Source organism: Salminus brasiliensis, chromosome 2 (genome assembly GCF_030463535.1).
Source record: "Salminus brasiliensis chromosome 2, fSalBra1.hap2, whole genome shotgun sequence".
In the NCBI taxonomy this organism is placed as follows: Eukaryota; Metazoa; Chordata; class Actinopteri; order Characiformes; family Bryconidae; genus Salminus; species Salminus brasiliensis.
In genome coordinates, this window is record NC_132879.1 from 46,163,273 (window position 1) to 46,307,451 (window position 144,179).

Genomic DNA, 144,179 nt, shown 5'->3' on the forward strand with positions numbered 1-144,179 from the left:
GTTATCCTGACAAACGTTGCATCTGTACTCGCATTTATGATGATTCTCATCGTTATACCCCGCGTAGCAGTGAGAACAAACGTACCCGGTACCCAGCACAGCCTTAAGGTTTTTAACACCATAATAATGGTTTTCATGCAGTAATAGGAACAATGTTTTTTCGTGAGGTATCGTACTGTTTTGGAAAAACGAGTACCCTTTTTTGACAGCATCCCTGTACATCACTACGATTTTACAGTTGAGTAACTGTTCAAACAATGAAATGTCGGCAAAGCTAACGGCGTCATTTTCAGACATCCCTACATCGGCTTGTAACCGTTTTGCAATTTGCTCTACTTGGTAATCGTTTAGGTCCGGATTCAGTAGTTTGGAAACACATAGGGCAAAACAGAGGTTGTCTTTATTCTGAAAATCAAACAGATGTTTCAATTTTTTCTGAACAATTTCTGAATTGAACATTTGTGAGAACTTAACGCGCGTGCCTCCGCGCGGCGGATGTACAGTTCGAATCACAATTTGCAGAGTTTTGTCGGAAAGAATTTCAAATTTGCTCTGCATGCTTTGTTCAATCATTGTTACAATATCATTAGGGTCTATGACTCCGTCGATTACTTCAACACTCGCTGAAACGTTGAGTGAATCTCCTTGAATTTCCACATATACCATTAACCATTGGCTACCTCAACCGTTTGGTTAAAAACTTCCATCACATAGTTGTAAAATCATCGAAAGATTCAACGTTTCCCAATGAGGAAAAGTTTAGAGGCCGCCTAATTTCTGTGGTGTTGAATCTGTCTATCCTGTTTACATGTATATCCTGCGGTATTTCACCTTCTACACCATATCCTATTTGATCCTGTACAACATTTCCTATTTGATCCTGTACAACATTTCCTATCTGATCCTGTACAACATTTCCTATCTGATCCTGTACATTCTCATTATCGTGAACAGTTACACTGAAAGCTTGATTAGACCCAGATGACAAACTGTGTGAATGTTGATTTTCATTATCCGCTTCATTCCGAAGTCTATCTAAACTTTGGTTTAGATTTTGGAATAAGTCTAGGTTTGACTCTTGCGCTACATTTTGAGGCGTTGTTACAGACTGTTCTGTATCATTGTTGCGATCGGGCGTTAAAGCTAAACTTTCGTTAAGCCGATTAACAGCGTCTAACAGAAAAGGATTACATTCATTCTGAAGCCTATCTAAACTTTGGTTTAACTGATGGAAATGGTCGTGCTGTAAGTTGAGTGTAAGTTCTGTATCAGCTACACATTCACATGTTAAATGATCGGATGTGTTGGGGACAGATTCAGAATCCGGTCTGATTTTACACCTTTTGGCTTCAACATTCAAACAAATATTACACCTTTTCCTAGACATGGTGTTTATTGAGTATGGTAGTACATTGATTCATAAGAAGACTCATACGTTTCTTACACAATGTATGAACACGCTTACTTTGACCTCTTGACCCGTGTGTTTTCACGCGCATGAGTTTCTTGTACGTCAAATACACAGACTTGTGAAGGTAGCGTAGATCGCGTAGATCGTCCCTCAGATCATCACCGGCGTCATCATCGGAATCTAAAACACACATAGATCACAATATATTACGTTTCATCACTAATGTGTTTTCACATACACGTATGTGCAAGTTTAATTGAAAGAAATATTTTTATTTACCGGAAAGCATATCATTATGGCTGTCCTGATAACCGTTCGCAGGGGATTGTTGATCAGATTCACGATCTATTCATTGAAACAGTGAATAAGATAATTTACAATATTATATACACACACAATATATACAAAATATAATAAAGAGAAAAAATAGTTTCTTACTAGGGATTGTTGGGGAGTAGGATGGAGAGTTCAGGATTACATCTAAAAATAAATAATATTATTATTAAATAATATACGGTGTGTGTATGTGTGTGTGTGTGTGCAAGCAGGGCCATGCCTGCGAGTAAGTGTGTAGGGGAGGAGTGTGTGAGGGTGTGTGTGTGTGTAAGCAGGGCCATGCCTGCGAGTGAGTGTGTAGGGGAGGGGGTGTGTGAGGGTGTGTGTGTGTGTAAGCAGGGCCATGCCTGTGTCTGTGTGTGGGTATGTGTGTGTGTGTGTGAGCAGGACCGTGCCTGTGTCTGTGTCTGTCTGTGTGTGTGTGTGTGAGAGGGGCCCCCGAGCAGGTTTGGCTGTGGGTAAAGTGCACTCCATAGCATTTTGTAAAAGAGCGGGAAAATATTCTCTTACACATACACACTATCAATCATTATCTTTGATTGATTCATTGTCAGGATATGGGGGGCATGAACAGGTGGGAGGATGGGAAAATAACGTCACAACATTTTGGAAAAGAGCGGGAAAATATTATCTTACACATAAACACTATTAATCATTATTCTTGATTGATTGATAATCTGGATATGGGGGGACTGAACAGCTGGGAGGATGGGAAACTAACGTCACAACATTTTGAAAAAGAGCGGGAAAATATTATCTTACACATAAACACTATTAATCATTATTCTTGATTGATTGATTATCTGGATATGGGGGGACTGAACAGCTGGGAGGATGGGAAACTAACGTCACAACATTTTGAAAAAGAGCGGGAAAATATTATCTTACACATAAACACTATTAATCATTATTCTTGATTGATTGATTATCTGGATATGGGGGGACTGAACAGCTGGGAGGATGGGAAACTAACGTCACAACATTTTGAAAAAGAGCGGGAAAATATTATCTTACCCATAAACACTATTAATCATTATTCTTGATTGATTGATTATCTGGATATGGGGGGACTGAACAGCTGGGAGGATGGGAAACTAACGTCACAACATTCTGAAAAAGAGCGGGAAAATATTATCTTACACATAAACAACATCCATCATTTTGATTGATCGATTGTCAGCATATGGGGAGTCTGAACAGGTGTGAGGGGGGCGTGGTAAGGGGGGGTCAAATAAAGGTCAACCTGTCACTTTGATGGGTGGTGTCCTATACTATATATATTGCAGGTCATTCACTAGGTCCCCCTGTGTGGTTCTGGGATTTTTGCTCACCATTCTTGTGATCATTTTGACCCCACGGGCTGAGATCTTGCGTGGAGCCCCTGATTGAAGGAGATTAGCAGTGGTCTTGTAGGTCTCCTATTTTCTGATTATTGCTCCCACAGTAGATTTCTTCACACCAAGCTGCTTGCCTATTGCAGATTCAGTCTTCCCAGCATGGTGCAGGTTTACAATTTTGTTTCTGGTGTCCTTCGACAGCTCTTTGGTCTTCACTATAGTGGAGTTTGGAGTGTGACTGTTTGAGGTTGTGGGCAGGTGTCTTTTATACTGTTAACGAGTTCAAACAGGTGCCATTAATACAGGTAATGAGCAGAGGACAGAGAAGCCTCTTAAAGAAGAAGTTACAGGTCTGTGACAGCCAGAAATCTTGCTTGTTTGTAGGTGACCAAATACTTATTTTCCACCATTGTTTACAAATAAATTCTTTAAAAATCAGACAATGTGATTTTCTGTTTTTTTTTTCTCATTTTGTCTCTCATAGTTGAGGTCTACCTATGGTATCAATTACAGGCCTCTCTCATCTTTTTAAGTAGGAGAACTTGCACAATTGGTGACTGACTAAATACTTTTTTTCCCCCACTGTATTCTAGCTTCCTACTGATTGTGATATATGCCGGAGTAATTATCAATATATGAGTAGATATAAGGCAAGAATTGTCTACATAAACTCAGTCAAAATAATATGGGTAAGTAAACAACTCATCAGTAACAGTAAACCCCTTGAATTCCTTGATAAATGAATATCATTTCCCCCCTAGGAACTACCATACATCAATAGTCGGGCGAGCAGGATCTCACAAGAAATGCATCATGAAAGTTGGTCCACGGGCCTCGGCAAGCCATCACAGGCTAATAACGTGCCTTCAGATCACCTCAACAGCCCGTTGAAAGGACGGACCCCATAAATGATTTAGGCTCAGGTAGTAATGCCGCTCCACAGAACAGACCACCATCCGACTGGGGTATTAGCAGGTCCATTTGGCCGGGACTTTCAAAGCAAAGAAAAATCAGAATGAATTTAAGGTATGGTAGGCTAATGGGGAAACTTGGGCCTTACAAATTGAGGACATTGTAACATATTCAGAGTCATCTTTGGGCCAAAAATCGGAAATTTAAAAACCATCAGTGAACAGGTCATCACAGGACGAAATGGGTCGAAGGAGAGGTCGCGAATGTTTCAGAGAGAAATAATCAACAGGGGAGGAACGTAGGTTGTGGGCAGTCAGATTGTATAGTCCTGCATACATTTCTTTGGATACAGATTTGTCAACCGCTCTAACTATAAGGCCGCGAATACAAGGGATAACACAACAACCGCATAGGGCCAAGAGTGATAGGCCCACTATCAGGCTTGATAGAATGGCAATGGCAAAGGCCTTCCATCTACCAAACATGGACTCAAGCCAGCCAGTTAGACTGGAGTCAACGCCGGAGTTTTCAGCTAGTTCGTTTTGAAGACTCTTCAGGGATGAAAGGGCTCTAGTGATGCTCCCATCACTGGCAGTGTGGTTTGGAATAATGGTACAACATGAGTCACCAAACATAGCACATACTCCACCTCTTTCAGCTAACAACATGTCAAGTGCAACACGATTTTGACATGACATTAAGGAAGAAGCATGGAGTTGTTCAGCAATGGCTGACAGGGCATCATGGGTGTAGTTGACGAAGCGCTGTTGGTTATGATAGATATAATTAATCCAATCTACATTTTTGTTGATGGTGACCCACCAGAGAATGGATTCAAAGCCAGCTGTGACTGGGTTTCTAGCCTTAAACTCATCTGTATCACCTCCTTGGGACGCCAATCGCGTCAATATAGACCTTGTCATCAAAGCTAGATAATGGGGTATCCCGTCTGACTCTTTGTTTAGAGTGTTTGAGTGGATGCTGGGCTCAAGACACCCTTGTTCAGCTTATCTTGTGAGACCGGAACCAGTGTGAAGGGAACAATCAACATTACTCTTGCACAAAGACCTGTCCAGCCATTATCCAAGGTGACATACAACCAAGTGTCCCCACAAACCCAATATACATCTGGGACAGAGATCTCGTTAACTTTTAAAGCAAACAAAGGGTGATTGGGTTGAACAAAATCAACAAATGTGTTGGCATGTGTATCAAACATGCGCGAACCAGTTTTTGACGGTGAGACAGTTCTATCTACCATCCAAATTCTTTCACAGTTACCAGTAAAGTTGTTCAGCTGGGGACCTGTGCCAGTCAGGGTGTAGAAACAATCAGGGAAAATGGTGGTGTTAATCCAAGAGGCTAACAAATTAGTTTGATTTCCAGTAACAACTGGTGTGGGCATTGGAGAGAAAATAGTCATATTTTGATACTTGGAACAAAGGGCCTTACTCTGGAAATGATGGTACCAGGAGTTACCCTTATACATCAAACACCAAAACGGGCACAGGTCACGAGATGAGACATCAAGGTTGTTGTTACATTCAGTTGAGTTAGATGGGACAGGCCAAATCAAGGGGTGTGAGCGTCCATTGGAACAAACCACACAATTATCTTTCGTGAGAGAACGGGCAGTGAAGGACACAAGGACATCCAAACATTTGTGACCTGAAAGGAGACGTTAACATTAGACTGTGTTTTGAATGTGTTCAATAAATTGTAAAGACTAGCCGTTACGCTTCTAGGCAGCCTAAATGAAAGAAATTTGTTAGACAATTGGGAATGATTTTGGATCTGTGGGCAGAGACTAGTTGCTGGTTCTTTCTTATGAGACGACATGATCAGGGGCAGGACAACAAGAATTGAAATGATTGTTAAAATCAACAGTGTCCCTCTTAGACCACAGAGACCAGGCCACCGGAAAAGATGCCATGGTCGTCTACACGGTGTTAGCAAGGTGCTGAAAGGAGGCAGTGGATGTTGAGGCCACGGATGATGATGATGACGACTGATAGGACGAAGAGGACTGATCAGAAAACTGATGGTATCTCAGGTCGAACAAAGTCCCGTCTTTGAGTCTTTGGTGTTTAGCGTCTATTGGACGTGTGTTGCGATATTGAACCAGTCCACACTCTGGCATCCAAGCACACATGGTCCAGGTGTAGAGGACAGCTCCACTACCTGAGATAACGGTGCAATGTAACCAGACAGATCTACCTGGGTGCCTGGTATAGATCTCAAAACCTTCTCTAGTTGGTTGATCTCCTAGAAGTTGTCTTATTCGCTTATTCGAGTAGGCGGGAAGCAGTACAGGGCTTGGCGAAAGTTTTGATGTAACCTGGGAAGTCGTGGGAGGGTGCGTCAAAGTTATTCAGTTGTGGCCAGTTAATGGGCTGGGCATTCGCCAGGTTTCTTCCTGGGGTGGATAAGGGGGATGCTGCTGCACAAACATGTCTACTTCTTCAAACATGTTGATATCACACTCCAGGGTCGCTTAGGTTGTGGAGGAGGTATTAACCACCTCCCTCTTTAGATGGGTTGGATGACTTATGTGCTGTTACTGGTTTTAGGTGATGTTCACCTTCCGCCTTGACAGCTGAACCTTTAAAATACAAAAACAAAAAATACTGTGCAGACATAAATGAAAAGAAGCAGTGATTGTGTCGTATACAGGTTATAATGGGGTCACACCTCAGTGTATTGCATGATAATACACTGACCAGGATAAGTAAGTCTAGCTTTCTCATAGAAGTGCTTTACAGCAGGAATAATACAGCTAAGCAAAATCAGAATAGTGACAATAGTAACTAGAATTTGAGGCAGCATTGTCTGCCAATGCTGCGATTCCATCCAGGCCCACCAAGAGATATCCTGTGGATCAGTACTGCCTAGGTGTTGATCACAACACTTAGTCAATATATTCAGTATACTTTTAAGGTTATCTACAATCCCCTCAGGGTGAATCGTAAATCGCTTTAAGTTTCTCAATGTCACTCAGCTTCCTGTTTTCCTGCAGCGAGTCAATGGTGTAGTTTAGAAAATGCTGTTGATTATACCATAGGTAATTCACTAGGGAACTGTTCATTACTTTTGCCCAGGAGAAGTGTTGTGGTGATATAACTGGGTTTCCAGCCAAAACTAACTTCAGGAACTCGAGAGAATCCACAGGCTCATTCAGCGGAACATTAGTTGCTGGGCCGGCCGTCGGGCCTATGTCTGGGTCGACCAGCAAAGCGGAATCAAATATGATAACACTTTTTTATTTAGTTAGTGCTACTGGAGCACAACAACCATACCAGTTAGGTGGGATGGTTTGTATGAGTCCCGTTTCATCACACATCCAGAAAATATCTGCAACAGGGAGAGTGCCCTCAGGGCCATCCGTGTGCTACTGAGGGTAGAGCAAAAGTAAAGCGGGTAGGTTTGATCAGGAGCTACAATGTTAAATGGCAGTGATGTAGCTGGTCAGCAGAAATGGATCACATTTGTCTATGTTGTCATCCATTTGATGAGGATCCATGTAATGCAATAGGCAACGTAGGATACATTTTTTCTCTAGGTGTCTCCGATCCCTACACGTATTTACATTAGAGAGTAGTGCTACCTGTGGTTTTAGTCTTAGATTGTGACAGGCTATACAAGGTTGGTTAGTAAATGGTCTAGCAGAGTATTGTAAGTATTGGTACAGCATACTGTGCCATCCTCCATCTGGGATGACCAAAGTGTCTGGGTCAGTGGTTACTGCCGTGTTCATAGTTACCAATTTCCTGTCTGTGTTAGTGACGTGGGGCATTCCAGAACAGTCTGTAGGACCGGTACATGTGGTATTGAGAAATCCTTTACACCATTTCTCGCACCACACACCTTCAGTTTTATTTATCCATGTTCTTTGTCCCAGGCCCCGATTTGGTCTATATTTTGGCTCAATATTATCAGTGTTTGGTCGAACACTGGTGATTGATATTTTAGCGAAATCTCCAGCCAATAAGTCCAGCAAGACAATCCATACAGACATGTTTCTCAAAATTTTGGGTAATGCTCAATTTCTTCACCTGGAAAGCGATGAGAGCCCCTACCTATGGCCCGACCCCGCTTTAATCAGGACTGGTGAGAGGGGGACTTCTTAGAGAAGATGAGCAGATATAAGTGCACGATTACCTAGCTGCTGTCTGAGTCTTCAGATTGTGGTTGCTGTCTGGTCATGCTTCTAGTGACCGGTCTGGACACACCACTTGGTCCTGCTTTCTCACTTCAGTCAGTTGGTGATGGCGCCTCCAGCAGGGCTTCACCTGGTTGTGCTTCAGCTTGTGGTGATGTGGGCTGAGCCGGCTGATCCGCCAGTTGGGTCAACTCAGGTGCTCTGGAACAATGATTCATGTGATACAAGTGAGGACGTCCTTCTACTTTCAGAGCGGTTGGGGTAGTTAATATAACCTTGAATGGTCCCTCACGTCTAGGTGTACTCCACTTTCTTTTGAAAGTCTTAATGTACATCAGGTCACCAGGCAGTACCTCTTTGATGGACTCATCTAAGGAAAGTCCTTTCCTATTGATTATGGCCCCTTTTACATCTTGGTAGATTTCTCTGTGAATTCGTGTTAGGGCCGTAGTGCACTGGGCCAAATCAGCCTGTAGATGATCACATGCCACATCAAAAGTTTGAGGGGCTCTCAGGTATGGGACTGGCATGGGCCGACCCATCATCATCTCATGAGGAGTCAAATGAGTGATGCGGTTGGTGGTACTGCGCATAGCCATCGGAGCTAGAGGCAAGGCATCTAGCCAATTAATTTTGTCTCCGCTGTCCATAATGATCTTGGCTATCTTGTCCTTCAACATGCCATTGTACCTTTCTACAAGACCTTGCCTCTGGGGGTGATAAACACATCCCAGTCTTTGTTTCACTCAAGTGAGGTAATGGATAGTGGAGTTGACAAAAAGGGGCCTGTTGTCCGAGTTGATTTTGTCTGGGATTCCGGCGTGACGTGTGGCAGTGGCCTCTGCCCATCGACTGAAAACGTCAATGATTATGATGATGTACCTACACTTTCTGACTTCAGTTCCCATGTCCACATAATCCATCATGATGTGCCTGAATGGACCATCTGGAGTGGGAATGTGTCCTAAAGGTGCTGTAAATGATTTTCTGTAATTGTAGGCAATACAGAGTGCACAATTGGACAAAAAGTGATCTACTGTTGGGACTAGATAAGGTGACCACCAGTCCCTTTTGATCTCTTTCAAAATGTCTTTTCTCTGCTTATAGGCTGGGCCATGGGCATCTGAAATAAGTGTTGTTAGCAGCTTACAAAGAGCCAGGATCAGTCCATTGGGACCATACCATAGACCATGAATACACATGGCACCCCCTTTTCTTCCAAGCACTCTTTTCCAATACACTAGCAGTGTCCTGAGCTTCTTTTAAGCTAGTGAGATCAGCTATGTAGGCTTGCTGGTCATCAGGGATGCTGTATTCCCTGCCAAGAGGCTGCCTCTTTAGTCTGTTGATCAGTTAAGTTGTTTCCCCTAGTGATTACAGAAGTGTCTGTCTTGTAGCCTGCATTTGACTATAGCTAGTTTTGAAGGCATCTGAATGGCTTCTAACAGGTTAGAAATGACCTCCCCATGTGCTATTTGAGTTCCGTCAGCTCTTACAAAACCCCTTTGGGTCCATATTGACCCGTACAGATGACAGACTCCATAGGCATAGGCTGAGTCTGTGAATATGGTGCACTTTTTAACCGCACGCTATGTGACAAGCTCTGGTGAGTGCTTTGATCTCTGCTACTTGAGCTGAGCATGGTTATGGGATAGAGGCCTGATATAAGGTCTCAAAATCATCAGTGTCCTGGTTATATTGAACAACTGCAAACCCTGCTAAATTACCTTCTGGGCCTTTAAAACAAGAACCGTCAACAAATAGAGTTACTGTACATGTTTTCTCTAGGTTTCAGAAAACACTTTATACTATAAAATAGGTGCTCATAACTACCAACACAATTTCAATATACATTCATTATATCATTTATAACATACCTCTGAGGTTTTAACTACAATTGAAATAAGATACATACTATTCTTGTTAGCTTAGGCCTTTGGGCCCATAAATGTAGCTATGGTTCCGTATATCTTTATTTACCGATACCCAGTAAATTTCAGATTATGCTCCGTTACCTTATTCCCTCTTCTGATACATGTGAGGATCTTAATAACAACACGGACAAAGGTTCTCAAGGGTATTATATCAATAGAGAACACAGTATAAGAGACAACAATAACATTGCCTGTGTCTCCCATTATCTTTTAGTTTTTCAAACTTTGACAAACATTTTAAACAGGAAAAATTATGGACAGTGAACACTTAGCAAACAAAAGAGCTTTAAAGATAGTCAAAACACACAACCATGTAACATTTAAGACAAACAAACCCATGTAACATATACTCTGGTACCGATATTTTATTTTCTTATTTCAACTACTTTGCACACTTTTTTTTTCTCTCTAGGCCTTTTTTTCTTTATTTCTGAGGGTTGTTCCCCTTATAACCCTTTTTTTAAATTTTTTTTCTCTTTGCAGGCTTCTTTTAAAACTTTTTATTTGGTTTTCTGAAAAGTCATACTCCTTTTTCTGAGGTTTTCTAGAAGTTATTTACTTTTTATTTGGTTTTCTAATAATGTTTATCAGCATTTCTCATTGACTCAGAGCCAGATATACTGAAAGCTGATTTCCAGAATTGAATCAAAACTGGCGTATAAGATTAGGTTTACGATTCTCGGAGGAGGGTTTAAAAATCTTAGCTCCAGTCTCATATTTCCCGACTTTATTAATGATAGATGTTGTCCGTAGTCATTATCGGGGCTCAGATTGAATGCGATCAGAGTGTAGCCTTGCATGTAGTCTTGTCTGTTTATCGACAATCCTTGATCCTTATGTGGTGGAAGTTGAGAAACAACACAACCCTGTCTTGTATTGCAGTGAGTAATAACTTTATTCGAGCAACAGAATATAGTCGCTGCTTAACAAGTAAGCATGGCTTTCTTTTATACATGGGAAATGAGGAAGTTGAGGCCGGTCACAGCCGGCATCAGTTCCTCTTAGCGTTTTTCAGTGCACAAAAACATCTACTCCCCTACACCTTGGTGGTCCAACGAACTTTACTCATATATTCTGCACTTATGGCCCCTGCAAGTGTACATACATATATTAGGAACACTCACAGACTTATTCTACCATATAAGGACATAAACTGAGCAACCAGCACATCAGAGTGTAACCACTCCTAACTTAAGCTTTTATGATGACTCACAGAGTACATCACATCTATACATGTGCCATAGTCTTGAATATTGTATATGAGAGGAACAGAAATTGGTTACAATACATTGAAATATTCTGCATACTACTAGATTAAGAATCACACACATGAAGTAATAAGGTTTCCCGTAACACTTAAGATGTTTTCCAGACGCTAAAATTAATGAATGAAATTCGCAAACGACATTTCCTTATTCAAAATTAAGCTGAAACGGACATGATAATGAGAGGAACACTTCAGCCTTTTTTTTTACTATACAAAGTATTTATTTTCAAGAGATAAAGGGTCAGGAATAAAAGTTAAAGTCTGGAACTTTTTAATGAACAGCATTTTTACAGCCTTACTGCATAATTCCAGAGATTCAACCAAGACAAGAAAGAGATCTCATGTTACATTTTCTGTCCAATGCTATTTTTCTTAAGCACGTATATCACTAATACTGCACCGTCCTGGACTGCATGACTCTGCAGCGGATTGTGAGGAAGGAAAGAATCTATTGGTTATTGTTCAGGAACTCAGAGTCAACACTGTTGTAGGATTGTGAAAAAAAAAAAAAAAAAAAGGTTTGTTGTGGTGTGGAAACAACCAGGCCCAGTCCTAAAGCAGTTTTCCAGTTCATTGGATGAAACCGCTGGACTAAACAATATTATGATTATGAAGCAAAATATAAATCAAGACAAAAAACCTGCTATTTGTGAGAAAGTTTTAAAAAAGGTAAAAGAGAATGAATGAAATTGGCTTGAGAGCAATTGAAGAGCCCAGTGTGGTCTCAGCTTCGCTCTTTCTTCCTTCTAGGCCAAGACAATGAATTATGTCTTGTCTATTGAAGTCTCAACAAACCGTCCTCCAGCCCAAATCAACTTATGTTTTCCAACATAGGAATTTATTACAACCTGGCATATCTGAAGTGTCCCCCTGGCCCATTTAGCATTCGCCACCGATATAAGCATTCAAGCACTTTCAAGCACCTTTGAGTACAGGAAGGTCTAGGCGGTTTAATCTCACTCCGGTAATGAACAGTCAAGTAAGGTGTGATGTAAGCTTTAGCCTTATTCAAGACCTCAGAAAATGATCTGCACTCGTGCGATTTTTTAGATTGTAATTAATTCAGAAAACTTCAAAGGATGAATCGTGTTTACCTCGCAATAATAGACTATTAATTATTTATTATACTATTCATATGAACTAATTAGATTAGATCCTGTAGAAACCTTCATTTATCATTAAGTATACTGTTGTATTTTTTTTAGCGTTGTTTAGTTCTTCTTTAAAAACATGTTTAAATATTTATCTCTTACCACCAGAAGTTTACTATAAGCAAGGACAATTTAGGCCGTTCCTAGATGTTCTTATCAGAATTACTAGTTTCTCGAATCAGGACATTCCTGCCTGTCATACATTTTCAACAGAATTCTATTACAAAATACATCTGTATGTAGAGATGTTTGTAAGAACAGAGTAAACGACGCTACAGTGTTTAGATGATGTGTAGAATAGGTCCCCTGGAGGGTAAAACTGTTATCCAGAGACAACAATTCAAGGCATTAAAGGAAGAACTGAGGTCACAGACCTCCTATCGTGACTCTAACCAAAATACCATTTGGGCATATTTGAGGATCCTGCATATACACAAACACACACACATATAAGCATTCCTTGCCATGGATGAGAGTGTCATGCCTGGTCAGGCGTGGCAGTGAAAAACCAGGAAACACGTGCGGGGAATGGACGATGCAAGACTTAATATACACAGGCAGGGTAACACAAGATGGGGATCTACAAACAAAATTAGTTTGAGTTACCACACAACATGGAAGACTGGGGTTCGATTCCCGGTCTGAGTGCTGCGCTACACCAATAAGAGTCCTTGGGCAAGACTCCTAACACTACACTGGCCCACCTCTGTAATACGAGTTACCTTGTAAGTCACTCTGGATATAAGTGTTCGCTAAATGCCATAAATATAAATGCATAAACTCCCATGGAAATAAGACCTGGAATGGTATAATTAATGGTATGTCCAGTACTTGCTCTGCAGGTTATAATAAAGAAAAAGGATAAGAGGCACTTTTCATCAAACTAGCTTTGACAGGTGACCTTTGACCCCTTTTAACACCCCCCCCCCTTTTTTTTTTGCTGGAATGTGACCTTTGATCCTCATTATATCAACCCTGACCCTTTTGGTGTCGCTCATACTGGACTGTGAGGAACATCTGTTAGTAATGATCCCTAACACCGGCCATTATTATTATTTAATTTCCACAGGTCTGTTAATGATCAGTCAGCCCCAGACTCCTGACCTCCCTGTCTCATAACCCCCCTGTTTTAAACGCCTGCTAGTAATTATCCAGCACTCTGGTCATTATTTCATTTCCACAGGTCTCTTACTGACCTGCCACGCTCAGTCATAGCTAAATCTCCCGCCAAAAGTTTTAACCAATCATGTGACTTGGACGTACCAGCTCATCTTAGTCACGCCCCTGAGTCAATGACAGTGTATTTAGGAGTTAGTGGAAAGCGAGATTCACCGAGAGCAGAGAGAGAGAGAGAGCCCAACGATGGCCATGGCGAGCGTTTCTGACGCAGCGCAAAACCATTGCTTCCCTTACGAACCCAGAGCGTCTGGATGAGAAACAGTAACCCTGCGCGTCTGACCACAGGGGAGGATTTATGAACGAGTAGAAGGTATCGAGCCACGGACAGCGATCCTGACGCAGTGAAAAAGCTGGATCCAGCGGTGACGCTGTGACACGGTGATTATCAGAGGGATCTGTTTCAGGTACATATGTCTGTACGGAGTGTTTGTAGATCTGCACATAGAGAAAGGAGTTAGATAGGATGATCGTCAGCTCGATTTACTTTCAGAAGACACTCTGCTTTTAATTTAATATGGAAACCTTTGAATACAGGAAGGTCTAGGCGGTTTAATCTCAGCCCGGTAATAAACTGAGAAAAAAGTCTAAGGTGTGATGTAAGCTTTAGCCTTATTCTACACCTCAGATGCTAAGCATTAGAAAATGAGACTGTAATTCATTCAGAAGACTTCAAAAGGATGAATCGTGTTTACCTCGCAATTATAGACTATTTATGATTTATTATACTATTAATATGCTTCATTTATCATTAAGTATACTGTTGTATTTTCAGCTTCTGGAGTCAAAATGAAGAGAGGAGAACAGTTCGTATGAAGCGTTGTTTAGTTCTTCTTTAAAAAAAACTTTTCGTTTAAATATTTATCTCTTACCCCCAAAAGTTGTTTACTATAAGCAAGGACAATTTAGGCCGTTCCTAGATGTACTCATCAGAATGACTAGTTTCTCGTATCAGGACATTCCTGACAAATTTTCAACAGAATTCTGTTACAAAATACATCTGTATGTAGAGATGTTTGTAAGAACAGAGTAAATGACGCTACAGTGTTTAGATGATGTGTAGAATAGGTCCCCTGGAGGGTAAAACTGTTATCCAGAGACAACAATTCAAGGCATTAATGGAAGACCTGAGGTCACAGACCTCCTATCGTGACTCTAACCAAAATACCATTTGGGTATATTTGAGGATCCTACACACACACACAAACGCATACACAGACCCCCTGCTACACCGTGAGGTAATAAGTCAGCGACTGTGACCAAGGTGTTATGGTCTTTTTCGGGTATAAAGCAGACAGAATCAGTCATTCAGAGTACAGCGGCCTGGAGACATGTCATGTATTAATATGAAATGATCACAATACGTTACTTTTATTTAGAAAATTGTTCATTGAGTTTCTTTATGGTTTAATAGGAAAAGGTCATCTTTCAGCTTTAATAATGTAAGTAGTTAACATTGCCATATATATTATTTGTTATATCTATACTATGCAATACAAAAATGCAAGCGGTATTTAAAAAGGTTACTATTTTATATGATGCTATATGTAATATATAAACATATTGTTGTATTTTATTTAAAGGATATGAACTGAACAACGCTGAAAATGACATTTGACAGGAAACCGTGAGAGATATCGACTTTCGTCATCTAGTAAGTGAATTAAGTAATACAATAATAGTTATTTATTGATTTATTTTTTTAAGGTAATGAATATAAATCATATAAGTAATTACTTGTTACATGTTCTAACTGAAATGTTTTCATTAAATAGGAATGGACAGAAAATGCAGAAATGCAGTCAGCCCATATCTGATCACACTTGTCATGGCGTGTGAGGCCTGACCTGAAGGGATGAACACTCATAGTGACTGAGTCAAAGCAAGGTGGTTTATTAACCAAAACCAAACACAAAACCAAGGAATGTGAAACGTGATGTGCAGCAATCGTGGGTAAAACAGTAAACTGAATACAAACGTGACAAAACAAGATGGCGAACAAAAGAAACCTGGGACTGGGAGGAGCGGGGAGCTGTGTCGGGGATTAACTAGAGGGATAAACAAAGAGCGGACCAAACAGAAAGCCACAAGCTGTGCTTAGGTGACGTGGGAGATAACAAAACAAAGGGTAGAGTAGCACTCTGTATACAAACAGGGGTAGCTGAGAAACCAGCAGCCAGACCGGAGAACAAAGCCAACCTAACCTAAACCTGCAGAGAACTGCCTAGAACCGGGGTCGCCTTGTGAACTGAGCAGGAAGCAAACGTACCTCAATTGCCTCTAGACAAACGCAGTGATTAGCTCCTGACTCTGAACTAGAATTAGAGAAGGAATACCTCTAGCATGCCTGAGAATCACTCCTGAACATGAACCAAAACACTAGCTGACCTGAACACACCAGAACCACGTGAGGAATCACAGAGCTTCACGTATAATCCAAGAGAGTCATGATGGTAGTAGAGCTCCTTAAGTACTCCCAGTCCCAGGTAAAACACTTGAATCATGAGTGAACCGTGAACAAACATAAATGAACACAAATGAACAGGAAGTGCGCCGGAACTGAAGGGGAAGTCCTTATTTGGGCCTGTGGGCGGCGGCTCGGGATCGCCCCGGGGGAGGGCGCAATAATGAAGGCTTGACAACCCTATCCATACAGAAGATTTCTCTGGTGAGAAAATTACATACATACACACATAAATAATAGTGTTTATTCATTTTTTTTGTTTCATCTAATTTAAATTATTTTTAGTTTCCCAAGAGAAATAAGAAATCAATAAGCTATATGACTTTCGTTATCTGACAAGGGCCGTCATACTATCACCATAATATCATCATCATCATATCATCATAATATCAAAGGCTGGAATGCACAACTACTCACGGATGGTAAAATGATTCTAGGTCTGCTTTATTTTTGTTAAAAAAGGTGCAAAACTGTTGGTTAATCATTGTAATAGTCAGGTAGAAAAGCATGTCTCAGAAACATCACAGTTGTAAAACTTTGCATAATAAATTAAATATTTTTTGCATAAAGAAAATAAATAAATAAAATATTATTTGCATAAAGAAATACAACAAATCGCCTTATTCAAATGAAACAAGCACCACAGATTCGTTAATCAGTGAACCGAGTATGTCAAGCCTACAGTCAAATCATGTAGAACACAACACAGCTCTGAATCCTTTTCTATTGGAAATGGTGTAGTATATTCATTAGCTATGAAGATGTTCATGGACCTGAAGGAATGGTATGGAGTTGAGGAATAATGTAGTGAGGCCCATGGGTTAGACTGTTTAGATTGGACATACTTTCCATTGTATGTTAAGGGGATTCAGCTGTCTTTATGTGTACTATGTAAATTAAACAATGGTGGGGGCTGATTTATATCCCTTATGGGTAAGATAGTGACATCCTGCATAAGGGAACAGTACAACAACATATGATGTGTAGTAGGGTATACAACGTGAGGTGTTCCTTTGTCTAGGGAAAGAGCGCAGAGGGGCACAGAGAATTGGCAGGCTCTCTCCACACTGTACTTTTGATTGGAATAAAATGTTTCATTATTGCAATTGAAAGGCGGTGGATCCTTCCAAGATCACCTCAATGGTAAATGAGCTTAATGATGATAATGGAAGGTTGTTTTTTTAATATTGAAAACAGTGATAATCCTGAAATCGTTTCTAATCAAGAAATTGCATCAGAAAATCCATACAATTTGTTGTACATTTGTCAGTTTCTCATTTCTCCCCAGGAAACTCCAGATTCCCATGGCTATGGGTTTCACAGCCAAAAATGAGTATTTTCCACATTTCCACAAGGTCCATATCTCCATAGGTCCATATCTGCAGCCTGAGTTTTACAGTGTAGGTACCATGATGTCAAAAGAGAGAGTGCGAGTGGCTTTTGACGACCAAACGTTCTCCGTTGTGGATGACTGGGGATTCCGTCAACATGCTCTCCCAAGTTATCTTTATTTTTCAGATGTTACCCTCCTGGCTCTATACGATGTTGTTGCCGCACATATACAGTTGAAACCAGAAGTTTACATACACTATATAAAAAGACACATATGCATTTTTTTTCTCACTGTCATGAAATCAGAATAAACTTTTCCCATTTTAGGTCAATTAGGATTACCAAAATGATTTCTATTTAATAAATGCCAGAATAAGGAGATTTTGTTAAGGCTATTTTATTACTTTATTCAAAGTCAAAAGTTTAAATACATTTTATTAATATTTAATCTATTTAATTTTTTAATATTGGTATCAGACACAACAATGTGCTAATAATCAGGTTCTCATATTGGCCCAAGAAATTCAATATTGTTGCATCCCTAACGATTTCACATCTCTCTATCCATACATGAACAAGACAAATAGATACCCGGTAGGTCACCCCACCATCATCTTTCGCGATCATAATAATGAAATATATATTATAATGGAAAATAATTTTGGTCCCATGAGACTAAATATATTACCTCCCCAAAGGAATATGGGCTCCTGTTCTTCCTTTTAGAGTGAAAAGCAAACCTTTTGTGTAGATTGTGTGCGGAACTACAGCAGCGAAGTTGCATTCACACAAATGAGGACAGTGCTCTGAATGGTACTTGGGCTAGCATTGAGACTTTGAAGGTGCTTGAGAAGGGGTACAGAGTGTTGAAGGTTTTTCGAAATCTGGCACTTTCCTAACCAGACCAATTAAGTGTTTGCAGATTACATTAAAATGTTTCTAAAAACAAAAACAAGAAAGCTCAGGGTACCCTTCTTGGGTAGTTAATGAGACTGACAAAAAAGAATGCGTTGAGAAGTACAGCAAGAATGAATGTATAGAACTTGATCCATCACGCATAGCTGCACATCCTGCCAAGAGATCTATGGCAAGACTACCTTCAAACTCCTAGTCGCACAAAAAGTAGGGTAAAGGTAAAGGAATAAGTGACCATACGATGTAATCTCACTTAATAGAAGATAGAAGTATGGTAACACTACTCTAGGTAGCCATTATCAAAGGAAAGGCATTAGGAAGCTGATGGGTGGTAGATGTGTAAGTGGGAAAGCCAACAGTTTTTGACTGTGGTAGAGTGGCAGCATTTGTACAAAAAGAAACTATCCAAAGACAAACTTACACATGAGGATCTACAGACTGAGCTGTACTAAGGTGACCTTAAATACACTGGAAATAAATGGGTCATGGCACTCAAACAAGGTCCTGGACATCACTTTTACTGTTTACTCAGATCACACATTCTCCTCAATTGTCCCCCGTAGCTTGAACAGACTTATCCTGTATTTACAAAAGAAGAGACATTAAAAAACAGCAATAACAACATTAACCTAACCCTTATCCTCATTCTCCCCATTTGTCCTGAAACTAATCAGTCTCTTGTCGCTCTGCTGTTTTCTCACGCTGCATTCACTTCAGTCTGACACTGGAGATTCATGCTCATAAATGTCAAATTGTCCATTACTTTTCTTTTAATTGATTGTTGCTAACTGGTGTGGCAAGGCTTTCTTTGAGGGTGGCATTTGCCACCCTATGCCACCCCGGCAGATCCGCCCATGTCAACGCCCAAGAAAGTAAGAAATGCTCACCGTATATGCTGGCAGCAAGTGAAGGGACCGGTCACCTGGTGATGCCTGTCCAAATTTGTGATGCTTGTAGTTTATTTCTTTAGCAATGTTGTGTAGAGATGATGAAGAAAATGCTCCATTGACTCAGAGTCTTGTTCAAGTATCAGAAATTTCTGCTTGAAAGAGAGAGAATACCAACAAATCCGAATTTTTTCTCTCTGACTAATATCTCCAAGTTCACTGTTTAAATACACAGGTCGCTTTTCCAGAAATATGGGAAGCAACCTACTGGAAAAGAGGAGAAGAAACTTATCTGGTAAGAGGACCCTAACCTTTAACCTCAAACTCACTATTTTAAGCATGTCAATACTTAGGAAATGGAGATTCCTGAATAGATGTGATGGTTATTTACATCAACACATGTTAAACAAAGGATCACTGGGCCTTAGCATGACACAGCCAGCCCTACTCACACTGTAAAGCTAGTGCAAAACCCTCATCAAATAAGGAGGGGCCCGCTATGGGGTGAAGGCGTAGGTGAACAGCTTGGCAGGACTCCAAAATCTTCAGTTGTGCAGGAGTCAGCACTCTTTTTAAAAATAGACATACGATAGCTTTGGATATAAGCGGAGGCAAAAAGTACCTAGGTCTCTGGGAAAGGGACCTTTACCCTGGACATAAGCGTATACAACCTATGTACGTTGAACTTAAAAAATATGCGTAGGGGTAGCAGTAGGGCTGGCTGTAGCTTCAGACTGCTTTGGGGAAGTGCTGGCTGTCTTAGGATAAAGCATTATGTTATATAGTGCCTTAGTCCTTATATCCTTTGTACACTTTATGGAAAATAAAGATTGTACTTTATTTCTATTGACTACGGAGCTGGATTCTTTTATGCATAATTTCTTGAGTGCTTATTAGCTGGATAATTAGATACGAAAAACGCTGAAACATGCACATGCATTTTCGACATGCAGGCAAATACTTCATGGAAACTCAAATGCCACAGAACCTTTTTCATTTATTTTGCCAATGGTGTTCCGACAAAACTAGAATTGCCTTTGTTTTGGTTCTTCTTCTTCGTTGGAGGAAAGGAGACCACCGTCTTTCAGTTGTAACAATGAAACATTTTATTTCAATCAAAAGTACAGTGTGGAGAGAGTCCGCCAATTCTGGGTGCCCCCCCCCCCTCTCTCTCAGACAAAGGAACACCTTATGTTTTATACCCTACTACACTTCATATGTTGTTGCACTGTTCCCATATGCAGGATGTCTGCATTTCATCCATAAGGAATATTCATTAGCCCCCACCATTACCATTAGTGGTCTATGTGCTGCAGACACAGCTGGACCTCTTAACATCCCAGTTACGTACACCCGAAAGTATGTCCAATCTAAACAACATCTTAGGTTTGTTCAGTTTATGTACAGTTTTTTTACATTAGGTCCGGGAACGGATCTCACTCTCCTTTTCAAGTCTACCCCTATGGGCCTCACTATATTATTCCTCAACTCCATACCATTCCTTCAGGCCTATGAACATCTGCATAGCCAATAAATACACTACATCTGTTTTTTTAGTGTTTTACTTCTTTAAACCTAATTTTATTTTAATTGTAGTTTCTACTACTGAATTACAATTGTTCATATTAAAATTGCTATAAAAAAGACTGGATTTTGACTCGCCTTTGGAAACACAGCTAAGTGAGTACCAATAAATACTTTAAGAAACATTGGTGATTAAAAGGCTTTTTAGGGCCTAAGGGGCCTTAGAAGGAACCCTTAGAAGAAATCCCTTGATTTATGGAGCCATTTGTAGTGAAAACTGTGGGATGATCTTTTATCCAGGGCTGAACTTAAAGAGCTGAAGTTAAAGAGTGAACTTAAAGACTGATAAAACATGGTGTAAAGCACTGTGTGGACTAGATTAGACTGTTCTATAGTCAATAATAAACATCAAACGCCTCAAAAGCTTGAATAAGAAGCACATTGATTAGATTTTGATGGATATCAGTGTGAAAGTTGTAAATAATAATAATAATAATAATAATCATAAAAAATAAGACGAAAATACATAGACATTCTGTCACCCACTGCACCTTTATTTGATATGCAAAATGCTTAGCGGTCATACGATTTGGGTCACTGGACACTGGTCTGCCTGATCTAGAAAGAGTGTCTGGAACATGTGGTCATAGAAGCTGGGGTGATAGAGGCAGGCCCTGTGGCAGTCTGGATTGAAGTTCACCTCCAGAATCTGAGGCTGCATCACACGCTCACCTGAGAAACAAGACAAAAGACTGTGATATTAAAAAAAGAAAAGCACACACAAAACGCACACACTCTCGCCATGACACGTTTCATCCTTTCTTTTATAACACCACAGTTTTCCTCCGACTCTTTTTATGCCAGATTTGGTACAGGTCCACAACTCACTGGCCCACTGGCTCAAGGATGTATGATACTCGCGCTGACAAATTTGTACAGCCTAATCACCCATTTTTTGCGTTAAAAGACAATGAGATTTCTGTTCCTGGTGTATATTGGGTTTGTGGTGACCCCTGCTATATGTCACCCTTGACCCTGGCACAAAGCCCTGTCCATCTAGCATCATGTTAATTGTACCCTTTACTTTAGTTCCTGTCTCCCAAGAAGAATTGCAAGTCCTACAACCCATCCAGCCAGACATAGGCTTCGTAGAGACGCTCCGTTATCTAGTTTTGACAACACAATCTACATAGACGCCATCGTTATCACTAGAGCTTTGTCATATCTGAAAAGCCTACGCGAAGATTTGGCTGAGAACTCTTGCGTAGACACCACAATCACTAGGTGGTTTGACTTGATGTTTGGTAAATGGAAAGCCTTTGCCATTGCCCTAATGTCCAGCCTAATAATGGGCCTGTCGCTCCTAGCCTTATGTGGCTGTTGTATTATCCCATCAGTCTTATAGTCAGAGCTGTGGATTAATCTGTCTCTACCCCAAATGTACATGGGCCTTAATAATTTGAATAACCGTAGACTATCGCCAACTAATCTCGACACTCCCAAGCAGCCGTGCTCTTGATATCTTGTGAATGCATCTTTCCATGTGCCTTTGTCATCTTTTAACACACTGTTTCCAGAGGAAGTCTCTAAGCTCGTTACTCTGAGTATATTCAGATGTCTTCAATGTTTTTCTGTTTCATACTGTTTTACATGCCGGTACTGATATAATCAAAAAGGGTGGTCTGTTCTATGGAGCGGCACTGAGTCGGTGTTGTAGTGGGTGCCAGTCCGCTGGCCCCTTCCTATAAGGGATCTGCGAGATGGTACTTTTACATGGCCATAAGACATTTCCGCCGTGGCCCGAAGCCCACCATATCATTGGTCATGGTCTGGGTGGTCCGGCTCACCAGGTTTACTTTAGCTATTTGCATCTAATCTGGTCCTATATGCGTATATGGCAGTGCCTAGGTGGGAAATTATATTTGATTTTCTTTTGATTTCTTTAGATTTTTTGCACCTTTTGCTGATTATAATCCTGATTGTGATAGGTTTAAAAAAAAAAAGGAGTGTATATTTGATCTGGATATAAGCGGAGTTGGAAAGCACCTGGTTTCCTTGGTGAAGAACCTATGAGTTACAGCATCGCGATAAGGGAGATAAGGACAGTGTATAAAACACAAGCAGAACCAGAAGCATTCAGACTGCTTCGGGGAGATGCAGGCTGTCTTAGGCTAATACTTTTACTGCATAGTGCATTAGTCTTTATATCCTTTGAAGGATTGATGGGGAAATAAAGTTTGTATTCTGCCTTTCATTGACTTCAGAGCTGGATTAATTTATGCATCATTTTTTTAGAGCTTATTAGCTGATTGGACAAAATAGAGACAGAAAATACAGACAGAAGTTCTATGAACTCTGTGGACATTTAACAGATTATGTTCCTATGGAACCAGCTTTTCTCAGCAGAATAAGCATTTCCTGAGGCCCTGTGAAAAGCATGCGGACAATTTCACAATGATCTCGATCTGGCGACACAGATCCTTTACTTCTGCTAAGGACACTGCAAAACAAGGGGACTCCTCATCAGCACACCACCACAGGTGGATTGCTCCATTCTAGCCACAGGTTGTTAAAAGGCCTTACATGACAGAAAATCCCAGAACAGAACAGAGCTGAATTCCAAAATGAACATTAATAGCAGATGGAACCGCAGATCCTATTAATAGAGACAATCTCTATTATTGTTTAAGAGCATCATTTAGCCTGCTATTTTCTTATACTAGTTGTATTAAAATCACCTTGAAGGTGTGTGATCCCTTGACAACGGGTCCACACTTCCTTGATCTTTAATTAAACCTAAATTTGACCACTGATTAAAATGATATTATAATCAACCCTCTAGTAAATACACTGCATGCACTTGCATTTTACTGTGCTGATGTTTACTGATATTTCTAAAAATATATAAGTCTCCTTTCACTATTTTTTCCTATTCTGCTTTGCACAAAATGCCCCTTGCTGTCCATAAAGCAGGGCTGATTTAACATATTCTACTGCTGTAAAAGGAACTAGTGTTGGTTTTCAGTTTGGTTTTGTTAAAATTGTAATGTTGTTTCAATATTAATTCAGTGCAAATCAATGCAGAATTGATGATTAATAAACATCAGAACGTTGATTAGATGAAGTTAACGTTGACAGTTTAACACAATGACTGACTGCAAAGGGCCGGTGTGGCTGCAGGTTTTCATTCCAGCCAAGCAGAAGCACAAGTGATCAGTTGTTTGAAGACTCAAAATTTGATTAAACAAGTGGAATCAGGTGTGCGGCTGGTTGTTGAGAGTAAAAACCTGCAGCCATACCAGACATTTGCCGCTGAGATTAGAGACCCCTGGGCTAGAGGAATCAGTATGGCCTGAGTTGTACATTGAACTGAAAGATGACAGGAAAAATGAATAAAGCATAAGGATCTGAGCAGCTTTAACAAGGCCCAAATTATGGTCCATATCTGTGATGTGATCTGAGGGGGGAATAAACACACACATATATATGAGAGAGAGAGCGAGAGACCTGAGAAATGCATGTTTAACTCTATTAAAGTTCGCAGGCATGACCTGGGACAATACACCTTGGCCTTATGCAAGTTAAGGAGCCACCAACATGGCCTACACCAGGAACTACAGATAGGAGTCCCAGGCACAAATAACAACTAAGGCACAAATTCTTGGCCAAAAAAAAAGAGGAAAAAAGGGGCAAGTCCGTTTGGAAATAATTGTTGCCTAATGATGGTAATTAGTGGTGTCCCAGATTATTTTGCCCCTGATCCAATTAGAGTCTCTTAATGCTGAGTATCAGCCAATATCAAGTCAATCCAACCTTAGTTATGTGGCCAAAATAATAGAAAATAGCCAAACTAGCTGCTGTTTTATATATTTATGCACATTATACCCACCATGGACAAGGGGTGAGTCGAGATGGGAAGGCTCATGGCTCAAAAAGACTGAGAATCACTGCATTATACAACCAACAAATCATTAGTGGTAACGCTTTAAAGGAGACTAAGCAAATCAAAGCTCTTTACACTGTCATATCTGAGCTTTTATTTATGCCTGTGGGGACCTTCTTTATGTTGGGGGCCTCTGGGTTTCCACTCAGGGGAGGCTGCTTTCTGATAAGCCCAAGGTAGAATGTTCATCGTATGATAAATTGGAGTCAAACCTACTCATATAGCAAAAAGAGTGGAGAATGATGTTGGGATAGGCCTGGTGCATTACCTCCTTCGCTCTGTTCCCATTTCAGCATGAGGTCGATGGCATATATCGCTCTTGAGGAGGGGTATGCACAGATCCCATACGGTGCAGGGCGGGATGAAGCTGCCTGAAAAAGCTCTGCAAATGCCTTGAAAATATCCCCCTGGAGCAAAGACACAGAGATGGAAAAAAGTGTGACTTGAAAGGGCTCTATTGAAATTGTACAATAGTTATTCAGGTCATCTGGTCACTCCTATGGTCATCTAAAACAATTATGCATTACATATGCGGTCACATGCAAAAGTTCTGGCACCACTGGTCAAATCACATTTTGGTGATTTTCTATGCGATAAGTATAAATCCATTACAGAAAACACACTTCATCACAGTTTAATGCACAATTATTGTTTATGTGCTTAACTCAACATAACAGAGTGTCATATTCAACAACTACACACAAAATGTGCCACCATTCACAAAAAAGAGAATATTTACTAACTGAAAATACACAAAACATGTCATTTGAGCAGGGGTGTCTAAACTTTTGCATACAATAACAACAGAATATACTGAAGATGTTTCCTTATTTTCATTGGGAATTTGATCTCCACTGAACAGCATGATTGGTTCTTTAAAAAGCTGCCCACTTTTACTCTCAGAATCAGGTATGTCCAGCCCAGATGAGCATAGGAGTTGGTGTGCAGGAGTAGTGTCCATTTATCATGCAGTTGGCTGGCTGAGCGCATTCGGCTGAAGGGAGTAGTTGTAGTGTCCATCTGTCATGTAGCTGGCCGGTTTAGGGGGATTCCAGTCCAAGTGAGTGTGTTTAATCAGTAAATTTAAGGAGCTGCAGCTGCAGTCAAACCCTCCCAAAGGTTGTCTTTTTTTTAAGAGGGGAAGGAGGGGTCCTTAAAATGGGTCTAGTGGTCCAGTGGATCTGCCACTATGATCCGAGGATCGCTGGTTCGAACCCAGGTCGTGCTCCTTGCCATCAGCAGCTGGAGTCTGAGGGAGCACAATTGTCCTTGTTCTCTCAGGGGTGGGTTCATGGCACTTTCTCCTCCCTACATCACTTCTAGTGTGATATTGGTCAGCACAGTGTCACGTGTCTGTGAGCTGTGGTATGTTGGTTGACGCCACGTGTCGGAGAAGTCGTGTTAGTTTTTACACTGCTAGCGTCGAGGGTGTTGCTAATAATTGGAGGAGTTCACATGAAACCCACATGAATCCAACCTTTATTTTGTATACAAGAGCCTGGGATTAGAGCTAATTGCGTCTAATCTGAGCCTTACAGCCAATGCAAGTGTTAAAGAATAACTTAGGCTACCTTTAAACAATGCAAATTCCTTATATAAAAAATATAACAATCTAAGCATAACATATGAATGTTCTATGCCAGAGTTGCTTACTTAACAACTCCCAGTAAAACGATAAATATAGACGATAAAATGTATATTAACACCTGCAACAAGCTACAATAAGCCACACAGAATGCATTTAGAGAATCATTTAGCAGCAATTTAGCTTAAAATAACAGCTTTAAAATCATTATGTTGGTACACAGATTAGTAATAGGGTGAATGTTATTGCCATGCTGGACCCAGAAGAGCAGACCCTTTGTGCAAAACCTACGAAAAACACTAAGAGTCTTACCTCTACATTTTTCCATGGATACTGTGGATACTGCTTTTCAAACATGGGTATGAACTCATCATAGTGAACCTTTTGGACAGAAAGACAAAAATACAACCTGTTAGATGTGCAGAAAACAAGCACCACCAACTTTCAATAATGTATGACTTGCATGCATGCATGCATGCATGCAGACTGTAAAGGTGTGTGTGTGTGTGTGTGTGTGTGTGTAGCCTCTAACCCTAACAAAACCCGTTCTGCTCTAGCTTGGTGGTCTGAATTTAAAAAAAGCAGTATTCTGTTCAAACCTCTGAACTTCTGGCTTTGTGTCTTTAAACACTACATGGACAAAGGTATTGGGAAACCTCCTCATTCATTGTTTCTTCCGAAATCAAGGGTATTCAAAAATGTTTATTCTGCTTTTGTTAGAGTGACTGTCTCTACTGTGCAGGCAGGGCTTGCTACTAGATTCAGGAACATTGCTGTAAGGATCCGACATCACAATCCTGCAAACAGCCATAAAACAATGGCAACTACTAAAGACACTTCTTCAAAGTGTGACCCTTTCCTAACCTCTGTCAAAAGACAGGCTAGTTTCTGTCCCAGCTGTGCATTAGGCCACCAACAAGGTTACACTGTGTTCCCCTCACAAGACAGTTACATTTTTAATAATTACATTTTAAAAGACATTTTGGTTTTATTTAGGAATATTACTTCCATCTTCCAATCTTGCTAAAACAAAGATCAATGTCCATATCCTTAAATATATTTAAAAAACGTTCATGGGGTGTCCTAACTGGCTCACATAGCTGTATATCTTGCAGAAGGTCAATTTGCGAGCATGGTTGAAAAAGGATCAGATGAGGGCCCCAATATGGGGAAAATTAGAGGTCTCAATGCCTCATGTCTGCCAAGTCTCCTAGGGGACAGGACATGCCACAGTGGCAGAAAAGACATATACTGTTGTTTTTAAGGGTAGATACATGATAAAGCCGTCCAATTGGATGGAGTTCCAGAAAGATAGACGAGTTAACACAGACAGACAAGATACATTGCTTTTGTTTTGGAGAACAGAGACAAAAGGGCTGAGGACTGAGAACAGGCCGCCCTGCCTGGCTATGGACATAGGGCTAAACAGAAATATGCATTATTTTCAGTTATATTATTCATTTATAATAATGAAGGCATTTAATGATTTTTTAAAAGACACTTTTGTTTGATTAATTGTTTGTTCAGAGAGCCTGACACTCTATGTTCATTTCCTTCAGGAAAATAAACAGGAGTGTAGCATTCCACATGACCCTAGCTCTTTGCATGAATTCACATTATAATAATCTGACTTCTTCTGTTTGTAGGTAGAAGATGGCATGATAAAAAAAAACCCTACACTGAGGGTTCCTGCTCTCACCTGTTTCAGCTGAACACCTTCAGCATAGTTCATTACGGTGTAGTGCTTTTGGTAATCATCAAAATGGTCCAGCGAGAAAGGCCTGATGGGGTGGCACAGACAGACTTAATGAGTTGGAGATGGGAGAAGTGGCACAAGTAGGTAATCGAATGCTATAACTTTCACAAACCCAAAATTGCACTGCTTGCTACACACAGCATTTATTATCGCTACAAGCTGCAGCCTTGTCAATGTAGCCATGTACACGATACACGGCCCAGAAGGCTCAAAAATGTTAGGATTCTTTAGGATTATATTACCCAGTGCCTGAACTGGGGGAACAGTGCCTGCACTCCCCTTATTCACACTCTGGCATGTGTATCGACCAGTCTCAGCAAATCTTAAAGTATTAGCTTACATTCTGAATTTCTTCAGTTAATAAAACAAAAACAACAGGAGATGCTGATGATGTCCAGAGCCTAAACGGGTTCATTTAAAAGGAAAACCATTAACAAGACTCATTTTCAGAACATGAGGGGTCTTTGTCATAATTTATGCTCTTGTTCTGGTTGTTCCAGTGCCTTCACACTTCCCTTCTGTACATTCACTGGCTATTGTGTATTGTTGTTCTTATTACTGGGCATACAAACACTGTACATAGGCATGCAACAGCACCCCTGGTCAAGCTTTCTGGTACTATAAATAGCTTGACTGGATTTTCAAAAGGCATAAAGGAAAAAAAGATTACATTTCTTTAATATTTTAAGAAAGATTACTTTTTCAGGTCTTTGAGGTCTTTTTTGAGGCTTGTTTGAGGATTTTTTGTCTACTCATTCTGGAAAAAGGCTTTTAGTTCTGTAAGATTACAGATTTTGTTTTATGATGTTTAGGTCAGGGGACTGTAAATACACAGCAATACCTTTAACAAGCACATATTGAAGTGCTCTATTTTGGTTTCTGAGGTGTTCGGTGAGCATGTAAGATTTATTCTCAATCCTGGAAAACTAACAGCACACAGTCTTTAGACTACCACCACTCGAACGATTGTGACAAGCAATGACTTGCCTCTCCAAGAAAATTATGTAGCAGGGGCAGTCTTTTGTAGTTGTGGGCAGTACACTAATATTCCTCCTATTAAACATAATCTTATTAAACTATTGTGCTGTTTGGAAATCAGACAACTACTAAGCCTAATAATTTGAGCTGGGAAACCATAAAACTTTGCTGGACATCAGCCCTCAAGCACAAGAACTGAATAACCCCATCGTACCATCGCCTCCCACTCACCCATTCCCATTTTCATTTACTGGTCAACAGCCATACGAGGCCGAATTACTGAGGGATAATCATCTGGCACCCACCATTAACCAAATCTTTAAAGAAATTGTTGGTTCATTTCAGATCTATTCTGCTTTAATTATGTCGAATTCACACCTAGCTTTAATTTGACTACTTCTACAAATTTTATTCATATTTTATTACTTAAATAAAATATTTCTCTTTAAATTTTTATTCAATATTACATTTGTTTATGTTTTTTTTTTCCTCTTTGCCTTACTGTTTTAATATTATTGATTGTTAATGCCTTACATTGTGAAGCACATTGACATGCATTTTATGATGAATAAATAAAGTTATTATTGCATTAAAAAAAAAAAAGAGTGTGTGTTTGTGTGTGTGTGAGCCAGCTTGCCTAACCTGTTGGCAAAGCGGAGCCAGAAGACTTTGTAAGTGTAAAGCCGCAGAGGCTGCACAGACCGCAGCAGCACCATGTAACGGATGTCAAATTTTACTAGGCCGACCTCCTCTCGGTCAAACAACACAGGGTCCTCCAGGTACTTACAGACCACCTGACACAGACACACAGGAAGAGAGGAATCAGAACAGTACGCTTCAATGACATTGTCTAAGAATTTTCACCTGGTGTCTTTGAGCTTTTACGTGAATACACAGTCTATTTGCCTGCTGTAAAGGAGCAACTGTAAGTGTGAAGAGGAACAAAGCTGCTTCTCCAAAACATGTCAGAATGGCAGGTAGACATTTGACATTCTGGTTTGGTGGTAAAAGTTAGGAATCTCTTGATGGATTATTTGTGTGTAAGAACACATTATGTACTCATAAACATGATTGTATGTGTATTCTGCTATAATGACCAAGTCTGAGCCAGTCAGCATTTCTGTACTCAAGATTAGTGTAAATGCCCGTGGGGGGCTTGGCAGAGCCCACTTGGGGTGAATCTGAGGTAAACTCAGTGGAAAGCACCCAAAATTCTGCAGTAGTGCGATCGTCAGCACAAATGACCTTGCAGGTGTTTGTGCTCTTTTTAAAAAACAAAGTCTTACAAACGACGGATATAAGCGAATACAATAGTGACAAGATTAAGGAGTAAGGGGCTTCCCATAGTATTATAAGTGGATCCAACCATAAAATATTACAATAAAAAATATGCGTGGGGGTAGCCACAGCTAGATAAGGACTGTATATAAGGCCCAAGAGGAGCCCCACTGTTTAGACTGCTTTTGGAGAGTGCTGGCTGTCTCAGGCTAACGCATTACATGTAGTGCCTTAGTCTTTACCTGTTTTGTATACTTTATACAGAAATAAAGGTTGCACTCTGCCTTTCTATTGACTACGGAGCTGGATTCTTTTATGCACCATTTTTAAATGCTTATTAGCTGATTGGGGGATTTATAGTGAAATAGAGCCGACACTCTCCATAAACTTGTGTGCAGAATCACAAGACTACACCAAGAAAGAAATTATTCTTAGGTAAGATTAAGTATTCTTCAAGTATTTAAAGTAGTATTCTTTATAAAAAAAAAAAAACAACAAAAAAAAAACACAACAACAACAAAAAACATTTTAATGCTTTTTTAACAAGCTGGGTTATCCTGTCGGTCTGCAAATTTGTGTGCAGTGCATTTTATTCCTTCACTTCTTTTAAATTAAGGAACTGTGACATTTGTGATATTCTCTCACGTTTTTTTATGTGTATTTATTTTAAAATTAGTCTGATTCAGTGTTTGAGGAGTCTTATTTGTAGCATTGGCTAGAATTCTTAACAAATTTGATATAATTAAAATAAAGTTATTATTTAAGAATAAGCTGAGGAAGGGTGGGGCATAACACAACAATGCCCAAAAAGCCTGGGGATGGGTTTGCACGGCAGCTCTTGAGCTTCTTAAGACAAAAGAACAAACATCTGACAAGATCTGCCAGCACTGTTTAATCATACATGTATACATGTGTGTACCTTTGGAGTGCTCTCTCTTTGTCGAATGATGTAGTCAAGGTTGTCTGTGATGTGTGTGTCCAACCCCCTGGCCAGGTTCCAGGGCTTACAGATCCAGAGGTTATCATCTCCTCTGTAAACCAAGAGTCAGACATCAACAGTATTATGCTTATATTATACTCATTTTACTCTCATTTTACTTCTGACAGCATTTCTTATACACACACACACACACACACACACACACACACACACACACACACACACACACACACACACACACACACACACACACACACACACACACACATCAGCCAGAACATTGGTACCACTGACAGGTGAAGTGAAAACCCTGTTGTGTTAACATCTTCTACACTGTTGCCAACAAGTGAACAGTCTTGAAGGTGATGTGTTAAAAGCAGGAAAAAAGGATGAGTGTAAGGATCTGAAGCACTTTGACAAAAGACAAATTGTGAGGGCCAGATGACTGACTGGGTCAGAACATCTCCAACACCCCAGGCAGGTCTTGCATCTGAATACTGTCTGAATGCATGATTTCAGTATTTTAACATATACACAATGAATAAGTAAGATTAATCTGCCAGAGTACATAATTACCTTGGAGAAAACATGCCAGCCAATGAAACTGTTGGCACGCATGCATACTGTAAGGTAAGAAATGTTACACAATCATCTCATATAAAAACTGTGTAAAATTAAATCACTGAAAATCACTGAAACATTAAGCTGCTACAACAGCCATCTACCAAAACTGGTCCAAGAAAGGACAACCAGTGAACCAACGACAGAGACATGGGCATCTAATTTGCTACTAATGTCTTGTTGCCAGCTACCACAGGACACTTGTGGAGTCCATGCCTCGAATGCTCAGAGTTGTTGTGGCGGCACAACAGGGACCTCTTCAATGTTAGGCTGATTGAGTCATGGTATATCTCTGATTAATGTTCTTAGTAAGTTTTGGGGATAATTTTACATTTACATTACATTTATGGCATTTAGCTGACACTCTTATCTAGAGTGACTTTCAGGGTTACTCATATTACAGAGGTGGGGCTGTGTAGTGTTAGGAGTCTTGCCGAAGGACTCTTATTGGTGTAGCGAAGCACAGTCACCCAGACTGGGAATTGAACCCCAGTCTCTTACATGGTGTGGTAGCTCACTGGCAGGTGTCGTGGAATTCTGTCAAAAAGCGATAAGGCAGACAAGAATATGCATTGAGTAGCAAAGTTTTATTGAGTCTGTTAGCAGTTCGAAACCACAGTGCAGACTGAGGTAAAAGCATTCAACATACATATTTATAGTATAGATTAGGAAGTTGAGAAAAGGGAGGAGGAGAGGGTCTGCGTGCCACACTGACGTCTGAAGAGATACATTGTTAAGGTCACTGTGACCCATAGATCAGAGTGCTGGCGCCTGAGAGGACACATTGTCCGGGTTGAGAGGTTACTAGCAGGTCAAGATAGGCTGTAAATACGTCAGGTGCACTCCCAATGCAGCTGTAATCTATGCTAGGAAAAACAATAGTCTTTCATGGAAAGAGAAGAGCGATTTAACATATGCCGTACAGGCAGTTGCAAGGCCAACACATGATTATAGTTATAGTTTATAGATTATAGCACACACTATCACAAGGCTAAGCATGATTACAATGAATGAGTGGATTTTTAAATGAATCTATTATGAATCAACATAAAATTATAATGTGGTTATAATATAATTTTCCATAACACTGGTAGTGGTGTTGCGCCACACCAACCACAATTTTCTTCAGCATGCTTCTATAGCTTTTATAACAGCCCTGCTTTTCTAACATCAAAACCAAAAGGTATTGCATATATGTATATAGAGTCATAAGAAAAGATATGAAGTAACCTTTCTACAATGCATTATACATAACTTCAGGCAAAACCCAGCCATCTGTACTTAACATTTATGCTCCAGAAACCACTCGAAGCCAGAATCTGAAAACCTCACCAACCTCACCATCACTACAAAGACAAGTCCAAACAGTAGCCTTAGAAAATAGAAGTCTTAAAATATGTTGGTAAGTGTATTGCCAAGAGAAAATAAATATGCAAAAGTAAAGTAAAAAATAACCACCAAAAATTCCACAACTCAGATTTAGAGATGCTTATGGATGCTGAACTGACCCCATAAGAACTGGATGGAGCACAAGCATTCCTGTGAGCACAGTTCCAGTGCTCCACAGCTCAATGCTGGGGAGCTTTACACCCCTCCAGCCATGGTGCCAAAAGGTTCACGTACATCTGCTTCAGAGAGTCCTATTCTATTGGTAGTACTTCACTACAGGGGCTAGACAAGCTATGTGTGTACATTTGCAATGGGTGCAACAGAATGCATTCTTTATAAGGGGTGTCCACAAACATTTGGACACTGATTACTTCTATAATGCTGAACAAGTGCACATACACTTTCCAAGCACTTTATTAGGAACACCTGTACACCTCCTCATTCATGCAGGTACCTAAACAGCCAATCATGTGGCAGCATGGTGGAATCTTAAAGAAATGAGGCTGTGAGCAAAAGAAAGCCTAGTATTAATATGCTAATAAAGTGCTTGGTGAGCGTAGGTGCACTTGTTCAGTATTACAGAAGTACTCATGATGATAGTCATGATGTAATTAGAAAACTGTATCTTCCTGAGGTGTACCTTGTACTAATATCATTCTACCTGTTATAAACATAGACAGCTCACCTCTCCCGCCTCTGCTGGTAATGTCTGATGAACTGAGGCAGCTCAGTCTGGAGGTTAAATGTTCTGGGGAGCCATGAAGGTCCCTGTCCATGACCTGCCCTCCGTGCCACTGATGCAAGGCAGTCCTTTGTGGTCAGAACCGTCTCACATGGGAATTGGTTAAGCAGGACATGAGGTCTCTCCTCACTCAGTTTTCTATTGGCAGACCAACAGGTCAGTTAACAACATGTTGACCAACATAATTAGGCAGTATATATATATATATATATATATATATATATATAGCCAAAGTATTCACTCGCATTTCAAAGCGCATTTGTGAGGTCAGACACTGATGATAGACAAGAAGGCACAGGTGGCATCCTATCACGGTACCACACTGGAATTCACTGAGCTCCTGAGAGCGACCCATTCTTTCACAAATGTTTGTAGAAGCAGTCTGCATGCCTAGGTGCTTAGTTTTATACACCTGTGGCCAAGGAATTGAACGGAACACCTGAATTCAATGATTTGGATGGGTGAGTGAATACTTTTGACAAATATATATACGTACACACACACATATATTTTTAATTAGAATTAGAATATAATTACTTGGTTGGTAGCGGTATACGCACCTATAGTCTCGAACATGAGAATATTTCCAGAGCACATCAGCTTCATCTTCATCTTCAGTGAACATGAAGCGTGGATGTTTCAAATGGTCCAAAACTTGCTTCATCTCCGAGTACACCCTATAGAGCACAGACACAGATGAACAATATCTTGATATGCAGGCATTACTAACATATAAACTAAGCCAAGTAGACTTTATAGTGGAGACCAATTCTGTGACCAAATACAGCACAGTACTGTACTATTTACATTCATATGCTCAGATTTCCACAAACTCAAACCACACATTTGAATGTACAGATCCTCCAAGGGTTGTATCTGGAACTCTCCAGAGAAGATGAATTGTTTTAATGCTGTAGAAATAGAGACTACATTGTATGGACAAATGTATTGGGACACCTGCTTATTCATTGTTTCTGTTTATATATATACTATAATACTCTACTCTTCGCCCAGGTCAGGATGTTGGATGATCACCATGTAGCAGAGAAGTCCAGATCACATTCACAAAACGTTTCAGGTCGTCCGTGAGTTAAACCAGACGTCTGACCCCAAACCACTGACATGGACACTTCATCCTTTAGAATGCACTGGGTCCTATCTTAAGTCAATAAAACAGTAATAAAGACTGGGACACATTTTACTCCCTTATGGAGGGCAGACGAGTGTTCATTCCAGGGCACCTTAATTGATGTTCAGTCTTGCTACAGAGATCACAGCTCTGATATAGCTGTTTCTTTAACACACCCAGGTGACCAACACATTCTATGCCATCTCACAGTCCAAGAAAAACGCTCACAATGAAGGACCTATCTTACTAATCTCATTAAACTTGTGATGTCACTTTGCTACCTATTGTTACCCACATAGGTATGTCCCTTATACCCACAGGTTAATAGAGTTTAGCATGCATGTAAGACACACATACATACTTTTAGCAAAAGAATATAAGCTTATAACGAAAGAATAAGCTTAATTCACAAAGAATCTAGCCCAGCCGGATCATATCCTACAGAATTCCTCTATACACACACATGCGCGCGCACACAGAGACACAAACATAATAACATCAGAAGCGTTTCAGTGTGTAGAAACTCTGACTTTGCAATTACAGCATCTTAAGCTTCATTTTTTTACTGGGCTTGAATCCTCTAATGTTTAAGAAAATCTCTTTGGCCTGGGTCCTTAGTGGGGAGTCAAACTGACACCGAACGCAAGTAATTTTTATACATCTTACACCCTGTGCAAAGCACGTTGCAATGCTTGTTGCTATCTTACACACCGCCCATCTATTTTCACACCTTCCGCCTGCATTGTTGAAATAGCAATGGTGCTTGCGAATATTGCAGTCAATGAAAGGCAGATACAAAACTTTATTCAACCATAAAGTTTTAAAGGTTTAAAGACTAAGGCACTACTGTAAAATTACCCAGACAGCCAGTGTTGCCCAATGGAGTCTGAATAAGTCTACATGTGGTTTATGTAGCTTTTCTTATCTGGATATATATATTTTTTTTTTATAGTTGTGGTTGTTTGGTCCCGCTTATCTTTTATTATATTTGTTATTTCTAAAAAAAAAAAGTTACTCTCATGTCCAAATCTCTCTTGATGACCTTTTTTAAAAATGTGAGGACATCCTCAAGACTAAGCTGTCAGATATTTCCTCATAACGTTTTCAAAAAGTTTAAAGACATTATCCTGAAACAGCCAAAAATACAGTCCTTAAATACAGGCTTAAATACAGTCCTTATCTCTACATCATGATGATGATCTACACACATGTACAGCGTGTCTAGTCCCTGTAGAGATGTATTGGCAATAGACTAGAAATCTCATGAGCACATAAACATGCACCTGTTGGCACCATGCCTAATGCCAGACATGGTCTAGAAGGATACAAAGCAACAACTGAGTGCAGAAATACCTTACTTACTTTAGAACTTTGCCCTCTGGCACGCTGTGGGCTGGAATTTCCACTGGGAGCTTCTCCTTGTTCTCCTGTAATATGGTCTAGAGGAAAATAAGAAATAAAAGACAACGAAATGTGGCATTACTGACACATAAAACAACATGCCAATGACATTCTTATACAGGCTAACATCTAGGCTATTTAACATCCTGTTGCTTAATACTGGGAGGAGAAAAAAAAATTATCAACCATGGCTTTTTCGACTACAGTATGGATCCCACCTGCCTTTTCATTGAGTAAAATTCAATGAATAGGCCCCTGTAAAAAGCATTTTGCCCCACTGCAGCCTAAATTTGCTACATCAATCATCTTGACAGAAGCTGTTTGGCGGCAGCAGGCCATTCTGAAACTTGTATCACAATAATGAATGTTTTTATTACGGTCACAGTTCTTAGTACTTAGTAATACTGAAGGAATTACAATTAAAATGAAGAATCACATACTTCAAATTGTGTAATGTGGGACTATTGTGGTTTCCAGATAATAGTAGTACACAGTCAGATGATTATTATCTCTCACATATACCATATGTGTTCCATTAGCTTCATTCTCTTAGTTTATTATATCTAGACTAACATACTAATAGACTTATTCATAACTTTCGGGTGGACTTTTTACTGCCCCATGTGAAAGGGACCACAAATCAGTTACTTCCCTTCACTCGAAGTGGAACAAACTAGCTACTCCTCCAGTCCTAAGTGTAGGCCTTATCTGTTTTCCCTATGCTGGCCACAGTGAGCTACTGTTCAAGTGACCTCGAAGTTGCATACCAACTCGTTTGGAAATCTCCAGGTGTAAGGGGCTTCTCAAACATTGGTTTGTCTTCTGTGAACCAATGGAAAGTGACAACACCCCATTGGGGAGATATATAACCTTTTGTGACTTGGTCAACCTTTAGAGATCTCTGGGTATTTGCCAGGAGCTTCTCCCCAGGTGAAAGCTTTTCAATAAATATATTACTTTGGAGCATTAATTGTGACTCTGTGATTTTACTGATTTCTGCTTATTTAGAAAATTTCCACCACACTATACACCCTAGTGAGCAATAAGTTAATCACTCAGGTTAAGAGATGTCTGATGAAGAGTGGTCGTCAACAATTGGAGTCACAAGTTCAGCAAAAGTTAGAGTTTTTATGAAAGCACTATTAACCCCTTAACACACTAAGGTACATTACTCTACAGGGGTACTTCTACAGAGACCTCTGTACAAACTGGTGGGGCTATTCTTTGGTAACAGACGCTTTTAATAGCGCTTTCGGCCTGCTGGTGGGCCATAGAGCCTTAGGCAGTCAAGATACACACAATATTTTTACACTGAACTTCAACCAGATTCTCATCAGACAGACAAAGGGCTTTTTATTACTGGTATTGTCCTTAAAAACTTATTTATATTTACCAAACACTGCACTCTGAATGTCATCAGCAGTCTACCATGAACGTACAAGGTGTTTTTTAAACCTTTGCTGATGGGGCCATGGGAACAGACTACTTTCCAATTTAGAAAAGGCTTATCTCTTTACAAGCTCATAGTGTGGGATGAAAGCAGTAGACAACAAGAGGAAAACATCATGTTCTCCTTGGGGCAAAGTGCCTTCAGGTCATCACTGCCTGAAGGAGGGAATCATTATCTTTGAGTCGCAGTCTTTGAGGATTTAAACAGGTGGTTGATGAATAGCATGTTATGAATGTTTTCGCACTTCTCTGATGGCACTATTAAAGACTTCTCATTTACTTCAAGAGTCATTTCATTTCTCTTATTTTCTAAACAATTATTGCATCAAAAGCAAAATGCTTGTGGTGGAAATCTGGAAAGAAAATACTTCTGACCAAAAGTTTAATAAGCTTTCTGTAGAAACTGCAACAGAAACTGATGTAGAGATTTGAATAAAAGCATTTAAAAAGTGTATGAGCAAAATGAGAGAAAAAGGCCAACTGGGCTCTCTCAGGGCCTCTGCCAATGGCCAGCAGCATGACCGGGATTCTAACCAGTGACAACGCCATAGTCCACTCAGGGTCTCACTGAATCTTTATTTTGAAGTATGAAAGAATGATAAATGCCTAAAAATATGTAAGAAATGGATGCAGCAGGGTTCTCCAAAAAAAAAAAAAAAAATTAAGGATGGACTATTTAATAAAATATTGGGAAAATGGATCCCAACTCACCATATTAGTGAAGCAAGCACATGTAAATAACTACATCTGTATGAAGTGCATGTGAAGCACCATGTAATATTGTGTAATTCCATGTTGCTAATTCCATGTCGTAAAATGTCCTTGTATGCATGTGGTATATGCTGGATCTGCTAGGCTGCCTTTGTTTGCCCATATTTGTAACCATTTGTTTTATCCCTCTGTATTTAGTTTTTTACATGTAGTCCTCTTAGAGGGAATTGCAAATTCTGAGGAAAAAATAAAAACGTAAGAAATGGAATAATAACTGAATAAACCTCATAGAAGGATTTCTATCATGTAATATTTCAATTATCCTGAATACGTCAATCAATACAATTCAATACTTTTGAATAATGGTATTTAACACATTTTGGAAGAGTTGGAATGACCACAGGATTGGATTAGGATTAACTGAAAGGTTTATGCTAATCTTTAAAGATGTGTGTATGTGTATTTAGGCAGAACACAGCTGTATACAGACGTGTGTTTTTTTCCCTAGGCTACTGCAGCAAGTGGGATATGCCTACTAATGTCACCTGATGATAACAAAGTTTTACTGCAAACAAACCTCATAATAAAGGTCAGTGGGCTCCGCAGTCTCGTCGCTTACTGATTCCAGGTCTGCTGGTATCCATGGCAACAGTCTACACTTCCTCACCAGTGAGTCAGTTTCTCTGTAGGCGTAATCCCTCGTCACTTCATCTGGAGGAGACAGCAAGCATAAGACACTCCAAACCAAACCGCTGTTAAAAAGTAGGCAGGTTAACAGAACTTCAGAAGTATGATGAGAGCAGCTCATTATGGCATGTCGGGGACGATGAAGATAAAAAGTTTTTACAAGCGTGATGTAAAATCTATGCTAATGTATAGACAGACATATCTTTAGTGCTTTGTTTCTTACTGCTTGAATGTAAAAATGATACACATGCTTTGAACACCTTGGCACCACTCTCTAGTTGGTATGAGAGCACCTTATTAAGTAAATTTTCACCACAAGTGTTCTTAGATTTTCTTTTAATAAAACCTAATTAGGTCCAGCGGACTAAGGCGCTGCCACTATGATCCATGAATCACTGGATCAAATCTTGGCTTGCCGTCAGCAGCCGGAGTCAGAGAGTGCTCAATTGGGCTTGTTCTTTCAGGGTTGATGGCATATTTTCCCTACATCACTCTTTTAGCGTGATGTTAGGAATTTTTTTTCCTGCTTTCCACCCTGGAGAGAGCAAGGCCAATTGTGCTCTTTCGGGGCCTCTTAAGAAGAATTAAGAGGAATTAAGAAAAAAAAAGTCTAAGCAGTCTAAGAAGTATTAGCTGATTTTCTCTCCCTTTTCTTAAAAATTGTGAAATATGTAAGTGTGTATTAGGTGCCTTAAAAAAAAACAAACAAAAAAAAAAACTCTACAGCACCCCATTACCCCACCACATCTTTGTCAGTCATATTGAGGTAGCCAGTGAGTTCCTTGTATCGCTTTAAGCAAATAAATAAATAAATAAATAAATAAATAAATAATGTACCAGAAGTGTGCTGAATTAGTTTTTTTTGTTTTTGTTTTTTCAAACCTGGAGATGATTATTACAGGGGAGTAAAAAGGGAATGAAACTGGATGCAAAATTAACAATACTCCTCTAACAGGTACCTAAATGCTATAAATAATGCATAGTGTGTGTATATATGCATGTGCATACAGAGCAGATCATAAGGGTATTCTAAAAGGTTCTGTAGAAGATTGGCGGTGGGGAGGTCTGACAGTATTCTCTATAAATGTAAAAGATCCTCATAACCAAATAAGGTAGTGCCTTAAACGTATTGCAACATATTGATTTTTTGGCTGTTGGTCCAGTTACGGTATGTCGTTCCGCAACTGTGATCCAATGTTGTCCTTCAGTTCTGAAAAGTTTCTACTCCTCTTGAATTAGGCTGCAAAACACCCCTGGTCCTTTCAGGCACAAACAGAAGAGAAAGCAGCATCTCCACATTTTCCAATAAACCAATGAAGCCACCATATATATATATGTGATCAGGAATTTCACTTATATCAAATTCATTTAGCCAGGTGCAGTACTTGTATCCTCATGATCTATGCATGCATTGCATGCTATGCATATTAGTATAGGATTTATGGGCCGCCACAGGTCAGGTTTTATGTATCAGCTTCTCCTCACACTTTGTGTCTAGGTCTTATCATGTTTTCCTCCACCAAAGCCTAGCTAACAACTGCTAGCTAAAAACTGTTTGATGCAAGAAGGAAAAAATGTTAAAAGTTCAAAATCATCAATGATAAACCAAAAGTCAGATAGATAAATAAAAAGGGGCCAGTCAGATTTCCAGCTTGATTGCTCTGTCTGTTTCTCCAATCAATACACTACTGAGGTTTTTGCCTAAGGTCACATATGAAGGAAATTAGTCTATGCTAGCACATTCCAAAGGACAAATAGACCACCCTCTACCTTCCTCTACCCAGCAGGTTGGGTTTTGGTTGAATAGTCTGCTTGTCAGAGAGAAAGATTTGCAGAGCACGTCTGCCTTAAGGGCCTAATGATTATATGCTGTAATTGTATTAAATGACTGATTCATAAATATGGTACAACATATATAGGATGCGTGTGTGTGTAAATACACACACACCTGTCTAATGCAAGGCATAGGCTAGAGGGGTATAAAGCCTCCCAGTGTTCTCTGGAATGATCATGCTCCATCATAAATTTGAGAGGTCCTCAAGATGTGAGGTGGTGATAGGGGTGCTGATAGGGAAAATATATTACACCGGGCCCCACCACCACTGCTGCCCCAATCTTAATAATTTCATATTAAAACAAATGAAGGCCCCCTGTCGGCCACAGACCCTGTGAACTGTCCTAGCTTTTCCTCCTCATACGACATGGTGGTGATCATCCAGCATCCTGACCTCACTAACACTCTTGTCAAGAAATTGTAACTTTTTTTGTTCTCTATTAACCAGTGAAATGTAACAGAAATATATCATTGCTTGTATATAATTCAAAAAAATAGTTTAAGTGCTGAGTTAAAATAGGCTGTGTGCTTACCTCCATTCTCCAGGTCCTGAAGAGGCCAGAGCACAGAATATGCTATTTGCTGAGGAGCATAGAACAAAGGGGCCATGCAGCAGGATGGCTGAGAGGAGTGCTGCACCTGAGAGCCAAATTCATCCATAATGTACCAGACCGGCACTTTCTCCTCTGCAGACTGCAACACACACATCCACCATTACTCAGAAATGAGCAATGCATCAATACACAACACAAGATTTCATGGGTCTTAAAGAAAACAGTATGATTTCTTGCAATTAAAAAAACAAACAAAAACAAAACAACTTTTCAGTAGAAGCATTTTTACCCCTTGTGACAGCTGATACGTCTGGTTCAATTTCCACATGTTGTCCAGCACCAGTTCCACAATGTCTGGGTCAGGGGCTTCCCCATGGAAAGGCAGGCCCATTAAGCTAGCCATTCGCCCCAACAGCCCCGGGATCTCCATCAGCTGCTGCCTTGCACTCTCCACCCGATATGTCCATGCATGGTCCACCAGGTAAACGCTGCAAAGGAACACAGAGAGGTCCTAAGCCTGCACTGCAACGGGTACAGCAGATGTTGTGACGTAAGTGACAGAATGTCTGTCGTAAAAGAATTATAATAGAAACAAAATTCATGAAAATAGTTATCCTCATGATAACACAAGGACTGCGTAGATGTGTAGACATGACTGTTATGTACAAGTGGTTGGAGGATGACCATTTGAGTGGGTGAGGTAAGTGAGGCCTCTTTAGAGATACACCTGGTCATACATTAGGGGCCAGAGTGCTGTGGGTTTGACATGTCTCCTCTAGAAAAAAGTATTTTAAGTGGTTTAGAGGACAGTTCCAGAAGTAGGCTTGTGATCAGACCAAACCCCAAAACAGCCTTACTTAGTTGAGATAGTGGGTTAACACAGAACTAAGTAACAGTTGGATTAGTAGGAGATGTTTGTTTGTCCTTTATTTAAGCAGGGTCACACATAGGTTCAAATTTCTTGTGCAAGAGAGCCCTGGCCAAGACTGAATGAGTTCCACAAAAACTCACAGAGAAATGCACAGTGAGACAGGGCGAGAGCCAGAGACGTGTATCTTGTCTTTACAGCCTCATAATTCCAGATGTGAGTCACATACGATCTGGCAGTGATCAAAAAGGATAAGAAATGTTGAGCAGGGGAAACCCCCAAATTATGCCTCACAGGATCACTCCAGGGCAAGGCCTGGGAACGCGGAGGTACAGAATGAATAGAAGGAAAGAACGAATGGAGCCCACTTTCATCATGTACATGTACTTTCCTACTTCTAGGCTAATGTTCAGGATCATTAACATGCATTTTATTGTGATTTATTTGCAAGTACTAATACAGCAAATATTGTGCAAATACGGATACGCAGCAAACGTAAGGATGAAATTAACCAGGCTACTATTTCCTTACACAGACAACCAAGGAACTTAGTGAGATACACATTATACAAATATACACTCCCCATACCTTTAATAGAAACACTTACTTTGGACCTAGACCCACGGACCATTCTATCAGCTACCATCTACTGTGCTGCACCAACTGCCAACCACTAGTCAATTTTCAACCATAGGGCTGCTGTTGAGTAGATACTGAATTGCCAAGCTTTGGAAATTCACTTACACTGCAGTATACAGTTATTTAACACACTCTGTGCCACATTTCCTACAGGGCTAACAGACCTATAAGCCTGTTCCTCATTTTGCATTGAATCAGGTCTGTTTGCGCAAGAAAATGACCAAACTGTGGTGGATTATGGTTCTTAAAGACCAGAACTGATTCTTTTTTAGTTTTATTAAGATTTCTAATAATAGTCTTACGGTCCTTTTAACCTAGGACTGCATTGGGGACCAGCTAGCAAGCTTCCAAGTGAATCATTCTTGAAAAAAGGACGCAACATCCATGCAGTCGTAGTAAAAACGCTGGGCTAAAACGTAAAGGGAAGGCAGCGCCTTCATCGCTCCGCTCTCCACTAATGACAGTGTTCTAGTATGTGTATAGCCAATGAAAGCAGCCACTACAGAGCAGCTCTGCTGCCCTCACCTGGTTGCATCACAGGCTTGCAGGCCACTCTCCCTGGTCACTATCACTTTGTAGGACACTTCAGTGCCAGGGTTGGTCCTGCTGTGGACATTTTCGTCTTCCTCTCCCTCCTCATCACCATCCTCGTCTCGTTCCACCCGCATGATGCCGAATACTTCCCCTGCATCAAACACCTAAAAAAGAAAACACACACACACACACACACACACACAAAAGTCATTCTCAGGATTGTCGCACTTTGCATCCTTAAGACATATGGTTAATATCATCAACTAGGAAAATCACTGACATGCAACCTGCTACTATTACTTTAATAAATAAATGAACATGTAATGCTAAAGAAAAACTAAATAAACATTTAAAGCTGGTGTTTCCTAACAAATATCAGCCTTTTGGCATGTCCACATGACAGACATTACATTTGAGTAGATTATTAAAAGTAAAGAAAAATATCTTTTTTATTTTATTAACATTATAATGAACTTCTTTCATGAAAACTGTTGTTTTTCTAGAATTCTGTACATTTTTCTAAATATTACAGCAATTTCTGTCATAACATCAGACAGACCAACAAGTAACAATACATGACATCCAGTAGGTTAAAGTCTCATAGGATACTTATATATTTCACGAACATCTACCTAAAGAAACAAGTGTAATTAAAAAAAAGAATAATGTGGAAATCTAATCCATATTCAGAAGACCCTCATTTTAAAGACTAGTGTTGCACCAATACTGTATCAGTGTATCGGCGAAACTGGCTCTTACACACAGTATCGTATCGGCAATAGAGAGGACCGATACCATAAAGCTTACTGATGCCCCCCCTTTTTTTTTTTTTACTTTGTTATTAAACCAAACATTTAAACAACCAGTAAAAGCCAGTCGGAAACAGTTATTTAGTAATTCCCATTAAACAGATATTTAACGAACTTCATTAATGACTTCACTAATGAACTTTTACATTTACAGCACTTTTTCTTTCCATGGTGTTTTTTTGGTCCTGAAACTAGAAGTTGAGTTAAAGCAGCTTGTTTAAAGGCGACACACTAAAGTTCAGCACCTTTTTACACAGAGACGTGTAATGAATGTGAAATTGCTGCATAAGCACTTTTTATTTATAAAAAAAAAAAAAAAAAAACATGTAGTAAAAAGCTGTTCATTCAAATTTACCAAGATTATGCTTCCCTACTCGCATGTGTTTCTGTACTGTGGCTATTTTTATTTTTTCATATCAAATGTGCAGTTCCTCAACCAGGAAATGCTGCTCTTTTAATCTTACTATATCTTATTTGGAATAACCTATAAAAAGTGGAGCACTATAAATATCAGGACTTATAGCCATCTATCAAGTATTTAGGTCAGAGTTGGTATCGGTATCAGTACTTGGTATCGGCAGATACTTGAAAATGTTGTATCAGCATCGTAGAGGGAAAAGTGGTATTGGTGCATCCCTAGTAAAGAAGATCATACTAACAGAGGAACCTGGAACTTTAAGTTTGGGTAAAAAGACAGAGGGTTGGTTTAGAATCAGAGATGTGTGTGTGTGTGTGTGTGAAATCATTTTGAGGACATCATCACCACCTTTTCCAGATCAGATCAAGCCTGTGAAGCTCAATGTTTCAACATTGTTGAAAAAAAAATTAATGTTATTTTGCAAAGTACAGAAGTATCTGATGTAAGCAATATCTGATGTTAGCATAGAAAGACAGCACTATTTATCACAATACCTTAAAATCATCACATTTCTGAATGTGATGGGACTGCATGGTTAGTCAGGGGGAACCAATCCCAAAAAGCACTGGTTGCACGGGTGCTGTGCACAGCGGCCGGCAGCGGACCACGTACTCGCTGCCCTTGTGTCATCACACAGATAAGTGTGTGTGGGTAAGGATAAACGATCTGTTAAAAAGCACATAAAGGGAATCCCTCGTGTTTACAGTGCTGTCAGACTCACAGTCCCGTCAGTCAGAGCTCAACGCCGCCTGTAGCGACTGCGCATGCTCGTGTGTACCTCGTTGCTGAGTTTATAGTGAAGGCTCCTCCAGTACAGTGGCGGGATCCCGGCCGCCTTCAGAACAGGAGTGTGTAAAGCCAGGAAGGCTTTATATTCCTCGTCTTCCTCTCCGTTCACATTCCCGTTCTCCATCTTCAGCTTCCAGACTTCCAGCTCAAAACACACGTGTAGAGCCCGGCCCCCTGATGCATCATGGGAACTCGCGTTAAAGGGCCGGTAACGTTACACGATTAGGGAGCCTGTTGTGACCGGGGGGCTTCAAGCAGACCGTTAAGTAGCAGGACTGTGCAGTGTGTATGTGTAAATACCCCTAAAACCACGTGTGAACATTAACACATACACATTACTCACAAATAGCCGTATTAGAAAGTAATCGTCATATGACATATTAATAAAATAAGTAAATCAGGGAAAAAAACTTTTACCACCTTTTATAAAACATATTTTTAATGTCAATATAAAAAAATACATAAATTAAAAATACCATAAAAAATGAGACTGGTTTGATTATTTTGGACCTTTTGAATTTTTTTCAGCATTTCCATCACTTCATTTGGACAAAACCACAGAATTTATATCTATAAATTTCTTTGTCTACAACAAAGATTTCGCAACCCTCCACCACCCCATTTTTAACTCCATCATCTCTCATTCCTTATCAGAGAGGAGGGACTGGCTTCCTACCACAAGCAGATGTTTGCTCTGAGTTCTCTCTCCAATCAATATTCTGATGGCATGGTCGGTCCGAACCAGGTAATACCACTTGTTCTTTTCTGGGACAGATGCTGAAGGTGAAATCTGGACTATCATTCAAACCAATATCAGTTCAGATCTCATACGTCTTCATGATAAACTACTGAGTTTTAAAATGAGCGGTTGGACCTAGATCACCTAGAGTAGACAATCATGCCCAAACATAATGCTCAACCTACCCTGCCCTATGAATCTCACAGCTACCAGCATTACTTCACATCCTTTTAGCACTACTGCACAACTAGAGATACCAGAGAGAAAACGGAAATTGTTAAAAATGTTTTTTTTAAATGCACCTTTTTATTAGTCATAATTTACAAATGTAATTTTACCTGTTCAGGCAGAGCAAAAATAGATGTGCAACCCACTTTTCCCAATATTGCTTTATTTACCCTGCACTAGAGCACTGTTAATAACTTAAATACCTTTAAAGTTCCTCATTTAAATATGACAGAAATATGACAATTACAACTAGTCATGTAATTAACACGTTGATAGATAATGAGGAACAAAGTATGGGTTATAAGACAAATGTGTCCTAATACACAGTGTGTTGTAGTTAGTAACATGTAACATTCCATACCTATAACCATTATGTACCGTAAAAAGGGACAACTGTGTTAATCTTGGTATAGTTGAATAATGTACAGTACATGGAAGTGACAAACCCCGAACCTCAAACACGGTTGTTCCTTCATTTCCAAAGCAAATCCCATAGAAGCAAAACAGGGCAGTAAAATAAGCCAATTCCATAACTGTTAGCTATAACTGTTATGCAACAGTCCTGACTCATTAATATTTACACCCTTAAAATGGTCATACACCAGCACATGTTTTAGCTCAGGCAATATCAACTTGGACCTGCACAGCCAAAACTTTTCTGCAACAGTTCTGCAGGTTATGTGAAGAGCAACACAAAGACAACCGAGCAACAACAACAAAAATGCCCGGACCTAAAATGCACTCCACATTTGGCTGACCACTTACATTTGAATCAAGTTACACAGGTATGTGAATGTAGCTTTAGGAGTCTTGCCCAAGGACTCTTATTATTGGTGTAACTGGGTGTACTTTCCCAGATAGTGAACTGAACTCTAGCCTGCCACAGGGTGGGTGGTGTTGTTACCCACTACGCTACACCAGCTAGTGCTGAGAACATGCAGTTGTTCATACTTGTAGTCAGTGACGATCATTCCCAATAACATTGGTAAGCATGAAGATCATCACCAGGCTGTAGACGCTAGATTTGGAACGACGGAGAGCAGCTGCAACAAATTACGCACCGTTAGGGGCACTGCGTGACCTTGGGTTGCTATGCTAACCAGGCCTAATGACGGCAGCTTTGCCAGATGCCACTGGCCGCAGAAGGAGACGTCAAAAGCAGTGCGACAGGTCAATGTCTGTTCCCTGAAAAACAAACTGGACTACCTTAAACTACAGCCAACCACACAATGTGAACTCTGGGGCTGCTACGGCATTCCAGGTGGGGCTGTTTAGGTAGCCAGGCTAACTGCACACTGCGCCAACAGGATAAAAGCTCTGTCAGATGAGACTTGCAGAATGGTACAGGAATAATAATAATAATAATAATAATAATACAACCTTGCTGTAATTCAGCCAATCAGTGCAGAGCTCATCAAATTATTCATGAGCTCACTATAAAGGGGAAAACTGGCTCATTTCAGTCCAGGGCCAAATTATAGTGCTGTACATGGGTGTGTAAAGCTGCATCTGAACACTGCATTATACATATTTTCTATGTAGACATCATAGGCTGCAAATAAAAAATGCATTATACCGCATTAACACGTTAAAAATGCCTTCTATGGCACCGTTAATGCTTGTTATTGTCAAACTTAAATAAACCATTTCATTGATTGTTGTTTTAAGAGCACTTGGGAACACAGACTTGAGTTTCCTACAACAGAAAAGACTTTGGTCTTTGGTTCTTAAAGAGGTAATGCAGAGTGAAAGCTGTGTGACACAGCCAGTATATTTAGTCATTGTCCATTCATGTCCCTACACAGTGTACAGTGTTCATTCAGAGTCTTCCTCTGAGCCAACAAAAAAGCAGATCTTTTTATGGGTGGGGCTGGAAGTGTGAGAATTCAGAGGTTGCTCAGGGCTGGTGGGTAAGTCCCAGTTGAAACCATGGAGATCAACTGCAGAAAACGGTAGGTGAACGTCATTTTCCATAGCAGGTGGCTGAAGGGATAGCGCAGGCGGCCCACTCACACATCGTCTCACTGGGATGCCACTGTACAATAAATAATATCATGAGAACATCAGAAAATCAGTAGCTGATTGCATGGCAATGACTAAGAGACAGTGTTGCTGCACATCAAAACATGGTACGTCTAACAGTCCTTCTCTGCCTAGGAGGCTGTTCATCATTTAGGTGCTAATGATACATTTTGGGAGATGTTTGCGTTCCTACCTGCCCAGTTTTGGAGAATTTTTCCAGGTGTGTCGGTAAACACTTCCTACCACCTCGTAAAGGCAGCGTGCATCTGTAGGCATCTCTGGAATCCACTCCATGAACCTGCAAACCATGACTTGCATTAGTATTGAAATGCATGAACCACATTCATACAGTTTACAGACAACAATATATTATGTTGTTGTGCTGACGCTGCTGGCATACAGGCATACAGTACTCAGGTACAGGCAAAGTCAGAGGCTGCATTCAAAACTTTCAAAATGACCATTAAAGTACAATTTCATTTATTTGTCAGCATCAGAAAAAGGAAGAAGACTATCTGATGCCTCTGTATTTAGTGTGTCCACCCTTTGGAGCATTTTCCGCATTTGGCCATCCAAGTAATCCCAAACACATTCAATGATGTTAAGGTCTGGACTCTGGACATAGTCAGTCCATTGTTTTATCATCAGCAGCAGCTTCAGCAGCCTGATCATCTGTTTTTTTCTGCCTGTTTCCTTGTATCACCAAGGTCAGCTCCACAGCATCCAGTTGTCTTCTCACAGTGGAAAGATTTCCTTGGACTTCAAAAGCACTATTTTACATCATCAAATATGTTGCGGTGGGGGGCTAGGGAGACAGTAGGAGTGCATACCTCTGGACTGCAGAGTAAGCCGACTCCACTGGGAGTGTGCAGGGCATCAGCAGGTAAGAGGCCACGCGTACCGGCAACAGACCAGTGAGCTGAGAAAACAGGCCCTGTTTCTCTCTACATGCTTCACAGAACACTACACACACACACAGAGAAAAAAAAATGTTCACACATCTCTAGACTAATGCATGTGACACATTCCTCTATTAGCTTCTTCTGTTCTAAAGATATTGGGACCTTGCCTTCTTTGGAATTACCTTCTTATTAGCCTCATTTGTAAGCAAATTCAACATACAGATATAATACTTATGTAGCCTTTACGGTTTTGCTAATTTGTGTCAATAGCCTAATAACTAAATTAAACATTAAGTAATTACAATCCTACCTTTTTTAATGGGCATGGGAAGGTTATTAACAAGCTGCTCATCCAGCCACCAATGGTGCTTCCTCAAGAGGCGGAGTCTCCGCAGTATCCAGTCCTTTGTGGATTCCGTGACAGCAGAATTTTTAAATGTAGAGCAGCAGCAGGTGGGCGTGTCTTGCATCAAGACTAGGTCTGTTGTTGGACACACTGTTCCCAACAGATCTAAGGGTCACATGATATAAGTCTTTGAGGCCACAGGAAGAGTTCACTATAGAAATATTTACATTTAGAAATTTGTATAAGGTGTTCTTTGAGGTTGGTTTAAAAGTTGAATAATCTTAATTCAGTTCTATTCCAACCATGTTTGAGCATCACAGAGTACCTGGGCATTAATCTGTCATTTAATTCAAACCAATGCTCAAACAAATACACGTTTCTACAGCTACTTAACCACTGCAGTTAGAAAAAATGTTTGATTAATGGGGGGGAAAAGTGTGAAATTGAATGCAATTGGTCCAATAATTTACTCAATTTTACCATGGTGCACTAAATTCAACTCAGCAAGACTAATTATACTCTCTAATGACACATGCAATAGTTCAGCATTCGTTAAGTACTGATTTTATCAACAGTATGGTCAAAATAAAGAGAACTCACTGTTGTTTTTGAGGAACCGAAAGGCATCTTTGTACCCACTTTGACACATCTCTGCCAATTCCTGTCACATGTACCAACAGAAAACACTTACAATTTGCAATTTCAACTCTAAAAACAAAACAAAAAACAAAAAAACAAAAACAAAAACAAAGCACCAATGGTAACTACACAAGAATAGATCATCTAAGAAAAGTGTTAACAAAACGAGACTTGCATTTAATGATGGCAATGATATAAATAATAGCAGCTGATAAACTGATAAACTCTTGTGCTGCAGCAAATCTTTGAATTTTATGAACTAATATATATATATATATATATATATATATATATATATATATATATATATATATACACACACACACATACATAGTCTTTATACATATAATATTAATAATAGTCCTTAACACTATGCAGTGCTTTCCACTTTATGTGTATGTCTGTTTGTAAGCTTCATTCTTAATGTATTTGGTATTTCTACTATATAACCGATATAAGAACATGTAGTTATGAGAGTGAGCAATCTGGAACTAACCATATTTTTCCTTCCTTTTTTTTAAAGACTGTTCTTCCCAATACACTGTAAGGTTAGGTTAGGTGTAGGGCTACAATGGACAGTCATTCACGAGGCACTATATTAGGAATGGTAATTTAACATTGGGCCGCCTTATTCTGATGTTGAAAGCCATAAGATTGTGGTCCATGTTGACATGATTGCATCAAGCAATTTCTGTAGATTTCCTAGGAACATGCTGTGAATCTTCCAGTCTACCCAATCCCAAAGGTCTTTTATTGGGTTCGGATCCGGTGACTGGGAAGGCCACTGAAGAACACTGAACTCATTGAACCAGTTGTGCCAAGAAGAAATTCCCCACACCATTACACCACCTCCTCCAGCTTGGACTGTTGACACACAGCTGATCGGTCCATGGATTTATGCTGTTGGTGCCAAATACTAAACCACATTTAATGGATGCATTTTCTTTATTGCACCATTCTGACTGAACTCAAGAGACTGATGCACTGAAAATCCCAGGAGCTCAGCAGTTGTAGAAATACTTAAACCAGCCCATCTGGCACCAACAATCACACCACTAAAAATCAATGATCACATTTTTTTTCATTCTGATAGTTGATGTGAACATTGTCCATTATGCACTGCGCGGCGGCAGATAAGATAACTGCATGACGGAGTAGGTGTACAGGTGTTCCTGATAAGATGCTTAGAGGACAAGTACTGATATTCTGAGAATGTTTGTTTAATAGAAAATAAGAAAGAGTGAGTATATGTGTGTGTGTATATATATATGCATTATGTATATATATTTGCATTATGTAAATAAACAAGCATTCTGGGGAAAAAAGGGAAGAGACAGATGCATTCTGTTCTGTGTCCCTCTCTGTGTATAGTATAGTTCACTAAAACAGCCATGTTGGTGGATTTCCGAGCTTCAGAAAACTTCGGGCTAAGACCCTACACGTTTGTATTTTGAACGGATTAAAACTGACAATTATGTAATCGGAATCCTGTCGGACCTGCACTGCACACACTAGCACGTGTAGGGCAGGGGAAGGAGGCACTACTTCAGCAGGATAGGCCTTCCAGTATTCTTACCCTAGGATCTGGAGGAAAGAGGGCCTTGCTGAGCCTGTACACGTTTCCCCAGTTGACCTGAATGCTGGTATTGGTGACCCGTAATTCATGCAAGCTGCTGGAATTATCTTTGGGACAGATGTCGTTCTCTCCGGAGAACGGAGAAATTGTGATGGTATTCTTTAACTCTGACTGGGGCAGATTATCACTCATTCCGCCATCCACATACCTCTGCAGAAAGAGAGAGAGCGAGAGCGAGAGCGTGCGCGAGAGAGAGAGAGAGAGAGAGAGAGAGAGAGAGAGAGAGAGAGAGAGAGAGAGAAGAGAAAGAGAAAGAGAGAGAGGCGAGAGTATATGCTGTTAAAAGTCAATGTTCTACATAACCAACTTGAACAGCTACAAAAGGTCCCATTTATGTCAGCTCCAAAGCCTGTCCACAAAAATTTGCCCAAGGCGCTGAGCAACATATATTGAGTTCAGGCTCAAACTACAGCCTCATAGATGACTACACGAATACACTAATGTGTTACAAAGCAGACACAAAGAGAAATGGCCAAAATACCTGTGTCAGAAATCAAAGATATGTAAATTCAAAGATGATATTAGGAATACAGAAAGGTGATCCAAAGCATGTCCAGCTTCAATCTGTTTAACCCTATGGTCCGCCAGCAGGCCGAAAGTGTTATTACAAACTTCTATTACCAAAGAATAAGGGGCATTAAGGGGTTAACTACATAAAGCATTAGTTATACTGAACTACGTATATTGTATGTAAGATAGCAAACCACTCCCCTACAAACAGGCTTCAGGCATGTTTTGCCTAAAAGTGGATTTTAGGATTTAAGATTAGCGATTAGGTGCAAGTGTCAATGCCCAGGCTGGCTGACATTAATGTGAATGGAAAAAAATGTAATGTTCCTCCTTACATAATGACACCACTGGGCCTCATACATGCTTCTGAGGGTCGGTCACACCACCAAGGCATTCAAAATTTCTCAGTGGGCCACTACTGGTCATGTGCGCTTTTAAGCTCTGGCAGGAAGAATTGACCTCTTTTTATTTCTGCATTGCAAATTGTAATTAGGGCATATTGGTCATTCTCTTGGCAGGCAACTTGGAGGCCATTAGCATCAAGTCCAAGAGCCATAAACACAGTCCAGACACAAGTGAAACTTCTTTTTGTCCTTTCACAGTAGCTGATTAATAAGTAGCCTATGTAAGGCTCTTTGGCAAATCTGCCAGACAGATGTTTATGACTTCTGTTGAAGAAAGAGTCATGTCTATACGCCCCTCCCCCATGTCATAAACTTTATCTTGGCTATGTTTCAGGACTTTCTAAGAGTGTATTACACAATGTACAGAAAAGAGAAAACCTCATGGGAGGGCCTAGTCAGCAAGATCCCTTTTTTTTTGAGAACTGACTGTTCCCTTTTTTTGTTTTTTTTTTAAAGAGAGAACTTTTTACACTCATAAGCCGATAAAAAACCCATATCCACAAATCCTGATTAGTGAGAAAAGCTCCTTTTAATCTGCCAGTGAAAACATAGAGGCATGTTAATATGGTCTGATGTAGGGTTCACGTTTGTCCAATGAGCCCCAGTGACTCCAGTGGCACCATGGACTCTGGTATCAGCGTCTTAAACGATTGTGTAGATAAGTGGAGAGAATATCACATCCCTGAGCTGTGTAACCCGGTGCAAGATGCAGATTTGCAATGACCTCACTCTAGAAATGAACATTGACACTTACAACTCCACGGAAGGCAGGAGGGATCAGGCCACAATACACAGGGATGAAACAGCTGCAGATGAGTGCCTAGGGAAGAGAAAAGAGAAAAAAAAAGATGGGATGATTCACCTGTCTTCAATGCTCCTTAATATAAATGGGTGTAGTACGGCCAGCATGGCAATACGTCAGGTTTGAGCAATGCCCATGATAATGACAAGACTATATGGGTTGAATGTAAACTGCTTAATGAATAATGTAGAGCATGGTCCTGTCTAGTGATGCTTTGGCCAAAAACAAAACATCTAGGCAGGTTTACTGTCCAAGGTCCTTACTTTAGTAGAGATACACCAATATTAAAATTGTGGGCATATGAAGCCAAATCATTTTGGAACTGGAGCTAATGTGAGGCTAATGTAGATAACAAGTGATGACAATTTACAACACTGCATTCTATAGTATATATAAACATATCAACTATATAAACTGACCCACTTTCCAATTTGCATAGATCAGATTGGATGGCTCATACTGCTGGCTCATATTGATTATCCACAGTTTAATTAGTACTACAAAAACATGACGATAATCCCTTAATAATCAGCTATCACTGCATTACAAAAAAAACTGCATAGGAGAGCTAATAACCAAAGAACAAAGAATGTCACTGTATTTATCCCTTAGAACTTGACTGTTGGTTCAGAAGCATGATCATGGATGACAGTCATGTTTTACAATTCACAGCTCATTAAGTTACGTCACAGTCGCCTGACCTGAACCTTAAACAAAGCCTCTGGTGTGATTTGAAGAAGGCAAGTGAACTGGAGGCCATTGCCCATGAGGAATGGCTAAGATTCCTCAGGAGCACTGCCAGAAGCTGCTGTCTAGCTATGCATCACTTTTGCAGCAGGTCGTGACAGCAGAAGGGTGCTCTACTAAGTACTAAAGATGCTTGTCCTGAAGAGGTTGAGGCTGCAGTGGTTATTGAAAGTGTCATTTTGTGTTGAACGTGGAGACAGCACTTGTTAGATTAGTTAGTTAAGTGAAATCACACAGCAACAATAATCTGAAAGAGAGGCAAAGAGGGCAGAGGACTCTGTCGGGATGGCATCTCTTTGTAAACCCACTCAAACAGAGCCCCGACTATAAGCACCTACTGCTAGTTAGCTTAAGCCAAGTTGACTGACTGCATTCAGGGTACAGGGACAACCATGTAAATGACATTTTTGGTATAACAATCACTGTGTTTCTACAGTGATGAGATAACCTCACCTGAATGAGCTCATCTTTAGAAGAGAAGTCTGAAACCAACACATTCCCCCCATCACTGACGCGCGTGAGAGACACACACAGTTTACCAGAGGCACGGATGTGTGCATCTTCAGGCAAGTCACGCAGCAGGCCAGAGCGCACTACCTTCACCAAGTTGAAGGTGGGGTGCAACGGACCCAGGTTGCGCTTTCGAGCCTCCTTTACCACCTCGATCACATCCTCGCAGCACTTTTCTGCAACAGAGCACCAAGAAACACACAGAGGTGACCAAGATAACACAACTAAATACTCAGGAAGTAAAACACCTGTGAGAGCAGAAAGACATCACAGCAGACCATTCTGATCACACCACCTCAAACACTATAATCTAGTAGTAGCAATAGCAGTAAAGCATGGTCACTGAATAACCACGAAGGGTGCAACTGTCTTATGGGTAGGAATGTCCAGTGGATCCGGTTCGGCCCCAATTCAGGCATACTTTAATGGATCGGGCATTGGCTATTTCAATCCCAATCTAGTCTTTGAGCGCCATCTGGTGTCCCCACGGCACCATTTATGCTAGCTGGCAACAGTGCAGACGATCTCAGAAGGTAAATAAAGGAGTTCGGAGCCTGCAGTGAGGAACTATTTTACAGAGGAACATAAAAACAGAATATAATATCTGAAATAACCTGATTGAGAGACCCCTACTAATGTTGTTAAATTATTACCTTTATTAAACTGTAAGATGTATATAGAGCACTAAATTAAGCCAGATATTTATTTTACTGGACAAATTGTCCTCGCTTAACATGCTCCTGATCCAGTGGAGTAATATAAGTAGTCCATCTTATATTTCACCCAACGTGACTTAAAAAAACACTCAAAAAGTTCAAAGAAAATATGACTCTTAAATCTTAACAGATCATATTCTGGTTGCTGTTATTTGTTGTTCTGTCGTGCTATCCAGTGTCAACCAGTGGAGGAGGAGTTCCCTTTTTGAGTCTAGGTTCCTCTCAAGGTTTCTTCCTCTCGATCTGAGGGAGTTGTTATTGCCGCTGTTGCCCTTGACTTGCTCAAAAGAGACTCTGACCTGGATCTCTGTTAATCTGCTTCGTGACAACATTCACTGAGAAAAGTGCTAAAGAAATACATTTGAATTGACCTGAATTGAATTGAATTGAATCTGCGGGCCCACTTTAGTTCCTTACTTTTGTAACTAATTAATAATATACATTGTCATAACTACTGTGAAACTAAACTGTAACTTAAGACCTGTACCAGACTAGAAAGCCTGGAGTCAAAGAGTTAACTGATCACTGATTGGCTCAGAAGCTCTTCTTAGAAAGTCTTTGTTTCTAATAACTGCCTTTATGACAGCCAAGAAAATGACACTGCATGTATGCCAACTCTCTACTGTTTATCTTTTGGCAAGCATATTATCTGCTGACATTGAGATTAGAGGTCCATGGGTACTAAAATAAAAATAATAATACTAATAATAATAAAAAACACCTTTGTCCTTAATTTTAGTAACGTATATTTTGTCCCATGCCCTGCACCTGTGCATTTTTGGTAGGGATGGCCTGATATTGAAATTGTGAGCCAATGCTGATATGCTGTACATGTCTGGCCATGCGGAGACCAACGCTGACACAATAAATCTGGACTTGCATTAAAGAGAAATCACTTTTTACACTGGTCCATCAGCCAGTAATCTGGAGTGCAATAAAACCTGGTTACAAGCAGAGAGTGAAAGTGAAAGAACACTGCATTATGTTTTATGGGACTATTTAAGACAAGATTTCACACTCAATGATAGATGTAATACCTTCATAAAACAACTAAAAGCATGCAGCTAAATGAGCACATCTGAATTGTCCTATGGGAGGTCAATTGACTTTCCTGTGGGGGTCCATAATACCCTAGCTGTAACACTGGCATGCTGTGTGCATGCTGTCAAGCAGTCTGTAATACTGTTGAGTGTGTGGGTATAGTGGGTATATATAGTGTGGGTGTTTGTGCACGATACCCACCGTCTTGTAATGAAGTCCTTATTGATTAGGTTTAGTATAATTATAGCATAGTCTATTCTATTCTATTTATTTATAGTAAATTATATTTGTACATTAATGCCATCCTGCTGTAGAGTGATTACTCGAGCCACACCACCAGCATTTCAATGCATGGATGTCCTGACACGTTGTGCAAACGACATGTGCTAGTGTGTGTAGCCTACCTAGGCAGTCTGTAATGTGTAGTCTATAGACAGCGAAGCAGTGTGCAGTGTGTGTGATGTTCAGTAGGTAGCTACCTAAGCACGCCTGGGTGGCGAGGACAGAGGCGGTCAGTGCTCCCGCTGAAGCTCCGTAGATCTTGTTGGCTCCCTGAATGAGGTAGGGTGCCTGCTCCAGCAGACAGCTCGCCACGCCGATGTGGTAAACCCCCAAAAACCCGCAACCGGCGAACGAGATGTTCCAGCCGCCTTTTAGGTCAAACATCGCCCACAGAAAGGCAGAGAGGATCTGGGAGACGAAGCAGGTTAGTGGAGCTTCTGGATAATGATGTCTGACCCTGGAGTCAGGTCGTGTTGAAGCCGGTTCAGCTGACCACTCACAAGCTCGCCGGCTGGACAAAAAAAAAGGCGCTCAGCTGTGTTTTTCTTCCTGCTGCTCATCGCGGCTGAGACCAGGCAGCCAATAGGAAACGTGGAGCAGCGGTCTCCTCTTCCACAAACCACGCCCCCTCTGAAAGACACAGCTCAACCCTCGCCCGTCGCGTGCAAAGCTTATCTGACCACTGACGTGCACAAATACTTCTGCTCAAATATTTCAGATACAACTGCCTCATCTGACATGATTACAGCAGACTGCTGAAGAGATGGAGGAAGCCTCTACATTCCCACTCCCAAACCAGAATTCCAGAATTATTCATTAATTAATTATGTATTTGTTTGTTTGTTTGGTCTATTTGCACTATAACTCAGTTTTTTTAATCTGTATAATTATATATTATTTATTCTGTAATAAAAAAAAAATAGTATAATACATAATATACAGTCTCATCCAAAAGTTTGGGCACCCTAGGCCACCCATATAGGCATTGTACCTAATCAATATTTTACACATTACATACAGTAAGTCAGAATGCACGTAGATTGTCCAAACCTCTGCACAGCCCACACTGATGAGCAAAGGCTCTTTTTTTTTTAACTTTTGGACAAAGTTTCAGACCTTGATTAGCAAACCAAGCCTGAGGCATGTCCTCAAATATAATGGGAACTGTCAGCTGAATCAAATTGCCAAGCTTTGTAAAATCTCTGACTCTTCGAGCCTTGGGCTAACCAATCACTAAATCAATCACTGGCTTCTCTGACCAAAAAACTAAAGTAATCAGTGCCCATGAGAAAGAGGAAGGCTAAAATAAGATAGCCAAGTGTTTTTTAGCGTGTGGGTTATACAGTCAGAATGTTAGTGAGAAATGGCAGGTCAGGGGAACAGTGGGGAACAGTCAGGATGAAATCTGGAAGACCGTGAAAGAACAGAGAGAACTGCTCATATGCTGGCAGGAACGGCTGATCAGAACCTCTGACATGACTGACATGAACCTGCAATGAAAACCTTACCTGCAATGCAGACAAGTCAGATTCATTTAGGAAGCAAATGCTGTGAACTGGTAAGATCAAAACAGCACTTTCTGACCATGTGAAGCATGGGGGTGGAGCGATCATGCTTTGTGGTTATGTTGAGGACAGTGGCATTGGCAATATTGCATGGGTGGTGGGAAAAATGGATTTTACAAAATACCAGCAAATACTGGATGCAAATGTTGACCCATCTGTGAGGCTGAATCAAAAAAGAGGATGGCTTCTACAACAGGATATTAATCCCATAAACACCTCAGAACCACCATGGACTACCTGCAGAGACTGATCCTGTAGAAACTGAAGTTTTTAGAACGACCTTAAACAAGCTGTGGAGCAAGACGACGAATCTCTCAGAAATAGAGGTCTTCTGCAATAAACAGTAAAGACTTTTAGCTGATGATTTTATTCTTTTTTATTTTTGATGTAATAATAGACAGAGAAACTTTCCATTAGGCTCACCAAAACACACTAGACAGCTAACAGATAAGTTAGTTAGCTACATACAGGGGTGTCCAATTTTAGCGGCAAAGAGCCGGTGTGGCTGCAGGTTTTTACTCGAAACAATCCAGCACACCTGATTCCACTTGTTTAATCAATTAATCAGACTTCAAACAACTGATCACTTGTGCTTCTGCTTGGCCGGAATAAAAACCTGCAGCCACACCGGCCCTTTGCTGATAAGATTGGACACCAATCTTGTAAAGTATAATTAGCAATATTTTTGGTGTGAGACGAGTGAGGGTTTTATTATGCTGCCTATAAGATTGCTAGGGAGGAAGGTACAAGGTGCAAGAAATGATAGGCAGGCAGAGGTGTTCTTCAGACCTGTGCGATGAAGCCATCAATTTGAGACTGAGAGAAAGAGAGAGAGAGAGAGAGAGAGACTGAGCAGAAAACATCCTGACAAACAAAAAGTAACAAAAAATAATAATGACTGAATAATACTCTGTGTTTGGCTAAGAGTAGGAATTTGAGATATGCCTAAAATAGGCCGAAACACAACACAAAGATGTTTAGGGTCTTTCACACAGACTTACAACCTGATTTGGATGAAAGTGATTTATCTGCTGATGTCTCTGAATTACCCACTCACTTCTGATCAGGCAGTTTCATATTTTTTCCATATTTGAGTGCAGTACCTTGTGTTGCAGTATAATGAAAAAGCAATCCACTGGTTAGTCTGCATGATATCAGTCTTTTCAGAAAGATGTGCCTGGCCTGTCCACAAGAAAACACCCAAAGTCCTCAAAAATCTCCATCCTGGAACCCTAGGCTGCCATGTAAGGGACAATATTGTTAACCACTATGCTTCACCAACGTTAATGAACACCAAAAACTATTACTACTTCCCCACTATCCATGTGTTTCTCGGTGTACAGCACATTCGTAACCATTTTAACTGTAATGTAAGGAATTAAACCCTGGTTACTGTCCAAAAGTCTGTGATTATATGATTGCATATTATTTTACATTTTGATAATTATTTAGCATTGATATTAGTATTCCTATTCCTATTATTATTATTATTATTATTATTATTATTATTATTCCCCTTTAACTGCCTCAGCTGCCATTCTTGACATTAATACATCCGAACAATTAAATTATGCAAAATTTTAGAAAAAATGGTGGACTTCCCCTTTAACTGCCCCCCCCATATATTCTTTAACGCTAAACAGTAAACAGCTACCAGCTAAAGTCTGGTGCACCCGCGTTACCTAACCGTGCAGAAACTGGGGACGAGGATCCGCCCGCTGCTGCTGCTGCTGCTGCTGCTGCTGATGCTGGTGGAAGCCCCACTGATTACATCACCACGGGCCAACGCGATTGGCTGAAGGTCCAGGCGCTTTGCAAAGCAGCACGTCTGCGCCAACGCGTCGAGACTAGCTGATATTAATGCCTCTTTTTCTACAAACGAAGTAAAAACAAAAAGGCTCAAACTTTTGGTCTACGGTCCCAGTGGCTCTGAAGATGGCAGAAAGCGAGGTGGACACACCGAGCACGCCGATAGAGTACGAGAGCAAATACTTCGAGCATCATGGAGTTCGCCTCCCTCCTTTCTGCAGAGGGAAGATGGACGAGATCGCCAACTTCTCCCTTCGAAGTAGCGACATATGGATCGTTACCTACCCCAAATCAGGTAAAGACTCGGGGCTGTTTCTTCTGATAACGCACTGATAATCACATCGACGTCAGTCTTGTTTTTTTTTTTTTTTGCTGCGGATGATTGCTGTGTAGGCTCGTGCTGCAAAAATGCAATGTTTTCCCTCTTACCATAATATAACGACCCATCAGCCCCATCACTGATCGCAGAACAGCAACAGCAACAACCTGAGCTGAAGAAGCGTTTCAGATTATTATGAGCATCCCTGTGAAGGTGGCAGGTGTCTGCTGAAGCCTGTTTCTGACGCAGTAGCCTCCATCTACCTACATGCACAGGACCGATCAGATTAGCCTGACTGTTTTGTGGTAAAGGGTGTTGTAGAATTAGACTCGTTAGAAATGGCTCTCTGTTGAGAAACCGACGGCAGTCAGTGCATTAGCTGGGCTGTTTGGGTCTTCTTGGATCTGGGCCTGCGTACAGCCTCATCTGTGGCAGCTAACTTTGGCAGACTTTGTTTTTTAAAAGCTGTAGTTCAAAATTAAGTGTTTTTTTTTCTTCTTCTTCCAGCAGTCAGGCTTAGACACTGAGATCAGACAGGAGCTCATATGTGAATGACTGTGTAAAATGACAGCTAGAATATAGTGTACTTGATGGAGAGCCTGATGAGGGCCTGCTGCAGCGAGGCTGTGTTGACAATCGGCGAAATCAGGCGGGTTTTCCTTTCCCACGCGTTTTCCGACAAGCCCCGCCCTCTGCGCTAGCAGTTCATAATAGCGCCAGAGATCAGAGACTTTGGATATAAGAAAAATTGACATTTTCATTTTTTGACATTTTAAACACTTATCGTCTGTTATTATGTATTGATAATGGTTATCAATAAATGATAATGTCATAATGCTAATTCAGTTACTAATACCACATGTAAACGTTCAGAACTTCCCCATATAGCTTGTATTACCCCTGATGGTGCTATAATTACTACATAGTAGCCAACTGGGGTAATATTAAATCATTTTTAATTAAATATTAATTTATTATATTCTGCACAGATGGTTTGTAACACTAGTAGTTTTTTCATGTAGGCCTAGGATTGATTACATTTTAAAATAATAATAAAAAAAGACTTCAAGCATGTTTATGATCATGTGTGCTCACTGGAACTTGAATGAGCGGACCTGTTTCACTTTACCACATAGTGACAATAGACCACTGATGTTGGGTCATCATTGCGTATTCTGTATTCTCTAAATTCTGAGTTGGTACATGCAAGCTAGCACTGCTGTTCATTGAACTGACATCATAAGGCTGGCGCTCTCAACAAAATATCCCAAACAAACAAGCAATCTTTGTCTAATGAAGTTCATTAAGTTTCTTTGGCGAATAAAAGTACATAAGCAGTAGCTGGTCAGCACGTTTGAAAACATTACAGGGTCATTACAGGGTTGATAACGAGCATACAGAGGCAAGGCTTGGTGATACAGGGGCTAGGATGAAAGCAACCAATCACAGGCTTTTCTGCTTCAGGCATCACCATGGTGACCAGTGGGAGTATTAGCACTGAGAAGGCCACCACCCACTGTTACGTAATAGCGGGAAAAACCCTCTCTATTTCTTCGTTAATTAAAGTGAAGTTACAGGCACAGCAAATTATCTACATATTTTTTTTTACATTTAGAAGATCACAGGAATGGAACAATTTTGTTATCCTCAGGTCATGACAGCAGCAGTGTCTCAATATAGCATTCATTTCTGTCATATAGCAATCCGTCTTAGTCCCAGAGTTCCTAATTTGAGCTTGACACATACTGGAGAATGATGCTCGACTTCAGAGGTCTGTCGTTGATTTGGACATGGCTGATGATGAACAATGAGTCCCTAATCACGCTGACCTCTGAAGGACTTGCACCCCCTTGTTTACAAACAGCACCAACAAAATGGCGTCCTTTACTATGTCCTGTTCCATTACAGAGTATAGGTGCAAATTCATACAGTAAAGGCCTGACGCAGCTGAAAAGGTGCGATGTGATTTACAGGCCTACCAGAAACTGCAGATACATTAACGCATGCTCTCAGCACTTCTTCCACCGCCTGCACATTTAATATGAGTGTTACAGAGGAAGGAAAGCAGCCTGACTCCCCTGGGCCTCTTCTCTACACCGTCTCAATCCAACCACAATCTGAGTGAATAGACACAGTCTGGGATTAAAAAAGGAACCCGGAAGAGTCAGAGACAATAACAGACGTGGAAGGACAGGAACAGCAGGGCTGTGAGGGCAAAGAGAGAGCAAATCAAGTCTCTGCAGACACCAGTTTAGCATATACTGTATCTTTGTGTTCATGGTCTTGGGTAAATCAGCCTTTTGGTCTCAATACCGCCTTTTTTCTCTTGCTATCCCATGTCACTGGTCCTATTGAGCATCATATGATTCAACATTCCTGTTTGCTTGTAATCTTCCATCTGAATGTAAAGACTTTTGCCAGCTTCTAAAACGTCTTTACATATTTAAATTGATCACCTTACACCCGCAGGCAAGTAAAGATTATTGAAGGCAATAATATCATGTTTCTTCTCCCCCTCTCACCTCCCGACATACCACTACACTCACTACACTACAATAATGCTCCTTAATACAGTTTTTACACAGAAATTTGTCAAAAATGTGTCACTCTTAGTTTCAAATGCAGCAAAATCTATGGTTGATGTAGGGTGATATTTTAAGCAAAAGACAAATTTACACAATTTTACCCTTGTGTAAATGTAGACAGTCAGTCGAGACATGTTTTTTAATGGCCGATGCAGATATTTAGACGACAAAAGTGGCCGATGGCCGATATGTAAAGTCGATATTACCATTTTTCTTTTGACAAATAAAAAAAAAAACAATAATGAAACTATTAATTAGTGTTTCAGAGCACTTAAAATACACAAGCAGATAGCAATCTTTTTCTACCCTGTTTTAGCCCGTGCTCACCAATTCACTGTAGATATTGCACTTGGCCTTTTTCTATGGTGCTGGCTCAGTGAAATGCTGCCACACAATGTTAGATATCTGTCCAGACACCTGAAATGATTAAACAGAAATATAGAGGGTGAGTATTTGGGTAAAAAAGAAAAACATATATAATTCCATTTTTCCATACACAATACAATTACATATACATGGATATCTCAAGATAACTATTATTGTAAGATATTTGAAATGTCATTTTTATTAATTAAAATCATAGGAAAAACACATTCAGTAACACTTTTGGAACTTGATTAGTATTTAGTGGAGAGCAGAGTTCAGCACTGTCAGAAATTACATCACTCAACTGCATTATTCTACATGCAGCAATACTTTATACATTTAATACTACATTTAATGCATATACATACATTCAGTACTAGCCAATGACTGTTTTAGAACAGTCTAGTGATTTAGGATGGCAGAAAAAGTGTTAACATTTAAATATGACAATGGTAGCTAACTGAAAATATATGAAATTATTATAACTTGGTGCATAGGAGTTGCAGTGCAGGGCTCTATAATTACCTTGTTTCACCACCTTCCCAAGATGTTCCTAAAACAGATATTTAGCCTATAGATTATACCCATTCAGTTACAAGAAAAATGGTCGATCTAAGCAATTAAACACACACACACACACACACATACACACACACACAGGGAAAAGGGAAAGGAGGAGAGGAGGAGGTTGTGCAGAAACTAAAAACCTCCAATGTTCTCGAACTAATTGGCAAGTTAATGATGTTACGCTAGTTTTCTGACTCCCGTTAATGTAAGTTAACAAGTTAACGTTGGGTATCTTGGGTTATAACCATCAACTCAGTTATTACTTATGAGAGCAGACTGTTGAGCTGAAAAACACTTTTTGTGCCCTATAAGATAGCGTTAGCTCGCCAGTTTAGCTGGTTTTTGGTATTTTCTCTCTAAATAACAGATTCCATAATTGTTTATATTCCTTAAACAGCACAATGTTTTTAAATACTTTAATGAGTAAAGAATTCTTGTGATGTGTGTGACCATGTGTGTGTATCTGTGGTGTTATCTACAGCAGCTTTGAATAGGGCTGCGATTACAGAACCAGAACTGTCCAGTTCACTCTTTCCAATCTATTGCACTGCAGATTAGAGCCTAAACTAAAACTTGCAAAAATTGAGATGTAGTAAATCCAGCATTTCTAGCGATAGATTTTTTTAGCAAATGCTAAATAAAATCTCTCTTCGCAAGATTAAATAAAAACATTAGTGTGGCCTGTGCACAAGTTTGGACACCTTACAGAGTCAGTAAGTCACCCCCATTTGGCAAAAAAATGTCTGCAGATGTAATTTTGTTTGAACACAGGTCTTTAGACACAGATCCTGGCAGTGATGATGATCATTATCAGAATGGGAATTGACCTAATCTTGTAAATCAGTGTCTTACTAGTGTCTGGAGGGTAGTCAGGCTAGAGCATTTTCCAATAAATAGATTCTAGTGATCCAGTTCTTCATAGTGAACTCATCTGTAACTCTGTAAGCACTTTAAAATAAACATCTGACCATTCAAATGGATTTTGAGTCAGCAGTGAAGTGAAGGAAGATCATGTTAATGGGCCGTCGTTTGTGCTTGTACGAGTCGAAACAGGAGAACTACACAGGACGGGACACCCAAAACTCTCTTGAGCATGTTTACAACAGCACTGGAGCACAATCAGCTGCAGTGTCTCTGTGCCACTGAATGTTTTTAAAGAGACGCTCCCATTCCTTGCAGCTTTTTCCAAGTACGCTTGAACTGTTTCTCAGTAAAGATTTAGTAACAGGTTTGTGCTTCAGATCATCATTAAGTAGGGACATCCAGGAATGAGATGTTCTAGGAATGCCACAGCATGCAATCTCTTTCAAAACTGTTTGTTCCAGACTGTAATGTCTGCTTATGTGTGCTTGCGTGGCTCTGTGCTGGGTATGTTGGGTGCTTGGCTTTGTGTCTGAGTGTGTGAAGTTATAACACTGTATCAGACTTTTTCTGTCTTCTATGTTTTTAAAATCAGCAAATGAGAACACAGAGTAAAGAAAGGACAGTGGTGTTTTTCTCCCCAAGGAGAATAAGTTATATAAAGAGCCGTTATTAATTAATAACCTATAGTGGGATTTTCTTTTTCTCCCCTTGGCTCCCACCTTTTTACACACACACATTTTTTCAGGTCAGGGCAATATACGCATACACATATTTCAGATTTTGCAAGTTTGGACCATCAGCATATGATAATATGGGAAGACACTATTGCTAATGCTGTGGTCACACTTGAAAATGTCTCCCAATGAAGTACGTCATCTTGGTCATTTCTGTGTACGCAGTAATCATTCTCACAGACTGCTTTTGTGTGCTGTTCACTTTGGAAGTATGCGATTTCGCCATGTTCTGATCAGGTTATTTTGCCATACGATCCAAGTCTCCAAGTTTCAGCCAATATGGATCTATTCTGATCTTTGTGAGCTTCATACAGCCACACAGTTTAGATAAGATGTGCTGCTAATAAATACTGAAGTAAAATCACTTTATTTCTAGTAGCAGTTTCTATAATGAGACATTCTGGACTGATTTATTTAGTTGAGACGTTGGTTCAAAAACAGAGTAGGGCGTGCGGTTCTCCTGCTGGTAAAACAGAGCGTTTCCGTGATAGTTTTAAAAAGGTTCAGATATTCAGACTCTCAACTCCTTTATTTACCATCTGAGAAAGTCCTTACTGCTGTCAGCTGCACAATAATGTTCGTTAATGGCACCTTGAGGTCACCAAATGTTGCTCTGAACATTGTGGTTAAATCAAAGACTTGGATCCTTTAAAATAGGCCCTCTGATAGACTCCCTCTGATAAGTGGAACTATGAACGAGAGATATGGCAGACTTGAAAGGAAATATGAAATTTCTGGGATGTTAGATTAGGATGAGCGCTTCAGACATGTTCCTTCTCACATCATTTCTTTTAAAGAAAAGAAGTGAAAAGAAGTAAATAAGTCTGCAGCAAACAATAAACATAATATTTTTAGTATAATGCTAATGGTAATCCTAATTTTAGAATACTGTTAATGGACAATCCTGTTTAACTTAAACAATACAATAAAATAAAATATATATTGTAGCACAGTTGCTTGTTTCAAATGGGAAGAGTTCTGATTGTTATTATTATTTACCTTTTTATTTTAATTTAAAAATACCTACCTATTTACCCACATGTACAGCACTGTGCAAAGATTTTAGACACCTGTGAAAACTAGAATAAAAAGTCCCTTATCTGGGCAGTGTTTACTTACTCAGTAAAACATTATTACAATATTAGAATAAATACAAATAACATTAGTATAATAATCAATGATTGTATGTACGCCACTGTGTTTATTTTACCATTTCCTCTTCATATTGATCCAGCATTAATGGTAATGGTGCATGTATCTGTCATTGTACTATGTACAGCAAAATGTGTCCTCTGCATTTTACTCATTTGTGGAAGTGAACACACACACTAGTGAACTAGGGGCAGTGAGCACACACACACCCAAAACGGTGGGAAGCCAACTCTAACGCCCGGGGGGCAGAGAGGGTGAAGGGCCTTGATCAAGGGCCCAACAGTGGCAGGTTGCTGAGCCCAGGTATCAAACCCACAACCCTGTCATCAGTTTGAATATTGAATATATATAGAATATATAGAATGCTCAAACATTTTCCCACAACTGTAGATACAGTGCTGTGCAAAAGTCAGAGACCACCTAGTCTCCTACGCCATACTTTTACATGTTGTCAGAGAGTATGGTGGGTGAAAAAAAATGGGTGAACAAGGAAATGTGAGTCAATTGTAAAGCAACTGGCAAAATTCCCAGTAGTGTACTAAAATGAACATGCAATAGATGTCAGTCACCTTGGCTGACACCAGAGACCACCCTTTATTTATTTAGTTTCCAAAACAGCTATTAAATACAAGCTCTTCATTTCTTCATTCTTCAGTTCTTCAAGAGTTTCTAAACATTCACTCATTTAAGAGTTCAGCAGTAATTACATCGTTCTGAGAAAATGGGACTCCATTTTAACAACCATGCATGTCCTGGTACACTGCCAAAACTGCCACTGTCAGATAAACAGCACTTAAAGCTCATCTGTGAGAGAGATAAGAAAATCAAGCAAAAAAATCTGCAGAAATCCACAGATATTCTTGTGCATCTGTATACTGTCAGTATATGACTTAGCACTGTGACTCTGAAAAGGATGTGGAGCTGATCAGGAAGCTCTTACAGAGAAAAGGAAACATTTGCATGGAGCTACTGGTGTTCTACCAACAGTTGACTGAGCACTACTGGGTCCAGACCTCAACCTGAATGAATAAGATTATGTTGATGTTGAGAAGCGAAAAATGCTACTACTTCAAACACTGAACTCTGGAGGTGTGTGGAAAAAAGCTCCATGTATATGTGTTTAAAGCTGAGAAGAAGATTCCTGAGAAGAATGAAAGCTTTTATTTTGGTATAAGAGTTGTGAGTTATACTTTGAAAACTGCTGCTGACCTTCACCTTGTGTGAGCACTTATAGCGATTTTGCTGATCTGAACCAGCTTTATACAAACGCCCAGTTATTACTTATCTGATGTTATGCCCTTATAAGTTAGTGATCAAATGAATTAATTTATTTCATTTTCAAACCATGCAAACTGATTCAGAGTGGACCTCAGTATCTTTCCACGTGTCTGTGCCACATCCTTTCAGGCCTTTGCTATTCCCAGTACTACTAAAGACCTTCTTTTCTCAGAATGTCTCTCTGAATGTAAGTTAGGGCAACCTCAGGATTTTCATCAATGCTATATGCACTGAAATATCATAAGACGAAGGTTCATCTTCGACAACCTATGTGCATTCTAACACATACTGTTGTCTTCTTTCTCTTTCATGTTTACAAAGGCACAAGCTTGCTGCAGGAGGTAGTGTATCTAGTGAGCCAGGGGGCGGACCCAGATGAGATCGGACTCATGAATATTGATGAGCAGCTTCCAGTGTTGGAGTACCCTCAGCCTGGTTTGGATATTATCCAGGTATATGTATATATTTATGCACTGTGACTGCAGGACAACCCTGAGAAAACCTTTAAGTGTCACAAACCATGTAACTACAGCAGGGCCAAGCTTCTAGATTATAGAATAAAGCCAAAACTAGCAAAGAATCTTCTTACAACAGTAGCAACTGTTTAACAGCAGGCTAACTAGGTCAATGTTGAGCTTATGCAAACTGAGGTGAGAACTGATGTTGCGGTTTTGTTTTTTGATTGACGCTGCAGGAGCTGACATCACCTCGCCTGATCAAAAGTCACTTGCCCTACCGCTTCCTCCCCACGGCCATGCACAATGGAGAAGGAAAGGTGAGCTCGGGCCCATGTAGGTTAAACATCTAGAGTTATTATTCACATTCTGCTCTACATTCAGTTTACATTAGCTAATGATTTATGTTGTGGTGTATTTATTGGCTATGCAGATGTTCATAGGCCTGAAGGAATGATACGGTGAGGCCCACGGGGTAGATGTGGAAAAGAAAGGGGGCCCCGTTTCCTGACCAAATGTGAAAACTGTACATGAATAGAACGAACATAAGATGCTGTTTAGATTGGACATCCCTTTGGGTTTACATGACATAGATTTAAACATGCTCCAGATGTGTCTGTGGACCACGTATGTAATGGTGGGGGATAATGAGTGTTCCTTATGGATGAAATGCAAACATTCTGCATATGGGAACAATGCAACAGAATATGACGTGTAGTAGGGTATAAAGACTCAAGGCATTCCTATGTCGAGGAGAGAGAGATCGAGGGGCACTCAGAATTGGCAGACTCTCTCCACACTGTACTTTTGATTGGAATAAAATATTTCATTGTTACAACTAAAGACGGTGGTGACAGAGTCTCCTTTTTAAATAAGAAGTCCTCCTCCGGAGAAAGACGAACCGAGACGACAATTTAATTACAATATTAATAACACAGTTATTGTGTAACATTTTTCTAACCATAAAAAAACCCTCTACAGCAAAGAATAACTTTTGAAGAGGTTTCAAACTCTTCACAGGTTCTAGGAGGGTTAATTTACATATAGGGCATAACTTATATTATATATTTCCTGTCTAATTGTGACAACAACAGTTGTAAAAAGCGCTATACAAATAAATCTGACTTGACTTGACTTGACTAATATCTAATAACTTAGACATTTCAGATCACAGACTACAACTCTAGTACTGTTCTGTTTATGTGCTTCAGGTCATCTACATGGCCAGAAATCCTAAAGATCTGGTAGTGTCCTACTACCAGTTTCACCGTTCTTTAAGAACGATGAGCTACCGCGGAACCTTCCAGGAATTCTGCCGACGCTTTATGAATGACAAGTGTGAGTTGATAACACACATTCATATATGATACAGTGAGAAAAGAAACTCGATTAACTGAGCAATTTAAAGCAGCATTATGCAAGAAATGTTAGATCTTGCTTCCGGACTCCCCCGAGAGTCAGGAAGTATAATTCACACCTTGAGTCTCTCAAAAAGAACACGCATTTCTGGACAAGCTGAGAGATACAGAATCATCACTGAAAGTGAGAGAAGCATGTGATATACCAGGATTTTACATAAATATGACTTGGCTTACGCAGCATTATGCATTTCTTGCGAGTGTTGTTTTGCCCACTTCATCAGGGTTACATAGTGCAGTTAGCAGCATGCCGAGCCTGGAGTAGCATCGATAGAGATGCTATTCCTCTTATTTCAGGTCAAAGGAGCATCACAGTGATTTTGAAGCTGTTATTTTAAGTAAAAGTTCTACATAATGTTGCTTTAACTTGAAACACTCGGAAGCACCTGAAGGAAACCAGTACCAACCAAGTCTTTTATCTCCTATTCTCTATCTGTCTCTTTTCTATCCGCAGTAGGATATGGCTCCTGGTTCGAGCATGTTCAGGAGTTCTGGGAGTATCGCATGGACTCAAATGTCCTCTTTCTGAAATATGAGGATATGTACAAGGTACTCACAACTTCGTCTTCTTCTCTCGCAACTTCTTTAATACGCACAATAACACATAACCTCATATCTGCTTAAACATTATCAAGAAAAAGACTGAGGCGTTTATCCTTCCAAAGGCCAATGCTCAAAATCTATAGACTGAGGCTGCAAATCACTTCCAGCCACCAATAGGACAGATTAATGCATAGACTCCCAACATATACCTAACTGAAGCGTGACTGAACTGAAAAACCTGAACTGAACTGTTCTAAAGCACAGCCATTTTTTACAAGCTGTTTGTGAGGAGTAGTATAGGTTTTAGATAGATATATAGGAAGAAAAAGGCTAAGAAGGTACAGAGTTCAGTTCAGATAATCAGATGACAGAAATGACATCAAATGTTCAAATGACAGACCGTAATGAGCAGTTCCTATAGGTCAGTAAACAGCTGAGAAAAATCAAGCTATTCTGATCTTGTTTTTGTTTGTGAGGTGTCTGTCTTGCTGTTGTGACAATATGCACAATTTATGGACCTGTGAAAGGTGTAGATGCTCTGCTTATGTAAAGCAAATTTGCTTGCAGAAGAAGCTATATGAATCAACGTAGGTCAAACTTGCATCAACTCGAGTGGAGATCTGCAGCTCCACATGCAGCAGGGTGTGATGCAATAGCCTTAGACTTAGCTGCTCTCGCCCTGACTGGCTTTGACTGTAACAACAGTGTGTTTCCCCCTGTCAGTTTAAACCTGACGTACTTTGCTCAGGAACAGACTTACTAGAGTAAACAATAGGGGCGTAACAGTACACAAAAGTCACCTCATGGTCCAGTACAAGTTCAGGAAACAGGAAAATTGCCCCCCCCTCAAAAAAAAAAAACCCATGAGGCCAACCTAGGGATTCATTTATTTTGAACAGACAGTTGTGCGAGTTATAGTTGTTCCACCTAGTGTTGACTAGTTCTCCCTGAGATATCTGCTACTGTCTGTAGTGTGTTAATTCAGCAGTGAAATGCAAGTGCTAGCATGTTTGATGTGTTTCCACAGACACTCACACAATCAACAGCTGTCTAACAGAACCAACACACTCTCCTCATCCAGTCCAGCATGATTTCCATGAGTTGAAATAAGATGGAAAGGGTCAGAGTGTCGCTAACATACTTAAGCTGTAATACTCATGTACTTGTTTGAGCGACAAGTGAAATTACTATATTTACCCTAATAGCGTGTACAGTTTATTCTCCAGGCGACTGCATGAATCGAACTCTAACACCTGTGCCATGATGGTTTAGTATGAATACATGTACTGTTACACCCCTAAAAAACAATTGGATGACAGTTAGCCATTAATGGAACGCATGCTGTTATTTCATGAGTTACATGAAATTCATGAGTGCACTACATAGAAAGTGGGGAACCATTTAGAATCCAGCTATGGGTTGTCTTACCGGACAGCTGTCATCTCTCTCCTGTCCTGTTGGCACGTTTGTTTTGCTGTTAGCTAGCTGAAGAGATTGTAGGAAGGTTAGCTGCAAACTTCTCGTTTGCTCACTGATCAGATGTAGCACTGCTTGCAACATGATCCCTAGCCATCACAGGGCACATACAATGGTGCTTGCTCTGGTCAGCCCTTCTGCAAGCAGTGCTTCATCTGGTCAGCGAGCATAAACCTTTAAACTGTGCATAATCTTCCAAAATAGCTGCTGTTTAGCCTCAAAAGAGCCTACTGAGGCTTACAGCATGAGTAGTATACAACAACTGACTTGTCTGATGGTATGCTATAGTCACCATCAATAATACACTAGGACTAATGCTTGTATTCCAGTTCATGGATTTAGTTCCAGTTCTATTTTCATCAGTGGTTGCTTTTCAATGAAGTAAACTTTGAAGATTTTTATTACAATTTACAGTGGCATGCAAAAATTGGGGACCCCATTCAAAACATATGTTACTGCGAAAAGCAAAGGTTTGGGCATCCTGTATGGTCAGTACTTAGTAACACCCCCTTTGGCGAGTATTACAGCTTGGAAACAATTTCTATAGACATCTAAGAGCTTTCAGTTCTTGTTTGGGGGATGTTGTCCACATTCTTCCCTGCAAAAACCTCTCTTGCCCTACCATGCCAAATCTTTGCATAGTGCTGCTTCCCTTTTAGTTCACAAATGGAACAGAAACAGACAAATACATTGATCTTAAAATGTTAAAAAGGAATGTTTTATCTTTAACTTTATACCTTTTAAAAAACTTTTTTAACTATTCACACCTGCAGAAATTCTGCAGAAAAACCATAACACATTTTGGAACGAGGCTCTTAAATTACGCAAGCTTCTTGTGTCTGAATGTCTGGGCATAAATAATCCATATGTGAGTCATGATTACTGAATTATGCTTGGCTATTTCTATTTCTCTCTCTCTTTCTCTCTTTCTGTATGTCTTGATAGGACCTGGGCACCCTGGTGGAGCAGCTGGCGCGGTTTCTTGGAGTCTCATGCGATAAGGCCCAGCTGGAGAGCATGGTGGAGAGCTGTAATCAGCTGATTGAGCAGTGCTGCAACTCAGAGGCTCTGTCCATCTGCAGGGGTGAGAGAAAAAGAGAGAGCGAGACTTAAAGAAATGAATTTAGTAAAATGAAGTCTGTTTAGTAAAATGTGAAGTATCTTCTTATTGGGTTGTTTACTGCTTATTCCCTTATGTAGTATTGAACTCCCCATCACTAGATGTTTTGGCAAAGGAGCGCTGAGGCCTTGCTGGGATTTGAACTTATGCTGTCCACACACTGGATGAGTAGGCAGCTGTGCCACTCTACTATGCAAACATAGTTCTGAGTAAATCTACCATTTCCAGCTTTAATGGACATAGCAATGTGTTTTCTATTTTTCATATTTTCACAGCTGTAGAGTGGCCCGACTGCTCTTACTGCTCAAGAGACATGCGATCATGTGTTTGAATCCCATCAACAACACCATTGTCCAGACCTCCATGGTCAAGATAGAAGGGGGTTCCCCAATGGGATGGGGGGGGGGGGGGGGGGTTCTAACCTATAGATGGGAATAAACAGTTAACAAATTTAGGGGAGAAATGTAAAAAACTTGAAATGTGAGATAAGTTGAGTAAACTCAAAGAATGCTCTTCAATTAGTTACTTTATCAGTTGTAGTTGGCCTGAATTACTAATACAGCCACTAATAGCGCTGGGTAAGACTCCTAACACTGCATTCACTTGTCTGTGTAACAAAGTCAGTCTGGATTAAAGCGTTTGCCATTAATGTTAAGGCGAGTTAATCATCGTTAACAGACTGTGAAAGGTGGGTTTGGTGGGTTGGTGTTCATGTGCTTTTGCCAGAAAAACAGAGAGATAAGGGAAGAAAGAAAGTTCAGAGAGTTTGCAGACTGGGAAACAGAATACATTAGAATAAAGGGAAATGGAAAAAAGATGGCAGAAATAATGAAAGATTAATAGGAAGAAAGACAAAAGGCAGACTGAGAAATGGGGCTTTGCTGCCTCGCTGCCCTTAGGCAGTGAAGAAAGGCATAAAGAAAAAGGTAAGGACGAGTGAAGGAAAGAAAAAAGGACCCAAATGATTGTTGGCAGAGTGAGAAGTGTGTGCATTTGGCAGGTTGCCGTAACAGACAGACAAGTAGAGCATTGGGTTTGCTTTGCTGGAATGTTTCCACGGACACTGTGACCGTAGTTCGGTGTTCCAGGAATTGATGTGAACCCGAGCCTCCTGCTCCATTCATTTCGCTCCTTGTTCACCTCATATACATTGTGGTAACTATTTGTGACAGGGGACAACAGAGGTGCATGTCTGCAGTGCGTACCATTTCCCAATGATTGGAGACTGTCTGCCCCTTAACCTTGATCCATCCTGCCATTCACGTCTGAGTGAAATTCAGGATTTCAGGACAAAGGTTGGACACGTTTGTACTTTTTTATAGGAAAAGAAAGCTCAGCTCCTGGCTGAATGTGCATAAGGAGCTGCATAAGGACTCAAGGACTCAATGTTGAGGGTAGTTATATGAAGTGAGGAGCCATTGGAGTTACTGCAAAACCCTATGCAATGCATGTACACTATATGTCAAACTGTTTGTGGACCCATTGCTGACACGGATTTGCAAATGCACACACACACAGCTTGTCCAGTCCCTATAGAGAATTACTGCCAATAGAATAGGACTCTCTGGAACAGATAAATATGAACCTATTGAACCTATTGGCACCATGTCTAATGCCAGACATGGGCTAGAGGGGTGTAATGATGGATGGTTCTCCATCCAAAACCTTTGGGATGAGTTGGGGTGCTGAGCATCCAACCTTATAAATGCCCTTGTTGCTAAATTCAATCAAATTCTCACTGCCATGCTGCAGTGTCTAGTGGAAGGCCTTTCCTGGACAGGATAGACAGTTACTCCAGCAAAAGCAGGATAAACTCTTGTGTGTCCATGTACTTTATCTGCATGTGTTTGGGAGTATGTTCTGGTTATCTGAGCACCTCTGGTCCTTCGCTGCCATCAAGTGGTGAATCAGTGTAATGCATGTTGAAACTGACTCACCTTTTAATTTTGTGCTTAAAAAAAATACTATTCCTTAAAGACTCAGTCAGGAGCGAAAGGGGTTAACAGGCTATGTGTCCAGATCTACACAGTTGATATACATTAGGAAATATTTTGTGTTGTTTGCATACGCTGTATGGCCAAATGTTTGCACACACACACACACACACACACACACAAACATACAGCATGCCTAGTCCCTGTAGAGAAGTACTGCAAATTGAATAGGACTCTCTGTAGCAGATACACATAAATCCATTGGCAGCATGCCTGAGGCCCCCAGCATTGAGCTGTGGAGCAATGAGACTGTGTTCTCTGCAATGATGGTGCTCCTTGTACTCCTTGTGGTTTCTGGAATGATGGTGCTCCTTGTACTTGTACTTTTGGGATGAGTTGTGGAGTTGTGGAGAAGGTGAGGTTGGTGCTCATCCAACATCCTGACCTCACTAATGCTCTTGTCGCTGAATGCAATCCAATCCTCTTCAGCAGTGACCCAACATCTAGTAGAACATACACTGGGGATGTGTGTGTATGTAGAATTCACATTGTCTGCAGAAAACATTGTTGTACATTTTCCTTTTATTGTGCTCTTATGACCTCCTGAGTGTAACACACACACACAACAGTGAACTTACACAGCCAGTAGAGGTGTTTGTGATATTGTGTTTAGCAATACGATTCTCAAAAACACAAAATTGATTTTTAATGGATAGTTTACATGTAAAGATAGGTGGCAGTGTTGTGTTTAAAACCTCACTTAGAGTCAATTTTCTTTACTTTGAAGCCAAGTTTTTTTATACTATGACAGTTTTTAATAAAAACAAAATGTACAAATTATACAGTATTGCAATATATTGAATCGTAACTTCTGTACCATGATGGGTATCGTATCGCCAGCATCCTGCCAGTTGCATACAAGCAAATGGTCCGCAATTGCTACACAGAGTACAACAAGGCCACACACTCTAGCACACAGCAGTGAACTTCTGACCTGAATTTAAAAAGGCTTACAGTGGAAGAGAAGTGAAAGTAAGGCCAGTCTAATACAGAATTCCTTTATACGTGATCACACAAATGATTCCACAGTGTCCACACTGCTTTTACATGATTTGAGTTATTTTCTTTTCTTTTTTTACATTTCCGTTTTGTTTATATGAGAAATATTGTCGTGTGGATTGCTTTGTTTTTCTTGTATTGTTTACTGTATTGTTTGCATTGTTTATTGCATTGATTTATCATTTACTCTTTTCCGGTGCTTTCATGATTCTTGTGTCTCATTGATTTTGTTTTCCTTTAGTGCATGGATTCTTTGCTTGACTTGATGGTGAGAAGTGATGAGCATGCTGTAGGGTCTTAGATAAACAAAAGGGGAATGATAGAGAAAAGGTGAGTGTGGATGAGGTAGAAAATCCTTGTAGTGGTGAAGAGAATCTTTGGTTTATCCTGATTAAATCACTGTCGATGGAGCATGATGTTAACCCATAGAAGTTGGTCCTTTTACTGTCCTTTTCAAATATAATAACATAGTACTCTGTTATATAGTTAGTCATGTAATGAAGTTCCAGAATTTGACTGTAGTTAAAAGCATAATAAAAACCCTCTTCTAATTCTAAACATATCTAATTATACATTAATCAGAAGTTTGCAATCTGCATATTTTGACAGCAGTTTTCTAGAGTGTCAATTCATTAATATACACTACCGTTCAAAAACCAAGTGCACATTGATTTTATTTTAACCCACACCAGTAATTAGTTATTTCCAATCCCACTCACTAGCTAGGAGCCCCTCATCACACGATGCTACAAGTGCTGGGAGGGTGAAGGCTAGCATGTGCCAGCCATTGCAACTGTTTAAGGAGAACACTGACTAACTTTTTAGGGAATGAGTTTAAAGAGCTTCTTTGTTGACTCCTCTCACAAAACAGCGTGATTAGTTGAACCAGACAAACTCGAACAAATACACAGTATGTATTTAACATTACACCTGGAACACATTTAAACCTGACAAAAACAATATTAGCATACTGGTTCTGAAATCTGATTGGCTAAAGGATGTTCTCAGCTGATCTCATACACACACATATGACCTCAGAAATCAACTAAAATCTATATTAATGCCACAAATGTAAAAAAAAAAAAAAAAGCAGTATTACTATTATTATTATTTTATTTTATTATTATGTTTGATCACACCCAGTCAAAAAATATTACTAATTAATTAATACAATTTAATGATGAACTGTTTTAATGAAAATAATCTAATCTGAGAACACACTTCTGCACATCTTAAGTGTAAGCAGTAGCTTAATTTAACATATTGCAAAGAATTAAAAAATTATGCTGTTGTTTTTTTTTGTAATGACATTAATTATGTTATATTTTTACAACAGTGTTCTATTCAGAAAATAAAAAGGAAAAGATTTTTTTCCAATATTTTCACTCATCCCTGGTTAATTACAAAGTTTGTTGATTTCCTAAAAGTATATAAGTAAATAAATAATAAACATAAACATTTTTTCAAAAAATTTCAAAAAGTTCACACAGAGTTTTGAGAAACACTAGTTAATCAAAAAACATTCTTAAGGACTGTATAACAAAGCTTTTTGGAAGCTCACCCCAGTTTTGTTAAATTAGCTGACAAATGCCCACACTGACTTGCATCACGCTGAGTGAGGGGGGCAGAGGGAGGGACATCCTACACACCCAGAGAGAGCGAGGCCAAATGGGCTATCTGGGACTGCCAGTCATCGCTGACTGTGGCTCCATTAGTTGTTTAGTTTGATGTTGTATTTTAATTATTAAATGATAGGATCGTATAATACTTCTCTGTTTACAGTAGTTATTTATTTATTTAAGTTTATATAAGCCTCCAGATTTGGTCATGACTTTTGAATTGTGAGACATTCTGGATAATAATAACTAATACTCTGTAACCTATGAAATTGCACAGAACTAACATTTTAGAATTCACTTTACTCATTAATCTGAACGATACTGGATGGATTTTCTTGAAAACATGGTTTCCACAATTTTGAACGGTAGTGTAAACTCAACACCATGCTTTTGTTACGCAGCTTCTAAGGGTTAATAAGACTTCTGTGCCGCGCCCCTTACAAGGCTCTTTTGTTCATCGTGTGTCTGTGTGTCGCTTCAGGTCGCGTGGGCCTGTGGAAGGACATCTTCACTGTGTCCATGAACGACAAGTTCGACGCTGTGTACCGACAGAAGATGGGCAAGTCTGACCTGACCTTCGACTTTGGTCTGTGAAAGAGCCCAAGGGCCACTGGACTGGACCGGCCAATCAACTGATCAACCAATCAGACCACCTGCTCTGCTTGACACAATTTGCATCTCCTAAAATGGCCCACCCGCTAAACGTTTCCATTTCACCCGTCCTCCTCATTTCTCTCGTTCCTTCTCTGGCTTGACTTCGCTTAACGTGTGTTGTAAGAAGGTGCTCCTAGGCAGAGGTCTTGAATCAGCACGGGTAATGCCAGAAAGATAGATATGTCAATCAAATATATATATATACTGATTCAAGGCCAGTGCGTAGGGGCATTTTTTTTCTGCCTGGAGCTTCATCTTGCGTGTTTTGCAGTGTGTTCGTGTAAACAGTGCATAAGCAGTGCTTTAGCCTGGTGACAAGTGTGAGTCAAATGCTTGGTGCATTGCACATTGTATAGAGCTATTCCTACAGCATACATTCATAAAATGTGTATTTATCAAAAAATGGGAAATAAATTATTTATATTCTGTACACCAAAACCTCATTCCAAAGTCTGGGAGGGATTCCGAGATGTTGATGTCTTGGTTGCCTGGTTGATGTTTGAGTTTCTGCAGATTTGCGTAGCGGTTGGCTAGTTGCTGTATGGTAAGCGCAGCCATCCAGTCACTGATAGTGAGGTCACCGTTATCCCCATGCTGAGAGATGATTGGTTTAGAGATGACTGATTTGAAAACATGTGTGTGACTCTCATCGCCCTTCTTTCTATGATGTGCTCTTACCGATGTTCTCGTACATCTTGTTTTATCTGCTGCAGTGAACAGTATTTTCGATTACGTTTGTGCACTTGTGCATGGATACTTATTTACATTTTACTGTATGTATGAGTATGTGTGTGTTTGTGTGTGTATGGGTGTCTCATCAACTCTATCGATAAGCAATATCACATCCTTTATGAGCAGCCTGGCATTTGTGTACGCTCGGTGTTGGTGTGGTCAGCATAATGCCTTCTGGTCTGAGCTCAGCACCCCCACTCCAGTCCTTCCATTTGTGTAGAAAATGATAAGGGCAGAGAAGAGTGGGCTTCTCCTGGTAACACTTTATATAAAGATACACTGCAGCACGACATACATAGCAAACTTCTTAGTGCTAACTGGACAAAGAATGAGTCACTTGGTCTCTAATACTTAGTCACACATGCCCTTGTCTTAATGCAACACTTTGTAGAAACTCTACCTTAAAATAGCAGCTTCAGAATCATTGCAATGCTCCATTGACATGTAATAAAGAGATCATTGCAGAGTGCAGTCCGAGCACCGGATTGCTGGTTACTGCACAATGTAACTTCAGTGGAGCTTATTAAGAGCATATCCTGTAATATAACAAATGCTTGTGAACAGCTTTCCGCAATTTGTATTTACAGCAGGGGTGTAAATGTGAATTACACTTCCCAACTGAAGGGGGAGCCCAAGAGCAAACAATACCAATTCCCACATATTGTTGCTTTTGATAACTATAGCTGTGCCAATTTTAAGGAGCTGGTTGTAGTTGTGTTTTTTATTTCTTTTTTACCTGCATTCTCCAAATCGCTCCAAACAAGGGCTGCATTTCCTTAGCTGTTTACGGAGGGTCCTTCACATAGAACAGCCTTCTATGACAAAGTGACCAGAGAAAGGCAGCCAACCCCGGCTGTGGCCTAGGCTTTGGAACACAGCTTGTGTCAGTCATATCAAGTAAGGATTATACCAGTGCCTTGAGATCCTGTCCAGTTTGGGCCTCTTTAACACTGGGTCTAACTGTGTCTACTTTTCAGCTAGAGTGCAGTTTACATTTGTCAGCAATTAATTAACCATCTGAGAAGTGACCAATCTGGAGATTTTGCAGGTCGGGCATAGTGTCCCAGTGTGCCATCATGTCTGTAGACCTTCCCACACACAGATTCAGACCAATGCTGCCCCACAGTTGTCAAGCAGATATGCGGGCATGTCCATCATGCGTGCTGCTTAGCTATGAAGCATAAAGCTACTGGTAGTGAAGGCCTAAAATGAACAGTAACTCTCAAAAAACTGGTGCAATCCTTCCCTGACAGGATTGGCGCTGTTGTGTATTAAGGTAAAGGGACGTAGAGTAGTATTAGAGGATGTGTTAATGCATGTGGAGTGCTTTGGTTTGGTTTTCTTCTCACTCATTTAGATCATTTTAAGTGGAATTTTAATTTTAATTTAAGTTTGGAACCAATAATGATGCATTATATCCTTCCCAGGTAAAGTGTTGCCAAGTTTTACTCTGACGACAAAACCAGCACTCATTCCAGCACTCATACCAACTATTTCAGAGCCCAAGGCACACCCACATGTGCCAGTATCCAAACTACGACAATGCTTTAACGGCTTGATAGACACTAGGCTGTGACACCACCATTTGTTTCAGTGCCCTCTCCTAATGAGCCACTAGTTCTTATACTTGGACATTCTCAAAATATGTTACGTCAGTAGACGGCTAGGCCTCACGTCCATATCTTAGAACGCTTATTTTGCCACATTCAGTCATGCCCCCCCAAGCAAGTTACTTGGCCCAGCTCCTGGCACTCCTGAATGTCTTAAATGGATGTACTGCAGTCCATTCAGTTCCACTATTCCACTGGTATTTTCACTGATGCCACTTCTTCAGGCCGCTGTATCGCCCTCTTTCTCTTTGGCTAAAACATTCACTACAATAGTCAAACACACACACACTAGTGCCGCTGGGTTGCCTTTCAGACTCTGGGTGGGGGGCGCTGTATCGCACTGTTCTTTTCACGCTTGCTTGTTGGTTTATTAATAAAGTCATGTCTTCAGGCCTTGTGGCTCTGGTTGTCTGTGTTTATGCACTTCAGTGCAGCTCCATCTGCAACACAGTGCTAGAACAGGCAATTAAATCATCCCGTAGGAAATTAAAAACACAATGCAATTTATTTCTAGTATAAAAGGTGATGACTTTTTCTAAGTGTAAAAGATTTTATACAGGACTTTCAATGCAGCATGAGTCAACAGGATGGCGGCGCTCAATCCCCATGGAAACAGCAGTCAAAGAGTTTGCGTGCGCTTGTCACTTGCTCTGAAATAGCACAATGTCTGTGGAGACTAAAGCTGAAGGTAAGGATGTGCTGTAAGTTAACGTATCACGGCGAGTGAAACATTGCTATAAAGCCAAAGAGAAGTAGGCCTAACAGAAATGTGCATAATTATGGCACCAGCCTGCAGTGATAAGCTAAGTAAATGATCACATAAAGCTCCACTGTTACATAACTGTGGGAAGTAGGGGAGCTGGAGGGGATGTAGCACCTCCGTAAGCACAGAAAAGTCGAAATGTAGTTTGGGAAAACTGAATAAAAGCCTAAATTAATGATAATAAACTTGCTTAGTTGATTTGAAAGTTGGCCAGACAGTGTAGCAATAATCCTTTTGTATGAGTTGACCTCAGCTGGTCTGACAAATAGCAGCAGTTATCATCTCAAAATTTATTATTTTTCACTTAATGTAATAAAACTCTTAAAAGTAACTACAATAGGTTGTGGCAACTGATTGCCTTGGAGCAAAGACTGTAGAAAACAAGGGCAGCACGTTGTCTCTTGAAAGTAAAGCAATCACAGGTCTAGTGTCTCCGCTGGCTGGTTGCAGTATGATATGTAGCTCAACCTATTGAGCCTATGTAGCTCTATTGTCCCCAAATTGTCCCCACCAACAGTTGTTTTCCCCCGTGCTAATATTGGCCCATTTTTATTTTACCCCACAAACCATTTTTTAAAAACCTCATTCTGAGAGTGGTCATCGGCAGGACCTGCACGGTGCCCTTTCTGTTCATTACATAGAGTAGTTGAGTAGTAGTGGGACTTACATGGGCTTCACTTTTACTGTTGAAAATTTACACTTACTGGACAAACTAAAACCAGGAGGAAAATCTGCTTTACTTCTGTGCTCTAAGCTCAATGAAGGTGATATCAGAAATGTCTGGTCAGGGAGAAGGGGGCAATACTACTGCATGAGAAGGCGAGTCTGGCTCCGCCTTTGGTCTCTGGTTGCAAATTTGACAAAATGGCAGACAGTTTTGGCTTCATTTCGATAGAACAGAAGGGAATGGAACCACAGCATCCATGATTTCTACAGTCATTATCCTGGGCATACACTTAAAAATAACAGTGCTTTAAAAGGTTCTTTGAACCATGCCATAAAATAACCACTTTTGGTTCCCTAAAAAACATATGAAAGATTTAAATATATATAATGTGCCTGGGGTTCTGGAATTGGCCTATTTTTCAGCTCTGCTCAGTGTCTAAGGTTCACAGCATGTCACTTCCATGTACTGGGCTTTCAATATTCAACTATGCTCAGATAAATACTTTTTTTTCCATTTTAGGGCACCTTAAGGAGTAAATAATAAATGGACAGATTAACACCCCTTCTGTACAAACTATATGTATGCAAACTGTTTTCCACTTTCTGTATCTCTCTCTGGGTGAACACAGGGTCCAATTTCATGTCCTCCAGTTAAAAATAACCCAGCAGCTCTCTCTGATAGCATATTTGTAGTGCAGTGGTCAGATAAAAGCCTGGACATAAGGATACAATGAATGCTACAACATTTGCCTTTGTGGTATACATAACCAATGCAATTAGCACCACCTGACTAATATTGAGTGGGCCCCCTTGTGCTCTGTTTTGGAGATGCTCTGACCCGTCACAGTCGTCTAGCCATCACAATTTGGCTCATGTCAAAGTGCCTCAGATTCTTATGCTGGCCCAGTTTTCTTGCTTTTACCAACACATCACCTTCAAGAACTGACTGTTCACCTGCTGTATAATGAATCCCATGTCTTAACAGATGCCACTGTAGATGAAGATAATCAATGTGGTTCACTTCACCTGTCATTAGTGCTAATGTTGTGGCTGATCGGTGTATATACACAGAGTTAATGTCATCCACTTTTACACGCCAGCTGTTTTGGGCTAAGGAAGACACAAATGTAGTGTTTATTATCTGCCATTAGAACAATAGATACATCAGGAAAACAGATGCTTTATGTTTAGGGTTATATGACATATTAGTTAGTAGAGTGTAGTAGCAGTAGTAGTAGTACCCATGCACAATTAATCAGATGCACATGGAAAAAATTAAGCATCATGTTCCTGAGATATAACCATAACCAAGGAGTATGTGAGCATTGAGCATTTTCAAGAAATGGTCCCTAACTTCATTGTCTCAGCACAGACAAGACAAGACAACCATAATCACCATTTCTGTTGGACACAGATGAAATTTAAACCTCCATCTTCAACCCATCCGTTCAGTGAACACACACATACACACTAGTGAGCAAACACAGTGACAGTAAGCATACATGCTCGGAGCAGTGGGCAGCGCAGGGGGGAAGCGCTGAATGCATTCCTTTTGAAATGGTGTCCACAAACATTTGGACATAGAGTGTATGTGGCATAAATAGAGAAGTAATATATATATATATATATATATATATATATATATATATATATATATAAGTGGAAAGTGGTAGAGACAATGCAAACACAGGGGTCAAGTGACTTACGCAGAAACACATTAACAGCCTGAATAAAGCTCTAACTGTCTCTGCATTTGTGTTCTTTGCCACCAGCAGTCTTTCAGCAGCTCCACCCTCATGCTTACCACGGTCTCCTCTCCTTTGTGTGAGGCCTGTGCATGCAAAAGGGCATGTGCGGCATCAGGGCGGTTTGGGGTGGTGCCATGGGGTACTTAATACTTTATTTTACTCATCTCCTAATCACTGCGGTTTATTCCAAATGATTCACTAATATAATACCTTGATTAATCTTTGTAAAGAATTGTCAACTTTGAAATAGTCACAACTGAACTCGTAGGTGAGGTAAAGCGGGCAGACAGAGTGGCTCAAATTCAGTGTTATCTGAACCAACTGGACTTTCTAGTCTAAATGAGGCACTTAAATGTACATAATTAGTGAAAACAGGTATGACACATTATTTTGTACTGGAAGATCTAATATCGGAATACTACAGTTTAATCATTGTATTTGCATGATATCTGTGTAATACTCATTGCATACATGTTCATAGAATCTGTGAATGGAAACTCACAAACATTCCACAGCTTTGCATCTATGTGAAGGTTAGTTTTACTCTAGTCTGGCTGTGAGATGCTCACTTGGGATAAAAAAGGGATAAACTTTTGATTTTGTCAAGGACAATCTTGAGAAATACTGATCTGAATACAGAGAAAATTCACATTCTGCTGTAGCAATACAAGATGAACAATACAAGGAATACCTGATGACCTTCTGCAGCCTCTATGCCTTTATCCGAACCGCCTTTTCTCAAAGAAATACTCCTACAATTGAGAGGAGGCACGAACGAAGAGCTGCACTTGATACTCTGGTCAAAGCAGCAGCTCCTGTGCCTGTAGCGTTATATCACAACAGATGTGCACTTCCTGCCAGATTTGGAGTCTTAAAGGTCAGCAAAAGTGCATTAAATGAATGTTATGCTTTGAGGAACAATACCCATAGTGTTACCCTCAGCTGAGAGGAACTTGTTTAGGATGGTAAGAAATCAAGGCCTGCCATGAACTGAAACACTAGGGTCGCTGTCTACATTCAGGCGAGTTTTACATCACGATGGACTGAGAAGCTGCTTTCCAAACAAGAAGGCTCTGCCCCAAAATCAACACCTTCCAGCTTGACTAAGTTTGCAGCCGACCACATGGACAAAGACATTTAAAGGAGTAAAGGTGAGGCATTCAACCCCATGAACTCCAACTGTTAATCTGCTAGTTTGGAGTTCAGGATGACAGCTTATGATGATCTGGGAGAAGACTTTAAGAGAGGCACTTACCTTATGTGGCTTCTGCTTGTGGTAGGAAGACAGCACCCCCTGTGATTTGTGGAGCCAGGAAAGACAGATGACAGGTTTAAAAGGGAGGTGACAGGGTGGTGGAGGTTTAAGCAGACTCTAGGTAAATTAGGGAGGAAGGGCTTTAGGCACGTTCATCCTTACAGATTTCAGATATTTCCTAACTCCAGATGGTACATTTCTACGAAGTTGAAAGAAAAAATGATGAAGGGGGACTGTCTCCAAATTCTACAGCATGACCTCAAACCGTCAGCTAGATGGATAAAATGTGTACACAGATGGTTGTTCCAACAGGTGAATGACCAAACACACATCAGAGGTGGTTGTGAAATGGATAAGTAAGGCTAACTTTAAGCTTTTGAAATGGCCTTACCGAAGTCCTGATCTCAAGCATATCAAAAATATGTGGACTGTGCCAGTAAAACAACCAATGAAATTATGCTTGAAACTTTGGCAACCAAAAGCATCTTTATTTTTTATATATTAAGTGAACTGTATGTGTTTTTTCCACCCCCTTGATGTATATGTATTGATTTCAGAAACACCCCCAAAAATTCAAACTGGTGGACCAAATTCTTATATATATATTAATGATGTATGTTGTGCAGCTCTTTCTCCATGTTTCTCTCCCACCTTGTCACTGCCAGTTTCCACCACTAGTAGGGCTCAACACATCTGGAGAATGCTAACTGTCCATTTTTGGCTATGGCATCACCAGGGATCAAACTCAAAATCTCCAGAGCACTTGGTCAATGCCTAGAGAGTTACACCATGTGAGAGCTGCGAAATCAACAATATGTCTTTTTCATATGTAATATTTCCCTGAAGCTTTGGTCAGCAGTACAGTAGACTACTGCATTACTTGTCGTATTACTCCGATATTTGGACTTACCATACAGTTTAACAGCCCTGTATATAAACAATACCTTACTGTAAAACACTGTGATGTGCAGTAACTGAACTCCAGTAACAGTCCTGTAAATAAACATTACTGTAATCTTGCAGGTACAATTCTACAGTAGATGCATTTAAAGAGTGACAGTGCTGCTGGTAAGCAGGAACTGTTCCACAGTTCCAGACAGTGACATAAATCATAACAAGCATTTGTTAATTAATTGTTGAAATTACCTACAAGAAAACATTCACAAGAGCTACCTTGATTCTTTGTTAGAGTCTGTCGAATGTACAGTTTGCACTTTGTAAGTATCTATTTACAGTTAGTGTAGAATGTTAGTCTAATGCATTAGGCCTTCAGTTCTACTAATGAAGTCCCAACCAATGGAATTGGACAATTGTTTTTGTAGTGAAAGGTTTCAACACAAGCATGAATCAAAATTAGAGTCATATGTTCCTAATTCCTAGAAATCATTCGGCCTGCACCGAAGGCCTATAAGGCCTTGAGGGCTCCCCACCTTTATGTTTTAATTATGTGCTACCAACTGATGCTCACAATAAATCCCCAGCATTTGTTAGGCCAACACTAAAGGCCTAGAAGGTCTTGAGGGTTCCCCACCTTCATGTTTCTGTGACTTCTGCTACCATTTGATGCAGTTCTTTGTCCCCCTAAATAAACTGCTTTTCCACCATGACCAGTTGGGTTACAGTTGTAAACATCTGATACTGCTAGGACAGTGTATCCTGCACTTACAGAACGTGTGCAACATATGTTTACAGCTGTTCCTGTGCATGACTGTGCTGCTGCACAATGCAGGAAATCCAACACCTACAAGAAATAGCTCACAAGAGCTCAGTCAGTCGAATGCGAAGTAATGCTGTGAGCTTTGCTTGTTCCTAATGTACTCTGGTAAGTCACTGCCTCACTAGAGGGCAGTAGAGTGTAAGTTAAGGTAAAAGATTTATTGTCAACATCTTCATGGATCTGTCATTCTCACTGTTCCCTGGACAGCTATAATTTCAGGTCATAATTCATGATGTGAAGGGCAACACAGATAATGACACATCCCTGAAATGACTAAACATGGCTTACCTGATCTCTAATTATTTTAAATTTCTCACTAAACCATAGTACCTGAAACATCTTTTTTCATAATATTTTTCAGAAAGCCACTGCACTAACACACACACATATACCCCCCCCCCACACACACACACACGTACAAGCAAACAAACACACACACACACATACTGCAATGAGTTGGAAAGGTTTTCCACTTCCTGTGGCTCTCGCTCATTTCATTTCCATGCTGCAGCAGGACTGCTTTGTAATTTCACTCAGAGTCTCTCAGCGCTCCCGCCGGGCCACTGCAGACTGACTGAGGATGTGGATGTGTGGGATGCAAAATAGTCATTCCAGGATTTTTGTTTCCCGGTGGAACCTGATTCTGATTCAGAATGCCTTTCCATATCTATCCTCCTTTCTGGAGAGCACACCGTTGTTGTGGGCTTCTTCAGTTATACATCTGTGCTTCAGTGAATAGTGTGGCTATTAATAGTAGGCCTTCAGTTCAGGCTACAAATAAACAAAATAAAACTTGGTCAAAAAATGAAAAATGAAAAAAATATGCATATACACCTGTATGACGATGTTCATTTGTGCTAGCTTTGATAAGCCATTCTAATAGTATGTTAGCACTATGCTAACAGTAATGCACTGGAACCTTTTTGGCCCACCAGAAATTAAGAAATAATTTTTTAGTTCCTCTGTCAGTTCCTGATTATTTGAAATAAACTCAAGTCAAGTCATTTTTGCTTTATTGTCATTTCAACTGTATACAGAGTACACAGTGAAACGAAACGAAAAACGTCCTCATCACTAGGTAACATTGCCTCTTAGGCATAAGACTACCTTTTGACAGCTTTCCAAGATTCCAATCATGATTCATTATCCAGCTTGTGGGCACCAAAACGATAGGTTGTCTCAATGTTGTCACAACGTAACCATGTTTGCTTGGTTGCTGCATGTATAAGTAAGCAAGCACACCAGTCAGCTGTAGCAGACTGCAAAACGATCGTCATGGGCAAAATACGCAACTTGATAATAGGGTACCGGGCGAAGAGTGGTAGCATCTCGGAAACCACTAACTTCGTGGGATGTTCTAGAGCCGCTGTACTAAAGCTGTAATGAGAATGGACTTCTCACACATTGACTGCCTCCCAACATCATAACAGTGGTGCCCCTGATGGTGCTATTGGTGCCAGAGGGGAACGACGACACCTGTGAGTGGTACAGAGCAATCTCTCTCTCTAGTGCTCTATAGTGAACAGCTTTCCTCACCTAATACAGTCCATGGCATGATGTCTCGCTAAGGGTGCTTAATGCCATTTTCAGGCAGGTGGTAATAATACTCTGGTATAACTGTGTACACTGGTAGTTAGTCTAATAGAGTAGGTCTTCCGTTCTACTAGTAAAGTCCCAACCAATGGAAGAGCTTGTTTAGCTGTATCTATGGAGATACCAATAAGTAAAAAATCCTAATTGGACCGTGTAGCAGTTGCAGCATTTCCCTCACAAAATTGGGCATACACTAAGGGCCTAGAAGGCCTTGAGAGTTCCCCACCCTTATTTTTCTGTGACCTTCTGCAACCATTTGTGACAGCTTCTCGTCATCCTGCGTAAACTGGATGGCAGGTTGGGTTACAATTGTATACATTTGATACTGCCAGGAAATCCAGGTATCAAGGTATCCTGCACTTACAGGCCGTGTGGAACATATGTTTACCCCGGTTCCTGTGTATGATTGTGCTGCAGCAAAATGCACACTCCTTTGAGTTTGCACAATTTTTTTCTATTATTTAAATCGGGCCGTACTATAAGTGTGTGTCCTGCTGAGTGGGGCGTGCAGAGCTCTCCTGCGTGTCAGGCCGCGTGAGAGTGTACGTGTGTGTGTGTGTGTGTGTGTGCGCCTGTGTGTATGATTTCTCTGCCACTCTGCTGCGCGGTCGTAATTGTCTTTCTGTTCGTCTTTGTTCCGTCTGGCTGCCTCCATCTGACAGTTTGACTGCTCGCCTCAGTCTGTCTCTCCATAGTGATGTCCTCCGCAATCTCAGCCCTGCCTCCACACAGACGTGCGGACTGGGGGAGTTGGGGAAAAGTTTACTTTACAGGCAAGGCCCCGTGTTCTCACACAAACAGCTGCTATTCTTCTGACATTTTGATGTCTCTTATTCCAGTCTCTTTGTGCTTCTGGGAGTGAGGTGCCACTGGCATCTTCTTTAACTTTTTTTTTTTTGTCTCCTCTTCAACAGAAGATTGAGAGCTGAGAGCTTCACTGTCTTTTTTCTTCCCTTTTTTTTTACTGATCAATTATTTAAAAGGCAAGCGTTTGCTGTGCACGTGAAAGGAACGCTTATGCAAATAATTGCAGGGGCTAGTGGAACAGAGAGGGAGAAGGGAAGGCAGAGGGAAAAAAAGAGAGCGCCTCGGAAGGCAGAGGCACTTTGACTGCAGGTACAACAGTAAAATATGAGTTAATGCATTGTCTTGTCAGTGCGGGCGCATTACTGAATGGGAGAGAGGACTCAGTCAGTGCCAGAACAGCCATCTGCCGGAGTCCTCTGTGAATGCGCTAGTGTTAAAAGCCCAGACTCTGCCATTAGCAGCATACACACACTGGCTATGTGCTAATGAAAAGCTATGCGCTCTATTATAAGACCCACTCTGTCTGACTCTTAGGGGACTAGCCACAATGGATTAGTGCATTTCAGGATGTAGGGCACTCCATAGGAGACTGTGCTTTGATTATGCATGACTAAAATAGGTGTGTAAGTATGTGTGTGTGTCTGTGTGTGTCTGTGTGTATACACATGTGAAAGAGCTTGGTTTACTTACTGCACAGTGTGCGTTAAGGTTAGCAGCCTCTGTGTCCCAGGAGTGACCTAACGTTGACAACACATATTCCCTTGTTAACTTTCCCTGGAATTACACTTGAACCTTAAACAGGGTAATGCTCATCAGGCAGGTAAGCTAGCTTACTATCAGCACTGCAGACAGGGCAGTTGGGAGCCGCTGGGACCCGGCTGGGCTCTGTAATGTCTTTATAGGAACCCTTATGTTGGCAATTTTGCACCCAGAACTTGCAGGGAGTCATAATAACTCAATACAATTAAATCATTAACCTGCAGTGGCACAAACATGGCTGAGACGTAGCAACAGAGAGCAGATGAGCTAAGTTAGCAAGGTTATTTTTGTATGTTTTTTTTTTCTTTACACTGGAGCCCATATGATTTTAGTTACTCTACTGGCTCACCATGTCAATAAATCTCAACAGAAAACATAGTTCAGTCTAGAATAACATTAATTAGCTGTAAGCTGACACTGTTTTTGTGCTTAACCCTTGTGTTGGTTGTGAACAGAGGTCTGTTGTTGAACATATTAGCTGCTTTTGCTACTTTGCAAGAAGTCAAACCAAGATTTATTTGTATAGCGCTTTTTAAACAGTTGTCATCACAAAGCAGCTTAATTAATTTACATAATTAATAATTAGTAAAAGACAGAGACAAAAAAGAAATAACGTAAGACATGAAGGATCAAAGACCCCCAGTGAGCAAACCAACAGCGACAGTGGCAAGGAAAAACTCCCTCAGAGCTGGAGGAAGAAACCTTGGGAGGAACCAAGACTCACAAGGTGACCATCCTCCTCTGTTCTCCTCTGGAGAACACTCAGAACTAGATTTATAAAGCTCACAATGTCCTCTGTGTCAATTTTCAAGTGTTGTAACTGTCCCTGCCCACATACTTATATGCATTGTTTACTTAGGCATGGATATTAGGCAATGGAGGGCAGTTCAGAGTCACGGCGACGGTGGAGGAGATCATGCTAGTGTACTTAATGCAAAAAAGACAAAAGTGCTAAAGGTGTAAATGTCTATAAAGTGTGTAAATTATATTATTGTCTACACTGCCCCTTCTTCCTTTAGTGGTACTGCACCGTTACATCCGTATCTGTAAGCTTTCAGAGAATGACACAAATATGGAGGAAATGGATGCAGAGTACGGACAGAAGGCTCTGTCTGTATCCATATCCGTATTTAATGTTGAGCATATATGAGCCTTTACAGAAAAGTGAGTTTTCTCTCTTTCGATTCCTTACACAAAAATCTACTTAAGAGCTAGTAGTGCCCCCTCATGGACAAACATCAGCCTGCCAAAAGCATGTGAGTGAGTTACAGGCCCCCTGGCTGACTTATCTCTGAGCACCACTCATCATCTCCATTACTGCATTATATTAAATTCAGAACCAGACCACACAAAGCCACAGAAGGTTACTTAACCTGACCTACTCTATTAGGAAATTACTGATTAGCGATAAATCTGACCCTATAATCTTAACACCAGAAATATTTCCCACAGGGCAGTCAGCACCATCACACACAGAATTATGAATGAATTATGAAACAACCTACAAGGCCAATCCCAAACCAAACAAGTAAAATCACACAGTAGAGAAACAGTACAAACATGACCATGTAACTCAGTTAACCAATCAAGTTAAAGAGACATACTCTCCTAAGGATATCAGTATAGCAGTGTATCGTTATTTCAGCAAATAACTGCAGCAACATGAGGTTTATACCGTGGCGGTTCAGTACGAATACACACACAGTTACACACTAATTAACACCCCCACAAGAAAACACACATCTTATAATTATCTTATTATTGCCACTGCAGTGCTGTACAGTGTATCCATATTAGTTTAACATCATTAAAGTGTGTACTAAGTCAGGGCTCTGACCTCGGACCAACGCTTCACACTGCTTCTGGTTCTCTGAGAGGCCAAAGGTCAGATTTTCTCATGTGCAATTGCACAGAGCATTTCCCGAACCAGTTTCCTGAAATGACATTCTGATTTGAGGGTCTGCCTGACTTGACGGTCACATTTTGTGTTTCGGTTTTGTTTATCTGTGTCAGTCTGAGGAAGCTACAATGCACAGGAGGTTTAAAATAACTCATCTCTGCATATTTGCTTTGCATTCGTTCCAGAAATTAAGTAGGTTGTTTTGTTTTCCTCATAATGAAATTGAGGAATTTATTGAATTAAATCAGATCGCAAATGAGCCCCTCTGAGAAGCTTCTCTTCTCCCGCATGCTCTGTTCTCCTCCTTCTGCCTTTTCTACTTTTGGCATATGTAAATCTATATGTTGGTCTCCTCTTCATTTCCTCACTCTTTAAATCCCTTGCTATATCCTCTTTTTATTCGTTGGCTGGCAACAGCTCATCTGCGGTACCACTGCAGACGCACAAGACTTTGCTTTTACCTTTACACAAACACTGCATATAAAGCTCTTTGTCTGAGAGTACCTTTGCGATGTGGTAGGTTGTTACAGAGGAGCAGTGGTGTGTCTCTCCGAACAGCTGCTTGGGCTAATGACTGATGTGTTAACGCACACGCACACACAAAATGCACATACAAGTGATGAAGTACTTTGTCACAGATGCTTCCCGTTCACACCAGCTTCACTTATCAATATTCTATCACAACTGCGGTCTTCCATTGAAGAGACTCCAGCCCCTGCACAGCACCTAGGGCTGAGCTTCATGTCTTCTTACATTCTCTTCGGAGTGCTGTCCTTCCTCTGTACCCCTCTCTGCATTCTCTCCAAGGATCCGTCCCCTTCCTTCCGTTCTTCTCCACACTCCTTCATGGACTCATTCCATTCTGGGGGGCGGGGAGGTGGTCTTCTGCAGTCTCATGGGCCCATCGGGGATGTGCCGAATCCTCATTTTAACCATAGAGGACACATCGCAGTCTTTTAAAGCAACACTATGTAACATTTTTACCTTCAAATAACAGTTTCAAAATCATGTTGATGCTGCACGGACTTATAATAGACAGAACAGCATCTACATTGTTATCTCTCCGGGCTCCGTACACTGGCAACGGCACTATGTAACTCACACTATGGACGTTGGTGAACTGAGCAGGAGCTTGTGAGAGTTGCTTAATGTTGTGTAAGCCGAGTCATATTTGTGTGAAATCCTGTAATATTACTCTATCACATCGGTTCACGGTTCTGTATCTCTGGGCTTGTCCAGAAATGCATGTGGAAAGCCTGTCCTTTAATAATGTCTCACATTGCGAATTAGGGGAAGCCCAGGAGCAAGGAATAACAATTATCTCATAATGCTGCTTTAAGAAGCACTTATTTTAGATTTACACATCACACTATGTTAACATAGGACATATAAGACAGAAAGCAAATGTATAGATACACTAATGGAAATTAGCATCATCATCACAGAGAAAATTTGGTAACAGCAAACAGCTTATAATATATTTCCCTATTCAACACTGCTATATTCTAAAAGGTGGGACATGACAACCTGTGTCTTTTTAATATATTTTCATCTATGGACATCTGATCATTAGTTTAACAATATTAAGAGATTATATATAATATAATTTTCCTGTGAGAAAAAAAGTTAGGACACTCATTTCAACATTTATTACTACTTTAAATGCATTGGAACATTAGAATCAGGTGCACCACATTAGCTGCAGATGATTAGAACATCACTAAAGATGATTTTGGGGGAGCCTGTCTTACATAAACACATTAAAGACATTTGGTTCGGTTTGCTCTCGATTTGTAATGAGTGTTATTACCATGGTGAGATCCAAAGAGCTTTCTGAGGCCTTCAGAACTCAGAAATCAGCCGCTCCTCTGTCCACAAAATAATTTACAAGTGAAGCAACTGCCAACATGGCCAGATTTGGCCATGCTAGCAAGTTCAGTCCAACAGCAGACCACAAAATGCTCGAAGAAGTCTCCAACATTCCTAAAATGTTCTCACGGGATCTACAGGACCACTCGCCACAGCTGAAGTCAATGTACAAACATTTACCATCAGAAAGAGACCACACATTTGATTTTCATGGGAGTGGCCTAATATGTATGTCCTATCCTTTGACAGGTGCCATTGTAACAAGACAATCCATGTTATTCACTTCTCCTGTCAGTAGTTGTAATGTTGTGGATGGTGTTTTGTCTCATTTACACAACTAAAGTAAGCTAATATTAACACACTAACCTAAGACAACACACAAAAACACTGTATGCCAAGACTCCAACTACTGGAACATGATCTCTTCCTCTCCGTCTTTCTCATTCTATCTGTCCTTCTGGTGTGTCTGCTGCCTAATTCTTTGTGACAGCAGAGGTTATGTAGCGTCTCACGCTGGCTCTGCGCTACACCCCGGTCACATTGACAACTGCAGGGGCCAGGCCTTTATTCTGTTTAGCTCCAAAACAAAGAACCTTGATGTTTTGATGATGATGAAGAAGAGGACTGTGTGTCACTCACACAAGCACCTACCCACCCCCCACCCCCCCCACAACACACACACACCCGCACACACACACACACACGCATACTGTCACACATAGAGGCCTCTAGCCCTGGTCCCTGTTTAATTACGGACAACTAATTGGCCCTGGCAGCATCACTCATGAAAGTGTTTGAGGTCTGATGGCCCCGTGGTCATCATAGAGACACACACACACACACACACACACACACGTAGACACATGCACACACTGTCAGTTTGGCATAATGCCAGGTGGAGACTGAAGCCAGCCAGCCAGCCAGCATAAAAAAAATACTTAATGGAAAGCTGGCATCAACAAGAGGAAGCGGGAGAGAAAGAGAGAGAGAGAGAGGGAGAGAGAGAGAGTGGGGGAAAGAGAGAGCAAAGGGAATGCATGCAAAGCGAATGATGAGGGGATGAAACGCGATAGCCAATGAGAGATTAGATGAGATCTCTATCTTTCAGCTCATTAATTGTTCAAGATATCCCTTTCCTTCTCCTTTGTGATTTTAACGCACTTCTAATTAGCTCATATTTCAGGAACTTTTGGGCCTGAAATCTTATTTATATCTATTCTAATAAATTCCCTTTCATTTGATCTTTTCTTTCTCCCACCTCCCCAAACCCCCAACCCCTAAAAAAACTGCCTGTACTCTCTGGTTTCCTCTTCCTAGACTGAGGCACAAAGCTAACTTAATGCTGCAGTAATTGTTCTGCTTGTTAGGTGCAATTGTTAGGGCTGAGGCTGTTAGTTATTACAAAGAACCAAGGATTCCCCCTCATCTTCCCCATCCAGGCCGTTTCGCCGATAATTAAAGAAACGGAGAATCAAACGCACGCCGTGAAAACAAAGACCAGCCGGAATAGATAAAGGAGCTCGTCTTCCTCAGGCAACGTCAACGTAGAGGTAAAAAAGGCGCGATTACGCTCAATCACAAGGGCCCAGCTTTTCCGTTCCAGAGCAAGTCCCCGTTTCTGTGCTATCCTTGGGGGGAGGGGGAGGTAGGTTGACTGGAGTTGATCGGCTGGTGGCAGCTGACAGCACATCTGGGAGGAGACACTCATTTTCGCGGCGTTTTGGCGGTGGACCTAATAAGAGTTCAATTAAAATGGGAGTTCTTTGGGCGACAGTGGGACATGATTACCCAGGAGTCAGGAGGGGTATATATAGTATCTGCTCATCCTTTTCTTTATGGCATGTGTGCTTGGCCCTCAGGGACGAGAATGCTTACATAGGCCAATACTACCGACTCCACACCAACAGCGAGGACCACTGACCCGTTCCATCTACTCCACGACTACTTATCCTCTTGAACCCTAGGCATTAAAACCTCTGTCTGTTTTTTCTCTCTCTTTTTTACAGTCTTCGTGATGACGACTGCTGTGCACCATTTGTACGTGTGCAATCATGTGATGACCCCTCCTCTTCCTTAGTGTGACATGGGAGCAGGCCTGGTGTGGCCAGTGCAGCAGAGAGATGAAAGCCAAGTAAAGGCTCATGGTGCAGGTAAAGGAGGTCAGTTGCCTGCAGGGTTTCTGCTCTGGCTCATATGCCTCTTTTAACTTTGCAGGCAGATCAGAGCCAACCTGAAGGCGATGATCAGGTCCGTCCATCTGTTCAGCTACAACCAAGTCGCGTGAACCCAGCAGCATGGGCTGAGCAAGGTGCCTGAACAACCTGCTTGAAGTTCAGGAGGTAAGAGAGAGGGAAAGTGGGGGAGAGACAAAGAGAGAGAGAGATCGATAAAAAGACAGAAAAAGAGAAAGGGAGAGGGAGATTACTGTGCAGTGATTATAGGGTGATTATGTGACTGATAACTAATAAGGCACCGGGATGATTATAAGATGAAAAGTAAAAAAAAAAAAAGCATGTTTCCATCAAGGACTTTAACAAACTTTGTGCCTGGCAGTCAAATTTTCCTCATTGAGTTTTTGACGAGGCTCATGGGTATAAGCAGTGACAGGTTCATTTCCAGCGCCTCTAATTGCTTTCAGCTCTCAGCCAGGTCTCGCTACATTTATAGCACCAACACTGTAAACTCTTGACAGCCGGGCCCAAACTCTCAGCAGCTCTGCAGATGATGATATGCTGCCATTCAAGAGGGCATTGTGCTACACTGAGCTGTACGAAACCTGAAATCTAGATGTTAGCATAGTTTAGAATACTGTTGTGTGCAAAAGTTTGAACACCCTGTTAAAATGAGATAAATGAGTTTGGTGTTTTATGAAAACATTGGGACTTAGTCACCAATATCTTACTAAGATTTCTTATATTTTCTAGAGATTGACCTCAGATTAATGGTTGAATGTCAGATTAGTGTTTTTAGAATTGTTCACAGCTGTGTTCTTAAAATGATGGATCCCATCGTCCTCCTAACTTTAAAAAAATTTAAATTGAATGTCAGAATTTTTCATGAGAACTACATTAGAAACCTCAAGAAATCATAAGAACAGTTGATGAACAAGGTCCATTGTTAGTTTCAAAACATGCCATTCACCCCCAAGTCTATACTGTCCATCTATGGAAAATAAGATGCAAAAACAGCTTGTTTTAAACCGATCCACCTATTTATTTTAGCAGTTAAAATATTAACAAAATTTTGGGAGAAGGACCACGTCTCCCTTCGTTCACGCTCTTCCTGGCCCTCAAGTCCCTTATATACCCCTGCTTCTCAGTTCAAACGTGTTGAACGAAAATTACACCTACCTCCACCTCGTCTCCAAGTTTTCTTTCATCATTCATTACACCAACAGGGGCTTAATGCACAGACTCCAAGCCAAAAATATTCTCTGCCCTCCCGTTCAATGTCAGGCCGTGGTCTGCACTAGCAAACAGCTGTTTAGCCCCATCCATTCACACTGAAGTTATAAGGAGTGTATCTGTCCAGACTGCTTTTAAGCAAAATTAATTAATAACCCAATGAGCATAGAGGCCATTCTGTAGAAAACCACACAAATGTAGTGAACCAGGAGTTCCCCAACCTTTGCATACAAGTAACATAAGCAGTAAATAGAAGCGTATACAGTCAGGTTCATGTCTTCTGTCTTTGCCCCTGTTCACCACCTCAATGGATTTGAAATGCAATATCAAGATGTGATCAAGTGTGGACTTTCAGCATTCAGCTTTCAAATGCTGAGGTTCCTCCCTTATGATGCTTTGCCAGCCCTTTACAGCAGTCACTCGTTCAGTTGCTGCTTGTTTGTGCCATTTAAGCACATTCTATTTCTTTGCCTTTAGAAGCTCTTGGGTTGCTTTCCCTGTATCATTATCCATCTGTACTGTGAGGCACCATTCTACCAGTTTTGCCGTTCTGCATTTGACTGATTTTAAGGTCTATATACATCACAATTCATCCCGCTACCTACCATCACCTACTATCATCAACAAACACCAGTGACCCAGTTCCATTAGCAGCAATACATGCCCGTGCAATAACAGTGCCTCCACCATGTTAGACAGGTATATTAAATTGCTTTGGATCATGAACCCTTCCTTTTCTTCTCAGTCAATACTGGCGTCTAAAAGTTTTTGTTTGGAAACTGGACAGGCTTTTTAGACTATTTCTATGAGTCTAATCTGAGCTTTTGGAGTGTTACTTGACTGTAGATTTCGACAGTAATACAGTGTTCTTGGCTTTATTAGATATTGTAAAGGTTTTTGTGACATTTAGCCTCACTATAAAAACAATTCTATAATTCATAGATGGACAGTATAGACGTAGGGAAGAATGGCATGTTTTGAATTCTCGCCAGTGCATTTCTTCTTTTTAAGAATGTACCACGTTGATGATTTGGACACTTGCAAAGTTGCAAAGCAAGATCTCAGCACTGCTGAGATGCTCTCTTTCTCATAGGTTTGTTTGTTTTTTCAGGAGTTTCCTGGCAGCTCCAGACCTTTTATCTCCCTAATGTGTCATAAAATAATAAGAGAGAATGCGGTATTTGCTGCATGCCCATGAAACTGCATACCAGTCCAATTACTTTTAAGTCTGTGAAAATGAAGAAACTACATAAAAAGGGCTGTAAATTCAGTATTTTTGTTGAACCCTTTAAATTAGAGCTTACGTCTACCTTACTGTCTATGTTACGGCCAATATACTAAGGCAGGACATCTACTTCAGTGTGAAATGACTGTAAAGTGTAACGTTTCCATTCAAGGACCAACACATATACTCTATATGTCCAAATGTTTGTGGACACCACTTCTAATAAATGCATTCAGTTACTTTAAGTTTCTCTCACTGCTAATAGAGATATGTACATTCACACACACACAGTCTAGTCCCTGTAGAAAACATCTGCTAATAGAATAGGGCTCTCTGAAGCAGATAGACACAGACCTATTGGCACCATGCCTAATGCCAGACGTGGGCTTGAGGGGTATAAAGCCCCCCATCATGGAGCTGTGGAGCAGTGGAACTGTGTTCTCTGAAATGATGGTGATCCATCCAAGTCTTTCCTGGACAGCAGAGACAGTGCATAGAGAGTTACTGCAACAAAAGCTGGATAAACCATTTTTAATACCCTTGATTTCAGAAGAAACATTGAGCAGATGTCCCAATACTTTTGTCTATGTAGTGTATTTTGCTCAGTGATGTATTTTGAGCTTAAACATCACAGGAACAGTTCAATCAAATATTTCACGATGCAAGTACAACTGCACTCACCTTTAAAAGTCAAATAAGGGTGTGTCCTACACTGATAAAGCCTATTACAAGCATAGCTGTGTCTGCAATAGACAGAGGCTTAGCTATGACAGACAGCAACAAAATGAAAAGATTTGTCCCAGATTAGAAGCAAGCCAGAAGTGTCAGCTGAATGACGAGTGATATAACATAGTTAAATATGTAAGAAAATGACACAGTGCAAGACTCAAAGATGAGAAGTCAGATAGTAAAGCTGCTGGTACTCTCATTCTTTCGAATCTTTTAATAACACACAGCAATACACACAATCATACTGACTACATATGCATGTGCGCCTGTGTTCACCTTTACCTCATTCTACATGCTTCTCTTCTCTTTGTTTGCTCTCTAAAATGTGGCAGCTATGTCCTACAAAATTTGTCTGGAAAGCAGACAAATTCAGAAGTCAGAAGTGCCAAATACAGCGAGCATGTCCTTGCAGTAGACCACCTAGTCACAATACACTCATATAAACTGACCACACTAATGTGTCTCTTGTAGTTATCTTTGTATACCAGTTACTGAACACTAACAACGAGTCAGATAACCAGGACAGTATAGTGGACATTGTATTTTGAATATTACATCACCATTACCTCAGTTTTGAAAGGACTTAAACACCAGCAATCAGAAAATGAGAAATGCGTGCACTGATCATCATCAACTGTTTTTGCAATGCAAGAAACCCCACCATTCATCAAATGATGGAGTGTGTTGAGGAGTGTGGAAGTTCAGGGGATGTTATGAGCTACACACTCTACAGATTTGACTGGCAACGAGAACCTGTGAGACTATGCTGGGAAATGTGTGGAGAAGTAAAACCCAACCACCTCTGTGTGGACAGCAGGAAAACCTTGAAAAAACAAACTGGATCTGACATTTTCACTTTTTTAAGTTGTATTGAAATCCGATACATATTCAATATGCAGCAAAGCGTCTGAACAGTCAGATCGGAATTCATGCATACGCCAGTCTGACTTCACATTCGTCCTAAACGCACGTTGAGGACAAAGGAAAATGGACTACAGCAGTAAATGCATCCACCTCTAAATCCTGATTTCGCATCCAGATATTCCTATCAAGTGAAGTAACTGCCATGACCCACACAGACCCATCATTAAAACGGTGCCCTCTCTCGCTTCCTCACTCTCGTCATAACTTGCTTCAGAATTCGTAGCCGGTCTCCACTGCACATTTACGTGACCATTAAGGAAGTGTTAGTCGGAAGTGTTAGGCTGTTGACTCTATTTTGATTGCTTAACGTGACGAGATGGTCACGTGAAGCATTGAGTCAGTTTAGGAGCGTGAACTGTTCAGACGAATGTCAGGGATCATTACAAAAGCATGTAAGCAATTCTTGTGGTTTGACTGTCTGTGTGTCCATGAAATTAGACTACCGATGTCCTGACACCACTAACAGTTGTGTGCAAGTGTGCATCAACTGACAGGCTAAGGAGAAGAAGTACAGATCACAACAAAGTCGCAACCAGTACAGAATCAAAACACATATCACGTCACATGCATATGCTTCAGTTGAAGGCCAGTTCGAACTCCAGCCAGTTCTAACATAACTGACTTTAGACTTCTGAACAGCAAGGAGATGCTCACACTAGAAAGGGAGTGAGTAAGGCCCCAATACTAGCAGAATATCTGGCTCTGTACAAATCTAGGACTGATTTTACTGTATCTGGCATGAAGATATGTTAGACTGCAATTATTAATTCCATCATTTTAAGTCTATCAGTCTAATTTTATATGCATTTGCACTGTGATAGTTTTGCTTCTTTTGTAAACTCACATTTGGTCAGCATTGGAAGTAGCTTATTGTAAGAAGCAGACACTACAGATTAAATTAATACAATTTTATTATGATGAAATCTTTTCCAGCTTTCAGGAGCAGATAGAGCTGCTTTAAGCACTATGATGGAAATTAGACTTGCTGTGGATGGTGTATGTTCATGGTTATGTAAACCAAAAAATCAACCATACACAGCCCTTCCTACGTTGTTGCATTGACCCAGGAAGGACAGTTTACAATTATCATTTGGAACGGCCAGCTTGGCCCATAACAGCTTCAGTAGCATAATGGCTTCCTAACAACAATTACCATTTGTCAGGCTGGGAATATTCTGTGATTCTGTATTTTGGTATGTCATCACTAGATCACTGAAAGTTTTTTTTTTTTTCTTTAAATCTCAGGAATCCAGTTTTGTCAATGCAGTGCTGCCAGTGTTGTTCACCAGAAGTTTTTTTGCAGTTTGTCCTTAAAGTAATTTTGTTGGCATTTTGTTTTTTAATGTGGGGTCATAGAGTAAGTCGGTTAGGTAAGGGGTACAAACTAATGCAAAACACAGATGCAGAAAAACCTCAACTAACAACACACAGACAGTTTTACTTTGAGTAAACATCCACAGTGAACTTCTGTGCAAGTCTCTTTTCCAGCATGGCTTTTGCCAGAACTAATTGTTTGTTTAAATGAAGGTGAGATTTAAAGTGTGGGCTTCACAGGTGCTTTGCTCATTAAATAAAGACAGACAAAGCCTGACATTACTGACAAATCAGCTCTTCTCAAGTAAGATTGGTTAGTGTGAATTATGCCTCGATGCAAATACCTTCCAGAATACCTCAGAACAGGTGTTATAAATATGCATAACGCTGAAAAAGGCTACAAAAGCATTGCTTAACACCTCAGTGTAGATCAATCAAGGGTTACAAAAATTGTCTACTAGTGGGGAAAATTAAGGACTGTTGCTACGTCCTCTTAAGATCACTTCAAGAGCACAACGAGCAATCCTGAAAGAAGTGAGAACTACGACAGACCTACATAAGACTCCACAAACTGCAAAAACTAGTGTTGATGTTGATGGTTGGACATCAGGAAGAAAGCTGATGAAGCTGCCAAACAAAAAGACCAAAAAACAATGAATCCTGTCTACACAAACCACCAGGGTGTTCCACAATGGGAAAATGTTTTATGGACATTTGAGACAAGAATAGAACTTTTTAGCATGTGTAAAACACTGTTTTAAGGATAAAGACCACTGTACACACGTGCTAAAACTCCCAACTGTGAAGCAAGGTGGAGGGGCATAATGGTTTGGGGCTGTTTTGCTCCCTCAGGGCCTGGATGCCTTGCAGTCATTAATGGAACAATGAAATTGAAAAAAGTAAAGATATATCAAAGCATTTTACAAGAGAATTATAGGGACAGCAGTCCTTAGGATGGGTGATACAAGATGACAATGACCCAAAGCACACAAGTAAATCAACTAAAGAATGGTTAAAAGAAGATGCCTATCATTTAACCCTATCAAACAGCTGTGATATGTCCTGAAGACGATTGTGCCCCCAAGACAACCCAGTAATATTAATGAAGCATATTTGAAGAGAGGAATGATCGAAATGGTCCAGAAACTGGTGGAGTCCACTGCTGTTAAAGGGGGATCTACAGATTCATATTCAAGGGTTCACTTACTTTTTCTAGCCTGCACTGTGCATGTTTGCTCATTGCAACTGTTTGTGGGTTACTAGTTTAGTTAGTGTGTGTCTATACCCTACACACTACACCCTACTTTTGGACCAGATTAGTATAAGTGCCAGTAGTAACAGTGTCAGTATTGCTATTAGAAAAGAAAGAGCAGCATTGTGCATTCTGTAGTTCATACAGCTGCAAGGAAGTTTGAACCAGGAAGGAGGGAGATTACTTTTGTTCAATGTCTAAGGGCAAATGAGTTGATTGTGTGGGCCTGGAGACATCCGATCAGAATAAACAGTTTTTCCCCTCCCAGTCTTCTCCTGCCGTTTGGCACCATCTGGGGCCCGCTCTCCCGTCTTTCTGCTTTTAGAGGACAGAGAGGGGGAAATTGGCACTAAGTGGGAATATAGCATGCGCACGACAGAGGGAACAGTTTTAATTAAAATGTTTGCCCAGAAAATAATCTCCTGAGTAGCCTTGTTAATTATGACTAATTCCTGCGAAGGTAGCGCACACAAAAGCTCCCGCTCACGCTGCGCGCGGGGGTGTTTTCTTGCCATGGAAACGGGGACGGTTGTTTTTTTATCTCTCCACCTAAACGGAAGTGGAGCAGCTTCCCTCCTCCTTTGTTCCTCGTTAAAGCGGTTTGTTTGCCCACCCGGCGAGGTGACTTTGTTGTTAATTGGGTCATTGCCTTTGCTGAGGCGCACTGACTCTTAGACCCTGATGTGACAACTCAGCTGGGATCACAGTCACTGCACCACCAGGACAGCGAGAAAAAACACACACACTCACACACACACACACATATGCACAAGGCATCATGGTGAGGGTGTGTGTGCTTTCAAAGAGTCCGACTCAAACTTGTGAATATGAAATGTGATGACCTAGCTGAAGAACTGAACTTTATGAATGTGAATCTATAAGCTGATTTGGTAATGTGTGTATTTGTGTGTGTGTGTGTGTGTGTGAGAGAGAGAGAGAGAGTAGCAGATGCAGCAGTGTTACAGTGATGTGTGACATACCCTGCAGGCCTTTGATGTCAGTCTCAGGGCTGGTCTCAGTACAGGACTTCAGATCTGTCCTCATCAACTTCATCTTTCCTGTGAATGACCTCACTCTCCACTCCCTCACCAGCCGGTAACTCACCCTAGGCTTGTGCTTGGAGCAGGTCGGGAAAGCAAAACTACTTATACATCTTTGCTGCAAATGAAAATATAAAACTAAATATACAAAAATCAGCCATAAAATGAATACCACCTGCCTATTATTAAGTGGGTCCCCCTTGTGCCGTCACAACACATCTGACCATTTGAGGCATGGACTCCACAAGACCTCTGAAGGTGTCCTGTGGTCTTTGGCATCAAGATGTCAGCAGCAGACCCTTTAAATCCTGTAAGTTGTGAGGTGGGGCCATGTAGCCAGGTCACAGGTGGCTCCTTTCTTAAACCATGATGAGTATCTCCAAAACATCTGTGCTCCTGATATGCAGTGGATAGTGCCTAACAGAAGTGGTTCAAGAAAGGAACCACCTGTGAACTAGTGTAATCATGGACACCTGAGGCTAAAAGCACATTTTACCTGGACCTGTTTGAACAATTGTTTTGACCTGAAGTGACCAAAAGTGACACTAGCTTCTGGCAGCATTCCTGATGAATTTTAGCCCATTCCTCATGGGCAATGGCCTCCAGTTCACTAATGGATTTGCGTGCTGCAACCACCTTCTCCAAATCCCACCACAGATTTTCTGTGGGGTTCAAGTCAGGTGACTGTGACAGCCACTATAGAATCTTCCAGGACTTTTTCTGAAATCAAGCCTTGCTGGACTTTGAGGTATGACACCCAAGCTTCAGTATGGGGTTTTCTAGGATTCCTAGGATTTCCTGATACTTGATTGAATCCATCTTGCCCTCCACACACTGCAGGTTTCCGGTGCCAGGGGAAGCACAGCAAACCCATAAAGCATCACCAAGCCACTGCCTTGCTTCACTGTAGGCATAGGCTGAAAATACAGGCCAAAAGAGTTCTAGGTTTGTTTCATCACAGCACTGGAAACCTGCAACACAGGGCAAGCATCAGGAAACGTATGACATTTGCAGCAGGTCATATCAGCGGAAGGGTACTCTACTACCTGAAGAGGTTTCCTGAGACTGCAGTCGTCATTAAAATATTTCTTGTGGGGTAAATCGTTTGGGAATTCAGGTACCTTAAGGTCCAGCCATGGTCAATTCAAGCTTGTATAATTTCCAAAGAATAACACTGTCAATAGAATTGGACATCCAAAGGTCACTTTGGGCGATACCAAGAATTGTCTGGAAGGATATAAAGCCTCACAGCATTAGACTGTGGAGCAGGGGAACTGTATTCTTTGGACCAATGAAGCTAGATCTAATACTTCTGCCATGAGCTGAAGTGGTCCAGAACTGATTATCCAGTAGAAATGATGAATGAGCAAGTGTCTATAAATCTGACAGACATAAAAGTTACCTTAAAGTTAAAAATGTTATGCAATCATTTTGGAGATAAGAGGTTTTCTTGTGACAGTGTGATATGTGATATGTGATGCTGTTGTGTCTGCATGCGGCTGTGAGTGTGATGCATGTTATGCATTCTGCTCTCAGAGAGAGCAGCTTTCAACCTACCAGACTAGTACAGCCATCACTCAGATCTGTGCTGCAATAAAAGATCCGTCATGGAGAGAGCAGATGAGATTCTTCCCTCACCTCTCACTGCTCCAGATATCAGAAAACCAATTGAAAAAGGACATCACAGCCATTTTACAAGTGACAAAATTAAAAATTAAAACATTTAATGTTTTGACAGTGTTATACTCGTATATCAGTTTGTGCTAGACAGGAAGTACTATGCAAAAGTCTATCCTTCATTATTTCAGGCAAAAAGGTTGGTAAGTCTGAGTTATGCATTTTCAACAAAGCAACAACTAGATTTAATGTCCGGTGTCCCAGTTTTTCAGCAGGAAGATTTTCCCACACCTCCAAAGTTTGGTATAAAATTTACAACATTTTCTGCTTCACTCTATTCAAGTTTTCCCAAACACATTCAATGGTGTTGAGGCTGAGAATAGCAGCAATGTCATTTGCAGATGTTCTTATTTATCTGTTTGCTTTTCTCAGAGCCAGCTTCTACCTCATCTCCACATCCTTTCAGATGTATAGCTTTGAGTCGTCAGCTGGACAGATGGACAGAAACACCTATAGAGTTTTTTTTTTTGAGAGTGAGAGTGAGCAGTTGAGCTTGATCTCCTTATCTTTCTTAAAGATAAATGCTTACGGGTGCAATATTGGTGGTCTACCAGGTCCCGTGTTAGAGGTCCAGTTTTGGAAACCTCTTCTTCACTTATTTCCTTTCTTTGACTTGTCCCTTCCTCAGTTCGTTCTGTATCTAATACCGCCCCAGAAATATACTATATGTCCAACTGTTTGTGGACATCCCTTCAAATGAATTCATTCAGCTACTTTAAGCTGCACCCATTGCTAAAACAGATGTGAAGATGTACACACACATACACACACATCTTGTCTAGTCCCTATAGAGAAGTACTGCTGATAGAATAGGCCCCCCCAGTGTTGAGCTGTGGGAAAATGGAAGAACTGTGTTCTCTGGATTGATGGTGGGTGCTCCATCCAATACTTTTGGGATGGGTTGGGTAGTTGGGGATGAGGTGAGGTGGTGATCATCCAACATCCTGATATCAACAATGCTCTTCCCACTGCATGCAATCAAATCCTCACAGCAATGCTCCGAAATCTAGTCTTCCCTGGACAGTAGAGACAGCAACTCCAACAAAAACAAGATATACTTTTTTTTAATGCTATTGATTTCAGAAGAAACAATAAATTAGCAGGTGTCCCAATACTTTTGCCCATTGCCTGAAAAATGAAGCAACCTGTACTTATGGCCATTTTGACTGCAAATTAAATATATAAAATTCTCCAGAATGCATACTTGTCGCTTTTAGCTAAGTATTGCTCCTGTCTTTGTTCCGTGGATACATCTTGTCTACATTCCTTTGAAATATGGATTTTCCCCAGTTAATATTATGTGAGGTATGCACAAACAGTGAGTGGGCCAAAAGTAATATTACCTCTATTACCAAAGAATAGCCCCACCAGTTTGTACAGAAGTCCCTGTAGTTACTGAGTAATACACCTAAGTGTGTAATAAGCCTTGGAGTGTTAAGGAGTTAAGGGGCAGTTGTGTTAGTTCTGTAAAGACCAGGTTATTAAGTCGGAGCTGTTCCCTTATTTTTTCAGCATGCATACCCACATCCTAAGAGAAATCTGGAAATCTCTGTTGTAGCACCTCAGATATTTATTAAGGTGATGTTTCGAAGAGCACCCCCTTGATCAAGTTTCCAAGTTTGAAATGTGCAGGTTCACATTCCTGAGATGAACTCTCTATAACCAGTAAATATTTCTGGCTTTATGGTCAAGAGACCATGGAACAAGAGTAAAAAATATATTTTTATATCTTTCCTGGTCTCATCTTCATAATCAATCCAGTGAGCAGAGATCAAACGAGATCGGCACAACAGTGGCACGTAATGAGGCCCGGCAGCAGAGCTGCAGTCAGACAGAGCTCCATGCTAACTCAGGGGAGAGCAGTGCGGGGCACCGTAACGTGCTCAGATTCCAAATGTGTGTGTGTGTGTGTGTAGCTCATAAGGCTGAAGTATATCAGTGTATTAACCTGTAAGAGGATATAGCTATGAGTTAGTGCTGCTCTTAAATGAGGGTAGTACAAACACAGACAGTGTGCTTGTACGCTCACTAGGTCTCGATACATTTACAATCAAGGAGTTTCCTGGTATTTTATTGATGGTTTTTAAGCTTTTTTCATAAAACCTGGCCAGTGTTTTCTATGAATCTGTACTTGCTTTTGAACAACATGGAAGTAAACAGATATAATCCAGTGTAAACGTGTAAACCTATTTATCAGTAGAAATTCTATACAGTAGAATCAAAAATTCAAAGAAGCAAATATTCTACTGTACTGTTTACTCTAATTGTCATACTGATCATCCTATTTTTTTTTTTTTAAACATCAAAGAATACAAGTTCTGTCACTAGTGGCCTCAGACGATGTACTTTATTATAGCAGAGAGTTATGATCTTGAAATATGGGAGAAGGAAAACAATGGTTAACCATGTAAAAACATTATTGAACCTTTTGGAGTATTGTAGGGAGTGCAGTGAGCTTCCACCTTCTTCAGCGACCAAAAATATATATTTTCTAACTTAAACTCTCTATATACAGGTAAAAATTTGGTAGATAGATAGATAGATAGATAGATAGCAAAATCAAACAAGAGAGCAGCATAATAAAGGGACTTAAAATAGTAGTAAGAAAGTGGTAAATAGGAAACAGTAAACCTGACTATAAATACAGCTATATTAATAAATACAACTATAATATACATAATATAACCCAATTATATAAATAAGAAGTACTCGAAAAAGTGATTGCAGTGCAGTAATTACATTAATATAATGTAATATACAGAATGTATATTATAATCATGTTAGGACACACAGTGTTAATATATCATTTACAAATAATTATACTTGTAATGAAAACAATAATATGCATATGCACTAAATCACTTTCATTAAAAATAGTATTTGCTATTTTATATGCAGCTAGAAAAGTGCCTTCTGCATTTCCTGTAGGGAACCAATGTGGTTATGCAGGTTCCCACTTCCAGGCAGTTGATAGGTTGATGCTACGTGGTCACTAGGGTGGAACTGTGACTGCTATGACGGTATTCCAGGCGGCTGCTATAGTGTTGCTAAGTGGTTGCTCAGTGGTTGCTATGGAGTTGCTTAGTGGTTGCTATGACATCCCAGGTGAATGCTGTGGGGTCTAGGATGGCTGTTTGGGTGTTACTTATAATTACAATGCACAGACGTTTGCATCCCATTTATTACTATGGGGAAAAAATCTTTGCAAAATCTGTTGCTACATGGAATGTGTACATCTGATCAATAAGCATGATACAGACCCCAATCACACAATTAGATTGGCCACAATGTGACAACATAACAACAACTGACACAGATTTAAATGCCCAACATATATATATATATATATATATATATATATATATATATATATATATTTATATATATATATATATATATATATATATATATATATATATATATATATATATATTATATTATATTATATACAATATGTAATTTTTTTTATACATACTTTTTTATTTTATTTCAGTTAGGTTCATCTAAAGCTCTGTTCATCACTTTGAACACATTTAAAATGCATTTATTATTTATTTTTATAGTTTTCTACTATTATTATTTGTAATTAAATGGACTTGTGAAGTTGCACAGGACAAGAACAGTAGAATAATTTGATATGATCCTGTTTTAAATAACAGGAAAAAAAAGGTTTCCAAACTTTTGAAGGGTAGCGTAAACTCATTCCAGATCATTACAGCTCCTGGAGGACTACAACATTAGCCTGAATGGAGAGCAGCTGCAGAGGCTAGAAGCTCTGGGAAATATGCAGGTAAGACTAGCCAAGGACCAGCAATTACAGTGCTCAGAACAACAGCAGTCATGCTTCTACAATATATCATGCACTCAGGAGAACACACACACACACACAGAACTGCATACAGAAAACCATCACGTTTCCTGCTTGCTTTATGAGTCATTGGAGAAATTATTCGCTGCACAAATATAGTTTACATCTTCCCCGTATCTCATTAGTAGTGAACAGAAGAACAGAAACACACTGAATAATTTTGATTTCTAGATGTTCCAGCTAATTATGTTCTTTGGAGGCAGCCTGCTAGCAGCAGGACATCATTTTAATTTGTATCCTCTAAAAACCCCATTAAAACGAAGCCAGCCAAAAAGTTAGCCGTGTTTGCAAAGAAAGATCCCCCCACCCCTCCTCAAACTGGAGAACTTGTGGAAGGTAATTAAATGTAAAATTGGCTGCGTTTTTATTTAAAGTATGAGTCTGTTGTATTCAAAATGGCAAGTGCAAACAGGGTTCCTCATGAGAAGTGCATCATGAATGTGTTCGTAGTAAACAAAAACATCACAGCTTCCTCAAAAGTAAATATTTGTTCCGTTTGAAATTAAATATTTGATTTATTCAAATGAATATATTTATGCAGACCACTGTAGGCATTACCCTGACTGTATATGACTTGCAAATGTGAGCTCTCGGGGTAACATATATTACCTACCCAAAAAGGCCCTGATTAGTAATAATGAACAACAAAAACATACAGGGATGACAAACTTCAAAATTAGTACAAAATTAGTACTACATTGAAATGTATGTGTGCCTGGGAGGCCACTGTATTATACCAAATTGTCATATATCTATATATATATATATATATATATACAAACACACATAAACAATGTACGCAAATACACTCTAAATATATATCCTACTTTAGTTGGAGTAACTGTCTCAACTGTCCAGGAAAGGCTTTCTACTACATTATGGGGCATTGCTGTAAGGATTTGATTGCATTCAGCGATAACAGCTGTAGTGAGGTTTATACCCCTCTAGTTCATGCCAGTTTCATGTCTATCTGTTCCAGAGTGTCCTATTCTATTGGCAATACTTCTTTACAGGGACCAGACAAGCTGTGTGTGTATATTTGCAATGGCAATGGGTGCAACTTTAAGTATCTCTCTCTCTCTCTCTCTCTATATATATATATATATATATATATATATATATATATATATATATATTTATATATATATATATATATATATGTGTATGTGTGTGTGTGTGTGTGTGTGTGTGTGTGTGTGTTTAAACATGTGTAAACTTACAAACTAGGTCAGAAACACAGTACAGTAGGATGAAATGATCTGTGGCGGCCAGTCGTAGCAATAGCTCGCTCAAGCGATGCATTTTTCCATCCCCACATACACATATTCATATTCATATTCATGTTCATCTGTGCAACTGGTGCCTGTTTGTCCAGAGAGTCTGGTGTGGGAGCGAGCACAGCCTTCTCCGTCTGAACGAGCAGAACAGTAGTGAGGAGCTCAGACAGAAAGCCAGACTGCAGAGGACTGCCTTGGCCTTCTTAAAGACAGAATCAGAAAGGAGCATGGGGTGAGCTGCATTTGCATGCACACACACACTCACACAGTCATACATGCTTAACAGCTTTCACATTTGGAGCCATGTGCGACTGGAACCTACACTCCTGCTGTGTCTTAATTCTGGCCCTATGGACTGCATTCCTACACTGTGCAGTATTTCTATACAATACAGTTTTTTGAGCAAGATTATTAATAATTACACAATCAACCTGCACATCTTTGTGACACACACACATACACAATATATATATATATATATATATATATATATATATAGAGAGAGAGAGAGAGAGAGAGAGAGAGTTTGTACAGTGACATTGTTGTAATTGTGCCTATGTATACCACCTTAATGGATTTGAAATGAAGAAATAATGATGTAAATATTATATTATGGCACAATAAGTAGATAAAAGGTCTGGAGATGTTTCCAACTGTTGATTTTTGCAATTGGTAGCCGTTTGTGGAAAATCTTTAAAATGCTGCCCAAAGAGGTGCTGATGATGAAGTGAATGAGGTCATCATTAGGCTTAAAGAACAAAGCAAACTTATCAGAGACATAGCAGAAACATTAGGCATGGTCAGATCAAAGGAAGAATACACTGGCAACACCACAGAAGTGGATGAATGCTATTCTAATAAAAACAAAAACCTTCTGCAATTAGGAGATGCCTTCAAGAATTTAAATACAAAGTGAGTGCCCAGTTCTGGAACGTCATTTAGACAGATTAACCATACAATGGAGAAGAAAAGAAATGGTTCATGATCTGTAGCGTTCCACATTAACCTCTTAAACAGCCTCTGGTTATTGTACATTGGTTGTACAGAAGTCCCTGTAGTTATCGAATAATACACCTTAGTGTGTTATGGGGTAAACAGTCAAACATGGTGGAGGCACTGTTATTGCTTGGGCATGTATGGCTGTCAATAGAGCTGGGTCACTGACATTTATAGATGTTGAGAGTAGCAGGATGAATTCTCAACTGTATAGACCTAATATTTAGTTAAATGCTGCAATATGGGCAGTCCAACTGGGAACCAGGGACAAAAAAGAAAGTTTTGTCCCTGGGTTCCATGTTGGCCCCACATATGGATGTCCACCAGGGTCCTACCAGAGTGATGAGAGCAGGAGGGGCTAAACATGGGTCCCATCTGGGTTGTACACTGTACATGAGGCCTAGATTTGGAAAGCCCAATTAGTTCCCAGCAGCAACAACAAAAAAGTACAAAGTGCATCACAACATAAGGTAATACAGCCAAAACAATAATAAACAAAAAAAGAGCAAGGCAAAGAAAAAATCATAAACTAAAGTAAAATAAATAAATAAATAAATAAGAGACAATAGTAGTAATACAAATGATATGAATAAAATATGAAATACAGATTAAAATAAACAAAAAGGATTGAAACAGTTATACCATAGATATGAATAATGAACAAACATATTATTAGCCATTTTTATAAAAACACTAATCTAAATAGATATGTTTTTTTATGATGGATCCAGAGTTTTGGTGCTCAGTGGCAACAAGCTGTTTTCGCCAATTTATTTGTACTAGCCCACGTTCCACCCATGTGAGCCCCACATGAGCATGTTGGCTGGAATGGTACTTCAAGTACAGATGAATAATGTCCCAAAACATACTGCAAAAGCAACCCAAGAGCCTCTTAAGGCAAAGAAACTGAATATGCTTATATGGCCGAGTCAGTCATCTGGCATGGTAAAGGTCTGGCAAAGAATCTTAAGGGAGGAAATGCAGCATTTAGATAATGTCTGTGAGTTCTAGATTTTAGGCAGTCTTTGACAGTGAAGTATTAATTTGTTTTTATTGTTCTAATTATGTTAGTTTGTCCAATCACTTTTGAGCCTATATAAATGGAGCGACTATGTAAAAAAAAAAAACAGCCCTAAAAAAATGTACAATATTTTTGCTGAATCCTTCTCATTAAAGCTGAAAGTCTACACTTCAGTCGTCAGATCTTACATCATTTCAGATCCACTGAGGCCTTTTACAGAGGCAAAATGGCAAAACACATGGAACTGACTGTAGGGTTAGGGGCTTCTTTAAGGCTCAACAGTGGTAGCTTAGTGAACATGGGTATCGAACCCACCACCCTATGATCAGTAGTCCTAAATAACTTTACATGCCAAACCAGACATGTCATTTTAAATAGACAAAAACTGTTGCTTACTTGTATAACCTTGGTTCTCTGATAACAGAGTGAGGTATCTGACATTGGCAAACGCCTCAGGCATGACCGATCATCTAAGGGCAGACCAATCATGCCTGTGACACAGGAACACAGTGCCTTTTTCCTTTCACAACATTCATTAGCATGCTACTCCCTGTGCTTAATGCAAAAAGGGGAATGTAGTGAGATACCTCACTCTGTTATCAAAGAACCGCCGTTATGCAAGTAACCAAATGTTCTTCTTTAACATTCGTTCAGAGGAAGATGGAGACACTGCTTGTATTGCATGCTTTCTAAAGCATTATTAAAGCTGTGGATACTATCTGTCCAGTGTTCCCACACTGAGGACTGCATGTGCCAGGGAAGGAGCGGTGACATCAAGCCGATAAAACCAGATAAACATGTCCGGAATAGCCCAACTAGCAAAGGCGCAAATTCTATGCTCAGAAAGAGCCCATGAAGGAGACATGCTTCTAGTGTAATAAGCCCTTAGGCCTATTGGGGCTGTTGGACAGGCCATTGGCCTCATACACCAAACCAATCGCTTCTATCATCTGATGGGATAAGCACTGGGATGAAATGGGCTTACCCCTGTGAGAAACAGCCCAGGAAACAAAAAGCTGATTTGTATTTCTAAAAGCCTTCATTCTGTCTGTGTAAATGTGTAAAGCACAAACTGGTCACAGACAACATAATCTCTGCTCCTCTTCCAAAATCCAATGCAATTATAGGAAGAGTCACCAACTTTGGGAAGAGAAGCATGGTTCAGCAGCAAAGCAATCCTTGTGTAATTTGCACTAAAGTAGCTTGGTTTATACTAATATGAGTCACAAAACAGTCTTTAGTGAAGAGCATTCAATATCAATGCATCCAGGACCATGGATAGATCCCCGAATGGGACCAAAGGCTTAGAGGCAGGACACAGACACCACCTGATGTCCACCTCATAAGGTAGTACATAAGAGGGTTCTGATTAATAGAAACCTTGTTAAACCTTGAATAATGCCTAAAGGGCAGCAAAGTACACTTTAATAGTAGAAAAAGTTTGTTCTTTAATGTTGAGCTTTGCTAGAACTCTTTTGCAAACCTCAATCAAAGGTGGAGGAAAGACTCGCTTCGAGAGCTAGCTGTCCTGGATGCCTGTGTCGAGAAGAAAATGGCGTCATCCACATAATCCTTTGGATGATCCCACAGAAGGTTTGTTAGCAGCCTTCTCAGTGGAAGGACAGTGATTGAGGGGCATGGGTCGTTTTTTGACGAGACAGCAAGAGATTTGTTTCTCCAAAATCTTTACTAGCATTCAGCAAGCAATGCTTGGGCATGTTTGATGCCCCTGCAGGCAGTGAACGTGGGAAGGGATCCTTATCCAATATCATAAATCCACAAGCTGCTGGGCAAGAGTAGAATGTAATATCTGCTGCCTGGTCAGAATCCCCTTTTTGGGCTGAAGACGCCATACTGAGCACAACAAAGGCCCAGTGCAGCAGTGAATGAAGACCAGAAAGGTATGGGCTATCTCTCCTTGATGTGTTAGTTAGACGGTGAAAGAAAACAGCATATTTAGGGATAGCAAGATTGTGGGTTAGCAAACTTACAATTGTGCTGCTGAGCAAACATCAAAAATAGGTCAACATTACCCCCCTGTCCAGCAGGAATAGAGCAACATCCTCATCCCTCTCAGTTTCCTCCAACTGTCTGAACAAAAAGTTGAACTCCCGGCGAGAGCCATGCTTTTAAAGCTGCCGTGAGTGCCTTTGTAACAAGCTACAGCTGTTCGTAATCACGGGGCGGGCTCCCAGCACGAAATGACAAGGAAAATGGCGACTCCGCCTTTCTCCTGCCATACAGGTTGGTACAGAAAATATTAATGTACTAACCTATTTTGTACTAACAGGAAGCAATAAAGCGTTGCAATGCCAACATCACTCATTTTTCTAGATAAGAGTAGCTCCTCCTAATCCATTTTGCATTACACTGTTGGATAATAGTGTAAATATAATGGATATTTAAGTATACTCAACCTTACAGTCTCCCCCTGTTCATAACTAGCTGGAATAGTATTATGCTTCTCAGTCCAAGCGACTTTGTTTGTTTCCCATTTACAGAGCCTGGGCAGAGTACACAACATAGAGAACACAGGAGATCGAAATCACATACAGCACCTTATCAGTACACTAAAGAACTATTTGGATGTAATTATGTTTACAGGGGGGAGGTGGGGTAATGTCATTTCTACCAGTGTTCTTCAGTGAATGTAGTCCTGTTCAAATCCACCATGTTGGTCATTTTTTAAGCACTGTACAGACCAAAGCATAGAAATAACCCCACGTTATTTTAATGTCATGGAAACTGTCATGTTGTGAAATCTTCCATCATGTCCTGTTGAAAACGGAGTGTTCCATATTTATGGAGGCACTCGAAGAAGCAGTAACCTGTCTTTACATTCCCTAATCACGCACTGCATTCACTTTAAGACAGCTAGGTAGACTGTTAGGGTAAACAAAATTATAATCAAATGAAATGTTTGGACATCTTGTCTACTTATGAGCAGCCAAACATATAGCATTTGCTTGATGTGACGCAAATGTGTGTAAATGAAGTATATCAAGTAGCTGAGAGGAGAGATTATTCCCAACTCTGTAATTCAGTCCTGTTCCACTACAGACGTCTTAGGGTAAAATCACATTACCCCACCTCCCTACGTCACACTAATCCCATCTGAATAGTCCTTAAATCTTACTTCATTTGCCAGTGTGAACTACATGCACTGGAAGTTTAGATTGTGGCTTGGTTGTTGTCATTTTCTTGTTTGGACAGATTGCGCTTAATGAAAGTTATGGGATGAATGACTTGTGAGAACCTACTGACAGTTTGCAAAATCCAGTGGCATGCCTAAAACACCTCTGCTTTTACTGCTGTCTGTAATGACGGTTGTAGATGTCAAAGGGTACTGACAACAGTCCTTAGCGATGTGTTCAAACTTTAATACTAAAGTGATGCTTGAGTACATCCTTGTTAATGAATAGAGGCCAGAGTGGCTCTGTCAACATTTCATCTCAACCGCTCAGAACAGATGCAATGATATGGTTAAGGTCTGACTGTTTAGAGTGAGTTACTCAGGCATCATTAGAAATGTACAAAATCCTACACATGTACGTCACAGCAATCTGTGAATATCAAATCTAAATATATTCCATTTGTTGCTGCTCTAATTATCTGTCGTTCTTCGCTGCAGATGTTGTCTCAGCATGATGAGGTTGGGGTGGAAATCTGACAAACGATTGCAGAAATATAGCCAACTCTCTACTTTCCCCTCAAGTCTTTGGAGTTTGAGTCTGTGTGGTAGATTCAAACAGTAGTCTGTGTGCTAAAAAATGACACTATAACTCACTGACTATTTAATGAATCAAAATGACAGGGGTTCTCTGTGTGTAAAGACAAACCACAGTGCACTTGCACATAAATATGAATATAGCTAAGAAAGAGTTTTCGTCTCAGTATAGATTTAACCAGTTTTATCAACCAGGCTCTTGAATTGAATTCTCCAAAGGAGAGGCATTAGAGACCACTGCAGTGCCATTCGCTCTGCCCTGGTATACTTTACCATGTAAAAAGCACTTGTGCACACTCCACTAATGTTACATAGTGCAGTTAGCAGCGTTCTGGCCATTCTACCTGATACAAGTCAGTATGCCATCAACTTGAAGCTATTATTATAAGATAAAATTGCTGCATAATGTTGCTTTAACCCTGTAAAACAGCCTATGGCCTGCCGGTGAGCTGAAAGTGTGAAACTTTAAAGTTGTTAAATAATAATAGCCCCACCAGTTTGTAAAGAAATCCCTGAAGTTACTAAATAATACATGTGTAAAAAGCCTTTCTGCATTAAGGGGGTAAATGGCATCTTCTGATATTTGACAGCATGTAATACACTGGTAGTAACAGGTGAGAAACTGCATTTACCAGGTTACTGGAAGTTAAAATCAAAAATGTGCTTTTAAGGTGGAAAAGTTAAACAGGGTCTCATCCTGAGAATGCACTTTAGAGAGACGTGTGAATGAAATCCAGCATATCTTGATATGATCTGAAACACTTATAAATGCTCATTAATAAAAAGCCTTATTGATACTAATGCTTTTTAGCAATTAACATAAAAGATATAACGTTAGTTAACTTAGCAAGCTACCTCGCTGACATGTAAGACACACTTAAAAACATACAGGTGTCCACTGCTATTATTTATGTGTATTTTTATTAAGTGTTTGTAACATAAAGGCACTTGGGTTTTATGAAGTTTCAGATTTCTCATTCCACCTTAAATGGTGCAGCAGTTGCTTTCCAGCACCTGCTCTGGTTTTTGAAACACGAAAATTGGGATAAGAAGCCAAATTTAGCTTCGTTTAAAAGTAGTTTGTTCAATTGTGTTATCAAAGGCTAAGTCATTAACAAGTTTGAAATTTTCAAAGCTCAAACAGAAAGGGAGAAAGGGAGCTTGTGTGTGTGTGTGTGTCTGAGAGAGAGAGAGAGAGAGAGAGAGAGAGAGAGAGAGAGAGAGAGAGAGAGAGAGAAAATGAAGGACATGGTAAGTTGATATTGCACACTTCTCGCTGGGGCCAGATTAATTTATAATAAACAAAAATAATAATAGATAAATATTATATTAAACAAATAATTCCCAACCTTATCTTTGAGTTTCAGCTAATTTCAACTATTATGCATAACTAATATTATTTGATAATACAGGATTTTAAAAGGTTGACAGTAGGTGGATTTGCATCATTTAACTAACAAACAAACCAACTAATTAGCATTTATTAAAACCTATCAGAGTAATTAGCTCTAAAATGTGGAAGTAGTTTTATAGCATTTTTCATTGCTGTAAAAGCCCTTAGAAAAAAACCCACTTTTACAACAAACTTTTAACCATCTCAAAGTCTAAATTCATGAGTAGCCTATGAAGCGTGACTCTTTGGGACTGTTTGGTTACTTGCAGTTCTGAGGTTTGTTTGTTTTCTTCATTAGTCTGGGAGTAACAAGGTGCCATATTGGTGTCAGGAGGAACAGAATGTGCCCTTCATCTTTGTCTTGGAGCTTAGCTGTGGGAATCACCTTTATTCTGTTGCTGTAAATGGGCAAGCATTCAAACAGCAGACCCTCCTTAAGGCAGCTGAGTTCACTTTTCTGTAATGTTTTACAAGAATGTAAAGAAATACAGAATATAAATTAATGCACAGTACATAATACACTAGTGGTCATTTAGTGGTCAAAAAACCTGAGACCTGTATTGTAGATTGTCACTTTCAGACAGCTGCTATTCTGTTTGTCTTTAACTAAGTTTTACTAATCTTTATTTTTTGTTTTTGAAGAAAGTCTAAAGTCCTCAGTTGATCACAAGAGGCCAGGTTAAATATACTTAACCCCAGCAGTGTACAGTTGGAGTTTGCAGCATGGAGTTTCCATGAACTTAGCAGACTATTAGGGTCTAGCTGGTCTGTTTTTCCTACTTTTTTAGCTCCGGGTGGAGAGATGTTTTAACACTGGTTATGTTGTTTGATTGTAAGCCATTCTGTTGCACATTCTACATTGTAATTTGTTTTCTATTTTGCCCAAAGAAAAACTTGAATAAACATGAATGCAGTAGAAACTGTGAACACAGCCGTTGGTTTTCTTAGGGCATACAAATATTTATATGTCTTACAAATTAAGTACATATTTATTTAAACATCCAGTGCTGCATAATTATATCTGTTACAGTACAGTAACTTCCAGTACATATCTACGACATTACGACATTATCTACGAATATATATATGCCCTATGAATTCACCTAAGGATGCTATGCCACAGTGGTGTTTTGCATCAGTGACACTGTGTGCCTTATGTGTATGGATTCATTCTTGAATATTTTGTCAGTCTATACTATGAACCTGTCAGCCTGTAATGATCATGCTTTTGTGGAAATACCAGAATATAACTCATGTACACCTGCAGCCAATTAACAGCTGCATTAGAATCCATAAATGGCTGCTTGGAGGATATAGAATGATAATGTGTATTATAGGCCCATTAACGTTCTCTCCATATATTTTTGCAGTCAGAGCTGGGAATGGCAGTGGTGCAGGCTATGCCCACTTGTGAGATCATTGTTGGACTGGAAGAACAGTAAGCTACTGGAGGAGAAATTTCCTCAACGAGTTTAGTCTTAATCACCAGGAGGTAAATAAATTAAAAAATAAAATACTACGACTGACTTCTATGAAAGGTTTTTTTCCCTATTAACATGCAAACTTCCATGTAAGTGGGCGAATTTTTCACAGTTTATGAATATGTATAGTCTGAGTGAGAGTTCACAAGGTTCTCGCCTATGAGCAGTTTGGGAATTTGGGGAAAAAAAGTAGGAATTTGAAGCAGCTGGTCAATCAATGTCACATATGTAAATATATTTAAATATTCAGAATTACTTGTTTTAAACAGTTTAAAGAAGTTTGAAAGGAATATGTAAGGGTTCCTTTTGAAGACTCTGTTTGCGCCTGGTCATTGAGCAACTGCGACTGTAAATGCAAACATCTTTACAAGCCACAGTGGACAACTAAAACCCCTCTCGATACTGTGATGGTGTTTTTTCTCTGCTGTTCTGCATATGGGGAAGACACTTGAGTTTAACCCCTAAATAGCCTATGGCCCGCCGGCAGGCCGAAAGTGTTCTTACAAACTACTGTTACCAAAAAATAGCCCCATTAGTTTGTACAGAAGTCCCTGTAGTTACTGAGTAATACATCTTTGTGTGTAATAAGCCTTAAAGTGTTAAGGGGTTAACTCAGTAGCTGGCCTTAACTCACCGGCCTGTCCAACATTTAGACCTCACTAATACTCTTGTTGCTGAATACAATCAAATCCCCACAGTGATGCTCGAACATTTAGTGAAAAGATTTCCCCGTAAAGTAGAGACAGTTACTCTAACAAAATCAGTATTTAACACAATTGATTTTAGAATAAATAATAAATGAATGAGCAGGTGTCCCAATACTTTTGTCCATACAGTGTATGTAGACAACTTTCCTTTCACTTTCTTTTATCTTGATGTGTCTTTTGTGAGTGGATGGAAGTTATTGTTCTATTTGATACCACACTGTTGTTGCTCTATTTTCCCGAACAGTACATCCGGTTCCTGCTTCATTAGAGTATATGGCTGATTCTGAGAAATTTGGTTTTCTTTGACACAGCATGTCCACATATTTATCCACATAATTTATATAATTATGTAAGGCTCTAATCTAGGGAAACCTGCAGTGAATGTGATGTTAGGAGTCTTGCTTGTGGTGTGTCATGGTGCGCTTGCCCTGGCAGGGAGTTTTTTTGGTGGTGTTTTTGGTGGTGTTTTTACCTAGTGCGCTACACCAACTGCTACATTAAGGTGCTCAAATAGAAGTGAAGTCTTGGTCATTAATATGCATGGATTAATTAACATGATAATATTTTGATTGGCTTTTATTGTGTTAAATACTGCACTGGTAAGGTTACACCGGTGTGATCACCACCACAGCAACCCCAAAAATATAGGTCTTTACCATATTCTTCAGTGGAGTTTTATGAACCTGGCCCATTATGTTTTAGCACACCTGGTTTGGGACAGTAGCGATTAGTACAGCAGTCTTCTTGTAAACATTGACTGTCAGTGTAGGGAAAAGAGGAAATGAGAAATGAGGAGCAACACAGGCAATTGGTTGTTGGAATAGGATTTCAATCTAACCAGAGACGCTTTTGACTACCAAGTGTAAATGCATTTTGGTTAAGGTCTTATCAGGTTCACGAGACACAACCATGGGTCTAAATGCCATCAGCAGCCATTCAGTTTGTTTGTAAGGTCAATTCTAAGCAAGAAAGGTTCAATGCAGTAACAAAAATGGTTTCATGACTTACTAAATAACAGAACCCTTTTTGGTTGCATCTTAAAAACAAACCATATACAACAGGATCTCCACCATGGAGAAGAACTACTTGACCATGCAAAGAACTATTCAAGCATTCTTATGGTCCTTTGACTTGTTGTGGTTCTGATTATAAGCTTTACTAAAGAACCCTTGAAATCCTTACCCACAAAGCCTCTCACAAACAAGCACTCTCTAACAAAACAAGCACTTTAGTTTAAGGTTAGTGAGTTAGCATTCTTTTCTAAGAATCTGTGGACATGAGCTAATTTACGCATTGGTATTGTCAGTGTGTATCTGCCTCCCAATTTGCCGTTGTGTGTTTTTATAATTTTTTTTGGTTCATCGTTTTTTCATGCTTCATGTGCAATTCTTTTTCTGTTCCTGTGCTTCCTCAATGTTTTCTTATGCCTCCCCTATTTGCATTTTGCAAACTGTAAAAAGCCTTGTATGGCTCCTGTTTCGAGTCTGTACTCTACACTGCACTGCGTCGTGCTTTAGCTCGGTACAAGTTGTGCTACTGAAATGTTCACTCCTGTCTTAGGCTGTCTCTGGATAAGAACTTACATGCAACAGACGTCTAGGAGGTAAGGCCATATCAGTCAACTCTGCATCCCGCTAGCCAGGCTGTGTATTAATGTTTCAAAAGCAGCTGAACATTTACATTAGCATGCATGGCCTTCATGTGGGAGCAGGCGTAGAACTGGCATTCTCATCTGCATAAATAAGCGCCCACATAAATGAATTCCAATATGCATCAGGCCTCATGCCAGCAAACCCGGTTACCAAGCTAATAATGTCTTTTTGATTACTTTATTTGAGGGGAAAAAAACAAGGTCCTATGTACGGTTAAAGTACTTAGAATATTTTTATGAATAGATTTTTTTTTTTGAGGGATTTTTTTCTGGCTGCCGTGAATGATTGTGAAATTATGATTGATTCCAAAAGAATTGTAAGGATTATTAAAAAATGGATTACTCATTTACAATCATAAAAGTAAAGGTGCCAGAAAGGGCTCTTTGGAGTGATGCCATAGAGGAAGTACTGTCCCTCAAGAGCATTCCAATGGACAGTTCTTTAACCCTCCTATTGTGTTCCAGTCAAATTTGTCCAATTTACAAATGTAGCCCATTTAACTACATTGATTATCATTAGCTTCCATGCTTCCTTTGTCCACTCAGGACATCTGAACACACTTTTTGTACACCCTTAATGTCCAAAAAAATGACCAGTCTTTGGAAATTACACTATAATAAGTGTATAAAATTGGGCCTGATTGCCACAATAGCCAACACAATAGCCATTCATCGATGGATACTGTTCCTCTCCTACAGACGCACATGCATGTGTGTACAGCATGGCTGCAAGGCTGCAAGCAGGGGATGTTCTTCAAGCTACTCTTTTCTGAGGTTTTTAAGGTATTTACACTGTTCTACCTTAAGATTGTTCAGTCTGATTGCAAGATGTTTCTGAATGATACAAATACACTAACAACACTAATAACCAACCACACGGGGTCCTACAGCTACTATTTAGCAACACCTGAGCGCCAACTGGGACACCATAGAAACTGCCTAGCAACCACCAAGCAGCTCCATAGAAACCCCACTGCCTAGAAGTGGAAACCACTTAAGCTGCACATTCATTCTACTTGCCCTTTATTTACTATTTCTGGTTAGTTTTGACTGAGAACACAAACTACATTATTTTGATCTACTACTAAAAATTAGTAGTCTGGGAGAAACAGAGGGTTTATCTGAGTATTTGTTATAGTCAAAATAATCAATACATTATGTACTATATTACATAAAGTGTGTATAATATACAGGGCTCAGGGCAATGAGGTCTACAGGCCATAAATAGCAAATAGATGTATATTATCTCTCTCTCTCTCCAACCATTTACCCCAGGAAAAAAGGGGAAGCATTTTTGCACAAAGCATTTGCACTAATAACTTTACTTTACTACCTCACTGGACTCTATTTATTACACATTGCACAATTTGCACACTACCGGCATTATTTATTATTCTCTGGTCTGTACTGTGTTGTGTTGTCTGTCTGCACTTGTTTGTTTGTGTTGCACTTGTGTTCTGTATGCACTGTCTATGTTGCACCATGGTCCTGGAGGAACGTTGTTTCGTTTCACTGTGTACTCTGTATGTAGTTGAAATGACAATAAAACCCACTTGACTTGACATCTATGTGTGTGTGTGTGTGTGTGTGTATTATTGTGACTTTATCATTAGCTATAATGGGATGCTCAATTTCGATGGGAACACAAAACTAGTTAACATTAAATGATCACCAAAAGAGGTTTTTTTTCATATTCAATTGTAAATTTGGAAAATGAAAAAATATATATTATTTTGTTATTCGTTTATGAATATAATACAGTCTGTGTTTTCTTGTTTTTTATTCACAATCATCAAAAATAGGAGATGAAGAAAAAAAAAACAGGGGCCTAACGTGTTGCTGTCAGGGAAGACAATGTGACTGAAATCGACAGCATCTTTCAGGTAATAGTAGTTTTGTCTAGATATCTAAATATCGTAGTTAACCTTATTCTGTAAAGTGACACATATGTATAATTTTTTATAGGTAACTACTGGCCCTTCCCTCACTGTTTATTATGGAAATGGTCCTAGTCTCTACATCACCAATGAGAGCATCCATTGAGAAGCCGGTAGTGGAAGGAGAAGCGGGTAGAGTTGTGTGTTACTGGCACTAACACTAGATGCTCATTGATACTCTCGCTGTATATCTTGTAATGCCTCCTTGCTATTAGATTTAGAGCTAAAGTGGTCATCAGTCATAGGAAACATAGCTACGTTGCTGTCATTGGTGATGTAGAGGCTGGGAAAGTGTACCTTTTCAAATGTAAACAGTGAGGGAAGGTGTTCACCACAATGTTTGCAGTTAGTAGTTCAGTAGTCCTATTACAAAACAAACTTGTTTTTTTGTATTATATCAATATATTACTTTTGTTTGTTTATGTATGAATTAATAAATTAATTAATTTATGTGTAAGCGTAAAGAACTGTTTAACAGTTAAATGCGAATCTCCACATAACTGACAATATTTGATCCCAAAAGGGGGTAATAAGCTACCACCAGAATGGGAAATCAGTCGGTTAATTCAACATAGGTCCAGAAACCACTTATGTATGCCACAAAAGTACCATGCTTCAGTTATTCTGCTTTTCTGCTATGAACCCCCATTCATTGCAAAAGAGTGCCATTCCTTCAGGGAACTGTGGCAAAGTGAGTGAATATCACAGGGGAAAAAAATGACAAAAAGGGTCAAGTCAAAGCTTACCAGCTCATCTAGCTCCTTTACACTTAAATTTGTACATAGAACAATTCTTCAAGAATTACCAGGAAGGCTCATGTGTGAACAGAGGCCAATACATCACTGGGAAATGAAGTGGCAACTAGATTACAGTTACAATTACTGACGTTTTTACAGTCGACTTGATTAGGTTAGTATTGAATGAAAACACCACAGTAAAAATCAGCACTGTCCCCCTACGTGGCCGCTTCTGCACAGAGGTAACACAAAATACTTTCTTTTCTTTCTCGCTGGCCATTCATGCGGAGGTGACCACGTCCCGTTGCAACACTTTCATGGGAAGACTTTCATGAATGTGTGCATGGTTAAATTACTGTTTATGGGCTGCATGTCCAGATTACGCAAATGTTTGGGCAGCTTTTGCCAAGTGACACAATCCGTCTTTTTTGTGCTAGTGAAGTAGTAAACAGCTTCTGTAGCTAATCAAACAAAAACACAATAATCCTACATGCACAAATCCTAATGCACAGTTACTCTTTATCTCATAATATAAAACAATGTTTTGTAGCAGCTAATGATCTTTTAATTCTTGTAGTTGCATTTTTCCCCCAGAAATTTGCACATTGAATTGGTTCAGACCCCTCTTGACTCATCTAAACCTTCATGCAATTTCTTGGCAGTTCTATGTTCTATTTTGACTTGCCTGTCTTACCAGCATATGAGTAATTCTCTCTGGACTTCCATATCTTTATCATACTGACCTCCACAGTTCCCCTAAACTGCCATTTCCTAATAACGTTCCACACTGTAGAAACTGACAGAAGCTTGTTTTGCCACACCCACTTTCAAAAGTTTCTTTGTTAGCCTCTGTGTTAAAATTTCTGGTAATCTTATATCAAATGGTTTATTGTCATATCATATTTAAAGTGAATGCAATCTGAAGTAGAATACTGCTGTAGACCCTGATTATATAGTATCCAGCTATGCTAGTCCAACATTCAACAGGCTATTTGAAGTTATTTCGAGGTATTTAGAGCTAAGAGCTTTGGAACACAACACAAAAAGATTAAAGTGTTGTGGGGCACCATATAACTTTTAGAAGGCAGTGGATATAAATGATATATATTATATGATGCCTCACAACACCCTGATCTTTCTGTGTATGTTTATTATTGCTGTGGTTGTAATCTACATCAACGGATCTGCAGTCGTACTGAATGTTCCAACAGAAAGTAAACAAAGATGCCCCCCCTTGTTGCTATGGAAAAAAGGTGACTTCCCTGATTTGTGGACGTTGATTAGTTCAGTTTTTAGATTTTTAGACAATATACATGCTGCAGGCCTGATGTGCTAATCTAATGTGACTTGGACTTGTACTTTTTGATATTATTAAAAAAGATACAGTAATTGCATAATTTAATGTGCAAATGTAAAAATATTTTTTAATAAAACAACAAAATATGTAATTTGGCTAAAGTTAACTAAATCAATGGCATAAAGCCTCGAGATTACTGGTGAATGTAGTCTGGTAATGTCCAGGTTTTTAAGTGTGAAAAGGATTTCGGTCTGCTGTGTTTACAGCAGAACAGTCTATGACTCTGAGAAGCCAGCAACATCCCAGACTGTAAAACTATGTATGTTAGTGATGCCCAGGCTGATACAGCTGCACAGATGTCTGTAAAGCCTGGGCCTCATAACGATGCCCGTAATGCTGCAACTCTCGGAGTGCGATTGGCTCGGACCAAATCCATCGCCCTGTGTATTCAGTAGAAACTGCATCCATAAGACAGTGAGACAGTTCTTGTCTTAAGCTTTACGCTGACTGTGTGAACCACAGTGGTTGTGAAACAGTGGTTAAGTCCTGGTTATGCAGTGTAACAATGCAGAACAGACCATGACCCCTTAAACAGCCCATGGACTGCCGGTGGGCTGAAAGCGTTATTACAAACTTCTATTACCAGAGAATAGCCCCACCAGTTTCTACAGAAGACCCTGTAGTTACTGAGGAATACACCTTAGTGTGTGATAAGCCTTTCTGTGTTAAGAGGTTAACTCAACAAAAACTGTAAAACTTATCTAATTATTCAAGTTCTCATGTATACAGCATACTCTGATTAAGGCCTAGACATCTGACTAAGAATTTTGCTGGATTTTAGCTCAGTAACCGTGTTTCTAAGCACATGTATACACATGTTCTTTTGATTTGCTTAGTCAGCACATGCATGCAGACGTAATCGGAAATAGGGCTTCTAATAGTATAGTGCATACTATTAGAAACCATTTAAAAATGAAGTTCCATTTTTGCAGGTAAATTGGGTCCATAAACAGATGTTCTAAATGTAGAGACCAGCCACTGGTTAAAATTTGAATGGGAGTTACATTCATAACACTCAACATGGCGTCTGTTAAGTGTCCCATACTTTAGCAAAAAGTGCTAATCAGCGTGCTGGTTGCGATGCGAGCATAGGAGGTTCGACATGCTAGTGGGGAAAGTCCCTTGTGATGTGGAGCAAGTGCAGTAGTCAGAACAAGATGTAAAATCATGGGTCTTGTGCATTTAACACTACAAACTATTGATGTGATCATCAGATTTTATTAGATATTTAAAATATGTTGTATTATAACCTTTAGGCTCAAGTGTTTTGGTCTTTCCAAAGAGATGGAAGCCTGGTCTTTCTGTGACTGGAAATACTAAATATAGATGCAGCCTTGGTTTAATACTGCTTAAGACAAATCTAACCAAAGCACAGACATTTGAAGCTGGTAAGACATTCAGGTAACTGATATTAATATTGCATTTTTACAGCCAATCACTGAGGAAATATCTTAATCCAAAGTCTTTCACAGAATATGAATGTTGGAGCAGTTTAGCCTATTATGTATCTTTTAACCAAGCTGTTCACCTTAGATCTAGCTGTTACAACAGTAAGCTGTCAGCTCCTTAGTTTAAACAAAACCGAGTTCTTGCTTCATTTGTCAGTACACTCAATGGTCCGTGCAAGCAACATAACAGACCATTAGCAGCGCAATAGCTTTAGTGACTTGCTGCATTAATACAGAATTCAATTTTGTTCGGCGATCATAGGCGTGCTCACATTGCGGATTTTACAACAGGCTTGAGCGTGGCTCAGCCAAACAAACAAAACAAACCTTGAGAACTGATGGACAGTGCTGGACAAGCAACAGTCTCCTGAAATGTAAAAAGATTGATCTACATAGTACTTTTTGTTGCTCATCAAACATCAAGCTCATCAAAGAAGGCTTTTTGCAATTCACCATATTTTTAGTGCCCATAAATGGAAAAGACTTAAAGACTGAGTGCCAAAAAGCTGGCGCAATATGGTCCTGTGCCCTCTGGCACTGACTGGAACGCAAAGCCTCCCCAGGCAAAAGTGAGAGATCACAGTGTCTCATTTGAGAGGTTTGCCCTTGTGGTCTAGAAGTCTAAACAAAGACTCAAGAGGTACATGGCCTTTCTGGGAAATTAAAATCTAAAAAATATAGAGGGCAGAAAAGGCTCTTAAACACCAGCTGCCATGGATTTGTACAGTAATCCTGACACGTATTCAGTTATTACAACTCAATTAGAATATCTCCTATTTTGTCCATTTTTAGTCTTCTCCTTAGTCTATGCTTTGAACCCTGTGGCTGCTCTGTACAATGTGTACATAATTCTTAAAGATTAGACCAATGGGAATTCTTAGACATTACTTGGAGTAAACCATTCCATTGATTTCCATTCAGAGTTAAGGACGTTTTTGCCTTCTCCTGTAAAATCTTGGACATACAAGTTTTTCACTGGACTGCGACGATATGCAGACAAGGGGTCTATGCGTTTTATACAGAGGCGAGTAAAAAGACACGGGACTTCCTATGAAGAACAGAGTTAATTAATTAAGTTATGAGTTAAGCATTTTTTTCTGTTATCTCAAGATAATAAAAGAATTTTGTGTTATTTTTTCCATGACCGCAACTTATTTTTCTTGAGCAAACAACATTGGTATCTCAATAAATTTACTTGTTTTCTTACAAAAACAAGACAAATAAGCTGGGATCACAGAAGAATATGAGTACAGAAAAATATTACTTGTGGCCTTTTAAGGGCTTCCATATAAAGCAGAGACCTCTCTCCTTCATCATTACACTCAGACTTGATGGAGAAGCTCTAGCACAGCTGAAAACTCACAAAGATCTCTCCAGTCCCTGAGCTCTCCGGTATGACCCATTGACCTGACTGCCAGTGTGTGTCTACAGACTGCATAGCTGTATGCTGCATTTTATGTACCTTTATGTTACCAATGGGTGTGACTGAAATAGCTGAACCTGCTAATTAAGAGGCCCCCCATGCTTTAGGCCATGTAGTGTATCAGATTTAAGTGCTTTAGAGCAGGGTGGGAAATACCTAAGAAGTAGTACTGTGTTACTACAGTTGCAATCTAAATGATTCCCCCATTGCAAAGTAGGTTTATTAGCAACATTTACAATTTACTAATAGAACAAGTGCTTTCTCCAAATTTAACACAGTGGCTCAGTGGTCTAAGGTGTTACCACTATGACCAGGGGTCATGAGTTCAAATCCTAAACCATGGCACTTTGCCATCAGTGGCCGGAGTACGAGTAGAACGGGGTAGACGGGTGGGCAGATGGCGCTTTCTCCCCTTATTGCTCCTAAGTGATGTTGGCTGGCACAGGTGTCTCTTAGCTGGTGTGGTGGATGGAGCTGGGCACCCTTTTGCTGTTCAAGTTTTGTTCCATCACTCCACATAACAGAAACCCAAAACTTCAGCGACTTGGTTTTGACTTTCCCGGTGCTGTAGAGGTGAATGGGCATGGAGACCTTCAGCGCTTAGTATGTGTAAAACCTCAGGGCCTGCTGCCACCAAATCTTAATGCAGGTCATTTGCAGTCACTCAAGGGTTTTTGACCACCTGCCTCCACAGGAATCTGATGGCAGCCGGTGATAGCTTCCTCTTTCTGCCACATCCAGGTAGTGTAGCCAGTGTTCCTTGTGAACTTTGCTTCCAGCTGTATGTCTGGGATCATTCAGTGCCTCTTTGTATCCTTGTCCTTGTTTATGCAAGGTAGTGATCTCTTCTCTGAACTTTTTGGTCAACTCTCTTGACTTGCAGTCAAACTTTGCAGTCAACAAACCCCTAACCGGTCCAGGTATTTGATGTGTTGTATCTCAAGAAACACCTGATGCGACTAACAAAGCCCCTGATTTGCAGATGTGTTCTTATGAGGGATTCTGTTCAGGGGGTTGAATAATCCCCTGCAGAGACTGCAGTAGTCATTAAAAGTGTCATTTTGTGTTGAATTTGGAGAAAGCTCTTGTTGTATTGGTTGTGTTGAGCTATTTAAATTGCTCTTGTTTTATTGGGTTATTGCAAACAGCTGAAAGTTTCTACATGCAGCTTTTTGCACAATTGGCTTTTTCTTGCAGATCAGTCCATCATGCATTTTAATATCTTTACTGTTCTTAAAATATCCAAGTTACAGCAGTGTAACATGAAACCTTCTACAACTAAGGTAATCTGTCTTTATGCTAGCAACACTGCCGCCTGGCCTGCACTGCTGAGGAAGAGGAGGAAGAACAGCGAGAAAGAAACTCCCTACCCCTGCTAACCATAGAGTGGCTGAGCTGCTTGCCCTGAAGTATGATCTAAAGAACAATGGATGACTGTCTTGCCCCGACTTCATCTGTCATTTTGCCTGCACCCTACAGCCAGATGTTAAACGGACCAGCAGCCTCCTCCTGCAAAACACAATTAAAAGTGAACATTATTTGAAACAAACAGTTGTTCAATTTCAGCAAGCCTTACTCAACCTACTTTTAACTGTGCATCACAAAAAAGAAACATCTGTGCTGCTTTTTTTTTTTTAAAGTTAGCCAAGGGCCCACCGTTCAACTTAAAAAGAGCATGCTGTTATGTAGTTTAATCCCATAAAAGTCAATTTACACCCGGTTTAGATAGGAAGGTGACTGTAATACCAATTCAGCTGGAGGCATAGGGGAATCCTGAATAGAGCACATTTTGGATACGTTACAATTGAAAGCAGCATCAGTACGTCCGCAGAGGACTGGAATAAAATGGCTTCATTCTCTGAACCGCTGATGACTGAAAGAAGCACTGTGCTCAAGTTAAATCAGGGAGTAGGAAGGAGAGGCGGGCGCCAGATTGGGTAAAAACTCAGCAGGGACCTCCCACCCTGAGGCTCTGTTCTGACACTCTGCTGATGACAGAATTGGGAGATCTCGTCTTTTTGGCATAAGAAGGAGAGCCATCACTGAACAAAGAGCGGGGCTGGTTTAGCATGACTCCCCACAGAGTAACTCCATTGCGCCCTGAGCCATGTTAAAAGTGGGTGGGTGAGGCTAAACCTGGCAACCCGCGTGAAATCTGCCACCTTCCAAAATCTATCCAAGACACAATCTGTACCATTTCCTAATCAGCAATGTTCCAAAAAGCCAAATCCACGCGAATCCACACACGAGAGCCTAGCATTTCATTGACTCACTACTATTAATATAACATGTCACTACTAATAAAATGCAGTCTTGTGCCAGAAAATTCTTAGTCTTTTGTTCTGGATAAGGCAGTGTGAACTTTCTGCTTGTCATCTTTCTCCATGCTCTGAGGCGTTGTCATGGTGATAATATCTTACATGATAATGGGCGAGCGAGATGGACGTGATTGTGCCTTGCTGTAGGACATTTCTCTTCAGAATAGCTGATAATGCTTCCCAGAGGTTATTAGAAGTAGGCATGCTTTTGCATGTGCGTGGATCAGGGTGGACTTTTGAACCTGGATGGCCGAGTTCACTGCTAATAACTTTGTTAAGTACGTTATTTCAGACAAGTGCTAATATTAAGTTTGGCTGGGATAAGAAAGTCGTGACACCTTAATAGGGAGCTTTCTTTATTGGTACAAATCTTTCAGCACCTAGGTCTTCTGAAAGGTGCCTTCAAAGAACACTGTAGTCTATATTGTCAACCATGCATTCAGTACCCCAAGGTACACCCCATCAAATACTTGGTGGTTGACTCAGAGCTGGAATGACGCTCATGTCCAGCCCTTTTCAACTCCTTCCAAAGCACCATGTCTGCCACAATAGCCATATGTCATCCATATATACCATACAATGCAACACAGCAGAACTCAGTGTGTGTTGTAATGACTGCTCACTGCTTTTCTGTCTTTCGTATCAGAGTCGGCCTCCAGTACAATTGCTGCACAGCATCTGCCCCTGTTTCTGGCATCTTGTAGGGAGCCAGGCAGCGTGCTCTGGGATGTTTAACACCACTCGCATGCAGCAAACTGGGCCTTTGTTCAAATCTAAAGCTATGAAATGCCAGCCGCAGAGATGCACGCTGTTTGTTTTTTGTGTGCGTGTGTGTGTGAGAGGTGGGGGCTGACAGCAGGTGACAGCAAAGAGTACAGATATAAAGAAAGCCAGAAACAGGTGCTTTTTACAAAGAGTGCTGAGTACAGGAGAGTGAAAAGGTATGAAATGAAGCTGTAAAAAAAATGGAATAAATGAACAGAAAATGGCAAAACAGACAAAAACCCCCCAAAAAACTCAAAAAGGAAGCAGGGAGGCGAGGGAAAGGAGCAGAAAGGACAGAGGTACGACGCAGAAGAGGGGAGCGAGGAGAGAGTAGTCTTTAATAGCACAGTAAAAGCCAGCCCAGAATAAATTACACTCCATCCCGCAGGATTACTCATGTAATTATTTGAACGAAGGATTTCATTAGGATGTGCAGAAGTGTGGAAGAGTGAGGCGACCGAATGAAAGAGAGAATATGATTTTTACCCATGTAAATTAGGTTTTAGCCACGTTCGGATAATTGATATGAAATTCAGATCCCTTTGATTACAACAAAAGCGGAGCAATGATAAAGTTTCAATCCACTCATCTCGCACCGGGCAAGAATATGAGAAACGCATGAAAGGAGGGAGGGAAGGAAAGGCAAGACACGTAAGCCGTTGGCACGGATAAGATTTTATTTAATTTGCGTAAATGATCTTTCAGAGAACAAAAGGATTTGGATTCTAAGAAAGGCGTGTTCCTTGGAAGGTTAACCCTTGTTACAATGTTTCCTCGGTACCAGAAAAAAATTCTTATGTTTTAAGAGCTTTTAAAAAATGTAATGTAAAAAAATTAAAGAAAAAGAAACAAAAACGTTATACAGGTAATCTAGAGCACGAATGTTTACAACACAAAAGATTGTCTCACGAATCTCAGAATCCTTATTTTATCATTCTGAACAGCATGCTGCGTGGAAAACATCCAGAAACACAGCAGACAGGAACAAAACAAAACAAAAAGCAAAACAAATATGAATGAATATATGAATTATATAAAAGGAGAAACCTTTAATGAAATGTAAACAAAATGCATACAAAAAACCCTCCCATCAAATACGCCAGGGTGAGCTCAGACTCCAAAACATCACATCAAATGACCAAATGCTCCTCTTTTCTCTGCTAGACTTTCCCAGTCGTATTTGAAATAGTGCAGCAGTTTTCTGCATCTCAACAGTCGGTGTGGTGTCACTGATTACCTGACAGTTTGAATGCGTTCCTCTACTTAGAATAGATAAGGACTCACTAATAATAGAAGGAACTGGGCAGTTGCAAACTACTGGACATATCATCGCTGTCATGCAAAATCTTGCATCTCCAAAAGGGCAACTTTACAGCAGAAGGAAAAAGGGCTTCTTAACTTTCAATGGAAGTTGTGAGCATAGAAAGATTTTGGAGCATTTCTATTGGTCCATACATCGGGAAATCTGACACAACGTAAAGAACAACGGTCAGATTCACATTAAGTCAAAACTGCCAGAAAATGGAGATACAAGGTTTTTGCATGACAGTGAAGACATATTCACACCTGCAACCACTGCACTCCAACAACAGACTAATTCCCATAACAATCTTAGCATGAGAGAATAACTGTTGAAGGTAAACCCAGGAACAGCACAGTAAGAAAGCTTGCTTTATCTTTCTCACATAAGATTTACTGGTATCGATGTATAATCAGGTCTGTATCCTTAGCTCTAATTACGCAAGGAATTATCATACAGATGTAAAGCTTACGTTTACAACCCCCTTTGAAGGATTCGTGAAAGTTTTGCATGACACAATTAAGCAATTGCCCAGTGGCTTCTATTTTAAGTCGTGAGTAAATAGGTTAGATAATTAACACTCACCACCAGATTCTCATGATGTTACCATGCTTTACCCTTATTTTGTTCATGGGATGGTGATCTTACAAAATGGTACATCTCCAAGGTGGGTCTACGCAATAAATAAAAAGTCAATATGGATTCAATGAACCTTTAATATAATGTTCTCAAACTTGTTTAGTCACATAGGCAAGCAATTGACAAATTATGCATGTGCACATATTCTAACCAAAATACTTGGAATTTGGAGCATCAAGGAAAACACTTCTTTAATTTTGACAGTGGATTGAAGTTAATTCTACTTTTAATTGAAACCACATTTCCTGTTGTTTGTTTACTAAATATTAATTGATTCATTTTGATTTTTTCTTCATTTATTTGTTGCTGTATTTTATCAACGGCTACATCTGCATTTTTTCTTAGGGCACAAGGGTCTGATTCTGAGAATTTGGGTTTCTTGGACATAGCATGTCCATTTTGGCACCCAAACAGGTGCTGAGTGCTGATCATTAATATGCATGAGCTAATTAACATGTGGATTCTGATGGGCTGTATAGCACAGTGATTAGGAAAGACCAGTGCGCTGATCATCGCCATTATGATTTTACAAACAGAACTTAAAAAATGACATTTTGCGCATCATAGCACAGTTACTGCTACTGTTTTCACAGTTACTCCTACTTTGTTAAAAGTAGGCTGAAAAATGCTGCCATATTCCCTTAAAGAGGAGCTTTTTGACCTCTGATGTGTGCAAATGCATACACTTGCCACTCATTCATACGTTCATCCATTTCAAAGGAGTAAATGAAAGATCCCAGTACTTATATTGTTAGTATAACTATGACCATTAGGCCTAGTGCTGACATTCCGAATACTTGTAAAATCCATGAGTGTAAATGATAGCCAAGAGCAATGTTAATAAATTAGAGTTGGGAATATGTAGATCAAAGTGCAATGTATTCTTGTTAGGCAAAAGTGCACTTTGAGCACGGGCATGTCTTTGATTTTCGGGTGAGAACTGAAGTGCTTAAAAAAATTAAATACTTGACATCTAACAAGCTCTCTGAAAAATCTGAGAAGATTAAAATGCTTCAATAAAGGACTGCTTTCTACAAAATCACTTACATCAAACATGTTTACAATAAAATGCATAAAGGAAGCATAAAAATGAAGACCATATAGGTTTTTTTTCACATTAACGTTACACATTACACTTTCAGTGTCTGACCTCTGTCCCAAACATGGCACTGGGTAATAGAGAGAGTATGGGCTTTTCTGCTGATATCTCTGGGGAAACAGAGGAAGAGGTGACGCACACCCTGAACAAACCTTCTTCGCAGCATGGCACTGGATAAGGTAAGAGATGGGAGCAACAAGAACAAAAATGAATGATGTGAACAAAGTGTTGCAAAAATCAAGGCTGGCAATGCACACTTCATCCGATGCACTTCTGACCTTCAAGACGTTCTGAAATTTCAGCAAAAAGTGTTTTTTTTCCCTCAGAGGTCCTTTGAGGCTTCAAGGTTTCAGAGTTTCTCAGGGTTAAATCATGGCAAGAGTCCCAAGCCACCACCTCCCAGAATCCCATGGTTGTCCAGTGAGAGACCACCATTAATAAGGGATTGTCACCACGTTTCAAGTGCAATGAAAAAGTGAGAACCAGTTAAAAACATGGTAGAACGTCTTTAAATGAGGCAGTAGCATAGTCAATATTTGAAGACAGAACATGGCACAAAATGGATGAAAATCTCCACGAGAATGTCCAGAGCACAGTCTTGCTCATATTTACACACAAAAGAGCACCCAAATACACGTCAGAGAGGGGACCCTGAATGCAGACGGCGAACGCGGGGAGTGGCCGAGTTCAATCATGAGCTCCTGGGGTTGGGCAGGTCAAAGACAATGGGGGAGTTCATAGGCTGAAAGTTGACTGTGCACGTAGAGGCATTAATAAAAGTAGTGGTTCCGTCCGTCATCATGCCATAACCTAATAAGCATAGCCACACACAAACAAACAAAAAGAGAGATTTCAATTCTTAATACAAAATCAGAAAGTTTGAAAAAAGGCATGAGTAGGACAGAAAATATTGCTATTACATTATGCAAAAGGCAAATGGCAAAACTAATAAATTAAGTCATTCTGTTCTGCAAGTAACCTAACCAGTCTCAGACATTTCCAATGTATGTGTTATGATAAGCTAATTATCATGATAATAAACCCTAATTAATATGACTGATTCTAAAATCACACATGTATATCTTAGTCCAGTCACTGCCAACCATTCTATTATGTGTCATGTTACAACTGCTATGTGTACCATTACACTTGCAATGCAATTTGGTCCATTTCATGCAGGGCTAAAAAAGACAGTGGCAGAGTCCCTATAACTGTGCATATCTTGATACAGAAGCGTCAAGGATTTACAGGTGTTGTTTCGAAAGACAAATCAACACAGCCAGCTTTGAAAAGCACACTGCAATCACCACAACCACATAATGTATGAACTGTGCACTTATTATTTGCATGATTATGTGTGACTCATCTTTCACATGGTAAGAGAGAGATGAATGCAGCTCAGGGGAAAACATATGAGGCAAAACGAAAAAATATCTGCAATGAAAAAAAGTCGAGTAGATTTCTGATGTGATGAAAATTCGGGAAAGATGATAGGTCTAAATGATGAGAGTGAAATAAATTAAATCCAGGGTTCACACGTTTCAACTAATGCAGAATCATAAACTCAACTCTCCCTTTAGGCATGATTATCATATCGTTTTATGCTTCTTTGTAATAATATGAAATGGAAGCAAATCCATTTTCAATGACACCCCCCCAGAACCCCCTAACAAAATAACAAACACCAAATTAACAAATAAAATCTTGGGCATTTTGTACTAGTTGTTTTGAATTTAAGTGCTAATTTTATTCGGTGTGAATCTGAACGTGATCTAGTTCCTATTCAGAGCACCACAGGGAGACAGCCTGCCCTGCTAATCCCAAAATAGGGTGAAGCTTCATGGTACCATGAGTGTGTTGGAGCTCTGAGTGTGTAAGCCTAGCAGAGACACTTTATGTGATGACTTATTCATCACAGGTCTATACAGCGTGCATGTTTTGATATTCAGCACTGGCTCCGTTGTGTTTTTTGTTATATAGTAGCTTGCATTTCAGAAATGGGCGTATGAATGTTACCTTCATGTATGTGTCCAAAAACATGTAGTTTGGGTTGGACTCTTCTCTGGACTGTATTTAGTAGCTCCATGCAGCCGACGCGCTGCATCTTCCTTGGCACCCAGTCTAGAAATCCTGCATGAAAGCACGTTATAACAATGTTACAAACTCCTTAGCGTCTAGTAGGTATCCTCAATTCTGAATTATCTTCTCAATATACATTCATTGCACACATAGATTTACTGCATATAGAATAGATCAGTAGAGGTGCAGAGATTCTGATTTAGAGCTGGCTGGCAAACGTACAGATGCACACATGGGAAAGAAGCACACACACATCTCATGAGAATTAAGCCTTTGTCACACACTCTGAAAGCCCACGAGCTGGGTGTCTTAAACTGCAGCTGTCTTTATGGAGAAACTTCCCCCTGCCATATACATAATGTGTGTGTGTGTGTGTGTGTGTGTGTTTGTGTATGTGTGTGTGTGTGTTTTATTGTGTGCAGAGGGATTTGCCGCACTGCGAACAGCGTCTCGGTGTTGCATGCTTTAGCAGCCTGCTGTAGCCACTCCATCTGCCAAACCCTCAGAGCAAATGTGTGTGCGTGAGTGTGTGTTTCAATGAAAACAAAATTACAGGAAAAAGCCTTGAGTTAGAGGCTACCTGTGTCTGTGTGAGTGCATGTGTGCCTGTTTTGTGACTTACCCAGAGGAGGGCAGTGTGTGAGCAGAATGTCAGTTGAGTCTGGGATCTGGTTCCACTTGTCCAACAGAGCCTGCCCTCGCGGCAGATTAAAACCCCAGCCATAGTACCACGGCTGCCTGCACACATGCACACAGAAAAACACAGAGAGAGCAAGGAGGCACATTTAATGTCTATTGACGCAAAACAAGTTCTGGAAAACATGAACATCAACATCTTCCCCCAACCCCCCTGTGGTGCTCTGATCTTCCTCATACTAATCTTAATCCATGCCCAGATTACCCCAGTGCTGATGAAGGTAATCTGACACTTCTCAGTGTGTGTGTGTGCGTATGTGTGTAAATTTGTAGGCACATGAACTAAACTAATAAGGAAACAATTAGTACTCTAATTCAGATTTTTGGATGTTTACTCATTTCCACTGTAAGAAATTGTATGTAAAAACTATAAATAATACATACAGCTAAAAACAGCGCTTTTGACAATTTTAAACATTCAGTGACGACAAGAAAAGGCCAGCTCAGAAATGAATTTTTAAATAAATGATCACACACTGGCTTCCTCTCTCACAGGCTAAGGGGCCATTTTCGGGCATTATTATGAGCCGGCAGCAGTAAGGGCGTTCTCAGAAAGTAAATAAAAGAATTTAGTCTCAGCAGTATGGAGCTATTTTACAATGGAACATGAAAACAGACCATAATATCTGACTTAACTTCATAAAACTATTGTTGAAACCAGCAGGAAAAATGCAAAACAGCACCAAACTATGCGTTCAGAACTGGGAGAACACTTGACTGCAGTGTTTTGACTGCAGGAACTGGAAGCTGAATGGTCAAGGAGGTGAGTTAGACTGGATTATAAGATATTAAGCACACTATAAAACAGTAATTTTAAGTAAAGTCTCTACTAAACTAAATAAATCAGTCCAGAATCTCTCATTATAGAAACTAGAAATATTATTAGCATTAATTAATAATCAACAGAACTTTGTATCAAAACTGTGTGGCTGTATTATTTATACAGACATAAAGATCGAATGAGATCAGTATCGGCTAATACTTAGCATCGAGTGACCCAAATCAAATTGGGGGGCATAATAACTTGATTAAAAGACCCCTACTAAATATCCTCCACAGAGGGTCACTAATAGCACTCAGATGTTTTTGTGTGCATCAGCAGAAGCAAGAAACCCACAGTAGCGGTGCCTCTTGAATGCACATTTCAATCTATTTCTCATTTATTTTGATAAATTTTTCTTGTTTAAAAAATGTTATTCATTTTTCTTGTTGTATCATCATTTAAAAAACAACAAAATACTAAATACAACTAAAGACAAATGGAGTTGCAAGGTTTTCATAAAAATGACAAACAGGAGACGTAATAAAGAAAGGAAACGAAGAACAGTAAGGGCAGTTTTAGGGAGTTAAAAGGAAGATGGAGGAAGACGGAGGAAGAAGGAGGCGATTTGAGAAGAGGAGGGGTTTCAGATGGAGGAGGGTTTGATAGCTCTGCCTGTGTCCCATCACTTTGATTGCAGATGCACCAAGCTTGAGTGACGGTGTAGAAATTAACATGTCACTAACAATCTGTCCCCAGATCCATCTTCTTCCACTGTGTCGGATTTGCACATTTGTGTGTGTGTGTGCGTGTATGTGTGTGCGTGTGTTTGACTCAAAGTGGCAGTTTGCTCATGAAAGTTGTTCAGATTTTGTAATTTAGAGCGAGCAGTCACTTGAAACGTTTACTTTTATAGGATAGTGTTTGATGCATCAATGTCCAAAGCCGACACAAATGCATGCTTCCACATACACACCCCAGTCTTCGACTCACTCTCTCCCTTACATCCCCAAACACACACACACACGGACACAGACACACAAAGTTGTGGAAATTTTGAGTGTAAATGCAGAGAAGCCCGAAGGTTCATCCTCCCAGGAAGGTCAGGAGAAGAGAGACACCTCATGGGAAATAGAGTCCTATTTTCATCTGTTTTCATTTGATTAATATTCAAATCATCTCCAACATCAGAGCCTTCACGTTTATGATGAAACATCTGAAGTGCCGTGAACGCTATTTGAATAATTTATCTTAAATCTTAAAACTTTAAAATGGTTGTTGCATATTAATGATCATATTTAAATATTCATGCCCATCTTTACATGAATGTACATGAATGTCTCTATTATACTGAATGGGGTAAAGATTCTGTATTGATGTGCCTGACTCCACTTTAATAACTGAAGTATTACTGTGAGAAAGAAAGCAAGACACAAGCTCAACTTGTTACCCATACTAAATGACTGTTCCCTCAGCAGATGAGTAGAGATGGTAAACTCTTGAATAAAAGAAAAACAAACTATTGGTTAAGATGGTCAGAAGCAACCCAAGAACCACCCAGGCACCGGCCTGCAATGAACTGAAAACTACTGGAACACCAATGTTACTGTCTACAAAAGAGGCGAGAGAAATAAGAGGCAACTTACAAGGGAAAAAGGTTTTAAGCATGGTGGTGGTAGCATCATGTACTGTGCTGTAATAAAACAGCACAGTACATGATGCTACCACCACCATGCTTAAAACCTCTTATTATGAACCTTTTGGAATGGCCTCCCGAAGTCCTTATTAACAAATGTGGACTGTGCTTTAAAATCAAGTCTGTGCCAGAAAACCAACAAATGTAACTGATCTCTATCAACTCTGTTAAGAAGACTCAAATATCCCATCAGAATTCTGCCAGATGCTTGTTATTTGCTGCCAAAAGTCTCACTGGCTAGAGGACATTTAACCCCTTAAAAAGTCTATGGACCACTGACTTTTATTACCAAAGAATAGCCCCACTAGTTTGTACAGAAGTCCCTGTAGTTACCTTAGTGTGTTGTAAGCTTTTCTTCATTAAGTGGTTAACCTAGTATTAAGTGTAAGAGGACACTTTAAAAGTAAGAGGAGTTTAAGCGTAATAGGACATTTAACGTAGTAGTGCACTGTGTGCATATTTCTGGTGTATAATTTTGATCCTGTGTTGATTTCAGAATCCCCCCAAAACATAATTTGTTGTTTTTTATAGATTGTGTATGGTGTACACTCATTCTGCCACCTCTGACCACTGTAACTGTAACTAACAGAATAAGAGAGCTTGTTGAATTAATGTGATTTGTCCCTGGTCAAATTGAAAATAACATGTAATTCACTTAAACAAAGCACAGAGCTGTCAGCATGCATAGTATACCAAAGCTTCTTTGTTTTTCATTATTTCTGCTTTTTATTTGTTGAGAGGGGTAAAAAGAGCTCCGAACAGCTGTTTGCTTTCGCACGCAGACTCCCCTGGTGATACCATGAGCGAAGAAATCTAAAAACAAAAAAAATCAAGCATTATCGGAGGAGTTCATTTTATGTGAATTGCCTGCCCTGTTCTCTCCGGTGACCGCTACTGTGCTTTAAGCTGCCTTTAATCCAGCCTGAGGTTGACATACAATTATAAATAAAAGGCAAATAGGGGTAAGGACTTGGTCAGATGTGTGTGTGTGTGTGCGCGTGTGCATGTGTTAGACAGTGTTCTCACGGCCTAATGATATCAATGCAGCCCCCATGAATCTTTAAAGGCTTAGCTAGAAGAAAAAGGCTGTGGGGTGCCTAGGCTTCAATATTTCATCACGTTGGTTAACTTTAGAGTTGTTCGAGGAAGAGAAGGGGGGAGAAAAAACACACGTTATGAGAAAAATCACGATTTTAAAAAGAGATCATTAATGTTTTAAAGGAATTTTAAATCTAAATCAACTCAGAATGCCAGTGAGGTGGTAAACTTTGAGCTAAAAAAATTGAGTGAGGATGAAAGAAGAGAGTGAGAGTGAGGAGCATGATAGAAAAAAAAGAAAAAGCATGTGCAAGAGAGGCAAAGAGAAAAAAATCAGACACTGTTTACAACAGAATAAGGCAATCCAAAGTGTAGAAAGTAGGGGTTGTAATGGTTCACTTCTTTTATGGTCCAATTTTTGAACAAATGTCTAAAAAGGAACACTCCAAAGACAACAACCTAGAAAGAAACATGTAATGATTTACTTTAATGGGTGGGTTCATAGTTCATAGTTTAATAGAACTATAAGTTCAAGTAAGCTCTGTGAAGTCAGATGCCTGTCCTGACTACTGCAGACTGCAGGGTTCACCTGCTTCAACTTAGCTAATTAGCAAGGCTTTTGTGACTTGAACATAGATAGACAGCGGTAATCTGTTGTGGCCTGGACAAATACCTAATACCTATTAGGGCTGCACGATATTGGGAAAAAACTATAAATATATAAATATAAATATATATATTGCAATATATATTTATTATGCAATATATATTTTCACCAGAAGCACTTCATGTATGCAAAATTACATTTCATGCCTGGCAGACATGTAATGAAAAATGAGAGCAGTTAGGATTTTCCTTTTGTATTAAGCAGCAAAAAGTAGCAAGTAGCACGAGGTGTTTGGTAGAATTTGACATTGCACTTTCTGCGATGTGACTATTGCGCATATATGAAACGATATATTGTGCAGCCCTAATACCCATAGTTTGGTCTAGGGTCTTAGAAAATACTATTCTTCTTATTTTTATTATACATTGACTTTATACATATATACTGCTATACTATCCTAAAACATTTGAATTCACTTAAGTCTATAACAATTTATTAATGGAATTATATGATAAATGTCTATTATATGTAAAAATGTTTTTCAGTATGGTTTAAACCCTGTATCTGCACTGTACACTGTGTAAATAATTCTGGATGAAATAGAAATGCTCTATAATAGCTTGGAAAAAAAAATCTAATTTTACATAAACTTCCATTCAAAGTTAAAAACATTTTTGTCTTCTCCTGAAAAAATCTCCATTCTGAAAATACATGTTTTTCATGTACATATACAGATATACAGTAAACATCAAATTGACAGACACACCACACATGTCTTGTCCACTCATATAAACAAAATTGTCTGTTGTGCCTGCCTGCAAATGTCTGTAACACACAACCCTTAGGCACATACTCTGCTTAGTACTAAAGTATCCTCAGTATATCACTAAAAGCCTAAAGTCTATAAGACTGAGCATCTATTAAGCGTCTAAACATTAAAATAGAGAAAACTCAGGTGTTCTGATGTGTGTTCTGCTGCTCAGCTTAACTTAAATCCCAAAAGTGTGCTACTGCTGTGTCTAATCCACTCGCACCAGCGCGACACACACTAATCACACACACTACGCCACCATCATGTCAGTGTCACTGCAGTGCTGAGAATGACCCACCATCCAAATAATACCTGGCTGCACATATACACCATAAACAGGGGTCCTCCAGAACTCAGTGGGCCCCATTGTCAGGGAGAGGTAATGGCAGCATGGGAAACTCCTCTTTAATACAGCATGTGTCAGTCAGCTGTCTGATTGTCAGAAACTGTGCAGTATCGTAGTTGTTTATTTAGTTAATTAAATATTTTCTACATCTCGCCCGGCATGCTGGCACTATTTCTGGGAAACAGCATTCCAGCAAACAAGCATGAGATTCAGGAAAACATGCAATGTTGAATAGCAAGGGATGTTCTGTAGGAGAAAGGCATTCCAAACTGAACAGCCATAAAAATGCAGTTTAAAAACCAATGTTCTCTAACTGAATCATTCCTAAGAGCCTTTGTGAAAACCTTTGTGATTTTAACATGAAAAGAGTCTTAAATAATTGTATTAAATAATGGTAATTGCTGTGGAATTATTTGAGTTCAACAACTATGCAAATTCAAGTCATGCCCAAAAACCACCTATTGAATTTCCATATCTATTACAATTAGATAACCCTCATTTGTGCTCTACTGAATCTATAATGGTGAAAAGTACTTAGACCCTGGTGATCAGCATTTGTGATATTTTTTAAAGATGCAAGCTAAACTCTCCCACTCTCAACTGGCCCATACAAATACATATACACTTGCCATCTAAATTATTCACCCCCACCGCAAATTAGGTTTATTAGCAATAATAAACCTAACTCAATTTTGTGTTGAACAAATTTAACACAAAATAACACTTTTAATGTCCACTGCACTTCAGAATTATTCAAACCCCTAAACAAAATCCTTAATATGAGCACACACTTGCCAACCAGATAGAAAATCAAGGATTTCGATAGTTGCATCCGGTGTGCCTGATACAAAGTAGCTGGACCGGTTAGGGGTTTGTTTACTGTCACATTTGGCTGCATGTTTAAAGTATGACGATTATAAGAGAAGGTTACAGAGAAAATTATACAAAACAAATACCATGATATTTACAATTGGAAGCAAAGTTCACAACTTCAGAGTTAAAGGAACACTAAAGGCTAAGGTTAAAGGCTACACTACCTGGATGTGGCAGAAAGTGGAAGCTATTAACGGCTGCCACCGGATTCTTGAACAGACAGGTGGTCAAAACCCATCGAGTGA

The 144,179-nt window shown here is 40.0% G+C and overlaps 4 protein-coding genes and 1 long non-coding RNA gene across 10 annotated transcripts in view; 2 read left to right on the forward strand and 3 right to left on the reverse strand.

The window, feature by feature from the left end:
* The first annotated feature begins 13,828 nt into the window (after window positions 1-13,828).
* On the forward strand, window positions 13,829-29,465 carry LOC140549367 (uncharacterized). Of its 3 annotated transcripts, none has more exons than XR_011978976.1 (4): window positions 13,829-14,090; window positions 15,267-15,337; window positions 15,459-16,351; window positions 27,980-29,465. It is a non-coding gene; the product is annotated as an uncharacterized lncRNA (long non-coding RNA). The 3 variants fall into 3 exon arrangements; XR_011978975.1 differs by lacking the exon at window positions 27,980-29,465 and adding an exon at window positions 15,098-15,125 and having other exon boundaries at window positions 15,459-20,355; XR_011978974.1 differs by lacking the exon at window positions 27,980-29,465 and having other exon boundaries at window positions 15,459-20,355.
* On the reverse strand, window positions 21,339-46,026 carry ttll12 (tubulin tyrosine ligase-like family, member 12). Its single transcript, XM_072672936.1, has 14 exons — window positions 45,849-46,026; window positions 43,835-44,007; window positions 42,092-42,290; window positions 41,782-41,941; window positions 39,305-39,438; window positions 36,529-36,605; window positions 34,598-34,714; window positions 33,981-34,175; window positions 31,265-31,376; window positions 29,710-29,861; window positions 28,033-28,114; window positions 26,646-26,714; window positions 25,017-25,155; window positions 21,339-21,537 (listed from the first exon to the last, which is right to left on the reverse strand). Exons 1-14 carry the CDS (start codon window positions 45,981-45,983, stop codon window positions 21,386-21,388), a joined length of 1,896 nt encoding a protein of 631 aa, XP_072529037.1. The 5' UTR covers window positions 45,984-46,026; the 3' UTR covers window positions 21,339-21,385.
* An 858-nt stretch (window positions 46,027-46,884) lies between these two features.
* Window positions 46,885-59,537, reverse strand: pnpla3 (patatin-like phospholipase domain containing 3). 2 transcript variants are annotated; one of them, XM_072672938.1, is made up of 9 exons: window positions 57,581-59,537; window positions 55,288-55,520; window positions 54,040-54,105; window positions 52,312-52,521; window positions 50,697-50,757; window positions 50,061-50,261; window positions 49,679-49,811; window positions 49,042-49,146; window positions 46,885-48,861 (listed from the first exon to the last, which is right to left on the reverse strand). In XM_072672938.1, the coding sequence occupies exons 1-9, from the start codon at window positions 57,765-57,767 to the stop codon at window positions 48,642-48,644; spliced, it is 1,416 nt and encodes a 471-aa protein (XP_072529039.1). In that variant the 5' UTR covers window positions 57,768-59,537; the 3' UTR covers window positions 46,885-48,641. The 2 variants fall into 2 exon arrangements, with proteins under 2 accessions (XP_072529039.1, XP_072529040.1); XM_072672939.1 differs by lacking the exon at window positions 52,312-52,521 and having other exon boundaries at window positions 57,581-59,536.
* A 1,084-nt stretch (window positions 59,538-60,621) lies between these two features.
* sult4a1 (sulfotransferase family 4A, member 1) lies at window positions 60,622-81,635 on the forward strand. Of its 2 annotated transcripts, none has more exons than XM_072672941.1 (7): window positions 60,622-61,052; window positions 68,944-69,074; window positions 69,317-69,397; window positions 70,289-70,415; window positions 70,950-71,044; window positions 73,460-73,598; window positions 76,869-77,770. In XM_072672941.1, the coding sequence occupies exons 1-7, from the start codon at window positions 60,884-60,886 to the stop codon at window positions 76,886-76,888; spliced, it is 762 nt and encodes a 253-aa protein (XP_072529042.1). In that variant the 5' UTR covers window positions 60,622-60,883; the 3' UTR covers window positions 76,889-77,770. The 2 variants fall into 2 exon arrangements, with proteins under 2 accessions (XP_072529042.1, XP_072529041.1); XM_072672940.1 differs by lacking the exon at window positions 76,869-77,770 and adding an exon at window positions 78,728-81,635 and having other exon boundaries at window positions 60,628-61,052.
* A 51,018-nt stretch (window positions 81,636-132,653) lies between these two features.
* The window catches only part of mpped1 (metallophosphoesterase domain containing 1), a 38,001-nt gene continuing 26,475 nt past the window's right edge, over window positions 132,654-144,179 (reverse strand). For both annotated transcript variants that reach the window (XM_072672942.1, XM_072672943.1), the window contains exons 5-7: window positions 137,730-137,845; window positions 137,045-137,158; window positions 132,654-135,838 (exon numbers count right to left, since the gene is read on the reverse strand). In XM_072672942.1, coding sequence (XP_072529043.1) covers window positions 135,720-135,838; window positions 137,045-137,158; window positions 137,730-137,845 — 349 coding nt within the window. In that variant the 3' untranslated portion in view covers window positions 132,654-135,719. The remainder of the gene's footprint in view (window positions 135,839-137,044; window positions 137,159-137,729; window positions 137,846-144,179) is intronic.

Coding starts and splice junctions, on each gene's coding strand:
- pnpla3 (XM_072672938.1), bottom strand. CDS start 57,767: ATGTTTGACCTAAAAGGCGGCTGGAACATCTCGTTCGCCGGTTGCGGG. Junction 55,521..57,580: donor CGCCACCCAGGCGTGCTTAG/GTAGCTACCTAC, acceptor GCTCTGTTGCAG/AAAAGTGCTGCGAGGATGTG. Junction 48,862..49,041: donor AATTCTCCAAAACTGGGCAG/GTAGGAACGCAA, acceptor TTTATTGTACAG/TGGCATCCCAGTGAGACGAT.
- sult4a1 (XM_072672940.1), top strand. CDS start 60,884: ATGGCAGAAAGCGAGGTGGACACACCGAGCACGCCGATAGAGTACGAG. Junction 61,053..68,943: donor CGTTACCTACCCCAAATCAG/GTAAAGACTCGG, acceptor ATGTTTACAAAG/GCACAAGCTTGCTGCAGGAG. Junction 69,398..70,288: donor TGCACAATGGAGAAGGAAAG/GTGAGCTCGGGC, acceptor TATGTGCTTCAG/GTCATCTACATGGCCAGAAA.
- ttll12 (XM_072672936.1), bottom strand. CDS start 45,983: ATGGAGAACGGGAATGTGAACGGAGAGGAAGACGAGGAATATAAAGCC. Junction 44,008..45,848: donor ACTATAAACTCAGCAACGAG/GTACACACGAGC, acceptor TTTCTTTTTTAG/GTGTTTGATGCAGGGGAAGT. Junction 25,156..26,645: donor ATCCATGGAAAAATGTAGAG/GTAAGACTCTTA, acceptor TCTTTGCTCCAG/GGGGATATTTTCAAGGCATT.